Source organism: Telmatherina bonti, assembly GCF_933228915.1.
Source record: "Telmatherina bonti genome assembly, chromosome: 1".
Taxonomy (NCBI): domain Eukaryota; kingdom Metazoa; phylum Chordata; class Actinopteri; order Atheriniformes; family Telmatherinidae; genus Telmatherina; species Telmatherina bonti.
Window position 1 is genome coordinate 38,966,867 of NC_136619.1, and position 124,757 is coordinate 39,091,623.

The 124,757-nt window shown below is 39.2% G+C and overlaps 4 protein-coding genes across 4 annotated transcripts; 1 reads left to right on the plus strand and 3 right to left on the minus strand.

The window, feature by feature from the left end:
* Window positions 1–25,966: 25,966 nt before the first annotated feature.
* LOC306774608 (immunoglobulin superfamily containing leucine-rich repeat protein 2-like) lies at window positions 25,967–28,120 on the plus strand (the record flags this gene model as incomplete). Its single annotated transcript, XM_079264724.1, has 1 exon — window positions 25,967–28,120. The coding sequence occupies one exon, from the start codon at window positions 25,967–25,969 to the stop codon at window positions 28,118–28,120; it is 2,154 nt and encodes a 717-aa protein (XP_079120850.1).
* Window positions 28,121–34,987: 6,867 nt separating this feature from the next.
* LOC306755776 (receptor for retinol uptake stra6-like) lies at window positions 34,988–58,804 on the minus strand (the record flags this gene model as incomplete). The annotated part of the gene is made up of 17 exons (XM_079240291.1): window positions 34,988–35,238; window positions 37,833–37,970; window positions 43,574–43,737; window positions 46,243–46,344; window positions 46,439–46,556; window positions 46,936–47,069; window positions 48,844–48,919; window positions 49,042–49,204; window positions 49,287–49,348; window positions 49,432–49,511; window positions 52,656–52,723; window positions 53,049–53,156; window positions 53,442–53,608; window positions 53,756–53,895; window positions 54,001–54,086; window positions 58,426–58,492; window positions 58,707–58,804. 17 exons carry the CDS (start codon window positions 58,802–58,804, stop codon window positions 34,988–34,990), a joined length of 2,022 nt encoding a protein of 673 aa, XP_079096417.1.
* A 5,419-nt stretch (window positions 58,805–64,223) lies between these two features.
* Window positions 64,224–68,975, minus strand: LOC306757370 (photoreceptor-specific nuclear receptor-like; the record flags this gene model as incomplete). Its single annotated transcript, XM_079242400.1, has 8 exons — window positions 64,224–64,356; window positions 64,993–65,098; window positions 65,473–65,713; window positions 66,515–66,693; window positions 66,951–67,244; window positions 67,345–67,448; window positions 68,336–68,486; window positions 68,882–68,975. The coding sequence occupies 8 exons, from the start codon at window positions 68,973–68,975 to the stop codon at window positions 64,224–64,226; spliced, it is 1,302 nt and encodes a 433-aa protein (XP_079098526.1).
* A 38,841-nt stretch (window positions 68,976–107,816) lies between these two features.
* Window positions 107,817–122,742, minus strand: slc67a1 (solute carrier family 67 member 1; the record flags this gene model as incomplete). Its single annotated transcript, XM_079264735.1, has 10 exons — window positions 107,817–108,004; window positions 108,168–108,288; window positions 111,589–111,690; window positions 111,780–111,880; window positions 112,107–112,217; window positions 117,509–117,621; window positions 117,867–117,999; window positions 118,839–118,984; window positions 119,062–119,159; window positions 122,581–122,742. 10 exons carry the CDS (start codon window positions 122,740–122,742, stop codon window positions 107,817–107,819), a joined length of 1,275 nt encoding a protein of 424 aa, XP_079120861.1.
* Between the last annotated feature and the right edge of the window lie 2,015 nt (window positions 122,743–124,757).

Consider the following 124,757-nt stretch of genomic DNA (forward strand, 5'->3'; position numbering starts at 1 on the left):
TTTCACATTTACACTCTGAGAAATGTAAGACTTTTTTGTTCTTTCGCTGCTTAACACCAACACAGTGCTCGCCACATAGCTCAGTCTTAGTAATCTCATTTAAAAGCAACAACCTGTCGTTCAAGATAAGCAGCCTGTCTGGAAAGTTACATCCCATCATCAGGATGCCAATTGGAACACCCAAACGATCAACACAAATGTACTAGTAGTTATGTATTCAATACAAAAAATGAGCTGTAGCAGCCAAGCCAGCAACAGTACACCAGCTAGTTTACCTTATTGCCACTCATGAACATGGTAGATGTTCAAGTCACATGATCACTGAAGAAAGCTCAGAACGGTCGATACCGAAACTGTTATCAATAAGTATAAAATGTGGGACCATTTTTTCTGCTCAGGAAGCTTCCACATCCCAGTCCTGCGGTGGAACACCAATAAAGTTCATTTTAGAGAAAAGCTACAAAACCTCGGTGATCCTGTTGCATTTTGTACAACTCACTTCAACTCTGCAGAACATCAAACAAACATCTGCAGCAGACACAAAAAAACCAAACACACTCAAATACTGCAATTAAAAATGTAACTGTAAAAGAGAATTGGATGACTGCAACACATATTAATGGACTGTCCCGATTATGCCCTGAAAAGTCTCCGACTGATCCAAAATGCTGCAGCGAGGGGTTCTGATGAGGACTAGCAGGAGAGATCATATTTCACCAGTTTTAGCCTCTCTACACTGCAGATGGCTGCCCTCCCTGAGTCGGGTTCTGCCGGAGGTTTTCTTCCTCTTAAAGGGGAGTTTTTTCCTTCCCACTGTCGCCTCGTGCAGCTCAGAATGGGGGATTGGATCGAAGTCAAGATTCAATGCAATCAGTAGGTTTCTCTTATGCCGGGCGGACACTGTGCGGTTTTAGAAATCTGACTGTCGGGGAAATGCTCCCACTGCACGACCGGGTTTGTCATTCGTACTCTATTTGACCCTACGACGTTTACTCATACTGTACGACTGCTGTCAGCCACGATTATTGACAACCATGACTAGTTGTCGGCGTGTGACGGCACGACGTGCTCGAGTGTGAACAACAAAAAGCAAAGGTTCCTAGTTCCTATGACAACCACAGCGTGCCTGATAACAAGATTTTGAGCAGGCAGCAAGTTGTTGCAGTTGTGTGCGCTGTCTTGTGCGCTGAAACGAGAGGACGAGTCTGACTGAGGTTGATCCAGCTGCAGACAAAGCCTCCAGAAGCAGAGGAGAAGGTGGGACATAAGCTTCCTGCTCCAACACACCTGATTCAAATGAAATGGACTCAATAACTTGAGAAGTTTTGCACAATGATCCAAAAATTTGATTCAGGTGATGAAGCAGGGAAACATCTCTAAAGGTAGCACAGCGACCATCAGGGCCCAGAGTCTGGGAGTCCAAAAGGGTGATTATTCAACATCTTATTCAAAACTTTACATTGTTACAGATGCTTAAAGAGCAAATTTCCAACTGTAAACTCAAGCACCGTATATGAATCAGCAAGAATGACAATAAGACCCAACAAAGGAAAATCCTCCAAGCAGACCTGCATGTTTTTGTGTGTGAGCTCCAGTCTTCTCTGCAGAGGTTTCCAGTCAAAAGCCTATCTTTAGCCTGCTGCGTGATTGTGGCAGAACTCTGCAGGCCTTGTTTGGTCCCCTAGTGCAGAACTAATGTGCTTCAGATCAATAGTAGCTCAGAGGCTGGGCTGAGATAAAGACTGCACAACAGCAACAGGAGCATAGTCACTGCGCTCTCCCAGCAATAGAGACAAATGAAGGGTGGGCGCTGCTGCACACTTCTCCTGTTTCAATCCGAGTTTGAAATAAATGGAGTGTAACTCCAGCAATGTATGTGTGTTTGGTATTTGCTCTGGTAGACGTTATTGTTGCATATTCCTCTCTGAAATGTCTTTTCTTCTTTCAAATTCTGCAACACAGTTTATGCATTGTCTTCCTCAAGTTTGGTCAAAACTAAATGGCCTTATCTGAGCCCGCCTCGCGACTTGTGTACAGCACGTCAGAGATGATTGTTTTCGGAGGACATCACAGGCAGATAGCCAGATACTGCCATATGTCAGTTCTCAGAGCAGCAGCATATGCGTTCGCTCTGTGTTATCAGGCAAGAGATTGATTTCTGTGTCCATCTTGTTTGCCCTTCCCTTTGTGTTTCAAAGCTCAATTTAGAGAGGCCTATGATGTATTGACGCACACACCGTGAATTACCCTGCTAAAAGATGCAAGCGTACAAAACATCTTGCAGAAACGGATAGGCTCTGTCCTTCCATTTGTGACGGTGGCTTGTTGCCGTTCAGGGCACGTCCTCATTGTGAGGCGGCGTGTGATGTCTCACAGAGATGAGTCTAATGTTTGGCAGCCAAACGTCTGACTGCAGCGGCAGTAACTAGATCGAGCTGCACCAAAATAGGATGTCAATGGTGACTAATATGAAAAAACTATTTGCCTTGTGGCAAAGCTTTTTTCTCCCCATCTATTCACCTTGCAAACACATTCATCACCGAGCAACACAAGAAGCGAGCTACCGCCATCACTCTCAGCAGCAGAAACCTGACATCCCGCTCCACACATACACACTCCTTTTATCCACTCTCCCTCCATGAAGCTGGGCCTTTACTTCATTACCTCGACAGGCCATTTGTACGTCTCAATGCTGCACATCTAATTAAGAAACTTGCTTAATTAAAAAAGAGGCAATAAGCCTTTAATGGCGACTAAAATAATGACTGTCAGCGAGGGACCCAGTAATGACCAAATGAAAAACGTATACATTGTAGGGAACGGTGTGCACACAGTACTCCAAACGTTCAATTGCCGTCTGAAATTCTCAGCGAGCTGCAATTGTTTGGTCAGGAGGACAAACGGGACAACCAGTGACTGTAATGGATGAAGCTTTATAAGCCACCTTGGCTGTATTAGTTCTGTTCTCTCAGCCATCGGCAGCCGAGCGCTGTATCAGCCACTAAAGGCCTTGAGGAGAGGAGGCACGTCTCCAGCATACAGAGGAGCATCTAGATAAATGCCAGCGGGCCGCAGTCGGTTATCTCCCCATAATGTTTTGTGACCATTATTATGCTAATCCATCCACTATGATGTACAATGTAGAGAGTTCAGCGGCATCAGATGGTTTTAATATTGTCAAATGTTAAGCTTTTGATAGTAATTGTCAGACATTTGACTTGTTTCCCCTGCATGTAACAAAAAACAAAACCAGAAAGGGAGTCACATTTAATTGCTTTGTTTTGAATTTTGCATCGCTTTGTACAGATGTGCAAGATAAGGATGAGGAAACACGAAGATGTCCGCACTAAAACGTCACTGGGCATGTTCTGGCTGATGAAGGTCTATTTATTAAATGTATTTTAAAGGTTAAATATTCTGCAGAAGCTTGTTTTTATGCTTAAAGCTGTTTTTCCATCTCTCTGCTTGCACTGCCAACTGTACCCTTACCTTCTCCTCTCACTCTTCCATCATGTTCTTCTATCTTTCTTTGTTGAAACAGACACTTCAAAATGCACAGTATGTGTTAGGGTATGATGCATAAAGCTGCTACTTCGCGCAGCATTCTGGAATGAAAAGTTGTGAAGGTCGACTTTTAGGTCTCAAGATGCTGCTCGACAGCGACGCCTACAGAAATGCTGTGGTAAAAAGAGACTAGATGAAATGGGAAGCTGGTAACTTTCCAGTGGATTTACATTCCAACCCTCAACCATGATCATCTGCAGTGGACTGGAAATGAAGCAATGAGATCACAAATACAAGCAGCTGGGAACAAGCTCACTTTGAAGGCTGGAGAGGGACTTGATCAGGAAGAACTTTCTGGTAGAGGTGGTGCTCATTTGCATCACAAACAGCCATCAGAGGCGTTTTAGCTTCTGATGGTATTTAGGAAAGAGGACGCCATGGGGCAAACCTAGGACTTGCAGGAGAGAATATACATCCTGAGTCTCATGGGAATTTAAGGAAGTCCAGAATTACATGATTGGAAGCATCACCACAGAGGTTTTAGTTGTTTGTTTATCTTGGGTATGGTTGCCAACTAATTTTCAAGCAACCATTTTGACGCCTGTATGTCTTACAGCAGCTGCTCTAAAGGCATCTGTATTCTTCTTGTTACCCATTTCTGCCCCCAGGCAGAGAAAAAAAAAAAAACAGTGGCAGTCCTTCTCTGCAGATTTTTTCCAAGACCGAGTAAAAAATGGATGGATCAAGCACCTGATCTGGGTCAAAATCACAAGCAAATCACGGCTAAATTAGGTCATTATGTCTGGTCAAACTTTCATGCACATCCATCCATGATATTTTCTTTCTTTTCTGTATGAGAGGCATCACTTTACCTAGCTGCATGCAGCATTTACACCTGGTGATGGATAAACCAGTTGGGGATTGATGTGTATGTGGATTTAGAAATGAAGGGGAAAGTTACTGACAAACTTGTAGGTTTTAGCCATAGACTGTATATAAAAGATGGGAGGAGCCTTCGTGAAGACACCCATAGATTTCTGAAGAGCTGAAATGAAACTCTTTGGGCGGTTACCACTGTTGCCATCTTGGCAGCATCTATTAAACTCTGACCTGTTTTGTACAAGCGGCAACCTCCGGCGGTTAAAAGTGAAGCCTATGCGGAAGTGCATAAAACTGCAGTTCCCCCTTCATCCACTAGGGTGCAAACAGAGCAAATCCCCATAGACTCCCATGTTAAAAAGACCAACTTCACAGCAGAAACAAACATGTTTACAGCCTGGATTAAAAATCCATTTTCGGTTTATAGATCAGGTTTACCTTCATGGCAACTGTTGGGGGAGTGGATTTTTTTCTAACTCGCCCGTTTAAAAGTAATTTAATCTCGAAGTTCGTCATATTTAGGGGTGTGTCCTTTTGATTGACAGGTGCCAATCTCCGGCTTCAAATAAGAAGAACAACCGTGGTTTTAAGACGGTTAGCAACGTGACTTAGCTTTAGCCCGCTTAGCTCCCTTTGCTGGTTAGCTCCTATTAGCTCAGTTAGCTCAGTTAGCTCTTAGCTACAGGCAGCTCAGAGTTCACTCGATGTCAATCATCCACCATGACGCTCACAGCTCTCCTCTCAGCTCCACCTCTTTGCCCATATTTGTATTTTCCGGGTGAGACGATGCACATGCCCCTGCCAAAATGGCGATGGTAGGAACCGCCCACCGAGCTTCAATTCAGCTCTTCAGAAACCTACAGGTGACGTCACGGAGGCTACATCCATCTCTTTATGTACAGTCTATGGTTTTACGTTTACTTTGTGGGATTGGGCTCTGATCGAGGGTGAGGTCACCTGAGATGCAGGTAGGTGTTGTATGCAAAGTAACTGCAGTTCAAAGACTATCTGATATTGTAACAATGTGGCTACAGTTACTGTAGACGGTAACAGTGTTTGTGAGAGCTAACCAAGCTAACCCTAAGACAACAGGAGCTAACCAGCTGACGGAGGTAGCAAGGCTAAAGCTAAGCCATATTGTTGACCAGCTAAAAACTGTGGCTGTGCTACATTCTGCCTTCTTGAAGTGGGATATCAGGTACCTGTCAATCAAAAGGACACACCCTGAATTATGCAGAATTTTGAGATTGAATTATTTCTAAATGTAGGAGTTAGAAAAGTAATTTCACACAGTTGTCATGAAGGTAAACCTGACCTAATAAACCTAAAATGGATTTTTGAACCAGGCTGTAAACATGTTTATCTCTACTGTGAAGTTGGTCTTTTTAACATGGGAGTCTATGGGGATTTGCGCTGTTTTGGAGCCCCTAGTGGATGAAGGGGGGAACTACAGTTCCACGTAGGCTTCACTTTTAACCACCGCAGGTTGCGGCTTGGTTTTACCTCATCAAAAAGTTCTTATCAATTCAAGCTATTCACACATTTCTAGGAATTTTGACGTTAAACAGGTAAGATAATATCTGAGATAAATAGGATTCATTTCAAAATAACAAGGCAAGGTGTATGACCTGGTCATCTGAAGAAACGTTGACTCTTTGCTTAGACTATTGTTAATTTTCCGCAGAAGCTTGAACCTGTGATTGTATAGAAAATGTGCAAGAAACCAAAACAATTATCTGTTGGTCACGAAGTCTACATACATTGTAGGGATCCTGCAGGACTGGACAATGAACTGAAATGAACCCTTTTCTGCACACGGTAGAGAAAACACAGCCATGAATCATGAATTCCATGTTTCAGTTTCAGGTTCATCATGAAGGTTTTTACTCAGCAGAACAATCAAATTAATGCTCTTGACAGGGAAAATTAGTGACTAGCCGAGTGGAAAAGGTGATTTTTATCTCTGTATAATGATAATCGTCTTAAACATTTGTGGAATCACAACAGTAACAGAAAGGTTCTGCTGTTTTCCCTTTCAGGGAGCCATGATCTGTGAGAGCGATCTGGTTTTATTTGTGCCATTAATCATTGACTGAATAAGTGTGACACAGAGAAAATGATTCATTTGCTGGTTAACCTGCAGCTAACAGTGACAATAATGACTTTATTCTAGGACTGAAAATAAAATATAAGAGCGTACAATATTTTTTACACCGATATTGTGTGTGATATAGATTTTGTTAATGCTGTTAATTTTACTAAACTGTAAAAAACAGTTTAAAAAAACTTTAATATTCTAGCAGCTGGAGTACTCCCACCTTCCTCCCAAACAAATGCTGTGAAAAAAACGGGAGAAAAAAAAAAGAGAAATATTTTTTAAAAATTAAATAAAAAAGTAAATTTTAGAATAAATAAAAATAAATTGTATATTTTTATAAAGAGTCTTTAGTTTTATGTGGACTTTTTAATGTTTTCTGAAAGATGTTAGAAAGTTTACTAATAATTCAGTTTAGTAACAGTCTGGACACTTAAACCTGGATCTCACAGATCCAGATCCACCTCTCCATCATTCAAAGCTATTTGAGTTTATTTCATGTCCAAATCTGGAAATTTCTTTATTTAATGTTATTCGTTATTCCTTGCTTTATTTTTTTTACTTTAAAATCATGCTTCTTATTTTGTTTTATTGTGTCTGTAAAGTACTTTAAATCACCCTGTTGTTGAGTTGTGCTGTATAAATAAACTTGTCTTGCCTCTTCACTCTCCATTAAATCCCTGTCTGTATATAAATTTAAAGTTAAATTTCAGAGTATTAACAGTATTCACTACAAATCCTGCTGTGCACCTACAAGGCCATCCAAAACCTCACGCCTCCTTACCTTTTTCACTTCCTCCACATCTCCATACCAGCCTGTTCCCTCACATCTTCCTCCTCCATCTACACCCCCCACTTCCTAACCAATGCACCATTGGACCTAATCTCAGTAGATTCTACTCCTTTATCGTGAGGATAAGGTGCTCCTCCTGAATCAAGATGTAATGGGGATCTAGTAACACTACGGAATCGGATTTGTTTCAGAATCTCCAAGCAAAAATTTTAAAGCTCAAGCAAAAAACAACAATTAAAACCAAAAGTTTTTAAAACTTCAGTGAAATAAATTACTTCAATGAAAACTATTATATATTATTTGGTTAAATTAAGTAGTTTTGTTTGTAGTTTCCTCTTCCTATTTCTCTCTTCTTGCTCTTTTGGTTGCTCTTCACAGTCTTTGGTTTTGATTCACGATTGTTTGGTTTCATTTCTGACACAAACCTTTCATGGGCGGGCTTCAGGGGCGCATTCCGATTGGCTGGTGAGTTTGGGTTTTAATTGTTGTTTTTTGCTTGAGTTTAAAAAGTTTTGCTTGGAGATTCTGAAACAAATCTGTTTCCATAGTTAACACCTCCATCTGTAATCTTTCAACAACAATTTCCAAACTAAATAAAAACCCGATGAAATGGTCACAAAGCTGTTAAACTGTCCTACATTGTGTCATCTTCATGAGAAGTCGGTGGGGTTGTGCTAGTTTTAACTCTTACCAGGGTTTGCTTCTGGCTTTCTCAATTTGAAGAGATGTTCCAGCATAAGCAATATGCTACTCCAACATCCATTATTAGCTTAAGTGCCTGTTTTCCCACCTGCAACTGAACCCATCCAGTCTCTCTTTACTTGTGGGGCAAGTGTGTGTGGCTTTGTGCATTTGGCACCGAGGACAAGGACCTGATGAAATGATTTGCTGGCTTGCAAATTATAGCTATGAGTGACTCAAACATAACTATTTTTTGTCATTCAAATTGTTGACATCAGAACAGGAAGTCCCTGATTTAAAAGGCGGTCCATGTAAGCGTAAGTAGAGCAGCTAAAGTCATCACAGGGTATGCATGTGTCTCTTTCTCTGCCTTGGAAGGCTCTGCTCCAAGCAACGTTGTGTTCAGTTTGTCATTTACATCAATAAAGTGGCAGCTGATGGATAGGTAAGCACATCTGTCCACATGTCTGCAGCTAAGCTAAAAGCAAACACCCTGTGAATGCCATCTTTTGGCCGTCTTCTTTAGTGTCTGGCACAAGAAGTTAGGCATTCATTTCAGCTAATGCACACACACACACACACACACACACACACACACACACGTTATATTTACATACACACCTTTTCTTGTTGATGCAAACTGGGATCCAGCGAATGAATGAGCTAAAGCCCAAATCCTCCACAACTGTCCATGACTGGGAGGTTGACTAGCCTCATCCAGCACTTGCTAACCGGAATCTCTGATAATTAAAAGAGAGATTAAATAGTGTTTGTGTATTTTATAGCAAATATTCTACATAATTCATGACCAGAAGCAGGCAACTCCGGTCAGTTTGGGCCGAAGTCCTGCAAGTATTAGGAGTTTCCCTGCTGCAACACATCTGACTCAAATCAATGGCTGATTAGTAGATTCGTGCAGAGTTCAATGTAAAGCTTTGCGCTAGTCTGCTAAATAAGTCTGATGTGTGTCAGGTGTGTTGCAGAAGGGAAACTGCAAACACTTGCAGGACTGCAGCCCACACGGACTGGAGTTGCCTACAGCCTCCAACAACTGGAGAAAACGAAATGCTTGTCCTCAAGAATTTAGAAGAAGCATTGATGTGTAGAAAAATTAGTCTTCATCTTTGTAACAAGTCGCCACAGCGGTTACAAGACTAGAAAAGCTATGTAGCCAATTATATTAAAAAAAAATTAATCATGACCAGATTTTTGTTACCTGATTTTTCCTTTAAGGAAAGCCATTTTAATTTGAGATGATGCCATAATTTTTTTTTTCTTTGCTGTGCTTAACATGCTGTATAAATACCTAGCAGCCTGACTTTGATATGCATGTAAATACCTTCATGAATGCTAATAGCATCTTTACAATACAAAGCAAGGCGCTCAAGAGGGTGAAGGAGCTTGAGAATCATGTATTTGCTACATAACAGATGGTTACGCGGGGCTGTAAATTTCCTCACACAAGGCCAGCAACTCTGCCATGATGTGACCCAGCCGCTGAGGAAAACGAGGGGGAGGTGAGATGGAGCAAGATGAAGTCAAGGATGAGCGTTCACATCGTGTGGTGTAGGCTGAGAACTGATTATTGGGCTCAAGTTCAACAGCTTTGTTTTTCCACTGCAGTGAAGTGATAATCAATGCCTGTCCATCACTATGGGAGGGTTGTCAAAGGATGAGATAATAGGAGAGTAAAGAGCCACAGTCAGGGATGTTGTTCAGTGTAAAATGGCAGCAAAGGTCATGACCTTCATGCCTGTGAAAGAAGTCCCGATTAAACTCAGCCCTTGATGATAGAAGCACATTCTCCATTAGTGTGATCACAAACAAAAGGGATTAGAAAAGCAAGGACGGTATCTGTGGAATAAAAACACACTTTCTCATCCTCTGTGTGTTTTACTCTTGTGAATCAACTTGTTTTCAAGTTAAAAAATTTAAAAAAATGAGATGAGACACATTTGTTCTCTCAGGACATTGCAAAAGTCTCCAGAGTCGATTTACAGACTGAATGTTGGAACAAATGTAAAAGAAAACATGTCAAATCCTCATTAATCAGCTTTTCACTGCTCACATTCAACAGATTTACATCTATTTGTCAAGGATGTAACAGGGCTGGGACTCAAATGCACGAAACCGATCCAGGGAGGAAGAAAACAAGGTTTATTTAACCAGAGATAGTAGCGATACAAAAATACTACGGCTTAAATGCGTTCAAACTCGTAAAATGAACTGACAACAAGACAGAAAGACAGGGGAGAATATATGCAGGTACTAATGAGGTGAAAACACCATCAGGTGTGAAGAATCAGGGAAGAAAGGGCAGAAACAGACAAGACTGGGCGGCGCAAGCAGACCTGAAACAGAAACAGGGGTATGTGATCAAAGAAAAAACATAGTAAGCACAAGATATTTACCATAAAACAAAATAAACACCGAACAGAAAACAGGGATCATGACCCATTAAGCAAATGAGAATATGTTTCTATGTAAAATCTTATACTGGAAAATAGAAGAAGAGCTTCACTGGATCCTCTTTAAAGCAAGAAATCCAATCTTTATCTGGCTTTAAGTCAATTAAATTAATCTTACAAGTCGAAAAGGTCTAAATGGTCCAACAGTGTTCAACTTCAGTGTCTTTCTGAGGAGAACTAGTCAGAGCTTTTAGCTTCAGCAGATCTCATCAAAGAAATGCCATAAATTAATCATAATGTGTGTGAAGGTAGCTCAACAGGCTGCTTTTAAAGGCATGCAACCACTGGATGGATGGATCATTAGAGAGGAATAGAGGTGAAAAATGTAAGAATATGAAAAAAAGAACAAGAATCTAAAACACAACTTTTTAGTTACAAGTTTCTGACGTCAAATCTCTGCGCTTCTTTGTTTTTATGGCACACAGACATTCAAGATGTTCATTCTATGAGCACTTGTTTTCCTTCAGCATCTTAAGGGTTAAAATGCACACTTCCCAACTTTCTATCCAGGCCAAAGGCACGAGTCAACACACACACACACACTGTTCTGAACGTGCACAGTGGTCGATTCAGAGAAGAAGCCGTAAAAGAAATGATTCCTACCGGTGTGTAGCAGAAGGCCGTCATTGGCCGTAAGTACGAAGAAAATACATCGTTTTCTTCTTCAGATGTCTTGTGAAGCTCAACACACACCAGTTTGTCCAGTTTCTGGACTAACAAAACACTTACAAAACAAAGAAATGTCTTAAAGACAAAACCATTATCACAACAAATTTAATACAATGTTGACTATCATGTTACCTTTTGCTCTCCCCCTCTCACACACACACACACACACACACACACACACACACACACATTACCATGTAGTTTGTCTGCTAAAAGCTGCTCAGTACTGTCGGCCTCCATGATAAACAGTTTCACACAGCACTACGTATTTGAGTGTTCGGACAACAGAGCATTAATGGGTTTGTGAGTGCTGTTTTTAATTTCCCATGTGGAGGCAGGGGGAGTCCGCCCCCCTGACCCTGGCGTGTGTCGGACAGCCCCCTTCCAGAGCTCAGCAGAGAAAAACGGCCTTATTAGCCCAGTTCATTAAAATCATTAATAGTCATGAAATGAGAGGCACCAGAGTCCAAAAGGCTTAATGCTCCATCCATATTAATTAGACGCCCAGAAATCTGAAGTGAGGGGAAACCAAGGCAGCTGCAGCTCCTGGTGCAAGCACACACACAGACACCAACACACACTTTCAAGCAACCTGCCTGCTGTGGCGTAACCTCTTCACACTCCTCTACAGCGACTGTCAGCTGACACCCTCCTGCTACTACTCCCGATTTAATTCTGTTCTAATTAAAACTGATCACATTAAGAAACTGATGTAGTTAATTAACTGGACTCTGGCGGAAGAGCTTTCCGTTACATCTGACGGCTGCGTTGTAAAACGTATCCTGCTGAGGAGAGGAGCGCTGCAATGTGATCCCACCACAAGCACCCCTATTTCCTCTCCCTTCACTCTCCTTCCCTCGTTACACGATGTTTTAGTTCTGTTTAAATTTACTAAAACTCTCATTTGTCCTTATTAGAGTCATCAAGAAAGATAACATCTTCAGTCGAGTCGGTCCATGCACTGCAGCTTCTTGTTCTCTTGCAACATGAGAGCCTTTAAAGGTGAAGCTAAGTAGGTTATGGCTTCTCAGTAACATCACCAGACAAGCATAGCTCTTCTTTTTTTAAAATAGGTTATGTAATCTGTAAGCATCATGCTCTTATATCTCAAACACTCTTTCAGTGTTTCAAACTTTGTGTGCATCTGAAATGCAAAACAACTGCAGGACACAAAGTGGGTAAATCAGCTGAGAACCTGAAAAATCTGAAGGTTTTTGCAAGAATGTTTGCAGAACCAGTGTGCAGGTAATGAAGCCTGAATTATGTGCAAGTTTAGAGGAAATAAACCGAGCCTATGCAGAACTCAGGCTAACAGGATGCATGTATAAGTGAGGTTAACATTTATAGGGGTACTGTGTACCTCATTCATTTCTACTTGGTTTTAGAACAAAATAAGTCTGATAAGAGGAAAAGAAAAATGGGCAAAATATGAAAAACATAAAAATAGGGATTCTTTTCACAATAAAAAAAACAAAACCCTTAACCCTTAAAACCCTGACCCAATTTTTAAAAAAGGCAAGAAAAGTCTATAAAGTCTTTATTTTGGCCATTTCTCCAAATGTAACAAAAAAAATTAACAGTTTTTTCAGGAGGATATTTACCATTTATTATTATTCATGTCAAACTTATTGAAGTTGGCTTCTTGTTGGTATCAGATTGTGTTTAACGGGACTTTGACTTTACCAGAAAGTGGTGCAAAATGTCTCTGTAACTGTATTGTATTGCATTAAATAAATAACGTTGGGCTTTAAATGGTTAAACTACTGAATTGATACCTCAAAGGGGTGCATAGCAATGGCTGCCCTAAATAAAAACAACTTTTCTGAGTTTATTCTGATTTTCTGCACAGGATTTGCTCTTTTGGTGCCTCAGACTTCCAAATGCTGTTTATTTGAGCCTCTCTTCTGCTCATGTCTACATAGTTTCATCCTATAGATATGAAAGGGTCATTTGCTCTTAAACTAAAGAACTGATTCATTCTTTCATTTTTGTGTTTCCATAACTGACCCCACCAAATCAAGCAGATTTATTTCAATAATTTCCTATATGTTGTTGAGCTACAAACAGTGTTTGTATATGCAAATGATTACTTGGTGCAGGATGTAAATGAATTAAGGGTAAAAGGTGACAGTTTTTGCACTTTTATGCAGCCTTGTGAAGACTGAGATTTATGAAAGAAAACAATTTGTTTGCACATAAACCTGCCAGTGGCACACACATTCCTGTGTATGTGCTGGCAAACAGTTTAAATCATGACGCTACACCAGGATTCATGCATCTGGCCTTGGACATTGTTAGGATGTCTGAGTAGCAGGTCTGGAATTTGTTTTCCAAGGTAGAAATCCTAAATTACCTGCAATCATTAAGCAGTGAAGTGAGGTGATCATCTTTGATCTGTGGCATTGAAATGAGCCAGTTATGTCATTTTTACTCCAAAGTAAAGATATTACATCACACTTTCCAAACCGATGAGCATAATATACATAAATTCTCCTTTTCACACAAATAAATGGCTTTCTATAATAGTTTCCTCCTCATTTTTTATGCATGCTTTTATTCTTGATGCATTTGGCTTGAAAACACTGCTGTCCCCCTCCTCCTCGATGCCTTTTCTCACTCTCATCCTTCTCTCCTTTCCTTCCTGTCCTTCCTCCTCTTTGTTCCCCTCTCCCTGTAATCGCTGCCTCCCTGTCTCCCTCGCCAGCCTCCGACCACACGGCACTCTTGCTAGCAGTTAGAAGTTATGGTTTGTGGCTGGTGAGCTGACAGCGCTACAGCAGAGGGCGAGATAAGGCTGTGACCTCTCTGGCCGAGGAGGATGAGGTGAATACATTTACTCCCTGTGTGACGGGAGGTCGTAGCGGTGGAGATGAGGAAGAGGAGGGAGATGAGGGGGTGGGTTGTGCTGTCCCTCGGTACCTGGCCCCACTACCAAATCTGCTGTATCTGTAACAAGGTTCAGACAGCCGGGAAGGGGAGAGGGAGGAGGAATGTGGGGAGGCTGGGAAAAGGAGGAGGAATGGAGGGTGGGTGCATGAGGTTGAGGGGGTGTGTGTGGGTAAATATAAATGAGTGTGTATCGTCTCTTCTTTTTCCCCAAGGCCTGATATTGGATGATGTCCCAAAATCAAGGCCTCCTGCCATGAGGCCACGATTCATCACCCTGAATAGATCTGTGTGTGTGTCAGTGTGTGTGCTTGTGTGGAAGTGTGTAAAAGAGAGGAAGAGCACAGCACAGCATACATACGATGTCTTCTGACTCCACATCACTGCAGAGAATGTGAAGATAATGTAAAAACCACTTTGATTTCCAGTTAGTTGTGCTTATGTGTCATATTTTAACCATCTGCAAGTTATGATATTAACAAATTAATACAAAATAACTACTAATAACTACTGAATATGAGTTTATCCAAGAAAAAAAACAAAACCTACATGGTTTAATGTAACTGAAAGCATTATGAGAGATTCACTTTATAAAATGGGCCATAAAAGGATACTGAATTTCTGCAAAGAATAAGATTTCAACACAAAAACATCTTGCAAATCAGAAGATTTTAGTCTGTTTCACATGAATGCATTCATCTGCAGAGTTCCAATCAGCTCCTGCATTCAGATCCAGAAAAGTGTTTGTATACACGCTAACATAATCTTGTTTCTTGGCAGTTCATGAAATCAAACTCAAAAATGCACCAAAGTGGTTGCACATCTGCTCAACTGCGAGCGCTCCACTTGAGCTCCAAAGTGCCATTTTTTTATGACTTTCTGTAAATCCAATAACGTTTAAGCTTAAGCAATTAAACTTCTCTTCAAAGTGAACACAACAGTAGTTGGTCTACATGACGTTTCAGAGGTGTGGATGACAGAGAAGACTCTTCTGTAAATATCTGTATGTGTTGCTTCTTTTGCTACTCATTCTACATGGTTAAAAGTATTTCAGCTCAACATGTTCATGCTCAGACTGGAACGGTGGAGGTCTGATGATTTGTGATGCACAGGCTTCATTCAATTTGAATAGTGCCACCTCACAACAACGTCATCTCAGGGTTATATTACAGACACATCAATTCAAGCCAATTCATAATAAAATGTTTATTAAAGGTGGAGTATGTAAGATTTGCAATATTTTCAAAATAAATTAACTAAAAAAATAACTACAATCATAATTAGATAGTTTTTTAAACATGTAGGTTCCAGTCTGTCCATATTTGATGCTTTATTAAATTACAAGTTTAATTAATGACAAAGTCCCTTCTTAAATGTTTGCCTACCAGTAAAAAAAAAAAAAGTGTTTTTTGTCATTTGTCATTAATTAAACGTGTAATTTAATAACACATCAAATATGGACAGACTGGAACCTACATGTTTAAAAAAAAAAAACTATCTAATTATGATTGTAGTTATTTTATTAGTTAATTTATTTTGAAAATATTGAAAATCTTACATACTCCACCTTTAAGGAAAACCAACAGATTGTGTTGAATCTTTACTTCGATCATGCACGCATGCACGTGGCGACAGTGGAAAGGAAAAATAATCCCTTTTGAGGTGGCAAAGCTGAACTTTGTAACTGATGCACACTGCACCACTCAGTCCAAAAACCATAGTTTGCAAAGTAGAGGAATAAAAACAGATAGAATCTGCTTCCTTGGGAGTTCATTTCAATTTCTTTTGGTGAAATCTATTTTTTTAAATCTTTTCTGTTTACAGAATTATCCGCTAAATTGGAAAATCAAATGCATGTTGACCTCAGTCAAAAATCCTGTTAAATCAAACTATTAAACGCACCAAAGTGGCTGCATATCGGCTCCGCTCAACCACGACCATGGCGCGCCACTTGAGCTCCAAAGTGACATTTTGTTTATAACTTTGTGCAAATGGAACAAAGTTTAAGTGGATATTTGAAACTACTTAACACTCAATAAAGCTGCTTTTATTCATACATTTTAGTTTATTTTGCTGTTTTTTTTTTTTTACTGCAGCAGCATCTCATGAAAATCCCTTAAAGGCAGCGCTGTGCAGCAAATTTAACTATAGCTGCATGCCTGCAAACATCTTCCTTTCCCAGTCCACTGCATCAAAGCATACTTTGGTTAATAACACAATTACCCTGCTGTGCATGTCTTCTGGGACAGTGCTGCTGCTAAGAAGCCAGATCAAGCTCTAGGACTCATTCAGTTGTGCATGTTACGCAATCCCAGCATGTGATGCATTTTGGTGGGATTTTAGCAGGATTTGCACCTAGCAACGTTTTAACTTGCCCAGCATAAAACCCATGTTCTGCAGGAACAGGCCTGTCCATGTCATACTTTTACTTTCTTTGTTGTTGTTTAGAAGGAAGCAGGTTCAGGACCAACATCCTGTTCATCTTCCTGTAAGTTGCCACTTTTCTTGCACGAGGTAGTTGTTGGTTACACTTAATCATTTATTTAACCCTTTTTTAGGGCGCTCAATGAAATACCTTGAAATTAGAAATTTTAAACTAAAATTGTCCTTCCGGTATGTCCCAAGACTTTCATTCATTTGTGACATTGACAAAAGAAATAAAAATAGTTTCATGCTGAATATGAAAGAAAACAACGTGATCAAAAAAAGTAATTTGCTCCATAAAGGGTTAAACAAAAACCGACTAATGAGACAATTGATATGGATGGATACGACCCTGGTCAGATGTTCATGTAATCTATCTGTAGAGCTTATATTTTTTGCATTATGCATCATGATGCAGTTAAATACAAACTATTAGTGTTTAAGAGAAGCTTTAATAAAATATTAAAAGAAAGAAAATACAGACTAATATATAATTGAAGGAACTACTTATTTATTGTTGACTGAAAATCAGCAGCTGCCTGCAAAATATGAACATTTGGCTAAAACAAGAAGGGAAGTGTTTTTGTTTTTGTGTTGAGCTTAATCAGATCACAATAAAGAGGCTAAATCATGTCGATTTTTTTCAGTATGTTTTTGTGGGAGTGGGTTTCTTTTGATCACGAGAGTGTCCACCAAGGGCATCATTTATCCACCAGCCCAGGGGCAAAAACAACCTGCTGCCAGTATTGATGGTTCCTCCTGCAGTACCTGTGTGGATTGGGTTCATAGGTCAGCAGTCACAGGCAATCAGGAGTAAATGGAGCCTGTGTAACACTAGACAAACGACTAAGAGCTTTAGAACAAAGCCAGAGCCGTCATTTTATGTGTGTGTGTGTGTGTTACTGCAACACACCCTTATTTCACTCAACCTCAGCCACTGTAACAGGATTAATTCTTGTTTATTTCTAAGCGTCTGACCTTGCTGACAATCTCTTTTATCTGGACTTTTATTCAAGACTGCAGACATCATCAAAGGAGCCACATCTTCTTTTATTTCCAATTGAATGAAATGACTGCCGGATGAGGCAGCCGCAACACATTTCCAGTCCTTTTGTCTGAGTTGTAAGGTTTAACACACTCTGCTCTTTCAGTCAGCTCATCCGCAGGCTAATCCAACACTGTTTTATTGTCTTATTGACTCGCTGAGACTCACAACGGTGAGTTGGCAACGGAACGAAGTCGAGCTGCTCGTCTGCATCTCGAGTTGAGGAGGAGCTCGCTCGAGGAGGACACATATCAAAGAAGCTTTAAATGCACTGATCTGCCTTGCCTTAACTACACTCTTACATCATCATAAAACACCATCCAATTTGCCAGCACAGCCAGAGAGGAACCATAAAACATTTGCATAATGCAGTGTCTTCACTATGTTAATTCTCCCACAATTCAAGCATGCAAACTAACTCTTTTTTATGTTTAGACTTATTCCAGCTCCTCATTCTGCATCTAGTGTGTGCATGAGTGCATTGCACCATACCAGCATGTCGAGGGCTGTGAAAGATTATGGAGGTAAATTAGGCTCTCCAAAGCCCTCCAAGCTCTCCACACAGCGGCGTGATAGTCAGCGATACCGCAGGGCATCGCAGGACGAGCAATAGAAACGCATTACTGTGGAAATCACATTGCTGTCCTCCACTGAGGGGTGTAAGTTACATGGGAAATGGATGGAACACGCGGGGAGATGAGGGCGATGGAGGTGGGGGTGAGGTTCAGCCTCTTCTCCAATTTGCACTGACACATGTGATTTCTTTTTAATTTTCCGGGCAGTGTGAAATATGGAAGATGACTTGATTAAATTCTGCCTCGGCTGGTTTCAGATGCAAAGCAGGACGCACCGACTCACCTCTGCTGCGTTTGTGAGTTCAAGTGTGTTAAATGGAAATATTCTCCTTCAGACCGTCTGACGCTGTTTTACACACCGATTCATGACTTTCAGAGAAGAGCAGGAGTCACTATGTGGCGTCATTTTTAACAACTTTTGCTTCAGGAAACTGTTGCTTGTCTGTCTGTACGTCACTCTGTCCCAAAGTGAAGCAACTGAGCAGTGTTTGGATTTAAGTGTTGCTCTTTTTTTTATGAGAAACAGTTTGTTTTACAGCATCATCAGACCTCAGTCTGAATTATTTGAAAACTTTTGATGATCTTTTCAGTTGTATATTGAAAAGATGATCTTGTGTTATGTGATATTTCACTCTGGTTGGGATTAAATGTACATGTATGTGTGAATAATTATTAAATTATTCTGCTTGCTTGATGCATTAAAAGCTGAGGAAACTGGTGCACTGGTTTAAAAAGCAGCACTAAGGGTCAGTGGAACTGGTTTCTCTGGAAACAACATAGGAGTTAAAATGATTGGAGACGGATGGTGGAACTCTACCATCAAGCAGAAGCGAGAGGCTTATTCAGGAGTTCGAAACTCTGAATTATGTTCAGATGAAAAACAGTATTACTTTAATTTCAGCTTCATGGAAAAGTCAAACAAGGAATGAGGAAGAGGGGAGTAAAATGTAATGGAAAAGCGGCTGCACACTGCACATTTTTAACCATACCTGCATTATGATATACAAACTCTACTACAGCCGCTACGCACATTACAAAAAGAGCAATAAGGATAATTCATAAGGTTGGATATCTGTAGCACATAAACTCACTTTTCTATGACTCAAACATGTTTAAATATACAGATCTGGTCAATTTTAAAATAGCTCAAATCATTCATAATGCAAGAAATAATCTATTGCCTAAAAATATTTAAAGTTTTAACCCTTTCATGTAACGGTTTGGACTTCATGTTGTCTCTTTAGTTCCTGGTTTCCTGTTTTATTTTGTAGTTCTGTTCCCTTGTCTGTTGTCTATTTTTGCTTCCTGTTAATTAGCTCACCTGGTTTAGATTTTCTGATTCAGTTCACCTGTTTCTTGTTGTTCCCTCTGTGTATTTATACCCGTTGGTTTATGTTTTCAGTGCTGATTCATTGTGTTAGTTTATCTTTAGTCTCCTGTGTGTTCTTCATGTGTTTGAGGTTAGCCTTCCAGTGTTCTGTTCAGCTTAATAAAACACCTTGCTTCTGCATCCCTGCCTCCTTCTCTGCATTTGTGTCCACACTTCCACCACTCTGTGGTTATTCTGATTATTTTTGTACAAAACAAATGAAAAAAGCAGAAGTCTTTATTTTAATGTGACTATTTAAGGGTTAAAGGGGGTTATGACCCGAGGAGAAAGTTAAATTTCAGGAAACATGAGGTACAAATATCATTAATGAGCATGTGCAGCGGTTTGTGAAAAAAGCATTGTTGAGGAATTAAAAACCAGATTAAAAATCATTTATACATGGCTTCAGCATAGTTTAAATCATGTTGGCAGGATGACTGTTCAGAAGGTAAATAAGATGTTATTTCCAGTCAGCGTAAAGGACTTTAAATATGATACCGGAAATGAACATTATGCTGTATACAGTATATGTTATACTGTATCCATTATACCTGTTCAATATACTGAAGGTATAATGTAAATATGTAGTCAGTGTAGAAAATTGTGTTTTAGACTAAATGAGCAGATAGTAATGGGTTAGTAAAGGAGGTGGGAGTAGATAAGCATCCGCTTTATTCTACACTTCCAACATTTAATAGTTTGTTTTTTATTCCATTGTCAGGACATGATTTCTGCATGTTATGGCTTGTCTGTATTTTAATGTCTTTTGTTTCAGACCATGTAAAATAAAGCTCAAAGAAGGAGGACACGATGACAAACCAGGACATCACACACAAGGATCTGCTGATGGAAAATAAATAAAACAAGATGTACTTATACCGGGGAGGGTAAGGTGTGGAAGTTAGTATCTGGAGACCTGCTGGGACACGAACCAGGAGTCAGCTGAACAACAGGGATCAACTCTGGAAAAGAAGAAAATAAATAAGAAAACTCCACCAGAAAATAAGATCATGGAAAACCCACAGACTGCGACAGACATTGTGGATCTTTCACCAGTTAAATCTCCTCCACAAGAAGACTAAACTTCAGTTCAGGCTCTTATCCAAATGCATACATATTGCTTTGCATCTGCTGAATGTGTGAACAAGCTGCAGTTTCACCCACAAATCAACTTCACACTGTAAAAAGTTCCAGTACTGTGTGTATCGCTTCTCCACAACAGTCTGTGTGTATTTCATCTCATAATAACCCAGCTTCAGAGACATTCCTCAAAATAAAAATATCTCTTTGGTTTTCTTTAAAGACTTGTAAATGAGAAGTTTGACGTGGGCATGTCGGTGTGGTTTGGCTCCACTGCCTCTCCATAAACAACGTTCCTGGTTCAGGTTTTTACTGGGTCCAGGTTCATGCTGCGTCTCTCTGTGTGCAGATTGCATGTTCTCCCCACATATGCATGGGTTCTCTGAGGGTTCTCCGAGGGTTCTTCCCAAAGCCCACGGACAGGACAGGTTAGCTGGTCACTCTAGGACCAATGTCCTGCAGGCATCCCCGCTGCAACACACCTGATTCTAATCACTGTGTATTTAGCCGACATGAACAGAGCTTGTCTGAGTCTGAGACAGGAGTTTTCCAGCAGGGTCACTTGGAAAACCTGCAGGACACTGGTCCTTGAGGATCAGGTTTGGTGATCCCTGCTCTGAACTGTCCTTTTAGCAGCGAGAGTGTGATTCTGTTTGTCTCTGGTCAAAGCGCCTGCAACCAGCGTTCAAGATCTATGAATGTGTTTGCATAGACTGACCCCTGGTGGGGAAACAAGTTGTAGTCAACTCATGTGTTTTTATCAGGGCAGACAGCTACTGCCATGTTATGAATTACAAAAAAACCTCTAGAAAATAAAGTAAATAATATTCCTGAGCATCATCAGTCACTGCTATCAGGAAATTTAGGATTCTGTTTGCATGCTCTTGGAAAAACTGTTTATCAGTAAAATGAATATTCACAAACAATCAACTGTAATTTTCCTGCAGCTGCAGCAAAACAAGCCGAACCGCTGATATGTCAGAGATTTATATTTTATTAAATGGCTTTATGATAATCTGCAGTCCATGCATGAAATAATTGAGCTCTAATGATCATCTTAAAGTGACAACTAATCAGTCAGATGATAAATGACAGATAATGAGGCTGGATAAATCAAAGAAATGATGATCATGCTGCTCCAACTGTCTTTAAAGGGAAAATATTCTGCTTTAGGATGTGTGGCAGTCTACAGACCGCCACAAAAAATACAGACTTCCCACTGAACATCAGTAAATCCTGGATGGAAGTTTGATTCGGACAATCCAAAGAGTAAATGAAAGGAGACGATGTTCTCGAGAAGGAACAGTCAGTCTTTGCAGAAATCTGCTGCTGTCGTAAAGTTACCCCACAACCTGAGCTGTGTCTCTGGACAAAAGGGAGACTGTGAATATGAATAAACGTGAGGTTTGTGAAGTGATGACTACATCTGCCCAACATGAACTTTATTTAAAACAAGCAGCAATGACAATGACAAGAGATGAGTTTGTTCTGGCATGAAGATGAAAACTGAAACAGCTCAGATAAACGTGGAATCGCCCTGCGATGGACTGGTGAGCTGCCCGGGGTGTACCCTGCCTTTCACCCAAAGACAGCTGGGATAGGCTCCAGCTTCCACACGACCCTTCATCGGACTAAGCAGTTAGGATGATGAATGAATGAATAAACATGGAATCTGAACATCTTTGTTAAAAAGAAAAGATGCAGCTTCTCATGTTAAAGAGTTCTAGCTCCATCTGCTGGAAAATCCGGCTTTTCACAGCTCTGGGACATTTTGAGGAGCTGGAATTCCATCCATCCATTTTCTTAAGCGCTTAGTCCCAGAGGCAGGTACATCCTGGACAGGTGAGATGTGTATTTTACCCCTCTTATTTCTTACAATACAATTTCCTCAGAAGTTCTTTTCTCTTCTCTTCTATTCTTTTCTATTCTTAGTGTCATCGATGAAAACCAGATCTTCAGCATTTTTCTTGGCCCATTAGTTCATCAGAAGAATCGTACTGGCGACAGAGAATAAAAGCTCTTGTCTTCCTTGAAAAGGAGCATCAGAGTATTTGAGAACATAAATATTGTTTCTACGAGGAAAGGAGGTAAGGTGGGGGAGTGGGGGGGGGGGGGGGGTCAAAGGGACAAAAAGGTGACTAGTTTAACTTCTGTCATGGTTTGGACTTTTTGTGTGTCTTTTTTTCTTGTTTTCTGTTTTATTATATTTTTATTTTTATTTTCCCTGGATTCAATCAGCTTATCAGTTACACCTGTGTTTCGTTCTTTTTCCTGTATTTGCACCCTTTGTGGGCCGCACGGTGGAATAGTGGTCAGCACTGTGGCCTCACAGAAAGAAGGTTGCTGGTTCAATCCTCGGCTGGGGTGAAGTTTGGTCTGTGTGGAGTTTGCAGGTTCTTGCCGTGTATGCGTGGGTTCTTACTGGGTAATTCAGTTTTCTCCAGAAGCTGGAGGAAATCAGCTCCCACCGTCCAAAGACATGCATGTTAGGTAAACTGGTTGCTCTAAATTGCCCAGAGGAGTGAGTGGTTGTTTGTCTCTCTGTGGCTCTGCAATGGACTGGCCACCTGTCCAGGGTGTATCCTTTGCCCACAGACTCCTGGGATAGGCTCCAGCTTCCCTACAACCCTTCATCAAATTAAGTGGTTAGGAGAATGAATGAATGAATGACCTTTGGTTTCTGTTCTCACCTGGCGGTTCATTGTGTTTGCTTGTCTGTATCTCCTTCCTGTCTTCTATTCCGTTTAGTTTATGGATTAAACCTCATTCGTGCATCTCGTCTGCCTCCTGCATTTGGGTCCCTACACCTCCACAAACTGTGACAAAAACAAACCTGAGAGTTTTTTTTAAAGCAAAGTGAGGCAGATGTAAGTTTTTATCTAAAAAAAAAAGAAAAGAAAAGAAGAAAGAATCTCATTAAATGATGCAACTTAGTGTTAACATCCAAACAAAACACTCGAGACTTGCAGGGATATGGAGACAGACCTGCAAGTGAAAACCAGTTCAACCATTCACAGAGCACATCCTCCTTAACCTACTACAGAAGAGTCTCCATAGCAACGTGATCTGCGCACAGAGATTCCTTCTGTTTCTCTGAAACTTTTGACTTTATTACAGATTGATGTCACAGCAGCCACAGGGATGTACATAAGTCATGTCACAGTACCATCTACATGACTCAGAAACATAATAGTCAGAAAATTTCCCAGTGCTACTTTGTAGAAGAGGAATATTGTTTTCTTAAAAGCATCTTTATTACTATTTCTGTGCATGAACTGCTTTTCTACTTTTTCGTTTCATATAAAATAAATCATAAAGCTGAAAAGGTTTTTTATTTTTAAAAATAAATACAAATAATATTCATGTATTTTGGCATCAGTTCTCTGACAACAACTTTTCTTTTTCTCTTTTTGTTTATTAAGGAGAAAACAGAGAAAATGGCGACGTCGCCAGCAAGAGGGGCTTTTAAACATCAGTCGTCACTTCCTCCAAACATCCAAGGTCGTTTCTCCTTTAAATAGTTTAGGGAAGGTTGATGTGGTCCAGTCCAGACCTGAGACGCAGGAGGAGAGAAAGCCCAGTCTGACTCACCGCAGCGGAGCTGCACGCGCAGGAACGAGAGTCTCGGGGAGCATTCACGCGTGTTCATCACGTCAGCAGGCAGACCTCTGCCAAAAAGTCAGCTTCCAACTTGGCAGCAGCATGTAGGCTGAACAGCGTTGCCTACAAACTGAAGCTTTCGCTTTTCTCTCCGGAAACAGACCAATAGAAACGCAGGTAAGCCGTTTGGGTCCGCGCGCTGCGGATCTGCTGATGCAGCTGGGGAGGGACCCACTTTCCTCCCCAGCATCAATCTTTCCAGGGATGAACTTCAGGTGTTTGTGTCAGATTACTGTGGCGGTGGTGATGTGTGTGTCGTGCTGGTGCTGAAGGTGGCAGACAGCTGGAAGCAGACGTGTCTTTCAGCACCAAGGACAGAGCAAACTGCGCACTTTGAAGCGCGAGCTCGCAGCCTGCAACTTTACACATCCTTCTGGAATAAAACACACTTGTATGACTTTCTGATCAGACATGCATCTTTGTGGCTTTTAGATTTACCACCAATGTTTATATTTGCAAAGAGCAGAGCTGAAGGCCTCGCGCTCTGAAGGAAAAAACCAACCAAAGCTAAGAAGAAAAAAACAAAAACATTTCAGTGTGGATGGATGGTTCAATGCACTGGGAGATTTTATATCATATGTTCTCAGAAAAAAAAAGCTAATTTACCATGAAACAAGGTGTTGACACAATGTTTATGGATGGCAAGTATTTATTTGTTCAAAATAACTTCATTTCTCAGATAGTCACGTGCTTAAAGGTTTTATTCATGTGGGTGCATAAAATCTTTTATGATGAAATAGTTTTTATTCCACAAACATAGCCCCAGTTAGAAAGAAGGTCTGAAGTTTAGTTACATTTCTAATTTCTCATTATTATTAGCCATAAAAAAGGTGTCATTAGTTCTATATGCATGTTGGATTTTATTTAGCCCACATGGAACTGACTAAAAAGGTGAAAGCAGCTCAAAGAGGATTTATTCATATAAAGTTTGGATCGATTTGGATCTCTTTAAACCGAGGTTTTAAATCTCCATCATGTTTCCCCACATATTAAGCCATTTCTGTACTTTTTGTTTATTTCTGGGAATTTAATTAAAATAAGGGCAACATTAACCAAAAAGGGAGATGTGTTGCTCCTTGCCTGGTCAACCAAAAACAGACCATGGAGGAAGACCTCTGTCTGCTCTGAATGTATTGACAGATTAATGGAAATAATCAGCTATAACATCCATCTGGCTGTTTGAGAAGATGATATTAGATTCTGTATATCATCTTCTGCAACTGAGAATATATAATGACTCTGTTAGCTGGCTCCATTTATGGCAGGAAAAATACTTCTTTATTTTACTTCCATATCAGGCAAAAACACAGATAATGACACAGATAAAAGATTTTTACAGATAAAAATACAGATAAATACAGGTTGTTTTTTCTTATTATTCTTTCTCTTTCTGATATTTTTGCATAATGATGCATATTCAGTCAGAAAACATTTAGTTTATTTACATGAACTTTGTCTTACAGAAAACCTGGAACATAAAAGAATTATCTAAATGTAAATAGTCAGCTGGTGTGTTCCTGGATTTATGGGTTAAATTTCCCAGTAAATACAGTAACTTGAACAGTAACGTTCCCAGTTTTATGACCATTAATATTCAGAGGGTTTATATAGATGGGTCTGGTTTTGTTATATCACCTTTCATTCGTACAAACCATGTATTGATCGTGTTTCTTTGGGTGTTGACAGTATTTTATAAAACACAGCAGTCAAAAAGGGAAAACAAGAGTTTTATTTTCTTTTACCTGCTGGCCTAGTCTAACCTTTCCAGCATTAAGTGTGCCGGATAAATCGAGTTAAAACCTGCTGACTGACCTGTGACTGTTTTACAGGTGCAGAAAATGGCATTTGCAGACATCTTCCTGCTCTCTTTATGGACCTGCTCCATCTTCTCTGCTGCACTTTGCTGCCCTGAACTCTGCACCTGCTCAGACAAACACAGTCGACATTTTGCCGAATGCTCCTACAAGAACCTCGTGGAAGTCCCGGATAATTTCCCCCCCAATGTCACAACTGTGAGTCTCACTGTAAACATGATCAGTTTTATACCTCTGGGGATTTTTGATAATATCACGCAGGTGACGTCTTTGTGGATGGCCCACAATGAGATTGTGTTGATCGAACAGGGGAGCCTCGTGCCTTTGATCCACCTGCGTAACTTTGACATCAGCCACAACAGAATAGTTGATTTCCCTTGGGAGGATCTCCAGAACCTGACATCCCTGCAGCTGCTGAAGATGAACAACAACGAGCTGACCAACCTGCCGAGAGACGCCTTCTCCAATCTCAAAGACCTGAGATCCATCCGACTCAACAATAACAAATTTTCAGCCTTGGCTGAGGGGACTTTTGATGGTCTGTTATCGCTGTCACATCTGCAGATTCATAACAATCCTTTTGCGTGTACCTGCTCCTTGGACTGGTTCAGAGACTGGATTTCAAAAGCCAGCATCTCAGTTTCCGATCACAACTTGATTACCTGTGAAAGTCCCAAAGAGCTGAAAGGAAAAGTGATTTCCAGCCTGAACGAGTCGAAGTGCACGAGCCCAAACGTCACGATACGAACTGAGCCAAACATTCACACCTCAAGTTTCTACGAGGACAGCAAACTGGTGCTGACTTGTGAATTTAAAGGAAACCCAAAGCCGCTGGTCATGTGGAGCATTCACAGCAAGACGGGTCAAGAGAAGGAGCTGGCGTTGTCATTTACAGATGACAACTCAGCAGAGTCCAGCGAGGACTCCTCAACGTCTTATAACTCAGTTAAAGTCTTTAACAACGGGACTCTTCTGATTTCAAGCCTGAAGAAGGAAGACGGCGGCACGTACAGCTGCTCTGCTACAAATGAGTTTGGTAGAGCTGATGATTCCGTGCCGGTGGACGTGCTGTCAAAGCCAAAGCCAACACCCCTGAGACTAATGACCACTGCGTTCACCTACACTAAAACAAACCCGTCTACAACCCAAACAGCAGCCAAAGCATCTGTTTTTAACTCTGTGCATCTCACTGATTTAAAGAGAAAAGACATTCTGACCCTAATGCCCACCTATCCTCCACCTGCAGTCGTTAATCCCAAATCTTATGAGGATACAAGAGATCTGCCGCGCTCCAGCAAATGTGGCCTGACGGCTAACACAAAAAACATCTCCAGCAACGTCCTGAACAGAAGCCTGGATGACATAAAGCAATACACATTCGACTTTGGGGTCATTGCTTTGGGGGTGTCAGAAACAGAGGTGACGGTGCGACTCAATCCTTTACTCATACCCCGAGCTCGGAGCGCCAGCCGAGCTGCTGCTGACTCATCTGAGAGCGACCAGACTGGCAGCAACGAGCGCTTCGACCTTCCAGACGTCTTTGAAAAAGTCCATTCAAGCGGCTTGTATCTGTGTGTCACGTCTGACAGCAGACACACCGCCGTGCAGTGGTCCAGGATCAAAGAAGGCACCAACACATATCTGTTCAGCGGTCTGCGACCCGGCACCAACTACTCCCTGTGTCTGACCTACAGAGGGGAGGACTGCGAAGTCCAGGTCCTGTTCGCCACCAGGAGGAGGGTGCCAAACCTGCTCATCATCATCTCAGTCAGCATCTGCCTCCTCACCGTGTCCACCGTGCCCCTGCTGGGCGCTACATGCTTCCACCTGGTCTACAAATACCGCAGCAAGACCTACAAGCTGATCCTGAAGGCCAAAGACCAGTACCACATTGAAAGGAATCTAGCCGCCAACCTGAGCCTGCACGCGGCTCACACGGAGTCTCAGAGGAAGATTAATGGCAGCCAGCTGGACGAGGAGGACGGGGAGATGGAGAGCACCGACGATGTGGAAAAGGAGGCAGATACAGAGGAAAGCGTGGTGACTGAGTCCTTTTCTTTGTCTCAGTGCAGGGCGAATTTAGACGACTGCGAGATGGGTTCGGAGTACAGCGACAGATTGCCTTTGGGAGCTGAAGCTGTTAATATCATAAGCAACTACAAATATCCAAATCAGTAACCTGCAGCTTTTTTTTTTTTGTGTTAAGTTTCTAAAAAGTTTTGATCTCCATAAGGTTTAGTTCAGGGGTGTCCAGCTCCGGTTCTCGAGGGCCACAATCCTGCAGGCTTTCCATGTATCCCTGCTCCGTTTAGTATAATCCAGGTGTGGTGGAACACAAAACCTTCAGGATAGGTGCCCAGAAGACCAGCTTTGGACACCCCTGATTTAGTTTCTCCCCACTGATTTCTCACGATGATGCACATTTAAACCACATTAGCTGCAGTCAGTGATGGCATAGAGAGCCAGACACCCGGATCTGTTGATGATGACTGGATATTTTCCAGGCAAACATTGTTCAGGGAGCTGAACTACGTCTGAGTGACGTGATTTCCAGAGATAAGCTCAGTACTTGATGTCAAACAAAGACATAGCTAGTAAGTCAAAAAAAGAAAACGACATCCCAACAAGCAGTTAATGCTTCTACAGCTTCTGCTTTCATAAAAAGCTCTTGGCCTTTTGACCACAACAATTTGGTGTCAGAAGTGGGATTCGAACCTGTGTGGGGTTTCCCCACACAATTGTTGTGGGAAAAAGTTAGATCAGACTGACCCTTGAGTTATAATTCCCCTAATGGCGTCATGATATCTTACTCCTTAGCTGTAAAACTCTTCAGTGGAAGAGAGTGTTCTTAATTAATCAAATAATCAGATGGCTGAATGCAGACATGTCAGGCCCACTACACATTGTTATGTCTGTAAAGGGGAATAAGCAGACACTGTGTAACTAAGCTTAAGTTCATCATGACCTATTCAGAAGCCGACAAAGCCATAATCAGAAATGAATATACGCTAGGACTATTAATTATATGAAAATCTAAGTCAGAACAGAACATTTCCACGACAGCCTCTTTGAGAAACATGTCCATTTGATGCTAAATCCATGTTAGTCTGAATATGCAGCCAAACAGCTTGAACACCGTTGGATTAGGATTATAACACCAACAAACAGACTTCGTTTACCAAATGAACTGATCCGCAACCTGCCACATTTAGTCATCTCTGAACCTTTTAAGCTTTTTTTTTTCTGTAACTTTATGAAACATAAAACAAAAACAGTGAATGTTGGAGGAAAAAGTCTGGCAGCTCTTAACATTTATCATGGAAGTAATGTGGCGTGGCATGGACAGCAACTAAATCTGCACACTCTTTCTCTATTATGAATTAATAAAACAAGAGCATTATATTGTATCTGTGGTCCACATACAGTGATAGACAATCAATAGATGCATATATTTCAAACAGCAGTAGTCTATTGGGAAATAACAATGATCATAAAAGTGTTGAATACTGTAGCAGTGTCAAGGCTTCTGGAATCTCATCGGTATGATTTCTTGTTGGACTTGTGACACTAGACAACAAACAGCATCATAATGTGATTACTTACAAACTCTATGTACTCACAAGGTCACATTATCTGCAAGTATGCATTTGTTCCTCACTGTTTACTCAAGTTTAGGCATCACTTAAGTACAAATATCCAGATTTGTAGCTGCAGATAACATAAAGACCATGAAGACTATTAGCTTAGTGGCAGCCAATGGGGATCCAAATAACGCATAACAATATATAGTAAGAGTAAAATAACACATTTTTCTCTTTGAAAGTAATAAAAAGATCATTTCTACCATTTTAAAACATTAAAAACTGATTGTTAGGTTTGCTGCATCCGGGGGGTCCTGATAAGATAACAGAGAGCAGGATGGAAATATCTGATGCTGGAACCTGCAGCATCTTGGTTTTGTCATGCTCTGTGCACCAAATTTTAGAAATAAATAGAATAATAAAACTTTTCTTTTACAAGTCTTGTTAAAAATGGGAAGGTCTCAGCTTATTGGCAGATTGTTTTGTACAAAAGCATCATAACACATGAGCATTATGAAGATGCTGTCAAACCCCTGTCATGTGTTTTAAACATCCAGCCATAATTACACATAACTTCTACCTTTGTGAGAAAGAAGTACAACCGTAATGAATCGTGATGGAAGCATGATGGAACTAATGATTCGTTATGTGAAAACCTAAAAGAGACATTTTGACGTCCCTTTTATTGTGTAATACCACGAGTCAGTTTGTAATCACTGATATTATAAAAACAGGAGAATAAAAGCTGTTTGTTTACTATATAAATTATAGCATGATGCTCTGTAGACAGAACATCAACAGGTAACATTTAACCTCCCAAATGATCAGGGTAAACATTAAGGTCTCCATGTTACGCAGTACATTAAGGTCATTATTTTTACATTATATCAGAAGCAGCTTCTCAAACAGCAAGATGTAATAAATTCATCACATAAAGTTTGTTATAGTCTTCGTGTTGCAACTTTATTCATGTCATCAACACAGATGACATAAAGTATTGTTTAGGAAATAATTAGATGAAAAAAATTAGCCATCAAACTGATGATGTTCAGGATGAATAAAAGCAACCACTTTCTGACATCATGTATGGTGTGTGAACACATCTGAAGTATGTTAAATGGTTGGAAAAGTATCGACTCCAAGCTCAAGCAAGATGAAGAAACCGCTTGTAAATGTGTGCTGTTTAAGAAGCTTAAATCTCACATAGAGAGCTTAAATATTTAACATGTTGTTTCAAAGAAAAGATAAAGAAATCGTTTGTGTCCTGAAGATGTGAGCTGTTTCTGCTTCTGTGAACTTTTCCTGTGAATATTTCTGTGCTCTGTTCAAAACAAATGAGAGTAGTAAAAACATGTCCAGTTACCTCAGCTCCGTCCACTAAGTCCCCTCCACATGTCTCGTGTTCGTCGTACGGTGTTTTCCACAGTGGGCTGCTGCGTTGGAGGACTTGCATGCTGCCTGTTGTCGTCGCAGTTTGTCGTGTCTTAAATATTCCAGACTCGTATCATTTTGTGCCAGTATTTCCTAACATTTGTCTGTTTCTTACCGCTGTGATAATCAAAGCAGAATAACTTTACCAAAGTGTTTCGACAAGTCTCTTAATCCCACACGCCTCAATAAAGCTGAAACAGATGAAAAACTCCCTTTTCAACTCTTTTTTTTTTTTTTTTTTTTATCTCTGATATTTCAAATATTTTCTTCATTTCTATGGTTTTGTAATCATTTAAGCCACCCCATGATAACTTATATGACTTACATCAAGGGCTGATTTATTGAGTTTAATTTCTCTTTTCCCAGGTTATTTACAAATAAACAAATGAACATGTTTGTAGTTTACAATGTGAATATATAAAAGCACCTTAAATGGACATTGTGTAACATTTTCTGTTGCTTTCTAGCCTGATATGTGTTATCACAGGAGCCGTTTTCACTATCACTGATCAAGGACAGTAAAAAGGCAGCGTGACTAAAAAAGAGAATCAAAATGGTGCTAACCTTCACCAGACAGAAGGAGATGAAGGAGAAAGATTTTAAAAGAAGTTGCAGCTTTCTCCTCTACAACTAACACCTAAATTAACCTGAAGCTAACTGTGTTCATTGGGTTTTGCTGCTCATTAGCATAGGCAGGATGACAGTAGATCCTGTTAAAACACACCAACTGCTTTCCTACAGAAATGAATGTTTACATGGTTTCACCAGCATTCAGTGGCAGTAAATGCCTGCTTCTTTTTACTGTAAATGCAGCCTTTAAAGCCTTTTGACTGGCTTTTAGTCCAGCTTTTCTGGTAGCCAGGATTTAAAGTTCTGCACCATAACGAAGAGTCCATAAAGTTCCAGATGACAAGGACTGTGGACTGTGTCTGAACCTCCACACTGTTCCCTAACCTCTCATTTACTACACAGGGCTACACCATACAGCACACTACATAGTGCACTCATTCTGTTGGGGATTCGGACACGAAGCTGGCTGTTTTCTCCTTGCTGCAGATCACGTGACGACTGACTGTTGCCACAGTGACCACCACACTTCCTTCCAAATCCAGTCCAAACTTGTGTGAACATTTATTTCATTATTTCATCATTGTATTTTATCCTTCCTTTGTTTCGTATTTATTCAACAAATAAGGATATAAATGAATGATCTATAATTTTTTATTAACCTGGTTAAATGTTCATTTCACTTTGAGCTCCTGCCGCAATGCATTGTGGTCTCTTTCAACCCGTTTAGTGACCTCACTGCTTTTCAAGATGCATTGTGGGTAATTTTCAGTGCATTACTTTTCTTTTTCTCTCTGGACAATTGGACACCCCTAGAAAAAGGCATGAGCACTATACAGGGCACTATGCAGGGAATGGGGTGACATCCGGACACAGTCGCGGTCTCATCAGTGTTCTCTAGGCTTTTTGATCCACGGCGGCCACCGTTGTTGTGGTAGCTGTTCGAGGTGGTAGAATGTATTCATCTGAATGCAATAAACCATTTCAAGGTTAGATGGGAGAAATTCTTACACAATGTCATTTTAAGGTGATAAAATCAGCGAAACCTGAAAGTAAAATTTAATCATCTACAAACCAAAATTAGTTAATTTAGTCAAAAAAAACAAAGAAAAACAAAAAAACACACACAACATTTATAATCAGTGAATGTATGAGGTGTGGAATATGGAAAAGTCAAATATCACAATTTAGAAAAACTTTTTATTTAAGTCATTGAAACAGCAGAGAGGAAATCACTGTAACCTGTGGATGTGGTAATAATTTTATGATTATGAAATTATATTATTACAGAACTGAAATGTGGATCATTTTTTTAATAGCCTTCATGGAGATGTAACACTGAATTTATTTGCTCACAGCCACCTAGGCTTTCAGTGGAAGAAAAGTGTACTTTACATGCTTATATTACACACAAGTTTTGCCATCCACCTTGAAATAAAACATGCTTCCATGATTCAACACAATGAGAACACGTGAATCAGCGTGCGTTGACATGGGTGGCTTTAACCCAGGGCGAAAATAAGCCACGGTGCCTCATCGACCTCTTACCTCAGCTCATATGCTGACATTGATCAGCACTGTCAGCCTGTGCACTGCCTGGTCAATATGAAAAACAGCAGGCTTTGCAGAGTAAACTGCTGCACAGAGTGGTGAAATGAAGCTAACATGTCATACAGCAGCTGACCGCTGCTATTCATACAGGAAGGTTTACATTGGAAGGTTTTACATATTGTTGCATAGCTTACAACGCTTTAAAATATGGTATATATGACTTAAAACATGAAGCATAAAGCAACACTACATAGGAAAGTTGTGATGATCACAACGTACATTCCTGTAGCTGAGGTTGCCCTGCAGCATCCCAAGGCAAAGATACAACTTTTCTTCTATGTAAAAGCTACATTTTGCTTTATAACACAACATCACACTGCAGCAGCTGGATATCTAGACACTAATCCTGCTGAATCAGCAAACAAATGCAAGAGGACGTAATTGGCAGAAGTGCAGAGAAGAAAGAAAGTGACAAAGCACGAGTCAACATCAGTGTGACTTTTACCGGCTGGACAGAGCTCAGTCAGGAGGCACCAAAGTGTGAAAACCTGCTCAGTGGTGCAGCCAAGTGCTGCTAATCAGTCTCACCTGGTTAACAATTCATCAGCAGGTGTGAGTGCAGGTGTGGAAGATGTAGATTTCTGTCATCAGCTGAGGAAAGACATCATCTGGGATCTGAGAGAAGCTGCTTAATAATATGGGAGAAGTAAGACGGCCAGTCTGTCATTCCACAATGATCAAATTACTTTCATTACAAATAAACACATCTTCTCAGGGGTGTGTATCCCAACAAGTTCGCTCCAAAGGAGAGCGTGCAATGCAAAGAGAAACAAGATAAAGTTGGTGACGCTACATTCAGAAGACTGACCAGATGTGGCTTGTTAGGAAAGGTTGCATAAGAAGCCCTGTTCTCTCTAGGAACATGCAGTAGAGTTAAGATTTGCAATGTTAGATCTGAATAAAGCATGATTTTTGGAATGATGTTATTTAAACAAGGCAGTGTGGATATTTTGGTGAAGTGAGGCCACCTGTCTGACAGGGTTGTTCAACAGGTTAATAAGATAAACACAGCAGCAAATAAGCAGAACGGCTGAAAAAGAACAAAATAAAGGTGTTGCTATGATAAAATCAAAGTCCAGACCACAACCTGATTTATATGTTTTGATCGAACCTCAAGAGACTTTTGCATGAGCTAATGTCTGGAAATTCAATAAACTGAAGCTAAAATAAAATGAGGTCAATAAATATTCTCTCAGTATGATGTGAGAGGCTGATAACATCACACAGAAACCAACTAAATTCAGTTTAGTTGTCAAAGATAAGCTTTGAAATCACAGGGTGGTCTTAGTTTATTACATACTGCTTCTGCATTTTGGTTTGGGGTTTTAAAAGAATAACAACATGGAGTAAATGTCATATTAATATCTGGTAAAGCTCTGATGATTCTGTAAACGTAGACAAAGAGCAGATTTCTGTGTCACCTGACAGATTTCTTAGAGCTTCAAAGATCTTGCTAAATGTGAGAGCTTGTTTTTGGAACTGCGATTGATTCAGGATTACAAGACAAACCCAAACTAATTGTAATGGAGGACACATGTATTAACAGATAACATCATCTGTATTGATGCACATTTAGTCACTTTTGGATAAAAGAGTCTGCTAAATGACTGTAGGATAGAATAGAAGTGCACTAGTGGTGCAGTTAAAAAGCACTGCATTGGATTGGTGTCAGTAGATTCTGTGAGACTTCATTTATATGAAGTCAAGAAAATTATGTTTATCACCAAATTTAGGCTTAAAAGCGCATGTTTTAATGTTTATTGTTAGAATTAGGATCATGGCTTTGGAAGCAGCCATAATATTAGCATGCTGGACCTGCTCAGTGCAATACATTTCAGTTTGCTGCTCAGGGATCTCATTCAGTTTTATCTTGGCTTGCTGGAGCCTCAGAGGACTCGGCTGACTCTGCTGCAGCCTTTCCAGCTTCCTTGGTGCTGCCTTTCTTGGTGCTACGGTTGGGGGTGCCGTTCAGGATGCTGCCTGAGCTCGTCAGCGTCTGAAAGTGCTTCCTGGATCCAAGCAAGGACGGGTTGTTGACCAGCGTGTAGAGCAGCTGCCACCGAGCGCGAATCCTCTGACTACTGGTTGGCTTGTTGTCCTGAATCCCTGAAAGCAAAGAGGAGGCAAAACAAAACTTTTGTATTTACTCAGATGCAACATTTTCAGACGCTTCATGTTCTAATATGTGGGATGACTGACCTTGCTTTCCAATCTTAAAGTGCCACTACGTAACTTTCTGACCATAAAATGTGCATTTCTGACTCATTTTGATTCCCAGCAGCATCCTGAAGGTGAGAAATTTCTTTTCACAACTTTTCCAGCTTTTCCAGCCCGGGTTAACACATGGCAGCTGTGTTTTGCTTTGTGGCACTGTGTCATATTCCAGCAACTGGATGTCACACTGGCCATTTTGAACACACAGCGTGGCTGATTTGTCAAAGAAATGTAAGAGCAAAGTAGTAGAGAGGAGGAAGAAAAAGGGACAGAGCAAAAGATAAGACAAGTATCGACATCGGACTTCTTTTCTTCAGTCTTTTATTGGGTTTAAAGTAGACTACAGGTAGGACACAAGATGAATACCGAAATAACTCAATTCAATATCGCACTTTCGCACAACGCCAGCTGCAACAAAGTGTTGAACATTAGAACAATAGAAGTTAAAGGAATAAAAGATAATAAAAGCAATCAAAAGTAAAATAAATTAAACCATTAAAAAAAAGAAATAAAGCAGTACATAAGAGAGAATAAAAAGCAGTCTCAAACTGGATAAAATGCCGGACGTAAAATGGGTCTTTAGGTGTGTTTTAAGAGTTGGCAGCGATGTGCATTCTTTAATTTGTAGCAGCAAATGCAAAGACTCTGTCCCCTCTGAGCTTCTGCCTAGATCTCAGTACCTCTAGAAGGAGCTGATCAGCTGATCTGAGGCACCGGCTGGCAAGTATGGGGTGAGCAGCTGAGAGAGGTACAGAGGGGCCAGACCATGTAGGGACTTAAAAACAAATAAAAAGAACTTTAAAATGAACTCTAAAATGTATGAAGAGCCAGTGAAGTGATGCTAAAATAGGTGTAATGTGTGCAAGAGATGAGCAGCGACATTTTGAACCAGTTGGAGATGAGAGAGAGACGACTGGCCGTCCCCAAGACAAAGTGCGTCACAGAATTAGCTGTTTTTAGGGGTTTCCTCACCCAGAAACTCTGTTAAAGTGTAATAGTGGTTCATTAAATAATTTTAGAAGTCATATGCAAACAATCTGTGAAGGATTTAGTGCCATTTAATGGAAAAGTTGTAAATTCCAACCAAGGGAAAATAAACTTCTAAATCCAGCCGGGACATCGGCCACAGAGGAGCCAGAATGCAGATCTCTACAAAAGGAAACTCTACATGCAATCCCTTAAAAATCCGGCATATGGTTCGGCCCTTCCAGGCTGCCGAAACAATAAGCATTTCTAGTATTTCTTATTAAAAATATTAGACTGAAAAGTTAAATCTAAGAAATGCGGCTCAGATGCACAGCTGTGCTACATGTGTGTAATATGTACACACTCAAAAATAGAGGTACCAGCTTGTACCTAAAAAGGTACAAATGCTTGTCGCTGGGGGTGTACTCTTTTGAGAGACATTTCTGTACCCTTCAGTTCTGGTCTATTTTTGTACCATATCAAGTTCAACCTCACCTTATCAAGTTATGTTTTTTATGTTTTCCACAGGATTAGGCCTGGTCCATGCAACTTAGCAATATTATCTTATCTTTAATCTAGAAATAATCTTCAAAAACTCAAAATACTGACCAGCCATACACTTAGTTTGCAGCATCTGACCTTCATTGTCTGGTGTAGTAAATGACTGTTAAGTAGTACTACTGTCATCACTCAACTCTGCTCTAGTTTGTAACATTACAGCCATTAACATTACATTTTTCAATGCTGCAGGTATCCTTATGGTGGAAATGGTACAAACTTGTACTTTATGTCACTTTGAACCCTTTTTCGTACACTCTCAAAAAAAAAAGGTACAAGATAAGGACATTTCTGTACCTATAGGTACATTTTAAAGAAATGTTCTCTCAAAAGTACAATACTGGTCTTTAAGAGACCAGAAGCACCTTCAGAGTACGAAAAAGGGTTCAAAGTGACATAAAGTACAAATTTGTACCATTTCCACCATAAAGGTACCTGCAGCATTGAATAATGTAATGTTAATGGCTGTAATGTTACAAACTAGAGCAGAGTTGAGTGATGACAGTTAGTACTACTTAACAGTCATTTACTACACCAGACAATGAAGGTCAGATGCTGTAAACTAAGTGTATGTCTGGTCAGTATTTTGAGTTTTTGAAGATTATTTCTAGATTAAAGATAAGATCATATTGCTAAATTGCATGGACCAGGTCTAATCCTGTGAAAACATAAAAAAACATAACTTGATAAGGTGAGGTTGAACTTGATAAGGTACAAAAATAGACCAGAACTGAAGGGTACAGAAATGTCTCTCAAAAGAGTACACCCCCAGCGACAAGCATTTGTACCTTTTTAGGTACAAGCTGGTACCTCTATTTTTGCGTGTGTACTCTGAAGGTGTGCTTCTGGTCTCTTAAAGACCAGTATTGTACTTTTGAGAGAACACTTCTTTGAAATGTACCTATAGGTACAGAAATGTCCTTATCTTGTACCTCTATTTTTGAGAGTGTAGGTGTTAGTACCTTCTTCTGCTTTTTTCATTTTCTGTCCCGCTCTGCCACCTTCGATCATCAAGTCCAGCAGCAGCCCACAGAAAGCCTTCAGCACCGGGTGCGACTGGCTGACCTCCACTTTCAGGAAGTTGGTGTAGTAACTGTAAGCTGGATGGAGCACATGAGACCAGTCAGGTACCTTCACTCACATTTTATTATTCCATATCTATGATTAGTGCTGAAATTTTGACGTTTGTTATAATCAACACATCCATCACACCCATAGACTATACATAAGGAGATGGATGGAGTCTCCGTGACGTCACCCATAGGTTTCTGAAGAGCTGAATTGAAGCTCGGTCGGTGGATGGAGAGCCAAGATGGCGGCTGATGTCTAGACGCTAAGCGCAACTTTCCTCAAACTTTTGTCAAACTACAGCATCTACGAAGGCTCTTACAAAAAGTTGTAATGTCAAATAACTCATTTTCAAAAAGTAAAAGTGAACCTATTCCTGCTATTTCACCAAGAAAACCTTGTGCAAAGAAAGGAAAAATGGAGAGAGATACGGCCAACAGCATCGTGGCGGTGTTGAAGCTAGCTATTGAGGAGCAAGGCTGCACAATCGGTAAATCGATCGAGGAACTCAAAACATCAATCAACTTTTTGGCAGCTGATGTTCAAGACATTAAAAGTACGCTGAAAGCCACTGGTGAGAGAGTTAGCAAGGCAGAAGAGAAGATAGTGAACCTGGAAAACAAAGTTCAGGAACTATCAAGATACAAACGTAGATGGAACCTGCGTCTGAGAGGGCTTCCAGAGACCGAGGGAGAAGATGTGAGAGCACGACTGATTGAAATATGTGAAACTGTGGCTCCTCAACACAAAGATAAGTTCCAGGATGTGATCGATTCAGTTTACAGGCTTGGTAGGAAAACTCTCCACCAAACGATTCCCCAAGATATCCTTCTGCAGTTTTCAATGAGGCATTTTGGAGGCACCGTATGGAAGCTGTCCAAAAATTCAGAGTACCTGAAGCAGAGGAAGATCCGATTTAAAGAAGACCTTTCTCCTGAGGATCGAGAGCTGCGCAAACGTCTGTGGCCACAGATCATGAAGGCACGAGAGGAGAAGAAGTTAGCTTTTTTCGTTGGAGGAAGAGCCTTTATTGACAACAAAGAGATTCATTGAAAGGCACGACTCATATTATCGCTTTGGAGTCTGGCTTGTTTTGGTTGATTGCTGCAGATTGATCTGGTCTGACCGAAAGACCATCAGCTGCATGTTGGTGAGAATATATGTTCGTGTGAGTTGAATTGAATTCGACGTTTCAATAATCTGGAGTTGCACAGTTTATTATGATGCTAATAATATGCTTTACTCTTGAGGAAAGTTTCATTAGTAATAACTGCTAGTTTCTCTTCATGTCTTTTGTCTTACTTTTCTGAGTTGAAATTTCAGTTCTAAAATGTCTTTCTATTAATGCTCGGGGCTTAAGAGACATTACAAAGCAGAAAGCTTTATTTTTATATGCAAAAAACTTTGATGCAGACTTCTGTTTTGTCCAAGAAAGTCACTCAGTGGAAACTGACTGTAATTTCTGGAAATCAGAGTGGGGGGAAGACCTTTGGATGTCGCATGGAAACCAGCATTCGGGAGGAACAATGACTCTTAAATGCAAATCTGGAGGAAAGATTGCTTCTGTTCTTACTGATAAAAATGGACACTTTATATTGTTGACTGTTTATTTATCAAATCAATTTTACTTAGTGGGAAATGTCTACGGGTATAACAATGACAGAGAAAATAAGGAGTTGTTAATGATCATAAGTTCACATATTAATTCTTCTGTTAAACGTTTTGGGAAGGTAAAAATTATTTTGGGTGGAGACTTTAATGCTACAGTTAATGACAAGATTGATTGATTCCCTAGTAGAAAGAGAAAAAATAGGACTCTAGTTAACTTCATGACTGAAAATGGCTTGATAGATGCATGGCGATCAAATAACCCTAATTGTACAGAATATATCTGGAGTAACAACTCTGGCACCTCCCAGTCAAGAATAGACCTTTGGCTGGTATCAGATTCCATGTTAAACCTACCATATAAGACTGAAATTAACCCAAGCCCTCTAACTGATCAGAAAACCACAATCCTTACATTAAATTTTTCTTCATGTGATGTGAGGAAAAAACTAACCCCTGGCTACTGGAAATTAAACAATCAGCTTTTAATTAATGAGACATTAAGACTGAAAATAAAGGATTTAATCTTAGAATATTGGAATTTGGCAGAACAAGAAGAATCTTATGGTAAATATTGGGAGCTCCTAAAATTTGAGTTGCAAAAACTCTTAAGAAAAACTGGTGCGAATCTTAAAAGAGATGGGATGAAAGGGGGAAATGATTTGATGACAGAATTAATCTCTCTGTCTTCAATTCCACCTGAAAATTTGTCAGAGGAGCAGAGAAACCAGTTGAACTCCTTGCAATTGAAGCTGGACCAACTGTATATAACTAAAGCCAAAGGGGTTTTTGTGTGATCAAGGGCCAAGTGGATTGAAAAGGGTGAACAGAATTCCAGTTACTTTTTCAAATTAGAAAAACAGAGACAAAAAAGGAATAGTATAGACAAATTGTGTTTAGATGGAAATATTATTGATAATCCAAAAGAAATTGCTACGATATGTGAAAATTATTTTAAATCTCTATATGAATCAACACTGTCACTAGAAGATGTTCACCATTTCTTTGGTGCTGTGAGTAATGTCAGCATTATTAGTGAAGGAGATAAATCAATGTGCGACAAACCGATAACTCTTAATGAAGTGAAACGAGCAATAAACAAACTCAAACCAAATAAATCTCCTGGCACAGATGGCTTATCCTCTGAATTTTATAAACACTTCTCAGAGGAACTAGCTCCTTTCCTCTTAAAAGCAGTTCTTGAAAGCTTTGAAACTGGAAAATTGCCTCCCTCTCTTTGCCAAAGTTTAATCACTTTAATTCCAAAACCACATAAAGATAGCTTGTTATTGGATGATTGGCGTCCTGTGTCCATTTTAAACAGTGATTACAAAATCCTTGCTATTTGTTTAGCTCTGTTAGTTTGTTTAGTGTCTGATTTGTTTAGCTGAAAAACTAAAGTTAGTTCTAGATAATATCATAGATAAGTCTCAGAATGGATTCATGCCTAACAGGTACATAATTGACAATATTAGATTGGTATTTGACATTCTTGATTACTCCGATTTAATCCAGGATGACAGTTTTATTCCGTTCTTAGATTTCCACAAAGCATTTGACTCTATAGAACATGAGTTTATGTTTGCAGCACTTGCATTTTTTGGCTTTGGGGAACAGTTTATTAAATCTATAAAAAAAAACTCTTTATACAAGTGCAAACAGTTCAATTAAACTTCCACATGGAACTACCAAAAGGTTTAATTTGAATAGAGGGATACGTCAGGGTGTCCAGTTTCTCCGCATCTTTTCTTACTCCCAATGCAAATACTGGCCACTCATATTAAAAACAGTGAGCTAAAAGGTATTTCTGTTGCAGGGAGGGTTGTCACTCTAAGCCAGCTAGCAGATGACACCACCCTTTTTTTACAGGATAAAACCCAAGTAAATTCTTACTGCTTTTTCTAAAGCTTCTGGCCTGAAACTAAACATGTAGAAGTGTGAGTTGTTCTCCATTAAACCATGCAATGAAATAGAAATTTCAGGAATTCCCATAAAATCTAAAGTTAAATACCTGGGAATATCTATTTTCAAAGATGAAAACTTGAGGACGAGTGAAAACTTTAATCCCCTAATAACAACTATTAAACAAAAATTTGATCTGTGGATCCAGAGGGATCTTCGTATAACTGGCCGTGTCCTGCTGTCTAAAGCTGAAGGGTTGTCCAGACTCGTGTCTGCCAGCTCTGCATTAAATGTCCCAAAAGATGTGTGCTCGACTGCTGACAAAACTCTTTTTAATTTCATCTGGAAAAGAAAAGTCCATCAAATCCGCAAGAATGTAATGATTAATGATTTAAACTCTGGTGGTTTTAATGCTTTAGATTTTTACACACTACATTCTTCCTTTAAAATAAAATGGATCAAAAGGTAATTGTTAAATTCAAAGTCATTATCGACTTTTATCTCCCATCACATTTTTGAGCCCTTTGGTGGACTTAACTTTCTATTAAGGTGCAATTACAACAGATAAAATACCCATTAAATTATCCAACTTTCACAGGCAAATGCTTCTTTCCTGGTCTCTAGTATACAAACATAACTTTTCTCCACACTTTCATTACATGTGGAATAAACAGGATATTTGTTTTAAACATAAGTCTCTGTATTTAAAAACATGGGTGGAACATGGTATTCTGCTTGTTAATCAGTTGCTTAATAGGGATGGTCATTTACTTACATATTGTGAGTTTCTTGAAAGATTCCATTTTCCTGTTACTCCTAGAGAATTTACCGTTGTTAATGATGCCGATCCCTCAGGAAGCAAACATCTGGTCTCATCTGCACCTAGAACTGCTCCACCTGATGCTCTCCCACAACTTTTTATTGGGAACTCAGAGCCCTTTCTTAGTACAAAAACTAATAACAAATGCATTAGAGAATTAATTCAAAGAGATGTGAGTTGTAAACCAGCCTCTGTTTTGATCTGGAATAATGAATGTCCTGATATGAACTGGAAAAAGGTCTGGTCCCTTCCCAGACAATTTTTTATTACCAACAAAGTGTGAGAAGTGTCACTGAAAATTCTACACAGGTGCTATCCAGTTAATGTTTTTCTGGCAAACATCCATAAAAATGTTGAAAATCTCTGCTCCTTCTGTCAACAAACAGGTGAAACTATATGTCATCTTTTCTGGGAGTGCTCCTATTGTCAAGTCTTCTGGAATGATGTTAATCTGTACCTCAGTAGGAAGCTGGAGTATCAAATTAGAATGAAGCCTGATAATGTTTTATTTGGGTGTTTTAGTTTTCACCTTCCACACAAAATAAGATTTGTAATTAACCTCTTCACTCTACTTGATAAATTTCACATACATTGTTGTAAATTTGCTAAGCAAAAACCAAATATGTCAGTTTTCCTATGTTATGTCCATATGTACATTAAGTCATTGAAATTTTGCACTAATTCTAAAGCTGTGAAAACCAGAATGATCTATGATGCTGCCCCTGAGCTTGAGTTGTGAGTTATGGAATTCTCCTGTATATCTGTTGTATTGTATTGTAAATACATTTCAATAAAAAAAAATTAAAAAAAATTAAAAAAAAAAAAATTGAAGCTCGGTGGGCGGTTCCTATCGTCACCATGTTGGCAGCGTCATGTTGGCAGCGTCATGTTGGCGTCGTCTCGCCCAGAAAATACAAATATGGGCAAAGAGGTTGAGCTCTAAATATGCCGAACTTCGAGATTAAATTACTTTAAAACGGACGAGTTAGAAAAAAATCCACTCCCCCAACAGTTGCCATGAAGGTAAACCTGATCTATAAACTGAAAATGGATTTTTAATCCAGGCTGTAAACATGTTTATTCCTGCTGTGAAGTTGGTCTTTTTAACATGGGAGTCTATGGGGATTTGCTCTGTTTGCTCCCTAGTGGATGAAGGGGGAACTGCAGTTTTATGCACTTCCGCATAGGCTTAACTTTTAACCGCCGGAGGTTGCCGCTTGATCACACCAATAGCTAAAAGTCAACTAAATGCAACTAAAGTTGAGTAACTTATGACTCCGTTGTTGTCTAGAAAGTGAAGTTTACCTGGATCGTAGGTCTCTGCAGTGCGGTGGAGCAGACTGATGTCGATACGACCAAGATGGATGATGTTGTACAGAGCTGTGATCACCATTCTCCATATAGCAACGATCAGTCCCACCACAATATTGACCACAAACAGCAGGTACGTCAGGAGGAACAAACTTTCTCTGAAATTTACCATGAAGTAGATCAGAAAACAGGATAACACACTTGTAAGTAACTATTATATTTATTCAAATCTGTTTATTGCGCAACCGTGTGAGCATCACATGTACGCTCTGATCTGGTATGAACTGATGGAAAAAGGTCAGTTATCTGCAGATAACTGGGACAGCATTGAAGATGCACCATTACTTATGTCTTTCATGAATTTTGCATGAAGACCAGTGGCAAGGGTAGGTAGTGCCTACCCAAAGCAGAAAGAAATAAATGGAATCAATCCATTTTAATTATTAGTACATATATTTCTCCCTTTTTATCATTTTTATTTTTTAATAAGATGATATTTTTTTACAGCCTGTTGTCCCTATCGATTTGAAACTGATGCCAATATTGCCGTCTCTAACTTATTTCTCCTTTTTTCAGCAGGTCCTCCTGAATAAGTGCAGTTGTACATGTTGTTCTGTCTTTCCTGTCCTCTCCACCCCAACCAGTCGAGGCAGATGGCTGCCCTCCTTGAGTCGGGTTCTGCCGGAGGTTTTCTTCCTGTTAAAAGCGAGTTTTTTCCTTCCCACTGTCGCCTCGTGCAGCTCAGGATGGGGGATTGGATCCAAGTCATGACTCGATGCAATCAGTTGGTTTCTATTATAGGACATGTATGAATAGGCTTGAAATTATGTGTATGTTGGTTTGTGTACGTAAAATCCCCTGTGACAACGTTGTTGTGAAGTGGTGCTATACAAATAAAGTTGAATTGAATTGAAGGCATTTAGTGCTTTTCAGAGCTCAATAAAAGTTACTCCACAGCACCTCCTCCTGGCCAGGCAGACAAGCTGCACAACTCACCCTGCACTGTACGGTTGAGGCCGTAGACACAGTCCTGCTCTGTCTTTTCCTCTCATATCATCACAATGATGTTTGTTCGAGCATCCAGTCCGTTTCCCCTTATAAAATCCTTTACATAAAAAGGCAGATTGCTACACTACCTTTTTACATGACTATACGCCAATGGTCTATATACATTCTAAAGGATTAGTTAGTTGATGTTTCGCTCTCAAAAAGGAGGGAAGTATGACCCAGCAAGAGAAGCTTAACAATTTTCACGTCTTTCTTCTGAGGGAAAACATCAACATACGTTACTGGTTGTGATGGCATAAAGAGTAAAATAGTCTGGCAACTGCTGTTTTATTATTTAGCTAGCTTTGCAAGATTTTAACGGTGTCTTACAATCTTGATTGTGTTAGATTAAGCAGACACTTACCTGCCTACATGTTTAAATGATCATTTGTGTGTCTGTCAAACCCGAGAGCTAACTGCATGTGCCTGATCAATACATCTGCATGTGATTGTAACTAGTGTATGAATATGTCGTTTCAATGCTTTTTCACAAAACATGATAAAACAAGAAGCAAAGACTCATCTTTGGGTTTTAACCAACTTAACTATAAAAGACTGATTGAGCATGCCATCCAACCCCTGGTACAGGATTATGTCTTGTTTTGACTCTTCCAGCAGGTCTCGTTGCATGTTCAATGAAACCCTGCAGATGGTCCAGAACCTGGCAGCAGATCCGGCACTAGATCAGCCAAACATGTCGCTGAATAACTCACTGACCTCCACTGGTTCACAAAACATTTTCAAGTCATTAATGCAGCCTGTGGAGATGCTGCAGGTATCAGTGTTAATACTCGGTGGCTCCTATATTAGCAAGCTAACGCTCCTTTTCAGCCACTGTGCACCTCTTATGAGTTACTAACATCCCCACAAAAAAGTGTTTTAGTGTCATTTGTGGTTCCAGATATCATCAGAAAAGGGATGTCCCTCTCTTTTTGCATTATTCTCCTGAAGACTCATCCTCCTCAGTGTCACTTTTTCTCCTAATGCCCCTAACTTTCTCTTACTGGGCACTTCTGGGTGAGTTGTATGTGTAGTTGTTTAGATTGATTCAAACTAAACAAAAATTATATTAGAATAAAGAAATAAATGAATCCAAGCTGCTGAAGAAAATGCATCACTATAGTCTTAAAGGCACATTATGTGTCACCTGGTTGTCGGGAGGCAATTTTTAGATTTAAATAAAAGCTCTTACATGTTTTACAAAAGAGAAAAAAACAGTTTCTTAGAGGCTAGGGTCAAACAAAACCTAAACACTTTTTTATTTGTTGGTTTTTATTGCTTTTATCTAACTTTTCATGTTTCACCTCCTTATTTCTCCCATTGGCTTTGCATTCAATTGCACTGAGCGTATTAATAGCAAAGTTTCTTTGCTTGTTCTTTTACTTCCAGATGAGCTCTTCAAAACAAACAAATCATTCATGCTCATCATTTGAGTCTCCCACCTTTTCCATATCAGTTTATTTCTTGGTCTAATAATAATCTGAATTAAATATGTGGGGAAAAAAAGTGCTCAAATCCCTTACAAAAGTCAGTCTTATCTGTTTTTCCTCATTTATCAGCCTCCAAAAGTCCAGTTATGATAATTTCAACAAATAAGTAAGAACAAGCCAACGTACCTGTTATTCAGATCTCTCGTACCAGCTTCCTTTTTGATGAAGAATAACTTGGCAGCCACGTGTTGAATGACTGTAACCAGTATGAGGGTGAGCCAGGCCGGCCTGAGACATTGCAAGGATGGTGAAACAAAAATAAATTTCTTTTCTGATCAGAAATGAGAGAATTTAATGGTTACATTAAAGGATGCAGACTCACCATGACTTTCCTGCAACTTCAAACACAATGAGGTTCCGGCCGTAAAACACCGGGATGATAATCAGAAACACCAGGAAGAGGAAACAGATGAAAAACACCACTGTCTGGATCGCCATTCCTGCCAGGACAGCGTGGACACAAAACGCAGTTTTAAAAAGGAATCATGATTTTTATTCACGTCATGATGTTACAATCTGAGATCTGATCTTTCCTTCCTGATATTACTTAGACTCTAAAGACCAACAGTTTCTTCCATTTCTTCAAACTTTTCAGCCTTTTTAACCTGCAGACCGCCCAGCATGTAAATCCTTACAGAAAACGTTGCTCAGAAATACGACTGAGACCTTTTCCAGTCCCTTTATCACAGCTTTTACACAAGAACACAGCTCTGCATCACAGAACAATGAGATATCAGGCTTCCAGATGCTTTGCTGTCTCCAGCAGTAATATGTTTTAGGCTGGTTTTTCCCGAGCAAAACCGTTGAATTAATCTTTACCGAGGCAGACGATCGCAGCCTGGTATCCTGTTAGACCCATCCAGCAGACCACGCCGGATTTAGATGGACGGATGGTCTTCTGGCTGTTATAAACGCTATACACGTCCCCCTTATAGAGTCCTTTCAGGTTGGATCTGGAAGGAATGAAACCAGAAGTGTGTCCGTTTCAGACAAGATGTCCTGCACGATTTACATCATTTTAATAAAACAGAAATGTTTAGTTTCCTGAAGGACTTTTTAAAGCTTTTCTTTAGAAATCAGTTGGGTTTAGTTGTCAAGATGAGGGCGGGTCTACGGGAAGACCACCCTGTTTCATGTTTTGTTGTTTTTGTGTTGACGCTGCATCAGCAGTGTGCTGGGATCACCGTCACACTGTTGCCCTTTAGATTTTAGATTTCCAGGTTTTAATTTGTGGCTCCAACTACACTGACTGAAAAGCAGCCGAAAACCCATTATGCTGTACAGATGGGTGTAGACCAGGGATCCTCAGTCCTGGTCCTGGAGGACCTGTTTCCTGCAGGTTTTAGACGATTCCCTGATGAAACACCTGAATCAAATCAATGATTAACTATCAGACGTACTCTAACCCTTCTTTTGTCTTCTGATGAGGATGGCAGCAGCAGTAGTAGCAAAAAGTAAATGTTTTGTATTTCCATGCTCCCCAAACTTGTGTGTTTTGGGACGGATTTACCAGAAATACCACTAAAAATCATACAGTGGAAACACCCATAAATTGTGCTTTGCTGAAATGTTAGAAAAATCTTTTTTATTTTGTAAAAAATAAACTGTAAAGCAGGGGTACTCGGTTCGTTATCCTGAAGGTTTTTCTTCCTCCAACACAGCTGACTCAAATACAAAGTCATGATGCAGAACCTGATAGGCTGTTGGATCCATTTAATTTGATTCAGGTGTGTTGAAGCAGGAATACATAAAAAAAAACCTGCTGGATTGAGGAACTGAAGACCCCTGCTGTAAAGGAAACACAGTTGGTCCAAAAATGATATTTTCTGTTTGTCGAACCGTTTAGTCATCTGTATTTTATATTTATCAAAAAAAATAGAAACAAAAGATGTCCTTGCGAGTCAATAAGCACCCAAAGATTATCTTGAAAAAAGATCTTTGCCACGTTGTCTGTTTTTGTATAGACAACATATCATCTGTTGAATTAGGCTCCTTTCTTTTTTTTTAAATCATTCATAGATTCATGTAAACCTCTGTTTTTTAACCAATGTGCCGTGGAACACTAGTGTGCTGTGAGATATTATCAGGTGTGCCGTGAGAAATGACCCAATTTCCCCTAATTGGTCTGAAAAGCAGCTCTGTGTTCATCCAAACAAACCCCACTGAAATATAATAAAATTCCTTCTTCTTGTGTTTCTCTGATTTCTATTCAAGAGACTTTGACAAGATGGACTTTATATTATTAATGTGGACTTTAAAATAAAAAAAACAAAAAACAAGTGTGCCTTGCCTCAATAAAGGTTGAAAAACACTGATGTAAACAGACCAAACAAACAGAAAATCCCTGTAAAAGCTTCAGTACAATTACTGAACTAAAACCAAGTTGTAAAGCCGCCAGTATCAAAAGAAAAAGCATAAAAAACCTTCAGAAATCCTGTAGAACTGCTGCACACGACCCCTTTAAAGGACCAAGAGTGTTGGGCTGTTTGGAAACTAATTAAAAAGAAAAAAGGGTTGATAAAAACTTTTGCATGATTTACTAGAATTTAATATTTTAATGGCAGAACTGGAAAAAAAAAAAGAAAATGAAACAATAAGGCTGAATTGTTCAAACAATACAGTCAGTTATCGAGGAAGGAAAGGCTGTAGTTGGTTATAATTCACATTAAGCTGTAAATAACTAATCATTACAGTTTTCTGTAAGAATCCAGCGGTGTCTGTACATACCTGTGAAGAACCATGGACCTCATGAGCATTATAACACTGACGAGACAGGACAGGGTCATCGCACAGAGGTAGCACACTAACATGATGACAGAGAAAGACTGAATGCTTTTTTATTCTTGTGATTTCACACAGATTTTGTTCAAATGTCAAAAGAAAATAACTAAACTAAACAAACATAAATAAAAGAACCTCACGCACCTTCCAGCAACCAAGTGTAGAAAGTCACGATTTGCACGACCTCCATCCTGTCGTCTGATAGGATGATCCCAAAGCCCAGCAACAGGAAGGCGATGTTTTCATCAATACCAGCGCGCACAATGTGGAGCGTAGGGACCACCAGGACGACTAATAACAGCGCAGTCTGGAGGGCGAAACGGCGAACCAACATGAGCACATCCCATAAAAGCAAACTACTTCAACGCTTCGACCGGGTTAAAGCTTACGTGATAAATGGCCACGCAGGTAACAAAAGATGACACAGCCAGTTTCAGCGGGAAACGAAACACTGAAAGACCAAATAAATCATCCATTTAGGATCAAGCTTTATGGCTTGGTTTCAGATATTCCCACCAGTATGAGGGCACTGACCTTTCTCTGGAATATAAATATAACCTTTCGCCACCTCCAGGATTCGTTTTACCAGCGATGGTTTGTCTGAATCCGAAGAGCTGAAGGACAATAAAAAAAAAAAGCAAACGCGGAACCGTCTGGATGGTTTTCTTTAAATAAAAATATGACAAATATTCAAAAAATTACATTACATTTTAAAATTACATTTTAAATTAATGTCTTTTTTTTTTTTTTTTTAATCTAAATTCGATTTTTAATTTATTTATCAAATCAAATCAAACTTTATTTCTTGAGCACTTTTCATGCCTCAGGCAACACAAAGTGCTTTACAGGATAAAATGAAGTCATAAGGATTAAAACAAACAGTGGATAAAAAGGCATTTAAAAATAATTGACACAAGCTCTTTCCACACACTCACACACACACACAAAGACAAAGAGCAAAGAACCCCCCCACACCCACCCACACACACCCACCCACATTCCCTGAAAAACATCATTCCCTGAATACTGTCTCTTTAACTGAATTCTGGTTAATAAAACAACTAAAAACATTCAGGAAGTGATAAAAATTCTGACTTGGTGCTGATGTGAGGAGACAATACCTCGGGATCCATCCACACCAGGAGCCAGCCCCCCGCATGCTCATAGGGGCCGCTGCCACAGCAACCGCACAACTCCCAGGCAGCAACGGGGCCACCCTGCAGCCGTGAAGCTGCAGTGCTGGACCCCGCGCCACCCAAACAGCAGCGGTCGCCATGACAACAGCCCCCAGACCAAACAGGCAGGGCCCCCAGCGTGCAGGATTCCCATAAGGAAAACACTGGAGTTAAAACCAGAAGATGAATAACCTTAAGAAGCAGTAAGAAATAAGAGCAACAATAAAAGAAAATATACATATATATATATATAGAAGGACTTTACAATAATGTATTAAAAATAAGAAATCTAATAAAACAATTTAAAAATAAATTAATTAATAAATGAAGTAAATTAAGAGAAGTAAATAAAATAAAATAAAATTCAGTTAAATGCTAAGCTAAAAAGGTGTGTCTTGAGCCTCTTCTTAAAAACATCAACAGTCTCCGCGGCCCTGAGGTCCTCTGGCAGGCTGTTCCACAGTCGAGGACCATAACAGTGGAAAGAGGTCTCACCGTATGTCTTAGTTCGGACTTTAGGAAACACTAAAAGGCCAGTACCAGAAGACCTCAGGGTCCGCGAAGGCTCATAATTCAAAAGAAGGTCGGATAAATAAGAAGGCCCAAGACCATTAAGGCATTTATAAACAAGTAAAAGAATCTTAAAATCAATCCTGAAGCGCACAGGAAGCCAATGCAGCGATTTTAAAACTGGTGTAACGTGTTCCCGCCCTCTGGTCCTCGTCAGAACTCGTGCCGCTGAATTCTGTAGTAATTCTAGGCTGGAAAGAGACTTTTTAGGAAGACCAGAGAGCAGGGCGTTACAGTAATCTAATCTACTGGAAATAAAAGCATCAGCACCTCTGTGCTGGCAAGAGAGAGAAATGGGCGGACTCTGGCAATATTTTTTAGATGATAAAAACCTGTTTTTGTTACATTTTTTATGTGTGGAATAAAATCCAGCTCAGAGTCAAGAAGAACACCCAAATTTCTCACACACTGGGAGGGATTAAAATGTTGCAATTTTAACAAAAGGATCTCTCTCTTGCCTTCAGGACCGATAATTAAAACTTCAGTTTTGTCCTGGTTGAGCTGTAAAAGGTTTGCTGCCATCCATGACTTTATATCTGAAATACAATTTAAAAGAACATTTAGTGGCTCTGAGTCATCAGGGGACACGGCGATGTAAAGCTGTGTATCATCGGCATAGCTGTGAAAATCAACGCCGTGTCTCCTGATGACGTCCCCAAGTGGTAACATATACAGGTTAAAAAGTAACGGGCCTAAAATTGATCCTTGCGGAACCCCACATTTTATTTCATAGGTTCGTGAGGAGCATGTATCCATACTTACAAAAAATTGCCGATCCGAGAGGTAGGAATGAAACCACTTAAGAGCAGTTCCTGAGAGGCCCACCAGACTTCTGAGTCTGTTTAATAAAATCTGATGATCTACTGTATCGAATGCAGCACTCAGATCCAGTAGAACAAGAACAGAAAGTTTCTGTGAGTCCAAGTTAGATCTAAGGTCACTAACAATCTTTAAGAGGGCCGTTTCCGTACTGTGGTTAGTCCTAAAACCAGATTGATATTTTTCTGAAATGTTGTGTTTATTCAAAAACTTGTGTAATTGAGTAAACACTTCCTGTTTAACACACCAAACTGAGGATTTTCAGCTCACAGATTTACCTGCTCCAACATACCTGGTATACAAACCAGGTCCTGCAGTGATGTGTCAAACTCCAGACCTCCAGGACCAGTATCCGTCAGGCTTTTGTTGTTTCCATGCTGCAACACACCTGACCAAAACCGAGGAATCGGTTTACAGGAAGCTGTGGGATCCAGTTGTTGTGAATCAGGTGGGTTGGTGCAGGGAAACAACAAAAACCTGCCGGATACCGGCCCTTCAGCACTGGAGTTTGACCCCCGGATGCAGAACATCTGTTTTAGGTTTGGTAACGTTGTCAAGGCCCACTGTCCTGCAGACTTCACACACAACTGATAGTCAGTCAACAGACCTGTGAAGACCTTGTCAGACATCTATTTAATGTGATTGAGGTGTGTTGCAGCAGGGAAACATGTAAAACCAGCAGTAAAGTGGGGTCTTGTGGATCTCTGCATTAGTCCATCCCTTCTTTGTCCTGGATGGTTTCATCTCCAGTCACATGGGATTTTCTGCTGCTAATTGTGTCGCCTGCTCTTTATTTGTTGTTAACTCCCCCTTGGTTTCTCTCCCCCTTTCCAGATCCTTGTTGTCTCTTTTCTTTCCTGGTTTCCCTTCATGCTTCTTGCCTTTATTACTGTTATGCTCTTCTTTATACTGCTGCTGCAGTGACTTCTTGTTCTTCTAAAATAAATGATTTCCCTCTCCCAGCCTCCTCTTGCATCATTGCCCTGCATTCGGATCCATCATCTCCACACTTCATGGTTTACTTTTATTTTTCCTGAAAATCTAAATATCTGATGGTGGAAGATAAAAATTCAGCCAAGCACGATCCGCTCTGCATCTAGTTTACTACACACCCCCTCCTCCATCATCCAACTTGGCTTTATTATGTCTTCACTGAGTTTTCTGAAAATAAATCACTGTTTTATCTCCACACACCTGACAGACGAGGACTTTTTCTTCAAAAGTAACTTCACATAGTTGGTGTAGTAGCTGCTGTCCAGGTCCTGTGAGCAGGAACATAAGAAGGGGGTTTATATCTGGGACACCTAAATAGGACCTAAAAATAAAAACTCTATTTCTTTTTGGTTATTTTAGAAAAATATAGAATAACCATCATCTGAAAAAAAATCGTTCACATAGAAATATTTGAACGAGGGAAAAAAAAAGACCCCTTGTGATAATCTGCTCTCTAAGTTAAACCCGCAAGCTGCTTATTGTAATCACTTTTCACAAAGTTCAAATTACCAGAACACGTCAAAAATAGGTTGTAAAACCACGTCTACATTAAACAGTTTGTGTTTTCACTAAATCTGAATGCTAGTTCCTCACGTCGTCTGTCTTTGGGCCTTTGACAAACAGCACAGGGAACTGGACGCAGAGGAAAGCCAGGCAGGCTAGCTGAGGCAGACTTGCTAGCAGAGCATAGTACTTATAGATCTGTGAAGATAAAACAGGTGGAAAAAAAGGCATGATTTAACCTAAATCAGTTTTATCTACCACTTAAAGGTTTATTTATTAACAACATTCTGCTACAGAGATGTTTTCTGCACCTTTCAGGCACTAAGCTTTATTTTTAAAGTCAAGAAATCTGATCAGTGTTGACTGTTAAATATAAGTTTAATGAATTACCTCTTTAATGTCTTTTTATGTCATAATTTATTTTAAAACTGCATGGTTAAAACTTTCATAAAAATCAACTTTTTTTTTTTAAATTTGCATCACCTCTGGGGTCTTTGGACAGTTAAACTTCTGCCACACAAGGATGCCGAAGTGACTGAATGAAAGAAGCGCCCCAAAGACGTAACCTGCTTTATGCTGCAGAGTGCAACACATCACCAAAGGATAATACAGGACTGGGTAGTAGAAAATGGCAATAATCTTCATGTACTCTGGAAAACATGACAAAAGAGGTCAGATAAATGTTTCAAGTCATTTTAAAAGGTTTTTATGTAATGTGTTAAAATATGTGTTCAATTAAAGCTGAAAGTTATTTGTTGTTTATCACCCTTTTGTCGAGGAAAGATAAAGAAATCCACCTTTAATGTTTGCTGGAGTGTCTTTGGCGAAAGGCAGAGGGTCCGGAGAGATCATCAGCATGGCCAACTTGCTGAACATGAGTCCGAAAACGGCCATTATCAGGCTCTTCTTCTGAGTCTGGTCCAGGAAGTTCGCCGGGCTGAAGGAGCATGCAAAACATTTAGATGCTGTTTCAGAAAAACAGCATATTTTTATTTAATTTAATGAGGACAATGCACATTAATGAACACTTTTCCAGATTCACCTGAAGATGCTGGAGGATCCTCTTGTAAATCCCTGGCACAGTTTGTTTTTCCTGGTGAGAGCGGCCAGGATCAACATGATGACCAGCTGCAGGAAAAGATGAAAGTCACCAGGATTTTCGCCACATGTTAAACCTCACAGTTCATGCAGGATGACAGAAGCTGTTTGCACCAGACATACTGGAAAAAAGTGGATTTTTTTCCCCCATTTTCTTCCATAAATGCTGATTTAAAATGCAGACAGCTTTATATTTGTGTCGACAGACTGTTATGTTTTATTTAAACTTCAGAGATAATAAAAAAAAGTTTCCTGAGTTTCTGCGTGAAGACCAATGGACAGTATCTACATTTCAGGCCTGAAGCGAGGCCAAATGGTTAAACAAGACGCTCCTCCAATAATAAAATCACACAAAATCTGGTATAACATTGGGACACGTCAACAGATACTGTTTAAATACAAGACTTTAATCTTTTATTTTTAGGCTCAGAAATGCAAGTTTCAGTAGACAACTTTATCAAAACAGCCGTATACAGGCGGCTGAAATGAGTTTCCTCCACAGGGTGGCCGAGCTCTCCCTTAGAGATAGGGTGAGGAGCTCGGTCATCCGGGAGGAGATCAGAGTAGAGCCTCTGCTCCTCCACATCGAGAGGAACCAGTTGAGGTGGCTCGGGCATCTGGACAGGAAGCCTCCTGGACGCCTCCCTGAAGGGATTATATCTCTCGGCTGGCCTGGGAACACCTCGGGATCCCCCCGCAGAGTTGGCAAATGTGGCTGAGGGGAGGGAAGTCTCGGCTTCCCTGCTTAGGCTTCTGCCCCTGCGACCCGACCCCAGATAAGCAGCAGAAGATAGATGGATGGAACTTTATCAAAAGTTTCAGAAAAACCTTGAATTTCCTTGACAATGTTTCCAAAGAAAGGTTTTGTGTATATTTTACCAGGTCACATCAGATTTATTTGATTTTTTTAAAGCATATTTTATTAGGTTTAATCATTTTTTTATTTAGTTTGAAAATGTTTTTTTATTTATATTTATGCATTATGTTTGTAAGATTACATTTATTTATTTATTTATTGTGGCTGAAGGAAAAGAAATTGCCAACAAGCAGGGGCTTTGGGATTTTAAAGTGATCCATAGATCGGATTGTTTTTAACTCTTTATCAACAATTCAAGATTGGAATTTAAAGATTCCACATATATTTTTGGCAGGCAAATGAATTTAACCCAACAGAGTGAGATGTTTGATACCTACGCTTTCTGAGACATTTTACATTACTTTATTGTAAAAACATTGCTCAAAATCCGGCTGAGCACAATCAGATACTTGTCGTCTGCCCCGGATAGAGAGACCAGATATTAGAACATTACACTCAGTTATGTTAGAGAGGCTCAGATACCTGGAGCAATATCCATGCATTAACGGAGTCATTATTTTCCATCTTGAAGTCAGAAAGGAAAAGATCTCAGAACCGTTTCAGCAAACATTCGCTAAAAAGTAGGCAAGCGAGAGAGGTGACAGGATTTTCTCATTTCTGGGCCCCAGACACTGTTAGAACATTTTTAAAAGCTCATTTTTGCATAATATGGAGCCAGTAATTCCAGTATATTACATATTTTATTTTGCTGTAATTTTGTGGGGAAAAAAAAAAAAGACCAAATTGCAGAAAAAGTCTGGCTGGTGACGTTGTGATCCACATGTTTATAACACTAAGCCTTCTTGTCAGGACCTATTCTGATTTGACCTTGTTTCAACTGATCATTTCATGTTAATCAAAGTATTTGCAAATGCAAGTGGGTTAATTAAAAGTTGCAACTTTATGAAAGAAGATTTGAGTCAAAGTAAGCAATAAGTCTGGAGCATGTATCCTAATGAGCCTCAGTTTGAAGATAAAATGTTTTCAGTGTCTTAAAGAGCAGCAGTGACCCTGCTGCTACACTTTACTTTGCTTCTACTGAACAAAGAAACGAGGTCGTATCCATCCCACACACAGCAAGAGGAGTTTTCTGAACAAGTCAGGGTGGTCTTCTCATATAATTGGATGAAAATAAAAAGTCAGTAGACATCATTAAGCTAAGTGAAACAAAGCGTTCATGGCAAAGGGTTCATTCAGAGAGAAAAGAGCCTGAAAAGGTTTGATGGATGCTGCAAAGATAAATCAACTTTATTCCATGTGTGTCCTGGGAGGGTTCAAAGCTGCATGTGCTGTTCTATTTTGCATCTATTTATCTATTAATGAGTGCAAACCAGTGGTATATGCAGGTATACGCAGTATGCACACTTATCTTTCAGTCAGCATTGAGTATTCCTACTTCTAAACCCCCTTTTACAATTACAAACCTCCCTATGTGTGTATCTATGTCTACCAGCAGCTCAGCTAAGTTACCGATGCTACACTGGTGCAGTTAGCCATCAGCTCTATTAACTTTAGCCTGAACATAGACATAATAAAGATATAAATGTCTATGAGCCTGACGCCTTGATGTCATTGTGTTGAGAGCGCAATTAATCTCCAGTGTGGGTCGGATGGGTTTGCAGCAGAGCTGGAGGCTGGAACAGATCTTATTTGGGTGTTTCGATACAACATTGGAACAATTTTGGATGAAGGTGTTAAAAGCAGCAACTCTGTCTTTTATTATTGCTGAGGTCCTGAGACCAAAGAGCAGAGATTATGTGACGATAAGTACATATTCAGATTGATTTTTGGAGTAAAACAGTGTTTTTCTGGGCTATTTTTTTATCCGTTTAACTTAAAAAAGGGCCAAAACCTGGATTATACCCACTTCTTGAGGGACCACTGGTGCAAATAATACATCACCAAAAAATGTATTAAACATTTAGAGTCAATACTGATCAATGGATACAAGCTATTTTTGCTCTGTGGTCTAAGTTTGCACTACAGAATGAATTTTCTTGGCAAATACACAAATAAATTAAATGAAATGAATAAACTAAAAGAGGCTTCTACTTTTTTCTACTTTTTTTACTTTTACTTTTTTTTTTTTTTTTTTTTTTTTTTTACACTTCTACTCTCAAGGTATGTTACATGGATCAAAAGCAATGTGAATCCCAAAGACCTCCACCTCAAATATCTGTTCAGCTCACTGCAGGGTGCCCAACTCCGTGATGATCCAATGGTCCCAATACTACGAGACAACTGGAACGCACCATAAGGAAAACCCACTGGTGAGGTCTGGTTTGTCATCCAGGTAGTTGGTGAGATGTAAAACAATAATGTAAACCGCCACAAACATCGGCGCTCTTGCAGAACTAGTTACTCACAATGTGTTGGTCTTTCTAATTTTGACTTTTAGTAGAGGCTTTTAAATGTTTTTAGTACAAAATTGTTGTGCAGTTTTCATAATTTTTGCTCTGTTTTTTTTTTCTTTTTTAGAAAAATGCATGTTTTTTTTTTTCTCATACAAACAGAGCCGGATTAAAAGTGCACAGGGCACTGGGCCCTGAGTGTTCCAGGGGCCCCCTTTCTAACCTCAACATTGTGAAAATTGTCAATGATACACTGTGAAATGACATTTCTAACATCGCTCAGCCAATGGTATCAATAGCAACACAGTAGTCACTGTGGTGTAACTATCTGGTTTTTATGTTTTAAAAGAACAATATTAAAGACTTATGAAAAGTTAGAGACATAATGTGAATTACTTTGAGTAATTATCATGGTGTTACATTTTGAATATCTGTAAATGCTTTCAAAACTATTAAAAGAAAGGAATGTAATGGGTATCCAATGCAAATTTTGGAACAACTGGATGTTGTATGTGAATATTGTTAAATGGATGATTATGGAATTCAGGGGCAGATTTCATAAGATTGCTCTTCTTTCTGCTCCTTTTCATTCAAGCCATATTTAATTGGCAGTCTTAGTTTGTATTTATTTTTATGTTGTTTTCAATTAAATAAATAAAAAAGAAATGAAATGTACATTTCGTTTTATGTCCAAACTGCTGTTGTTTGCCCTAGGTGGGTCCCACATGGGCCCCAATTGGGCATGTGCCCCTGAGCCTGTGTCCATAATGCCCATTGGATAATCCGGCCTTGGGCACAAAGCCCTGTGTAAAGTTGAAATAAAGATAACTTGTTTTTTGCAAAAATAAATTTAAAAAAAAAACAGCCAACACATAGCAATAAACCCATTTCCACCATGGTTGTAGCCTTGCCAGGGAAATTAATCCAGATAAGGAAGGAAGGAATGAATCAATAAACACAATTTGACTCATTTTCTGGTCAGTAATTTTTGACACTTGTGAAGTTTTTTTGATTCAGCCAACCTGTAAACAATATTATGATGTAAATAATATCTATTTTTTGGTATCGCTGTCTTGACTGACGCTATCAGGTTTCTTGCTTTGCTTCTACATCTAACAGGAACGTGCTTCATCCTTTAAATGTACGAGCCGAGGATACTTACAGATACGGATAATATGCTTATGTGGAAAAGTTTGTCATCTGCTGTCGGGTCACATGGTAAAATAACTCTGCAGCAAAGAGGAAATTACATGCATGTGAACTCACAATAACAAGTTTGCATGAAAGGAAAAATGTGTTTCAGGAATATTAATAATCTTTTTAAGTTAGATTGGATTTGTTTTATGTGGATGCATCGAATCGAGTTAAATACAGAGAAAATAACAAACCAAAAATCAAACAGTCTAATTAAAACATTTAACACTGTCAGCTTTTTATACTCACTCTTTGGGTGGTTTAGTTGGTTCTGCTTCGCCGTACCAGTCTGAATAGTCATAGTAGGTATATTCAAAAGGCTCAAACTCAACTTTGCTCTGGTTCATCTCAGCTGTTTTAACAAATCAAACAAGTGAAAGAGGAAAAACTCAGTTGCTGAAGTCTCCTTCTGAGCCTCCTCCAGTCTGGAAACCTCAGTCAGCGATCTGCTGGTGCTGCAATGTGTCTGGACAGCTTGGCCCAAACACCCGGACACATTCCAGCCTGACCATGAGCCCAAAGCAGCAGATTAACAGCCACACAAAGGGGCGGGCGAGGGCAAGAAAGGTTCAGATTTACAGGAAACGAGAGGAGAAGTGGCAGGATTACTGTGTTCATGAAGAGATTCGGGTTTTTCTTTTGCAGTCATGAAACATATCAACATGTTGAAAACATACTGAGTAAAATATATATAAAATAACAATTATTGTATTCTTTACTGCATCGTTTCCTTTATTTCTACAAATATCCTGCTTGAAAAAACCAGCGTTTGTGTACTATGTGTTATTGATTTGTCTGCTTGTTATACTGAATGATTCAAAAAGGTTTCCACCTTCTACTTCTTAGGTCTCTGACCTGATGAGCCAAATTCTTTAATATGTTATGGGATGGAAATTAATACCATAAGTAACTGTTATGTTCTAAAACAGGCCGTTTGCCTGCTTAAGGTAACCTGTTGTTGATCCCCGTGTTACTGTGCCTTTAAGGGCAGCTGGTGTGGTCTACAGCAAGGTCGTAAACTTGGGTTGTGAAGGTTAGAGTAATAAAGGTGACGAATGAAGCAACGCGTTGTGATCATTGACTCCCACACAAACGAAATAGTAACCATTTAAAATCTGAGTATATATGCAAAAATCAGCTCATACCTGCTTCAGACTTTACCAAAGAAGCCTTTCAAAATAAAGCAAATGCATCTCAAAGTAAGGAAAGTGACGATCCCCACTGTAAAGCATGGAGGTGGTAGTATCTTTAACGGTGTGTTCACACCAAATGCGTTCTGAGCGTTTTTGACGCTCAAGATGCTGAACGCTCGCTGCTGGTCACTAAAGTGTCACTCATGACACTTATGTCACGTTTGCCACTTGTTGGGAGCGAGCGGCTAACGTGGCGGAAAAGAGAGGAGGGAAAGGCAGAGCTTTCCTACAGCATGGCTTTATTTAATAAATAAAGCGAGAAAACGTTGTCGTAGGGCATCTCAATCCCGCGTCTGGGTTCACCAGATAAATCGTAGGCATTCTGAGTTTGGTGAATTTCACCATTTACTCCAGGAGCTCTGGGCCGATCGCTTTGATTGGTTGACGCCCCGCATCAAGTGGCAGAAGTTCGGATTTTCCATCTTTGATGTTTGCACATGTGTCACACCGCCGCATCAAACGCTGAAAACGAGAAAGCTTGATGTCTCCTTGACGTGCCTCCACATAGACTTTACATGTAAACCAGTCGCTCATACGCGCCTGGTGTGAACACACCTTTAGGCAGTTCCGTTCTGGTTCTACGTGAGGCTTGATTTACCTTTTCACTGTTGCTCCATCTTATGCATGCTCAGGATGGGGAGTTATTAGAAATGTGATCAATGTTGATGATCTAAAGGCTTGGATTATGCACGAATTGCATATGTAAGTCTCTTGAGATGAGTTTGTCAGGACTTGGTGGTGGATAAATAAAGCAAAATTGAATGGAACTGAATTTGAGAACGTGGGCAGGAAGGAAAAATTGTAATGTAGATAAGTAAATAAAAAAAAAAAATAATGAAGAAATATGATCATAAACTTAGTTGTCATTTAAATAACTGTCAATAAGTGAATAAATAAATCAGAGAGGGCCGTGATGAAAGCCTTCTTCACAGAGAGACCTGAAGATGTTGGAGGTGGTTCACCGAAAGACCAGTATTACACATCTCTGACTGTCCCAGTCAGGACCTAAATTTAGATTCATCTGTAGAAACTTCAGATAATGGAAGTTCAGACGTTGCTGTTCTGTCTGAGTGGTCGGTGCACTCCAAGGGCAGTGAAATTATTCTGGAAATCTTGTTTTAAGATCTGATATTCTCATTTGATAAATCCTTTAAATTGCCTCTCGCACATCAGCTAAATCCACATTTACATAATTTCATCTGTTTGTATCTTTGATTTTTTTAAATCATGCATAAGTTGGGCATCGTTTTGTTTCCAACTGCTCATAAACTCTGCAATGGTTTTATTACATCGTGCTCTTTGGAGAGGGTTTACTGAAGCACTGTGTTGTGTGACGTTAAGCAACGTCTTTTACTGCTGCAAACCTGTTTGCCTCTTGCTGCCCGTTGCTTAAGAGACTAATCTTATAATAAGATGAAAAACTCTTATTCAAACAAAAGAAACCTGTGTGTGACACAAGCTTAGGAAATGTCAGACTGGGACTGTGGACACGTGAGGTGGGGCTGCTGGGCAGGATCGCTTTTCATGTGAGACAGAAACAAGGAGATTTTTGTTTCTCCTTGTTTCTAACAAGAAAAAACATTCTGAAGCCGTTCATGTTACTTCACTTCAAGATCACAGAGATCTCCAAAACAATATCTGCTGGAAAATTAGATGAAATTTGAAGTTTCTAAATGTGGATGGGTGAGCTCACTGTCATGGCAGAAGCTGCAGAGGGCCTGCTGATCTGATCCCAGCCATGGCAGAAACCAACAAAACTCATTCGCTGCTATTTAATTCACCTCTGATGAACTCGCTGCTATTCTTGTCTCAGTTAAAATCTTCTGATTTTTAATTACTTCATCGCCTAAGGAAGCTTTCCCCCTTCCTCTTTGTATATATTTATCTGTAATGCTGAGTTATGAAGCGTTAAAAAGTCCTTGATGTGTAGATAAGATGCAGCCGTGGTCCAGTCCTCCTCCTCTGCTGTCGATCTGATGATTTCAGAGTGTTTGCATCAAAAGCTAAAGTAATACTGAGTGACGTCTCTTATCAAGCTGACATTTAGTGGAGGTACGACAGCGTTCACTTCAGTCCCCCTCCCTGGATTTTATATCTCACTCCAAGCAGAAAAGCACTTCGTTTTAACAATTCTGTAATGAGGTTCCTGTACTGTGTCAGTGTAGAAATATCCTCCTGGATACTTTCTCCTCAGAGGAAGACACTGAGATTTCCTTCTTGGCAAATCAAAGCTTATGTTTGGTTTATTTACTCAAAACGATGAAGAGTTGCAGGAGTGTTTCTGTCTTCCTCTAAATCACAGGAACTGTAATAATTTAAAAGAAACTTCAGATCATTTTGTTTGTTCTTGTTTGGATCACGTCTTTTGGACCGTTTTGCAGTATGTATGCTGACCAGCAGCACCAACAAGGTACAGCTTCTTCTTTGGGTTCAGCTGTGCACAAACTATAGCAGAAGTGAGACAAAAATCTAATTTAAACAGATATTTTCATTTACAAATGAGTCATGGAAGAAACCTAAAACTCTCATTTCTGCAGTAAATTATCATGTAAAAAAAACCAAATAATTCTTTTACCATCTCCAACAAGTAGAAAAATAATAAACATTTTTTTATTGTTGCATGAATGTGAAGGCGTGACAGTTTCCTTGAATGATAAAGATACTGTTGACCCTTCTAACACACAGCTTCCCAGTTGGCATCAAAGTTTCAAACAACATAATATAAAATCAGTGTCCAGATATTTCTATCTCTTCTCTTCCTTGATGGTCTAACCTCTGAGGAGCGAGTCATGCTCCTAAAATCAATGATTTTGTTTTTTAAAAAGAAAACTTGAAGCTGACACTCTTAAAATAATGTACAAAATCCTCCCTTTTTGGGCCACAGCTGGACTTATCTTCCTGCAGTAAACTTAGAATCTGTTGTTATGTCCACTACACCACGCATCTGTAAAAGAAAGGATCTCAAACTCTAGTCCCTGAGTATCTCTCCTGCAGGTTTTAGATGTTTCCCTGCAGGAAAACATCTAAATCTGGTACAGACAGTTAATCTGCACAGAGAATCATCTGTGGAATTAATGTCTCCATTAAATTTTTCTTCAATTTTTTTTGCATTTACTCTGGGTGAAAGAAGCTGATTTTCAACATGAGGGTGTCTTATCCACGGTGACTCTGGGGTCCTGCAGTGCAGCCCTACGGGCGTGCTGTGGACCCCGGCTTCCAGTTTCCAGTGGCGTGGCCCCCGTGTGGTCATGAGTGGGCTTAGTCCTTAGAACATAGGATGGAGGGTGTGTGTGGTGGTGGTTGTGGCGGTGTGTGTGCATGAATAAATTTGAGATGAAGAGGGAGAGATTATGATCACATGTTTTAAAAGTTGCATGTGTGAAGACTGTTTTAATGCGACGCAATTTGTTTCTTTTTGTATGGAAAATGTTTTGTAAATAAAGTTTGATTTGATTTGTCACGGCTGTGAACCCAAATCCAGCAAAAACCTCTTTTTTCCTGAGATCCTGATGTTACGTTTAGAATTTTTTATCTTCGGTAGTCCATACAAAGTTACAACAAATACTTTTTACTACTCAAATGTAAGTACTTGTGGTACCAGTGTATTTCTACTCAGTACAAACATTCTGTCATTAGCTTATATAGTATAATTAGTTGTCGTGTTGTTCTTTTAAAGTTAGGGTGCTAAATCTTTTCCTTGAAAGTTCACTTTTCTATTTCAGTCTTCGTTTTCATTTTCTTGTTTCTGACTGAAATGCCTCTGACCTTTGGTTGTACTAGATGTATACTTCTACTTTGGATCGAGCTCATTATCCAAAGATAAGACTCTGTTGTTTCTGAGCGATATCTCTAACAAGCTCTTCACTCAATACGTCTGCACTGAGTAGTAATTGGAATATATCAGCAGGAGTATCCATCATACTGTACTTATGATGCCCTAATTGTAAAGCATCCAGCGAACAATGAAAAGCCATGTAGTATTTTCCAGTTAAAACTTCATTTTAAAACGTTTAAGTTGTGTGTGAATTGAGGGACAGAAAACACAGTTTGACGGCTTGTTTGCAGAATTGAACTGAACGTTTGGGTCTGTTTTGTTGTTTTATATGCAGAAATGTAACTTAGTGAGATGAAATATATATATATCTTCACAGAAACAGAAGATGTTGGAGCAGTTTTTACTTGATGAAGGCATGAATCATGAATACACAAGTCACATTAATGACACAAAGTCATACACTCCATCTATCAACAAATAAAGATCTGGATGTAATTTTCACCAAAAAGATGATCAAAACAGAAATAATAAAATGCTACAGCATATGTTTAGTCACAGATCATCATCTAAACATAACACAAACTGACAGCACACATAATGACAGGAACAAACTGCATTTTCATTGTCCAGACTGACCTGATGAGGAAGCAACAAACACACGATAAAGTGGCTTTACAAAAATCACAACATGCAGAATCCGGGATATGTATACAGTAGTACAAAGCAAACATCTGTCGAATTGCATCCCATTCAAACAGAGAAAACACTGATCACTGCCCAGGTTTCTCTGTCATTCATTTAGTTTTTAAACATGTCACACAACAATTTCTCCATGGGAGTGTTTCCGATGGTCCTGTGGAAGAACAGCAGCTCGATCCGTTCTGAGTTCACAAAACGCAGAGATGGAAGAAGAAGCAGCAGCTTTCCAAACCTATGAGAAGGAAAAACAGGATATAAGAGAATCCATGAGATACTGTGAAAAATTTGTGTAATCTTTCATTGTATTTTAGATTAGCAAGTTGCAAATAAGATAAAGCAGCTCCTGTTTAAAATATACTTTTTTGTAGAGCCTTTTTAAGCAACATTATTTACAGTATTTTATTTAAAAAATGAAGAAGAAGAAAACGATAACAATGAGCCTGAGGGACTTGGTCATATCAAAGCCATTTTAACTGTTTATTGGATTAACTCAAGATTAATCTATTTAATTAAACTTGTTTGGATTTAACTGAAGGGTAATTTTATGATTGAAACATAACATAAACAAATATTATAAATTAAGAATGAGTCATGGGGATAAACAGGGAAAGCTTTGCGGGTGTTTGGCGCCATCTGGTGGTGAAAAACCGAACAGCATAAAACGAGTCCAGCAATCATATTTTGTCATTAGTAAAATTAGTTCTGGGAGATGTTTGATATTTATATTGTCATTTTGGTTATTTATTATTCTTTTTCCGGAAAAAAAAATAGTTTCACAGTTTGTGTTGATTAATGGTATTTTTGCTGTTTATCTTTCCTATTTATTTTCAACACATTTGTTTTGGTTGTTTTTGACACAGGACATTACCTGGCTGGTTGGCTGGGGTAATGTGAGCGGATATGTTGTCCCAGCATCACCTGAGACTGATCCTGCAGGTTCTCTACTTGTTCTGGATCTTTCAAACCCCGAGTTTCTGCGTGAGAGAGGAGACCACTCTGTAAGTTTTACAAATACTGATGCAGACATCTCTGTAATCCCACCATCATCCTACTGACTTAAGTGTGAATCAAAGCTGCTATCATTTGTTAGCTATTTTTATTTTTAATTTTGTTTGTGACCAAATATTTTAAAATTTAAGTATGATACATAAGTGTCCAATACGTCCAATATTATCCCATCATCATGTTATGATGCTCTTAATACACAATAATATAGAATAATGTAATACATAATAATAGTGTACATAATAATAAATACATACATAGTAACAACGTAACACATAAACAAATTTAAAGTTATTTCTTTTTTAGCAAAGAGTGACCAGATAAGTATTTGTCTTTTCCTCACCTGGTTTGAAAAGCACAATGGCCTTCAGGCAGGCGAACTCTGTGGGATCAACAGCGAGGGCCTTGAAACGGCTGAAGACCTCCTGCAGGAGGCGCAGGTCCAGGCTGGTGTAGCTGGTTTTGCCTTGCATGCCGGGACAGAGGTCCGGCAGGGACAGCAGCGGACAGCTGTCCAACGGCAGAGACCACTGGATGGCGCAGAGTAGGAAAAGCTCACTCCATGCTTCCTCCAGCAGGATTACCTGGTGAAAGGAGACAATCCAGGGTCCTGTTTTTAACATCACTACTGCAGCCTTAAAACCAAACTGTGCAGGAATTTGCTACGGGTGTATGGAAGTTCATTACTGCCAGAAAAATTAATCACTTTGCTGTTTGATGTTGGAGTAATTAAATGTCTAAAGGAAAAACATTATTAAATAAGACTAATAACAGGGATTAAAACTGTAATTTCCTTTTAGTTCTATATTTAGAAGTTATTATGTTAAAATATGGCTGTAAATGGTGTTTAGACAGAAACTGATTTATAGATGATTAAAACATAAAAATAAAAATTAATAAATATAAACATTTTTATTTCACAGAAATATTAGATCATTTAAATTTATAAATGAATTAACAAACAGAATTTCAAAATAAGAGTTGTTACACATGTCAATACAAAAAGCCTTTTCTGTCATTTATTATGAAGATGGAAACAAATAATGGAGAATAATTTATGTCATATTTCATAACAATGCCAGCATTATTTTCCTATTTATATTCAAATGTTTTTTGCACATATTAACCTGATGTTAAAACTTGTTATACCACATCTAAAATATATTGGAAAAGATGAAATTTTTTTCTTTATGGTTATCATATACCTGTTATTAAGCTTAGCTGAATTAAAATTAATTGGTAGAAAAAACAAATTAAATTAAATTAAATTAAATTAAATTAAATTAAATTAAATTAAATTAAAATAAATTAAATTAAATTAAATTAAATTAAATTAAATTAAATTAAATTAAATTAAATTAAATTAAATTAAATTGCTGTCTCACCTGGTCTCTGAAGGGTAGATTGGAAAACACCGGCAGGTTTTTGGCCCATTTCACCGACATGAAGAGCAGCCTCGCCGACGTCTCGTACACGTTCTCCGAGCTGGTCGGGTACAGAGCCATGTGGTATTCTGAGGACGCTCTCTCTGGCTCGTTACTGGTCACATCGATGTTTTCATCAACTGATACAGAGGAGATGGCATCAGGATAAAAAGGTATAATTAGAACCCACTTTGCTTTATATTCAGCTGCCAGAAATGGAGTTCCGGAAGCTTCACTGTGTTTATGTTTTGGGTTTTCGTTGTATGATTTTAAAACTGAATTACTAAATAATAATCTTTCTAATTTCTTCAGTTATCAGTCTCTTTGCAAATCCAATTAGTCCATTATCAGAAACCAAAACTAAACATTATCAGGGCATCACATGTAGCTTCCTCACCATCCTCAGGCTCCAGTTTGGCACAGGTCTCAGCTGTCATCAGGCTGGCCATGAAACGGTGGTTATTCTGGGGACTGAGACAGCGCTGGGGGGCGACAGAGGAGGTAATGGACACGGAGGAGCTAATGTGGGGCCATGTGATGACAGACCCACTGGAGGAGGAGGAAGAGGAAGAGGAGGAGGAGGAGGAGGTGGGCTCCCTTGTGGTGGCCAAGTGCTCCTTCTCAGGATCCACGTCAATGGAGTCCAGACGGACCTGAGCTGTGCTGCGAGGCTGCCGCTCATTCTGCACGGCTACAGCAGAGAAAAAGATGAGGAAGGTTGGACTTTAACCTCCCAGAGAGACGAGTGTGCGTCTCTGAGGTACGATTATATAAATGAGACAAAGACTCACCATCTTTATTCATGCCTGCCTGCAGGCACTTCTTCAGACGGCATGCCTGGCACTGGTTGCGATGAGCTTTGTCCACTGGACACATTCCAGTTCCAGCCTGGCACCTGTTGACCCAAAGTCAAGCATTTAAAGGAAGAATACACTCAAAACAAACAGAGAAACTGTATTGATTTTTTTTACACATGAAGTTATATCTAATACGCTAATAAACAGAAGTACATTTAGTACATTTAGTAGTTTGATGCAGCATGAATGAACAAAGCCAACTAAACTAATGAGAAAACTGACAAATTATCCACAAATAATGAAATAACGAACCTTTTGATTTACTGAATTATGAACGTTTAGATATTAATAAATCAGTCAACCAAAGATTTCTACTGCAGCTTTTCCCGCTTTATGCTTTTTCAAGGATTTTTCCACCATTAGAAATGATTTTTATTAGGGAGTGAAACAGTTGTACATTTTGATTCAGACATTACTGGAAATCCCAAAGACTTATAACTAATATTTAATTATTTTTTTCTTTTATTAATATTGTTTTGGTAAAGAGCCGGTTTGTTGGTCAACTTGATTGTTATTATCTTTTTTTTATTTTTTATGAATAGACAAAACAAAAAGTATTGCCAGATTTTTTTTTAGCAGACTGTAATTCAGATTACTTTTTTAAGAATTTATAGAAAAATTAAACAAAATGAATTTGTGAATTTTGGTTCAAGTGCTTTTAATATTGTTTTTAAATGAGCTTGACGTTTATTTTAATTGACAAACTTTAAAAAAGTTTGTTGGACTGAATGACTCACCTTTTATTTTGGCACATTTTCTTGTAATGCCTCATAATATTATGCCTAAAATGCTGCATCTTTGTCATTTTTACATAAAATTAATACATTAATTTCCTCTTATTCCCCCACATTGCTCCTTAGTACAACATCTATGTTCAGTCAGGTGGAAGCATTTAGTAACCATGGACATGTGCGCCTTCTCTTGCCTGTAAATGAGTCTCCTCCTCACACTGCGTTTGAAGAAGCCGCTGCATCCGTTGCAGGCGTAGATGCCATAATGTTTTCCACTGCTGGTGTCGCCGCACACTTTGCAAACCAGAGCCGGACTCAGAGCCTTTCCCAGGCCTGGACTTTTGGCTGTGAGTCGAGCACAGATCAGTTTGGTTACTGTCATTAACTCGGCCTGGTCTTGTTTCATACACATGCCTGCCATCTGTGCTGTTCTGCATGTAGCTCCACAGTCAGTTAACATATAAAATATTCCATTATCCAAAACATCCGAACAAAGCCGTCATGACAACCAGAACTAAGCTGATATGGCATTTTCTCTGTTTTAAACTGTAAATATTTTCATTTAGAAACATTTGTTTTTTGTCATGATTCATTATTAAATGTGTTTTTCTACCTGAATTTGCTTCATCTAAGTTCCTGTCTTCTATTTTTTCAGCCTCCCTGTTGAGGGCCGAGGCTGCATCCCATCTTTTAGAGCTCTCAAACAGCTGTTGGTGCAGGTGAACATGCAGGGCTCTTACCTCCTCTGCTGTCCTCAGTCCCACCACTGCTGGAAGATTCTGTTGGAGACGAGGATGGCATCATGGGGATCTTCGACAGGTGATCCTCCATCATTTTTCTATACAAAATTCTCTTCGAAGGATTGACGAATGGAGAGTCTGTGCTGTGTACTTGTCCCTTTTAGCTGAATTAGAAATATTTAAGTAAAAATGTCCAGAATCGATACCTAAATAAAGTTTTCTTTGGTTTTAGCGCTCCGGGTGGACAGATGGCAGCCTCTACTGGGTTGCAGCCGGCGGTGTAGGGATGCAGATGGGCTGGGGTCCTGCCATGAGCTCGAGCTGACACTTGTTGCACGTCAACAGGTTGCGTGTCCTCTCTGTGGCCGTCGGGGTCTGTCACTGTCTGCGGGTTCTCCTCGGCAGCAGGTCCTCAAAAGGGAGCCCAGGGGGTGGAGGGGGAGGATTAGCCCCAAGCGCTGTGTAAGCAGCATGCTTATTTGTCATCCTCTTAATCTTTACTGTTCATCTACTGGATCAATCAGTCACATTGCCAGAACATAGGTGCAGCTCAGACACAGATCTTCACCGATCCTGCAAACAGAAACAGAATAAACGGAAAACCCTGATGACTCTTCAAACTTGTGCTTCACAGCTGAAGAGCTGTAACTTTAGACCGGTTCCCATCCTGCTCCGTCCTCTCGTGTCTCCACTGTCCACATCAGTCAACACTCCTCTTCTGTATCTGCATTTAAAGGGATGATTACAAGAAGTGCTCATCATTATATTTACCAGCCTCTTTAATTTGTATTTCCCCTCCTTTCTTTCCTTTTTAGCCTCTGAATTCCAGCCCATTTCCCCCTGCTGTATATTTGATCTGTGTGATTGCCTCCCGTTCATAATGACTTCCAGTGTTTGCTGAGGAGCTGCCTATTAACTCCCTTTTTGGACAAGCTGAAGATCATCCGCTTCCCCCTGGATGCCAGAGAGAGAGGTCACAGAAGGAATAATAGAGTTTTGAATGGCTGATGTTTGGACTGACACTAATTTAGCTCATTCAGAAGGATCTGCCGTTTACTATGAGGAAACTGGAATGATGATATATGTGGCATTTACATAAGCAGATGTTATGAGATATAAAAAAAACAAGAAAAAGCATCAAGGAGTGTACAAAAGATATGAGAAAAAAACATGCAGCTGTAAAAATGAAAACTCAGGCCAGGTTTGTCATGATTAATACAATAAAAACCCTAAAACACACATACATTGTGGAGGAATCCTACAAAAAGCTGCAATGTTCTAACTGTAAAACACAAAGCAGATGTTAAACAACACTTGTGCTGTTAATGAGACCAAGTTCTGGCCCATTTTCATCCCTCCTGTCTTCATACAGTTGAGCGGTTTAGGAGGACACGAGCTGCCGTGTTTCTGACATCTGCAGTCGTTTATCTGTTTACAGTTTCTTCTGAGCTTTTAATGTGTCAACAACGGCACAAAAGGCTGAACTTAGATCAGAACCATGAATGTGTTAAGGAGTCACTAACTTTATTAATATGCCAAAACTAAGAAGAGAGTAATTATTCTTAATCAAAGATACATTCAGCCAATCGCTGCTGGTCCACACTGAGAGTTCAGGATTAGTCTCTTCAGACTGTGTCCCGCTACTTCCTTTCAGGGGTGGGCAGCTCCTGCAGATGTTAGGGGTTTCCCTGCTGCAACACACCTGACTCAAATCAGTGGGCAATTAGCAGATAGTGCAGAGTTTGATGTCAAGCTTTGCACAAGTCTGCAAATCAAATCTGATGTGTGTCAGGTGTGTTGCAGCAGGGAAACTCCTAACATTTGCAGGACAGCAGCCACTGAGGACTGGAGTTTCCCTCCCCTGCTGTAGCCTGTCTCCAGCTGCTTATTGGACTGGGTAGGTTTGTCATCAGTGTGTTTTTAAGGCTTTCTAACTGAAGCTGCAATCTGTGACGCTACTAACAATAATTATACTAAGCTAAAATATCAGGGGGGAGCATTTTTCTAGCACACCTGTGTTAATCTGTGGGAATGAAACATTGTCACTGTTTCTAGAAATACTCAAAGGTTTACTGGAACAATCTGGAAAGCCTAACATCCATTCATTTTGCAAATCCTGCTTATTCCAATACAGGGTCACTGGGTTAGGGTCAGGGTTAGGCTGGGCCCAAGACAGGTTACCAGTCCATCACAGTAAGACAAACCACTTACGCTCGCACGCATTCCTAGGAGGATTTCAGAGTGACCAGTTAATGTAACCAGCATGTGTTGGGATGGTGGGAGGAAGCTGGAGTACCCAGAGAGAACCCACACAAACACAGGGAGAACATAGAACACAGAAACCTCCACACATCTTTTGTTTAGTTAAATAAAAACAGTGACATTTTGTAATCAAATTGGTATTTTTGGAGGTTAAAAATAATTTAGACAACTACATATTTAGTATTTTTGGATTGGGACCGAAAGATTTTGGAAAGATTTGTAAAACAGTTTTTCGTGGGGGATTTTTTTTTTTTTTTTTTTAATTCTTTAATAGCCTGAAAGCTTTGGAAATTTGTTCTGTTGACATTTAAATAAAAGAGATATTTGAATCATTTCATATGGACTACCACAACCAAGATGCAGCCAAAAGTTGAAGGAAAAACTACCTGAAGGGACAAAAAAAAGTCCCTGAAAACCGACTACAGTTGAGGAATTGGGGACTGGAAATGACCTGCGTTGAGTCTTTATCTTGTCAAGTTCAGTCTAATTTCCAAACCTTCACATGTTGGTGGTTTGTCGGAACTTCTGATGCCGCGCTACAAAGCACTGGATGGCCCTTTTTTAGACTCCAATTTAATTAAACCAAACATCTTGTAAGGATAAAACTTGCACGGGAGCTGAGAGGAACCCCTGCATCTGGCTGTACTGTCCAGTGTTCCCAGTCGGACTTTGTCTTTCTCCATCTCACGTGTCATGGCTCTAAGATGGACAAGGTGCCTCTTCCTGAGGCCCCTCTCAGTTCTGCACTCCTGTCAATGAGTCTGATTGTAACTGAAAATGAGCACTTCATGTCAGAATGTGCACCTTGGGGGTTCTGTTGCAGATCATGGCACCAGTCTTACCGGTTTGGGACGACAAACATAAACTCCAGATCAAGGATCTCCAACCCCGGTCCTGCAGGTTTTCCAAGTGTTCCTGCTGGAGCACACTTTACTCAGAGTCAGACAACCTCTGCAAATGTCTGCTAAATATACATTGAGTTCAGTCAGGTGTGTTGCAGCTGGGACACCAGGAAAACCTGCAGGACACTGGTCCTGGATTGGGGATCCCTGCTCCAGATTAAGTAAAAGTAAATACTTTTCTAGAGTGGCCAGCATTGCGTCCCATTGTTGTAGGAGGACTTACAAGCTTGAAGATGAAACACTTTAGTGATGAAGCGCCAATCGGAGAGCTTGTTTAGCAACCTAACAATATTAGTTTAGTAATCTTGTCACGGCAGTGGGTTCAAAGCTAAAAACGAGCATTGTGAACATGCAGCTGTATTAAAACTTTGACTTTTTCTAAAAGTGCTCCAAAGCAGCAGTGAGAGTGAAAGAAACAGTAGTTAAGTCATTGTGCAGTCATCTTAACAACAAGCGAAGACTCTGCAATGTTCTGCTTTTCCTTTTCCTACTGTTTTCATCTCATCTTTTGATAAATAGCTGCAATACTTCAATCTATTTGTTTCTAATCTGTTTTGTAAACATCTGTCTTTCCTGTTTGGTTCTCATCTGTTAAACCCTGAAAATCATTTTTTGCTTGGAGAGCAAAATAATCTGTCGATGTCAGCGTGTTTCAGCCCCGACAACAACAAGGCCTGGCCATAACTGGAAAAAAACAGAGTGGAAAGCAGTTAAGTAGATTAGAGTTTGACCACATTTTGTCTGCCTGGGCACCGGCCGCTGTCACCAGAAGACTTGAGGGGGGAAGAGACTCAATTAGCTCAAAAGATTAAAAGAGCAGCAAAGACACCCTTCTTGTGGGCATCTTTAGCCATATGGTGGCTACTCTCTTCACCCTTGGTCAAGACATTGTTGACCTTTGTGAGATTTAACACTTAATTAGTCTTCTAAGGTCAGCGGTCTGGGGGCTTTCTGTGGGGATTCACCCAATTACACACCAATCCCGTTCGTGTATCAATTAATTCTTAAGTAGAAATCCATCTATCTGTTTCTAGTTTGCATTATGAGTTGACAAACTGTTGTATGGACAGCTAGGAGACATTTTAAAAAGCTGCAGCGTTAGTCAAGGTAGTATTTTATGCGTTTAATTTTGCTATCCATCCTCACATCAGTTATATTCTCCATGTTTTTTGCCTTTAGGATGGTTAAACAGATCCATCAGCTCGTGCATTTGGGACTAAATTTACCCACGGCATGATGTGATCCTGCACCAGTGGCTTGGTATGTTATCTGATTTGCTGTTTGCCTTGTTTTTTAAATTGCTTTTAGTTTTTGGGATTTTTATTTCTTATTCTTTGCACATAAACTGCCGTCCCTTGTTGCTTTGTCATGTGAATTCTCACCTCTGCCCTGAACGGTGCCATTTTAATAATCTTACTATTGTATTTTTCTGGCCCACTTAATTAGTCATCTTCTTAAATTGGCATTTATTTTCTGTTGAATTTGGAGAAACCACTTATATTATTAGTTGTGTTCAGCCTTTTAAATGGTTCTTGTTTGATTTTCTTCTTGCAAATTGCTGTTAGTTTGTACATTTTGCCAATAAACCATCCATCCATCCATCTTCTGCCGCTTATCTGGGGTCGGGTCGCGGGGGCAGCAGCCTCAGCAGGGAAGCCCAGACTTCCCTCTCCCCAGCCACATTTGCCAACTCTTCAGGGGGGATCCCGAGGCGTTCCCAGGCCAGCCGAGAGATATAATCCCTCCAGCGTGTCCTGGGTCTTCCCCTGGGTCTCCTCCCAGAGGGACGTGCCTGGAACACCTCACCAGGGAGGTCCAGGAGGCATCCTGACCAGATGCCCGAGCCACCTCAACTGGTTCCTCTCGATGCGAAGGAGCAGCGGCTCTACTCTGATCTCCTCCCGGATGACCGAGCCCCTCACCCTATCTCTAAGGGAGAGTAGGAACGTAGATCCACTGGTAAATGGAGAGCTTCGCCTTCTAGCTCGGCTCCTTCACCACAACAGACCAGCGCAGAGTCCGCATTACTGCAGACACCAGAGTGCCAATAAACCTAATTTGCTATGGCAGGGGGGGATTGAATCATTTTTACTGCAGCTATACCATTCAGTTTTATCTAGCTGTTTCTTCTTAGACTAGTCACACACAGTTGTTCTCTAAATCATTTTAGTGCACATTCAAACCCAGACAGTCCTGTAGGGACGTCTGGCACCTTCCTCTGCTTTGGTTTGTTTTTTAACACCGCACTCGAAAGAAGAGAAGCGAATCACCTGAACATCATTTTGCTGTTACAACAACTGATGGTTTGGGGCTATTTTTTTTCCAAAACCACCATTTAGCACGAACAAAACAATAAGAAAATTCAGCTCATCAGGACCAAAAAGGACTTGTTCACCACAAGTAAACAATAAAGCAATAACATTTCAAGGGTGTCAAACTCCAGTCCTCAAGCACCGGTATCTGGCTGGTTATTGTTGTTTCTCACACCAACACACCTGATTCAAATCAAATGGATAGAGCAGCTATTTGTCAACCTATGTATTACTTTAAGTCACGTGTGTTGGAGCATGAAGACAATAAAAACCTGAGGACTGGAGTCTGACGGTTGTGATTCATGCAGACTTTTGGTATCCAGTTTTCACTAGAAAACAGTAAGAGCAGGAGAGGCAGCAAAATATTCAGCGTGTTGCTGGACATCTCTTCCTTTCTTTTGTACACTGAATGGTTCGTTTGCAGAAAACTGCACCAGGATTTACCTGCAAGTGAGGTGAGACCCCCACTTTTCCAGCAGATCAGAGTTCACATTCATGCTGCATGTATGCTTTTCTATGCTGTTGTCTAAGGGGGAGACGTACTATGCACTCTGGAAAAAAGTATTTTTCCAGGTATGAAGCTGGACACAGTAGTTCTGTGGTGGAGTAGCAGATGAGGAAGGAAGTATGTAGCAATTTGGACAATACCGCATGAAACTCTGCTGTCTGTAACACCCTGAGAAGCTCCTGCAGTGAGAGAGGTTCAGGAGATCCCAACGGCCACAAGACTGCACAGCAATAACTGTTAATCCAAGAGACCTTGATGAAATACTTATCTTGCAGTTAGAGTGAAACCTGCGGTACCACAGTGCGGTGTACCAGAGGCTGTCACAGCTGGAGCCTCAACAGAGCTACAATGTCTGGAGAACGAGGGCTCCTCAGTGTCGTTGGTTCCACAACAATGAGGAGCTTCCACGGGATCTCAAAAAACAGCCCAAGATTTGTCAACTTCTCCTACAGCATCAATCCCGACACTGGAGGGCTGAAATTTTGACGTGTGAGGAAAGAAGAAGCAGGCAAGTACGACTGCCAAGCAAAGAACGAGGCAGGCCATGCACATAGCTCTCCACAAATAATGGAAGTCTATGATGTTGACATACTTGGAATTTTCCTCAAGTCGACTGCTGGATTGGCTTTATTCATCCTTTTCGCAATTTGCTTTTATTCTTTTAGACGCATGTGCCTTCACAATAAAGATCACAGTGAAAGTTACAACTGGCCAGCTCAAAACAATGGTATTAATTATGGTGATGCGGATGAGGGATATTTTTACACAAGTTTTCATTCATCATCAAAAAAAAATATATATTAGGCAACCATTACTCTACTGGACAATGTGGATCTGTCTATCTGAATAATGACATCTGACAAAGTCTTGGAGGCAAACATAGTTTTATTGTTGCTTTAAACAACCTGAACTCATAGAGCCATGTTACCTGTTGTGATAAAACACACTTTCTTGTTCTGTGTCACCAGCTCCTACATCATCTGTCTCTTCATGCATTATGCAACTTAATATATTCATAATGCCCTGGTGGTTCCTTTAATATCGTATGTGCAAAGAAGCTCATAAGTGCTGCATTATTACTTTATGATTTATTAAAATGAATATTTGCTTGTGGGGCTTTTGTAACCCTCGTTTATTATTGATTTAGGTATGATCACTGAAATTTACTTAATGGTGATGGATTTAAATATTTATTTCTGCTTTAACCCTCTGATGAATGAATTATTAAAAAGATCAATGCCACACATATTCAACATATATTTTACTTCTACAGACATGTACAGACACTTTTCTGTCTTCAAAATCATTTCCCTTTTTATTTATTTGATCTATGCTACAGAAATAGTTATAATAATATATTGCCATGTTTATATAATAGAAAATATTTTATAAAATGAACTTGTATAATTTTCTTGTCGTGTTTATCAGATGTAAACTTTTATACTTTTTACTTATTATTCAGTGAGTGGAAGTGTATAGTGGGACTCTCTTAAAGCTGGGGTAGGTAAGCTTGCTCAGAGACATTTTATTCTGGGTGAAGTTCCTCGTCCTTATAGTAGTCTATACATGTTGTAATCATGAACAATAAGAAATATAGTTAGACCCCTCACTTTACCGTAAATCTGTAAAAACTCTGACCAATCCAAACGTTCAGACCCAAAAGGAGTTGTTCATTTCTTATATTTTGTAAGCTTCTTCTCCCGGCTCCCCTCCTCCCCCTCCAGCAGCGCATACCTGATAGCCACACCCTGCATATAAACAGCGTGTTAGGATGAAAATACAAAGTAGTGAAGAAGAAACTCGGAAGGCAAACATGGTGGAGAAAATGCAGGAAGGATTTCCCCGACCCGGCTCGGTTTATTTACCTCCTCCCACTAAACAGCCGAGAAAGATTGTTGCTGGAAAAAGCTGCGAATAAAAAGGCCTTGGATCACGCAAGGAGCAGAACCAGAGGGGGTGGAGCCAAGACATGGGGAGGAGCCAAGACAGGGCGTCACTTTCACATCTTGCTCCCCAACATTACCAATCCCAGCTTTAATGTCCACTGAAGTGAGAAAATTGTAAATATACCACTCTCACTTATGAATCTACTTGAAAACAACCTTATAATTGCTGAACACTGTTGTGGACATGATGTATCAAAGGGTTAAAAACGTATTTTCTGCTGATTTTTATTCAGGAGAACTTGAATGGAACAAAGCTTTGTTGTGAATTAGAGTAGAAGGATCTGTACCCCGGTGTTCATATTCCTGCTATAGGCTACTGTTCCATTCTGTCTCCTCTTCTTTTCCAGGCTGTCAAACTGGGTGCTGTTGTCTCTGCGATGGTTCACTGATCTTCATGCACTAATTATGTGAGTCAATCTTAAGTTGCAGCATTTCTTTCAAATTAACTGCAACTTTTGTCTTTTGTTTACTCTGCTTCATTGTCTCCATCCCATTCATGGTTGCCCTGGAAACCGCATCCTAAGTCACAAACTTGATCACAAACTGATCACTCCAACACTTGCGGTCGTGTTTTATTTCCTTTTGGGACACCTCCACGGTAATACTTCTTGAATCTGACTGTTGAAATTTGTTTTATTCTCTTCATAAGTATTTATTAAGACAAATAAAGGTTAAGTTGAGACGCATCACCATTCAGTCTTTAAAACGGGCCGTTTAAAATAATTGGATTGTGTTTCTCAGTCCTCTTCGTCCGACAGATAACTTCGTTTTTTTTATTTTTGTTAGAGTATTTAATTAATTGGCTGCAACTGGAGTGTGAAGGGTTATGGTTAGGGTAGAAAACATCTACCTTATCTTTCACTCAGTCCCTGCTGATAGCATCATTTGAAGTGGCCCTGAATGAGGCGGATACCAAAATATAAATTAGATGCATTCAGAGAGAGCAGACCACCACCAATGCATTTTTACATATATATATATATATATATATGAAGAAATTTACCTGAAATCCATCAACAACTTTTTTACCTTTGTTGCTAATAGACACACAGACAAATCAATGCTCCCAAATTCTTGACCCTCACGCTGACAGGGATAATTAAATGTAATGGCTTTGCATCTTTGATAGTGAGAAGGCTGATTAGGTGGCCGGATGTGAGACCACTCTCTCACATGCACTGGATTAATAAGGTAATAAGGTTTTTGCATCTGGAGAAAATTAGATAGACCCTGAAAGATGCAAGAAGCAGATTCAAGAGGATGAGGCCGATCATTCTGCACGCTTCAGATATTTCCCTGCTGCAGCATACCTGTCTCAAAATAACGGATGATTGGCTGAATTCTGCTGAAATTGTCTGTTAAATTTGAATCTGTTTGATTTGTTGTTTGACATGTTGATCTGCTTTTTTATTGTAACAAAAAACACCATAAGCAGAGTTTTAAAAGTGCAATAAATTGCATGTGAAGAGTGGATTTAGTGACACCTACAGATAAAGTTGTAGATTGCAACCAATTAGATTTCCTCTTCATACTTATTATTTTCTTTGCTCCGAAACCCAAAATTTCCCCTAAATTAAAATTATATATTTTACTAGTATCTGTAATGTCATGCTAAATCATTGAGTAATATATAAATAAATGTTGCATTTCTCTTGTCTTTAAGAAGGCACTACCAAACCTCATATTTACAAAGAAACCCTCAATCTTAAAAGATTTTAAAACATTCATTTCCTTTGTACTGCATCAACATGCTGTCTGCTGCACAGGCGCAAAGGCGTTGAGCTGCAGATCAGATCAGTCGCTGAGCCGACCGGTGGTAGCCTGCTGGCCGGGCCAATCATGGCATTAAAAACGTTTACATAATAATAATACACTGCAGTACACAGTGACACCATCAAGTTTTAGGTAGAGACTTGCTTACATGAGCAGGCCATAGATTATGCCAAGACAAATAGATTAGCATGGGAGCAGTCTAATATTAGGATTCAAAGAATGATTAGAGGATCCGTGTTATGCAATGATATTAATGAGTCTGTGCGATATGAGACGCTGAATACGAGTCCAATGAGACGGCAGAAATTCAACAGTTCTGCTTCTGACATAACTGGAGCCTTCATATGTATCGTCATCATGATTTTCTGTGGCTGTATATTTAGTTGCACGTCTGTGGTTATAGATTTTTACAGCTTGCAATATATATATAGAAAGTTTGCAATATATAATATGTTTCAAATGTCTGCTGAATTTATCCATAAAAACCAAAAGGCAACCGATGCTTCCCAAGAAAGATGCAATTTTTTTTTTATAGTTTTGTATGGAATGGTTTTTTTTTTCATTTCTTTGATTAAATATCTTAAAAACAGCACATGGAAATGAACCATTTACTTCTCTAATAACTAAACTATGAATGGTTTGTTTGTGACTGTAAAAGATGCTCTTATTTAAACTGATGCAAAGCCAGCTGTTAAACGAGTCTGTTAAACGAGTCTGCTAAACAAGCAGACTCAAGTTAAAGTAATTCATTACACTACGATGACCACATTTACGAGAGTTTTAATTCATTTTTAACTCCAAATCAAAGTTAAATCAGCTTTAAAGAGATGAAAAATGATCATTTTAACCCTTAATTTCAAATGAAAATGACATTTCAGAATGAAAGTTCATTCTGAGGTAAGTGCCTTGTTTATTCCCATTTTAAATCTGACTTTATTAATTCCTCGATCATGTAAATGTTTATTCTGCTTTAAGTTAATTCTGGTCACTCTGTGCATGCTTGTTACCTTGTTCCATCCTGATGATGCACATATTCTTCGCAGTCTTCTGCATCTTCCTTCTCCTTTTCAGCTGCTGAAAAATGTGAAGTAATATACTCGTGTCAAGCTGCTACTTCAAAATTATTATCAAAATAAAAGCAGAAATGGTATTTATTATCTGGTCTTCCTGTTTATAGCCTCGTCTTGTCTCGTCTCGTCTTCGTGCTGCTTATCCAGGGTCGGGTCGCAGGGGCAGAAGCCTAAGCAGGGAAGCCCAGACTTCCCTCTCCCCAGCCACATTTGCCAACTCTGTGGGGGGGATCCCGAGGCGTTCCCGGGCCAGCCGAGAGATATAATCCCTCCAGCGTGTCCTGGGTCTTCCCCAGGGTCTCCTCCCAGAGGGATGTGCCTGGAACACCTCACCAGGGAGGCGTCCAGGAGGCATCCTGACCAGATGCCCGAGCCACCTCAACTGGTTCCTCTCGATGCAGAGGAGCAGCGGCTCTACTCTGATCTCCTCCCGGATGACCGAGCTCCTCACCCTATCTCTAAGGGAGAGGCCGGCTACCCTGCGGAGGAAACTCATTTCAGCCACCAGTATACGAGATCTGGTTCTTTCGGTCACGGCCCACAGCTCATGACCATAGGTGAGGGTAGGAACGTAGATCGACTGGTAAATCGAGAGCTTTGCCCTCTGGCTCAGCTCCTTCTTCACCACGACAGACCGGCACAGAGTCCGCATTACTGCAGACGCCGCACCGATCCGTCTGTCGATCTCACGCTCCATCCTTCCCTCACTCATGAACAAGACCCCGAGATATTTAAACTCCTCCACTTGAGGCAGGACCTGACCCCCGACCCGGAGAGGGCAATCCACCCTATTCCGGCTGAGGACCATGGTCTCAGATTTGGAGGTGCTGATTCTCATCCCAGCCGCTTCACACTCGGCAGCGAATCGCTCAAGTGAGAGCTGGAGATCACGACCAGATGAAGCCAACAGGACCACGTCATCTGCAAAAAGCAGGGACCCAATCCTGAGGCCACCAAGCCGGATCCCCTAAACAATTCGGATGCACCTAGAAATTCTGTCCATCTAAGTTATGAACAGAATCGGTGATAAAGAGCAGCCTTGGCGGAGTCCAATCCTCACTGGAAATGAATCCGACCTACTACCAGCAATGCGGACCAAGCTCTGACACCTGTCGTACAGGGACCGGACAGCTCGCACAAGGGGGTCCGGTACTCCATACTCCCGGAGTACCCCCCACAGGAGCCCCCGGGGGGACACGGTCAAACGCCTTCTCCAGGTCCACAAAGCACATGTAGACTGGTTGGGCAAACTCCCATGCCCCCTCCAGGACCCCAAAGAGGGTATAGAGCTGGTCCACTGTTCCGCGGCCAGGACGAAAACCGCACTGCTCCTCCTCAATCCGAGATTCGACTATCCGGCGGACCTTCCTCTCCAGGACCCCTGAATAGACCTTACCAGGGAGGAGTGTGATTCCCCTGTAATTGGAACACACCCTCCGGTCCTCCTTCTTAAAAAGGGGGACCACCACCCCTGTCTGCCAATCCAGCGGCACTGCCCCCGATGTCCACGCGATGCTGCAGAGGCGTGTCAGCCAGGACAGCCCCACAGCATCCAGAGCCTTAAGGAACTCCGGGCGGATCTCATCCACCCCCGGGGCCTTGCCGCCAAGGAGTTTTTTGACCACCTCAGCGACTTCAGCCCCAGAGATAGGAGAGTCCACCCCTGAGTCCCCCAGCTCTGTTTCCTCATCGGAAGACGTGTTAGTAGGATTGAGGAGGTCTTCGAAGTACTCCTTCCACCGACCCACAACGTCTCGAGTTGAGGTCAGCAGCTCCCATCTCCACTGTACACAGTGTCGATGGAGCACTGCTTCCCCCTCCTGAGCCGCCGGATGGTGGACCAGAATCGCCTTGAAGCTGTCCGGAAGTCTTTCTCCATGGCCTCGCCGAACTCCTCCCATGCCCGAGTTTTTGCCTTGGCGACAGCCAAGGCCGCATGCCGCTTAGCCTGTCGGTACCCGTCAGCTGCCTCCGGAGTCCCACAGGCCAAGAAGGCCCGATAGGACTCCTTCTTCAGCTTGACGGCATCCCTCACTGCTGGTGTCCACCAACGAGTCCTGGGATTACCGCCACGACAGGCACCAACGACCTTATGGCCACAGCTCCGGCTGGCTGCCTCAGCAATAGAGGTATGGAACACAGTCCATTTGGACTCAATGTCCCCTGCCTCACTCGGGACATGTTCGAAGCTCTGTTGAAGGTGGAAGTTGAAGCTTGCTCTGACGGGGGACTCAGCCAGACGTTCCCAGCAGACCCTCACAACACGTTTGGGCCTGCCAGCTCTGACCGGCTTCCTCCCCCACCATCTGAGCCAACTCACCACCAGGTGGTGATCAGTTGACAGCTCCGCCCCCCTCTTCACCCGAGTGTCCAAGGCATGTGGCCGCAGGTCCGACGATACGACTACAAAATCAATCATCGAACTGCGGCCCAGGGAATCCTGATGCCAGGTGTACATATGGACACTCTTATGTTGGAACATGGTGTTCGTTATGGACAATCCATGACGAGCACAGAAGTCCAATAACAAAACACCATTTTGGTTCAGAGAGGGGGGACCATGCCTCCCAATCACTCCTCTCCAGGTCTCACTGTCATTGCCCTATGTTTATAGCCAAAAAGAAAATATGCAGGAAGTGGAGGTTGTGTTTTTTCTGGTAGATGTCTGGTACATGTCCAACCGCCAGACCAAACCCCACATTTAAGTCGGGTTAACATGTTTTCCATGTTACCTCAATTCAGAATAACTTCCATGTAAATGCAAAGGAGAATACTTTAATTCTGAATTATTTAATTTTGAATAATTAATTCTGAATTAAAAACGTCATGTAACCGTAATGACTGGGATTTAACACATCTTTCAGCATTGGTGCTGCTTCTAATATTCATGTTAAACTTGGCAATTTTAAGCTACAGTACATCACTGAAGCTGCGTTTCCATTTAATTTTTCACAAAATAAAGTGATATTTCTAAGTTTTGACAAACAATGATCACGATTTGCAGGTGTTTCCACTGATCAGTGTTTAGTGAATAAGCCTCAGTTCTTGTAAAATCTCATCCGGTTGACGAGATTTTATGAGAATTGCAGCTTATGCGAGGTAGCCACGTACTGTTAGTTTGGGGTTTTCTACTTGCTACGGAAAATTTCTTACAGCTTTCCGAACTTTTTCTCTCTTGTTTTCTTTTCTAAAACTGAATCGTTCTAAAAGCGTTTGATTGGCTGAGTTCACTGCTGCAATTGTGTTTTTTCCTTGGCAGCCTGAGGAGCTCACATACGATTGGCACTGGAACCAGGAAGTAGTGACCAGCTACGGAGTGCACTGACATTAACTCCTGACTGGAAAATAGAAAAAGTGGGCAAAAACTTTATGGAGATGTTGGATAGTTTACATAGAATCTTCCTTCCATTTAGACTGAAAGACTTTTTTACAATAAATGTTTTTACCTTTACTTGCATCACATAGGTGCTTCATGTTTGATTAACATCGTCATGGCAACCAGTTTCAGCACATGATTCAGTTTTCTAAGATAAGAAATCCATCTTAAGTCCAGTAGTCATGAAACAGTGAGCTACAAGGCAAACAAAAATATGACTGGGTTGAACAAGGCCACGTTCCAAAGGAAGCTCATATCATGCTTTTAGTCATTACTCATATCCTCTGACCACAGGTGAGGGCTAAGATGTCAATAAACCTTCGCCTTTTGGCTCAGATTCTCTAGGTGTGTTTCCATTAAAACTAGCAAAAGCTAAATATTGCAATAAAAAAAAAAAAACACTCAAACACCTACATTTAAAAAAAAAAGTCTTAAATATCGCTAAACATCTTTACGCTCTAAGGTGGTTTTTCAGACGTTTTGATATAGAAACATATCACAAAAGTGTAATATAAACACTTTTATCATATTTTTGTGTCCCCGGACGTGACATGGAGGTGTCATGTATGGTAAAGATGGCTGGGTGTGGAACAAACAGCGAATTTCAAAGTTTTGGAAAAGAAAATGTGGAAGAAAAGATTTTAAAAATCCATAGAAAATTCTCCACAGCAAGTAGAAAACCCCAAAATAACGCTACATGTCTACTTTTGCAGAAACTGCAATTTTTATAAAATCTTGAGATTTTCCGATAGTTTTTAGGCTAATGCGCTGAACACTGTTCAATGGAAACACCCGCAAATTGTAATTCATTAATTTATTTTCCTAACAGCTTAGTCCGATTAAGGGTCGTGGGGAAGCTGGCGCCTATCCCAGCAGTCTTTGGGCAAAAGGCAGGGTACACCCTGGACAGCTAAGCCAATCCATCCCAGGGCCACACAGACAAACCACCATTCACTCACCCCTATGGGCAATTTAGAGTAACCAATTAACCTAACATGCATGTCTTTGGACGGTGGGAGGAAGCCACGCATACACGGGAAGAACATGCTAACTCCACACAGAAAGGCCACTGACCAAACCTCGCCCCACCCAAGGACCAGCAACGTTCAGCTGTGGAAAATTTGCTGCACGTTGGCATAGTGGTTAGCACTGTGGCCTCCCAGCAAGTAGAAAACCCCAAATAACACTACGTGCTTACTTTGCAGAAACCGCAATTTTTGTAAACTCTCGCAAGAGTAACGAGATTTTACGAGAGTTGAGGCTAATGCGCCAAACACTGTTCAATGGGAACACCTGCAATCACAATTGTTAGTCAAAATTTAGTATCGCTTTCATTTTGGAAAAAAATGCATTAAAACTTAGCTTCTGTCACTGCAACTGATGGGTGCAACATGTACGTAAATCTGTCTGCTCTGCAGGTGACATATCAGCTGTTCCATAAAGTTTCCCCTGAGATCTCTGCTGCTGCATCTCGCTTTGGCGCTTTGGGAAGAAGACAACGGTTTATCTCTGCTCTTTGGTGAGTCCACACACCACTTTTAACCCACCTATGAAAAAATGATCAGATAAGTAAAAAATTTTAAGATGAGGTCTTTATTTGTCCCTTTAGCAAAATGTAAATTAAAAATTACATTCATTTTTTGGAGAAATTTATATTGTATTACCATGTGTATATAAGATTATTTTATAGTGTAAACTTCTGCTTCCTGGTTTTCATTAAGGGACAGAAGACAAAATTCATATTGTTTTCCATATTTTGAGCAAAGTTTGTACCATAAAGTGACACAAATGTCTCAGAAACTGTATGTATCATGTATGACATGCACGGTTCTTGTGGGTTAAATTCATAAGTATTGAATAATATTGAGGTGAAGCTCTGTTGTACAAGTACTTACTTTCTCTCTCAAGCCATTTCTAACAAAACAGCCTTGAATAGTAATTTTATGTACTAAATTGTTTTATGCAGCACTGCAACTGCACGGATTAATGAAAAGTATGTCGGATAAGCTTAAAGCAGGATGTTGTTTTTCCTGGTGCAAACTACAGTACCCCTTCACACCTCAATGTTTTTTCAACAAAACAAAAAAATTAAAAAATTTTAAAAAAATACCAGAATGAAATACAGTAAAATTAAATAGATTGAGCAATTAAATTAAATAAATAAACCATAGATAAATAAGACAGATAATAAGTAAATAAATGAATAAAAGATTGTAGTTTGATAAAAAGAAAAGTAATTAAACTAAGAAAATTTTTGGCTCTTTAGGGGTTTTAACACTGTCTGCTGACCAAGCAGTTCTCATATGAAAATAAATAAATCATCTTAGTGTGTTGACACTGAGAGGGCTTCTTTGCCCTGACTGAACCCTTTGGCTTTCCCTGACCAGACACATCAGTGGAGGGAACTGCTTATTTATCAGGGACCGATTAAAGCACTAAAGCCTTGTACTTGTTGACCTTATAAGATTTGCATATAAGCCTCCTGGTTGGTTTGAATTATGTCTTTTATGTTTATGCTTCATTTCTCCAAAGATGGTCAAACACTGGCTGGGCTGCAGGTCAAAGAATAAAACTGTAAAGGCTTCACATAGCTTCGACACATACCTGAAACACTTAATATACAGTTGCAATGAAAGTCATATCTTCTCGTACCTTATTGACAACGGCAGTGATATCGATAAGCCTATTAACTTGTGCAATCACAGCGTCTGCATTATTTAGCCAGCTTTGGCTACAACAACCGTGCTTCTTCTGTCCTATGTTCTGAAGACTTTATATGTTTCCGCTTAAAGGTTACTTTTATTGCAAGAAGCGTGCAGCTCTAGATCAATGCTTATGATTGGTCACATTTCTGGATGAGCAAAGAAACTCTACTTTTAAAATTCTCATTGGTATGATTGTGGATCCACTTAGCAGGATAATGGAAGCACAGGTATTTAGGGTATGTTTGTTGGAGCTTATTTAAACATACTAATGCTTTCCTGTTAGCTTATGAGTAGACATACTATAAACAATTAAACAGGATATATATGTTTTTACACGTGTGGAAGTTTCTTTAACAAAATGATATATTTTTGCTGCATCATTTGGTTTATGTATGTAAAGTTTACAAATGAAGAACCTCACTCTTAAAAACCACCAGGACGTTTTCTGAAATGCAACAAGAAAAGTTTGTAAATCGCTTAAATTTTCAATTAACATTGACAATCATAAAGCAAATTATCTTCTGTATTGTATGTAGAAGGTATAAAGAAAGCTAGAATACAATTTTTGCACCATAATTAGAAGGCAAAAAAAAAAAAAGTCAGGAAAGTAGTTAGCAGTGACAAGTAAGGGTGTCAGGATTGGGTATAAAAGGAGACTCGGATAAAGGGTTGCTATTTCTAATCAAAGATGGGTCATCTGGGACTGTTTTCTTCAAAAACTCCATCTATAAATACTGACTGTTTAATAAACTATATCAGCAGTTTCTGAAATACTAAGACTAAACAGTGATGCCACGTTTAAAGTAATTTTAATCCTCTTTCTTTCTCATTTTGATGTTTAAGTTCAGCAAGTCTTGCCCAGGTCAAACATAGCAAGTTGCTGCCACGTGATTGGCTGATTGGCCATTCGTGTTAACAAAATATTTATCAGATGTTTTGATTTGTTTATTTGCGTAGATTTATTCTAGGACATAAACACACTCCAGTGTTTTCTAAACTGTTTTGTCTCTGTTGTTTGATCACCGCTCAGCTAAAACACGCCTGACATGTTTGGGAACACGCTCCTGTTATCAGCATTCACACATTACAACACACACCTCATTACATCACTGCCCTCTGTAACCTCACTCATATGAAAGAGGATAACACACACACACACACACACACACACACACACACACAGAGGAGTGTTACCATGGATCATGAAGGAAACTCAAGGAGGAGTGTAGAGTGGACTATAGGGTGGGTCGGAGGTTAAATCTGATCTGGCCAATGCTGACGATGGCAGTGTGGCTGCATCCACACATCAGCCTTGCATCAGTGTGTGCGTGTGTGTGTGTGTGTGTGTGTGTGTGTGTGTGTGTGTGTGTGTGTGTGTGTGTGTGTGTTATATAACAGCGTGATAAAGCTGCCTTTGGGATCTGACTGTGGCCATTGAGCCGCTTACCTGTGTGTCAGATGGAAAGCTCTGGGAGCAGATCATCTTCCACATCATCATCATCTCTTGAGTAGAGAACGCAGTCTGTCGACAGCCTGTCCCTTCTTTACGTTTTATTTCCGTTTTAAAACGATTTCATTGCTGATTTGAAATATTCAGAACAAATAAATAGCTAATTAGATAAAGTTAGTATAGATTAAAAGAGAGCTAAAATTAATAAAGTAACAAAGAGTTGAAAATAAATGATAATGAGTTGCTTGATGTCAGTCGTCCTCTCAGAGATCTGGTCCAATGTCACAAAATGCATTTTTACTTTTGTGTGGCAGCCATTAGTCAATCTGTAACATAAAAACTATAATGTACATCGCAAGTAAACTATAAATTAAACAAGATATGTAATATATAATATTTATTACCCTCTCTTAGATTATTTTGCTTTGGGGTTACATGTGAGCCGCACTGTAACTGTAACTGTAAAGCTATTAAACAATAACTCATCAGCAGCTACTTTAGCAAGGATAGTTAGATTCTTTGCAGCTCCATATTATGATAAAGTGTATAACTTACCCACCAGACAAGTATGCAGGACATTTTAGGCATGTTTTGCAATGCCTGTGTGGAGATTTGTGTGTATTATCTGCATAAATATTTTTTAAAGTAACATTTTGAGTAATAACCTAAGGAAATCCAGCAGATTGCATGTTTTATGAAGTATATTACTGTTCATCCCTGATGTTCGTATCTCCTTTTGGTATTAAATCAAAGTGGAGGCCTGTGAAAGTGTCATAAAATCTGTTGATTTGTGTTCTGAGACTTTAATCTTTTTGAAATTTACACGGATATGTGGGAAAAAAAAGTACAGTCCAACTCCATTTACCGAATTATTACAAAAGGAAGTGGTGCTTTGTAGTCGTGACTGACAGGGGGAGTAAAAATATATAAATCTGAATCAACAAATTGATCATGTGATCAATGAGTCAATGACGTCGATAAAAAATGGAAACATCATTAAAAAATAGATGGAATGTACTTTATCGAATATACTTTTATATTGAAAATGCATTTTGAGATCCCCTTGCGCAATTCCCGTTTAATACTTGTCTGTCTATAAGAACTTATTTATTTATATTAATTAATCAATGCAAAGCTCAGTGATTAAAATGTTACATGATATTCTAGTTGCTTTTTATGATATTTTTGTGACATTTGATTTGAACATCGATAACTTGTGATATTCTTTCAATTGAGGGATCTAGAATCCATTTTAATCAAAATAGGATTGTGACTGAATTTTAAATATCGGCAAAGATCAAAATACAATCCATTAAATTTATACAATATTGTATCATAGTAAAAACTGCTGATGTACGTCCGAAGTTGTGACTGTGGAACATGAAAGTCATTTTAGCCCAGTTTGTTTTGTTTTGTCTTATTTTTCAGACCACTTACTCAGCAACAGATTCTTTGCAGCCCAGTATGGTCTTTCTTTTCTTTTTGTAGCTTGTTTTACACATTTACAGCAGATTTTGTCTTCATCAGGGACTTTTATATTTTAAGTTTCTAACAAAGCAGATTTTTCTGAACATGATGGTTTGATACAAAGAACATGTTTCTTTGTTTTCATTTAAATGATTTAGAACTATGGGGCGGCATTAGGGTTATTCTGTCCTCAAGTTTCATTTTTGTTTATTTATTTCAGAAGAATTTTAGGAAGTCCTGAAAATTCTTAAAATATTGACAGCATGGTCCAGGAGAACCGTCCCAATCCAGTCACTGAAGGGTTCTTACAGATGCTGTGCTGTAAACTGTTAGCATAAATCTGGCTGTCTGTCCAGCTCTTTCTCTCTGTCCTGACCTAGATCTCTGACAGTAAACAGCTGCTTCCTAAAGCAACGTCGTGCTGCCATCAGCAGAACGGCCTGGAGAGATAAATGTCAGATTGGAGCTCAGCTGAGCCTCTTGATGCAGCTCAGGGCCCTGCGGTTTGTTTAGGAGATCCACAGACACTTAGCAGCCAACTGTTGCTGCTGCCGCCAGCATTGTCTGAGTTTTTCTGTTGGATTCTGTTGTTTTTGCTTTAATTATCACTGTCTGCATCCAAAGCATACAATAGAGACCAAAACAAAACAAAAAAAAAAGAAGAAGAATTTTAAAACTGTCTGAATAAAAAGGGGGCCTCATTTCTGCTTCAGTGAATCACAAATGAAGGGAATATCCCCCCCAAAAAAGTTGTGAGGGTAAAATGCATCAACTGGATACTGAGGAGTTTTTCAGTGTCCTCATTAAGCTAATTAGACAGGCACAAATACAATTTAAACTCATTTTCTTTTATCTATTTTCCTCTTCTTTGGAATGCTGAATGAGCTGTCCGCGTAAATCATTATTCCCTTCTTCCAGGTGCACTTACACTGTGCCATGAAGCAAAACTTCACTGTAACAAGATGCTCCAAGCCAGAGAAGAAATGTTGTGTTTCTCAGAAGAGTACCAACAGCTCCAGGTATGTGTATAATGAATGTCAGCGTGGCATGAAGTCAGACACTTCTGCAGTGTTTATTTAAGGTCACACACCATCCCAGGTTTATTGTTTGGTATTCTTGGTATCCTTTGACAGGTGCCCCTACAATGAGATAATCAATATTATACACTTCCCCTGTCAGTGATTTTAATGCTGTGGCTGATGGATGTAAACCCAGGGTACAGTTCAGTGGTGAATCAACCTAAGGAGCTTTGATTAATCCTTTTCAATGTCAGCTATTGTCAAAGAGTGGGATTACAAGCTCCAGGTATTCTGTTACTTGTCATATTTTCAGCAGGTAGTATAGCAGCATGTTAACATCAGTATCAGTCGGACTTCTTACTATTTTATTATATTCATTCATAGGAAAGTGTTCATTTTTATTTTCTAATTCAACAGGAAACAAACTACAAAGGTCTATATTATTAAAACTATTCACAGCTCTTCGTTTTACTTAATTACAAAATTTATTGTGTAACTAATAAATTTAATTGATTAATTACACAATTATCGTTGTTTTAAAAGAAAAAAGTAAAACTGACTGTGCAGAGCAAAAAGACAACAAGAGCTATTTGTCTTTGAAGTTCAGCTTTTATTTTAACCCCTCATCTCCTCTTTACCTCAAATATCCTTTTTTGCATTTTTGAAGTAAAACAAACTAATTAGACACACGTCTGACAGATGGCTATCAGTCAAAGAACTAATTTACCTCGACCACTACTGCTGCTGCTGTTGCTGCTGCTTAGGATTAGGTCCGATGACTTTAGCTAAGATTAGGGCCCCTTTGGAAACACAGAGGAGGCAAGAAGATTACAGCAAATGAGGTAACTGAAATGACCATTGTTACATTTCTTTAAGCTACAATGCTTTGTGTGAACAGAGGAACCATTGTTCTTTCTGAAATCCTTTTGAGAATTGGTCCTTAAAATGATTTCACACAGGTGGATGGGAAGTTTTATCTTTTTTTTACCTTTTGGCAAGCTGGTATATTGATTAATTTTTGGAATGAGCTCATATAGTTTTTATTTTGTGGTAAACAAAGTGTTGTTTTCATAACCAAACAGCTACAGTGCATCTGTTTGTGGTTGGCAGGACTGTACAGTAACAGTAGCTACAGTGTTTACAGTAGACTCTGTCATTAACAATGGAGCCCATTTAGCTTCAATAGGGCACTAATGCCCCCCCCCACCTGTTACACCCCCGCCTCAAACGGCCCCAGCATCGGGGCTCATCTACTGACTGCTGACACAGCCATTACTCACCCGTTTAAAGCAGCTCTTTGGCCGTGCAGCTCAGCGGGCCTGTGGAGATTTTGGGGAAGGGGGTGTTGCGTGTTAGACGGGGAGGAGTTCAAAGGGTCAGCCTGATGGGCCGCTGAGATTACCACAAACTCACCATCTGCCACCCAAATGCAGTGAGATTCAGTGTGGAAATCAGTGGCTTGAGTAAATATCATAGACACGTACGACACAGCAGACCTGGATATGAATCTTATTGGGTTTTTTATGTTACTCTCCAACATGTAAATACTTTAACTGCATGATCAATGACTTACCTTTATAAATATCTGTTCACTTCTTACAGCTCAGTGTACAGTTACCTAACAGAGTTGTGCTCATATTTATTCATCCCCTTTCATTAAAGAAGGAAACAGCTCCCTGTAAAATAAGCTGAAATTGACTAAAGTAATAATAAATAAAAGTTTTATGAAAATCATTACATTATTTTCTAATTCTGGTTCAATAGAATTTTTTTTTTAAAAAGCAAACAACTAAGATGATTTATTACATACTACATCCCTCATAAAGTAATATTTTTTTTTAAAAAAGTGCTTTAATTTGTCCAGGACCAATTTGTTTGTTTGTTTGTTTTTCTTTCTGCAGCTATATTAAATGAAAAAACAGTGTCTTATATTACTAGATTACATTTTTGCAAATTTTTAGTTATTGTTCCTTTTTTGATTTTCCAGTTATTTGAGTGACTGTTGTAAATTCAGCCTTTTCTTTAATGTCGGGGTGAATCCATATGAGCACAACTGTATAGTCTGCTGTTTGAGGTCAGCCTATCTTGGTACAATTTCTCCTTGTATTAACTCTAACTTTTTTTGGGGAAAGTTGCTTTCTTGCTTAAAAATGATGCTTTGAATATCATAAAAAAAAAAACATTGATTAGAGACTTTTAAAGGCAAAAGTGATCCCTAAACCCGTCATATAATTTTTAAGTACATTTATCAATCTTGTCTGAATCTCAGCCAACTAAAAACAAACTTGATCAATCCACACATTCTTCAAACTTCTGTGTTGAGCAATGATGTCTAATTTAATCACTTCTACTTTTCACGCTCTGAATTGCTCGTATTTTAATGTAGTGAGCTTACACGCTAAGGGCTGAAACAATGGTGCAATGGTTGGCACAGTTTCCCCAAAAAAGTTCTGGTTTAAATCTTCTTTGGATAAATATTTATGCTGATACACAGAACATGTAATCAGTCAATCTAACTTCATTTATAAAGCCATTTTCATCCAGTAAAATGCTATGTGAACTGTTTTAGATATTATAAAAGCATCACTATGCCTGCCCTTTCCACACACACACACACACAACATTCACAGACACACACACCAACGCCCATTTCCAACACCAATCTTTATCATCACATATACGCCGAGTTACATGTTCCTGAGCACAGAGGGGCCTGTCAAGGAAACACTATCACAGGAGCCGTCTGCACCAGGAGTCGACCATACCAAAGTGTCAAGGACATCAGTCAGAAGACGTGAAAGGCGCCCCTGCAGCCATGGCCAACATGATACCTGGTGCAAAGGGTTCCCTCTGAGGAACACCAAAAAATACCCTAAAATGATCAAATACATCAAAATAATGACTTTAAAATGAAAAAAAAAAGAAACAAACTTCTGATTCTACTGTAGTAATCTCACATCTTCTATGTGTAGAAAATCTGTTAGATTGTAATGGGAGATATATGTAGTTTATTTAAAGATCCCAACAGAGTTTCAACACCTCAGCTTGAATCGCACGAGTTGCGCTGTGCTAAACCAACCCACTGAATCATGAATGGAACATCTCAATATTTACGGAGCAAAAGAGCTGGGAAACAGTGAAGTTATCAAAACAACAACCAAAAATTCCCTAAGCATTTAGGAGACATTTTTAGTCAATTAGACACCAACAGATTTTCAGTTGTAACCCTTTAAGGTCCTGGTTTCTACCATTTGGTTGAACCTGCCTGAGAATCTCTACCAATGGGTTTGGGAATGTAAAATCCAAGCTAAATGTTTGTTGTAACACAACTGTTTCACATTTCTCCCATTTCACTGTCATTATTTTATCATAAACATAAATCTCAACCATTTGCTATAAAACATTAATCCGAAATAGTTTTTATTCCAAAACAAATAGAAAAATGCAGGAGAACCATTTCACTCTGCGTTTTTTTTAAAGGTGAACATTAAAGGGTTAAGAACATTTCCCAGCTTGCACTCAGTTACCATCAGCATGTCTATGTCTAACATTTTATTTGACTTTTCATTTAGTTTATTTTTATCTATTCTATAGGCATATACAAATAAACTAATATATTGTAATATTTATAGAATGGAATTGTTCTATAAAAAATTGACTAGTATCATTTTTTGTACTTTTTATCACCTATGTAAACTTGGTAACATGTACTTGTATATATGAAATTTTGTACTATATTTATTCTTCAGTGAGCGGCAGTGTGTTGGGTGACTTTACTAATGTCCACTGAAGTGGCAAAATTGCAAACATTTCATCCTTATTTATGAATATACTAGAAAACAACCAACAATAGGTGTCTATTGTAGTGGACATGATGCATCAAGGGGTTGCATATAAAAAGCTGTGAAACTAATCTGTAACTTCATGATGAAGTTTGACAATACAAAAAGCCATAAAGTGAAAGTTCTCACAGCTTACTTTTATCTCCACAGTTTTTTTTTTTTTATCAGTCCTGGTTGGTGAAATGTACATTTTAAGTTAAATACAAGTTGTATGTTAGTTATTTAACCATACATATTACAGTTTATGTGACTATATTTCTTTGCTTTATATCATTGTTGTTCCATTCTGCAACCTGTGCCATTATTTTCGTTTGTTTGATTCAGCATCTACAAAAAGAGCAACACTTATTTTATAGAACAACAAAAACAATATACCATTTTTCAGTCACATTAACTTTTTTCAGCCAATTCAAACACAAAGATATAAAGTTTTGACTGAAGATCTTAAACTGACTCCCCGAGATGCTGCAGATCTCACCTAGATAATCCTCCTCAATCTTAACTTGTTAGTAATTGACCGTATTATCAACTCTACTGGCCCATATAAAATCTTGATTGCATCATACATGGCCCCCTTTAATCTTACCAATATGACCAATAATAGTTAGATTTATCTCTGAAGAACACAGATGCTACTCCATATGAGTCATGCAAACAACATGCAGAGCTTACGGGTGCTAATTCAAACGGATGCCTCGCCTGGCACACTTTTTCCCGCCTTTGACTAATGCATCATATTGTTTTCTAATCTGCTTAGGCAGAATTACAATGATAGCCACATCCTCTCTTTTGAAAAAACATTACTTTCAAACATTTAAACCTCCAACTGTCTTTAATCTCTGAGAAAACAATTGATTTTCATGCAGCAGCATGCATCACAAAGAGGCCTGATATCTTCCCTGGTATTTTACAAGCTAATCAGCTAACATGTGGTAGCTCACATGTTTTTGTTGAGCGGCACGGTAAACAAACAGAGGGGAAAATGGTAAGATCTTGTCTGATGCGGCTGCCCTCCGAGGTCAGTGCAGTGGTCACTTATTGTTGTGTAGTCGAGTGTGATGCTGCAGAGAGGCGTCAGTGGAGGATTAGCGAGCTGTGGCACATGTCGGGGAGTGAGAGTGTGGATAGACCGGGCGTCATGGGAGCTCAGAGCTGCAAGCACACGACTGAGCACGCTCCACACTAAGGAGGGGGAAGCCCGTCTTATAAGATATGAGAAAACACACGGCATAAACTTTTCCACACGTGATATTCACCTGCTGGCAAGTGACAGGTGTAACTCGGCGACAGAGTAAAAGACACGTCAATAACCTTCTTACATTTTAATCACTACCCCAAGCATCCATTTTGGCTCTTAGCAACTCATTTAGAGGCCCGGAAAGACTGTTTGCATCTCAGACACTAAGTTAATTTCACATTTTACACACTAGTGTCTGATCCTCGGTGTCATGTGCATCATGACCAAGTGTGGATGTACTAATCAACTTCAGTTGTACTAGTCTGTTATCTGTTAAGATTAACTCCAGGCTCCATACCTTGTTATGTGTTCTGTATGCAGTCTGATGACTGGTCCAGATGTGAATTTAAGAATATTTTATTCTGTGTTTTATGTGAGGAGAACTGATACAGGCGGTCAGAGGGATTTTTTTTTTCCTACTGGCCTTAGATGGATATTTGTTTTAGATGCCAGACTCTTTAAAAAAAAATACAAAAAAAACCTTTTTATTATTCATCAAGCTGGCGGGTAGACCTCTTTCTTTTACCTCCCAAACATCTTTTCCACATTACCTGTTTCAAGTGATAAACATCACACACTCATCATATACCGACATTCCTCTCTCGGCCCAAGATGTGGGGTTTTTTTCTGTTTCTTTGGTCCCTGACAAGGAAGCCCTTTTTATGACTTGTCATATTTTTTTTAAAGGTCCCCATAACTTTTGCTTTATACATGCATATTCATAAAAGTAATTGGAAGCAAAGCAAAGAGATGAAAAGGGAAGGAAGTGTTCAGTGCATCATGGGACGTCCCTCTGCAGTCTAAGCTGATGGCAACATGACTAAACGGCCGTTACACCACCTCTAACCGTAACATTAATCAGAAAGAAAGGTTTTAAGCCTTATCTTAAAGGCAGAGAGTGTCTGCCTCCTCTACCCAAACAGGGAGCTAGTTCCACAGAGAAGGATTTGAGGTCCTGCTTCTCAGTCTACTCTTACAGACTTTGGGAAACACAAGTTAACCTGCACTAGGAGAAGGAACTGCTCTGTTGGGAAAATTAGATCTTTTATCTGCAAAGGAGCTTCATATGGGAGGAGAAGAACTTTAATCCTTTTCTGGGTGTAACGGATCCAAAGAGAAAATAAAAACTGAGAATTTCGTTGTTTACCTCGCTGCTGCATTCTGGATCAGCTGCAGATTTTTCTGAGAATATTTAGGAGCAATCACACTGAGTCCAATGCAAACACAGATTCTAAAGTTAGACTTGGACCAAGACACAAAGAAATCAAAGCACAAATTACACAGGTCTCACAGAAAAAAATCAATATAAAAATATAAATAATGTAGTAAAAATATCAGTGCAACAGATTTTAATCAGCTGAGATCAATTATTAATCTCTCTTTTACAGTCCATCACAATACCAGAAGCAAATAACTTGCATACACTTACAGGAGAAAATTAGAGACACCTATTAAACCAACTTGCATGTTTGGATGGTTCTAACCATCACACAACCCTACAGCCCCACTTTTCACCCCATTTCCATTAAAATAAAAGTTCCTGTGGCTTTTATCCCATTCAACCTTTGGATGTTTCCGGCTGTTCTCATTTGTTACATTTACATGGGAGTTTTATTCCTGTTTAATTCCAAATAAAAGTTAATTCCACTTTATACTGATGAAAAACGACCATGTAAACACTTCATTCCTAATGCTAATTTCTATTCAGAAATAAACTTAATTCTGATGTAAGTGTCTGGTTTATTCATATTTTAATTCCAAACTATTTAATTCCTCCGTCATGTGAACCTTCATTCCGCTCTAAGTTAATTCCAGTCGTTGTGAGCATGCTCGTTACCTTGTCCTGTCCCGATGACGACCGTTGTTTTTCCTCCCGTGTTTGGTGGTCTCTCTTTCTTCTCCTTCTCAGTTGCTGCAGAAAGTGAAGTAGTATCCCCGTGTTGAGCTGCTACTTCACATTTATAACACAAATAGCGGTGAAACTTGTACTTATTATGTAGTTTTTACAAGTTACGACTGAAAAGACGAGAAGCAGGGAGCCAACTTGGTTTATTTAAAAACACATCATGTAACCGTGCATTATTTAACCGTTTGTTGGAATTGAACCCTGATCTCTGTTGCCAGTTCAGCTCCATATTCATGCAGCCTGAAAACTTATCAAACACTCCACCCTGTCTAATGATTATGAGCTTTAATTCGACCTCTATTAATAGCTGTTAATCTCCAAACCCTTTGAACCCTACATTATGCTTAGTTGATGCTTTATGTACCATATCCTAATCTATTGGGTTCTCTCCAGATCACTGAGTGCAATCAGAGAGACGTGATGTCAGCAAATAAAGGTTTAAACCTGCAAGTCTTAGATAAAAAGTAGCACCTCTTGGTTTTGTTCGTCTTCATCAGCCAACATCCTCGGCAGGGTTGCAACCTGTAAGGCCACTGTGCTGCCATGTAATCAGGACGGGAACTCGAGCTGTCCCTCACCAGGTCTCTGTGGCCCCACTCATTATCTTATCTTCCATTGTAACCCACTGTAATTCCCCCTCTCATGATTGATGATGTCGCTGTCTGATTACACCAAGACAAAACGCCCCTAAGATCACCTTTCGGTCCTGTGGCCAACTCCACGAGCTCCACGAGGTCTGCTGGAGAGGATGATGTAGGGGGGCTGCTGAGCTGTGTAGGCATGTTGAGTTGCTGTCATATGTTTGAATTTCTGAGCAAGAATCAACGCAGTGTTGTAAACAAATCATGTAAATCAGTCATGTTCCACTGTGTTTCTACTGCAAACAGAAGTCAACACACCCCCATGGGGAAAAGTGATTAAGTTTTAGTGATACTTGGTCATGTTTCATGGATCTGTTGGTAATTTCCTAGATGCACTGAACAAGACACTGAGCAAAGTGTTTCTGATAAGGGGCATCATGTGGTGCAACCCATACAGACACAAGAAAGCCTCAGTATAAAACATTTAGGCTGAAGGTTCCTCTGCTGCAGATCAGGTCCCTGGCTGGCTGTGGACAAATCAGATAGGTAACCTGTGCTCTTTTTAAGAGAGACAGGGAGTCTCATCTCACTGTGTGGCAGGTGGAGACAGATGCCTCATTATCCATGCCACAGGGGACAAAAACAGATCTGGGACCTGATGCCCCCACTGGCGTTTAGTTTCCAATGCGGTGACATGAGGCAGCCTTGGACCATCGCCGGGCGGTGCTCATCTCTGACCTCAGTGAGCGCAGGTCGCTCGCAGAGTCACATTAAACTTTCAGAGGACCCAAAGGTCCCCGTCAGGAGTGTTAACAGCAGCATTGTCCCAGCTCCCTCTGACTCAAAGGGCCTGGTGTAACAAGGCACCCCCTCCACTGGTCAGGAACGCCCCCCCCCTATGGGTCTAGAGATACAGTAACACCTTTCAAATCCATCTACAGCTACTCTGAGTACCTGTGACTCGGATGCAGAGGCAGAGATGGAGGCGTCAAGACAGCCCTACATTTGTGTTTTAAAAGACGGCCGGGACTCTCGGCGAGGAAAAACCTGCTGCAGGTGTGGGATCAGACTCAGATGATGGGATTCCCACTGATCACATTAAAGGTGCAGTCCATCTCAACAGGCTGTCACAACCTGCCAACTAAGACTCACTGATTAAAGTCTTGCTTTGTCTGCAACATTTGAAGCATTCGAGTTTCCTCCATCTTCGTCGATAAGGAAGGATTTTTATTCATATATATGCAAACTGAAACACAATTCAGCCAATGTTGCTTTTTAGTTACTTAAAATCTTATTTGAAATATTTGTTGAAATACAGCAGGGACTCCTATTTTCTTTGAAGACCCCCATCATGCAGCTATAAAAAAGCTTTGGACCCTTTCTCAGCCTCATCCCCGAACCATGCTTTGCTTTATGCTTTCATTAAATACCTTCTTCCCAAAAATTATGCATTTTAGCTGAATCCTCTCTTGTTCATTGATAAAAACATATCAAATTTAAATATATATTTATCTGCACTGTGGTGTTTTCCCAGACATGTTTCATTGCAGGCAAAACCAAGATCACCATGATAGACACAAACTACTCCACTGAAGCTGCACCAGCTCATTGACCTCACTAAACTACACAATACATGATGAAAATGCATGCACTGATGTCACTCAGGATATTTGTTGTAAAATGTTGTGCTGCAGCAGATTTAGAAGACCTCCATTTATTAACTTTGAGACCTGCTCTCAAAAAGGATCTTTTGGGGGCCAAAATACTGGTTCCATGTGATTAAAACCATCTGGTTTATTAAAAATAAGTGGATGTATCATGGCCTTCATTTTAACAACCATGCAGGCTCTGTTCAGTCGAAGCCTCATCCAACTGTGCTTTTTGGGATTGGGAATAACTAGTCAGGAACACTAATCTGGTGTTAGGCTGGTATGTCTTTTCTTTTTTAATTTCACAGTGTAAATAAATCAAGATGGCCTTTTAATGCAGTTCTACTAAGCCATCAGATTTTCTGTGACTATTTGAAGGTAGAGGTGGAGTGCAGGACTCAAACACACAAACTCCAGAGGAAGAAAGGAGGAGGTAACTTTAAGAATGAAACATGAAGATATATAACTACATATAACCACAGGGCAGCAACTTAGCATCACAATAGGTAAAGAAGGTATTACAAGCTGAGAGACTGAAAAATGTCTGCAAGTTTACTACAGTGAGCATCTTTTTACATCATACAAACCAGACTTCTGCAGCTTTTGTTTTAACTTAACCTGTATTTAACAAAGAAAGTAACTACCAGTTTTCATTTACAATGACAGCATTTGTTGTGAAATGGTCATTTCTGGCACAGTCAAAAATATTATTACAGGCAATCTTTGGCTGTCTGACCATGACGTGTTTGAATCCATCTCACAACATGGCCAAAGATTAGTGCTGTGGAGTCTGTGCAGGCAGAAATGAATACATCGAATCATTTAATTTAATCTTACTTTATGTATTTTTAGCTTTTTTTTTTTTTTTTTTTTAAATTATTATTTTATATAGTCTTTCAAATTATAATTTCCTATGGCCTGAAGTAGCAATCAATTTGAAAGTCATGGCATTTAGTGATTCTCATTGCTAAATAAAAATGACTAAACAGCACCTCCTAATGGCCAGGCAGAGAACTGCATTACGCAACATTTGCGATCTAATACAGTCAAGGCCACTTTTTCTCTCATATCATTGCAACTACATGCGTTCACACCTGCACAGTTAGTCCCCCCATATAAAAATAATTTATATACAAAGACAGGTCACAATGCTGCTTTTTTTTCATTACTGTACTATGCCAATGGTCTACGTACGTTCACAGATAATTATGATTTATATAATATGATATGACTGATGCTTCAGTCTCGAGCTAGCTGATGGCACGATGATGCCACTAGAGAGGCTTAAACAATTTTCATGTCCTTCTCTTGAGGAAAACTTCAATTTACTTGAGCAACTGGTTGTTATGACAGATAGTTACTGGGAAAGTCTTGGAGCTTCTACTGAATAGTTTTGCTAGCTTTGCAAGTTTTTTAATGAATTTGCAATCTTGATGTTGTTAGAATAAGCAGGGGCTTACCTGCCTATCTATATAAATTATCATTACTGTGTCTTTCACAGTTTGTGACAGCCTGCCTGCCTAACCCTAGAGCTCACCGCATGTGTCTGCCTAAGATCATAATTGTATTCAGTCATGGGACTTTTGCAAGCTTGCATACATCCATTGAAGGTAGTGGTTTGTTTGTTTGTTTGTTTATTTATTTATTTGGATCAAAGTGGTGGTCAAAGCTACAAAATAAGCTAATATTGCACAAGGAAGACGCAAGATTTGGTCTGAATATTTTCATTTTAGATACAATTTAGCACCAGACACCTTACAAAAGCTGAGATGTGTGGTGTCAGAAACTATTAGAAATTATCCAATATTTAAGCTTTAGATTAAAGAATTCAGTTTCTTAGTACCTCAGACTGGAGCTTCACAAGTAAGCAGATGAAATCAAAGACAAGGTTGTAACTTCTTGGTGTACAGATGAGTAAAAGCAATTGGGCTTAAGACTCTAAATGACAAACCCTGCATTGTTTCTGTTCATGTAACAATGCATTTCAGTGTTTTAATAGTAACATAAATGTGTTTAATGTAAACAATCACCCACCATCTCACTCTGTTATAACCTATAATCCTCATAGGGGCTTAGACATCCTTGTGAATAAAGCAAAAAGAACGTTAAAACAAGCTGAGCCCATGTGAATGAGAAGTAAAACAAGGTAACGATCATTTTCATGGTCCCAAAATGGCGGAAGCCAACAGAGAAGGATCACTAACCAGCTAAAGTCATGCAAACCTATAACAAAGTGATTATTGCAAACTCTTGCCTCTGTTCTTTTTGCGTCCCCAATGAAATCAACTTTCACAAGTCAGTTTTCTTGTCATATTTTCAGAAAATATTTGGCTCTGGACCATTTTTATGCCTTCCCATAAAACCTAAACTATAAAAACAACTAAAAACAACACAAACATAAGGTATTTTCCAAATACCTTGACCAACAACGAGGGTGTTCGATATTAGCTTCTTTTTTTTACCAATATTTGATATATCGATTTTGTCCAATTCTTAATTATCGATACTGATGTCTGATATGGATATTTGTGGAGCGTGTTGTGTCACACAAACAAAAAATATCTGTAAAACTATACATTACATCATTATTTTGTCATTTTGAGTTAGAGTAGATGTAGCTGAAGAGTTTTTGATTTTTGTGTATGTTGTGTAAAAGTTATGTCAATAAAAAAATAAAAACTGATACTAATAATTTCCGATATTGTATTTTAATGTCAATGTCAGCCTTTAATATCAGTATGCCGATAATATCAGGCATCTCTTCCACCTCATATGTCTACAATCTGAGATTATGGGGACACACTTTCCGTCCATGGACTGCATGTATGAACAGTGCTGCAGAACAAGAGTGAATGGTATTATCAGAGAACCCTCAATCCAGCCCACTCCCTGCTCAGACACAAACGATGCAGGTAAAACCTGAGACACAGTAGAGCAAACAGCATCATAATCCACAGAGCTCACTTCTTTCACAGCTTCTTCTGAACATAACCCGGGAACTTGTAAATAATCAAACACTATGTCCACTATAACTACACGTCTAATAATCGGCTGCAGTCAGTAATGGCTAAACATAATCAGGAAGCTCTGTAAATAGTCAACACTAAGTCAACCTTTACGACATGTGCAATAATAAGCTCATTGTTGCTTGCAGCCTTTGTGTCTTTCCCAGCATATTGTCATCTATCTAGCTAGCTATGTATCTAGCTAGCTAACTAGCTAGCTATTTATTGTGCAATTTGTCTTCCTTTTGTACAGTTATTTATACATTTGATATATTTTATACTTAGATCCTAGTTTTAGCTTACTCACTTTTTTACTTTCTTTCCTGTAACTGTCAATCGCGAGAGCTCAGCACAAGATTTTCAAGGTGCTAGGACTGTGCACCTAAGAGCGAAATAAAAACCTTGAGCCTTTACCACAACTTCATGCTACATACAGCAAAGTGCATTTAACACTGCATGAAAACAAGATTTTGGCACACATCTTTGTGATTATCTTTTATCTGGAATGGCTCTACGTATTGGGATCTGACACAGAACAAAGGAAAACTGGGAGTGGGAGGTAGCGACATAGTGCAGGTATGGTAACTGGCTAACAGATTTCAGGAGTTGAGGCAGAAGAAAGCCTAAAGGCCCATTTCTGCTCCCTTACGTAGTAAATAAGGATGTCCGTTTTGAACGTTTTCATACATTGTCGCTTTCATACTTCCATACATCTTTTATTTTGCAATAGTTGTTAAATCAGTTCATCCACTAGTGGGCAGTGTTGAGTTTGGAGTTCATTTCCCAGTTTTGACACTGGTTGGTAGCTGTAATTTACTGCGATACAACTGTCCAAAAACAACAGAAGTAAAAAGAATCAAACCACAATGTTTTTTGCTGTTTGCTGTCTTTTTCATATTCTTTTAATTTGGTGGTTTCTGTGTCATTGTCTTCTTGTTCCTTTTCTTTTCTATGGTTTGTGTCTGCAGCTGGTTTTATGTGGGTTATACAACTCAACACTGCCCCCCCCCCGTGATTTTCTGTCAAGTGACAGATAGCGAGGCCTCTTGAAGACCAACCAAATTACGTGCATAACCATCGCTGGAGACGGACCAAACTGTCTGTCCATCTGCATATCTGTCTTCTGCATGTAGCAGAAATGGGCGTTAACAGAGACAACATGGGGAAGTGATCTCAGAAAAGAAATGAGAACCCTGGACATGAAACAGAATATAAAACCCAAGATTCACCTAAGAAAACTTAAAGAAAACAAAGACATTAAAGTGACAAATTAACACTTAAAACATAATAAACACCCAGAAAAAGTCCCAGTCCAGTGTTTGTATTGCCAGTTTCCTCAGATTTTGGCCCAACAAGCAGTGACATCTGTTGAAGTTGACAGTGTCGTAATAACTCTGACCCCCTACTGTTAAAATACAATCGTATTTATTTGGGTTTGGTGGATTTAATATTTCAAAAACACAGTATTAATTAATAAAAACACCTGCTCCAGATTTGAGGTTTTGGCTGCAAGCTGTTCACAAAAACTGTGCATTTTAATGTTTTTTTAGATTTATTTTATTTGTTTATACACATAATTGAAATGAATGCAACACAAAACCTGCTATTTAAGTAAAAATACCCCATTTTAAAAAGTGCAAAGTTAATAACTAATTAATCATGATTTAACAATTATATGAAGGATAAAAGTGGATGATGGAAAAACAACCATTTTTAAGTTTACAATTCAAAAGTTTATTTAGTTATTTTTGGCTTTTATTTGATGGGTTTATGTTTATACTGAGGTTCATAAAGGTTTTAAAAAAAAAAAACACTTATTGGACACCAGGCAGGCCTACCCCCCCATCGTATTTCTTTTTCTTTGATTACAAATCTGGGGGTCAGGTTTCCATAGTGACTCAAGTTAAACTGTAGGATTGTGCAATAAGTTTACTGAACCCCTTTTAGATGACGCGATGACTCACCACCAACCAGCAACTGGCATGGGAAGGCTGCAATAGGACCAGGTCAAGGTCCTCTGTGGTATTTACCAACTCTAATTTAAATAATAAACAAGTAAATAAATGAAACAATATTAATGTTAAGCTCTATAACAGATCAAATCGGGCAGTGTGCACAGTCCATTGTGTCTCTTATAAACTCACAATTTTCAGCAACTTAATATTTGTATTCTCAAATACCCTCTTTAACCCTTGAAGACCGGATCCATAAAATATGGTAAGAAATCTTGTTTATATATATATATATATATATATATATATATATATATATATATATATATATATATATATGTGTGTGTGTGTGTGTGTGTGTGTGTGTGTGTGTGTGTGTGTGTGTGTGTGTATGTATGTATAAATATAAATATGAGGTGTTTATTTGGTCCTTTAACAATGAAAAAATTAACAAGGCACCATTTATTACCATGTGACAAGCCAGAAGCATCAGATTGTGTACAACACCAGTGAAATGTTATTTAAACCTTTCATTAGCACTGAGCACAAGGAAGAAATTAGATTGTCATGTTTTGTTTGTTTTTTCTGAAATTACTTTATATATTCATTTATTTTTTAATATAGTCCAATCTCTGCATTGTAACTTAGTGGTTCATGATCATTTCTTTTTTTTCCAACTTTGTTTTTTATTGGTTTTTATGCAAACACACAAACAACAAAAATCACAAGAAAAAAAAATCCTCATTCAAGAAATTAAATAACGAAATAGAAACTTGCAAAAACACAATTGACAACAATAGAGCAACTGTCTGGGTATTTTTGTTATCTTTCACATTACACCGATATTTCCATTTAGTAGTTTACTACGTCTTGTGTGTCACTTACAAATGAGATCCATTTTTCCCACTGCTTGTCGTATTTAGATCCTTTCAATCGAAGATTATGTGTCATTTTTTCCATTATCGATATTCCTTCCACAATCTTGATCCAGTCTTCCTGGACAGGAGGATCAGGCTTCAGCCATCTTTTTGTTATTGCCTTCTTGCTTGCCGCCAAGACCACCTTCGTAATAAACATGTCTTCCTTCTTAACAAAATGTACTATGTTACCAAGGTACAACACAAAACAAGTATTTGGAATGCTGTAACCCAAAATTTTTGTCAGAGCTGTTCCTAACTCTTCCCAATATCTAGTGATTTTAGTGCAACTCCAAAAGATATGTGTGTGACTAGCCTCAATTTCTCCGCACAACCTCCAACACTCTTGTGGAGTATGTGTCTGTCTGCTTTTGATTTTAGGAGTAATAAAAAATCGTGTCAAATTCTTCCAGCAGAATTCCCTCCATATCAATGAATTTGTAGTACTGTGCTGAATTTCACACATTTGGAACCATTCGTCCTCTGTTATTTCAACTTCCAATTCTGTTTCCCATTTTTTTTAAGATACATTGTCGTTTCCTGCCTGCTTTCCCTCAAGGAGTTATAAAGGGCTGAGATGGCTTTTAATTTTTTTTGCAAATATGAATCTATCATTACCCTTATAATAATATGCATAGTGTCTATAAGTTTTGGTTTAACTTCTTTCATATAGTAATCTCTGACTTGTAAGTATCTAAAAAAGTCTTTCTTATCTAAATTGTACTTTGTTTTAAGTTCTTGAAAGCTCATGAACTTGCCCTCTTTCAACAGAGTAAAGACTGCCGTAATTCCCTTTATTTCCCATTGTTGAAATGCTTCATCAAGTTGTCCTGGTTTGAATTTAGTATCAAATCTATACCATTTCAGTAAAAGAACCTGCTCTTTTAATTTATATTTTTCTATAACAGAGTGCCATGTTTCAAGTGTGAATTTTACAATTGGATTCATTTTACTTTTAAGAGATGTCATGAGCAGTTTATCAGATAAAAAAATTTGAATTTTATAGCCTGAAACTTCTTTTTCAATATCTTTCCATCTAGATTCATAGTCCGGTCTACACCAGCAAACAAGTGGTCTCAGTTGAGCTGCTAAAAAATACTCTTTTAAGTTGGGTAGGGCCATTCCCCCTTTGTTTTTTGGGAGTTGTAAAATGCTATATTTTGTTCGTGGCTTTTTTCCATTCCATATAAATCTCGAAATCATTCTGTCCCATGTTTTGAATTTACTTTGAGGGACAGAAAGCGGAAGGGACTGAAACAAATATAACAATCTGGGGAGAACATTCATTTTAATTATTTGTATTCGGGAACTAAAATCTAGTGGCAATGTTGACCATTTATTAAAGTCTTTTTTAATGTCCTCTTCTGCTTTATTATAATTTAAGTCATACATGGTTGGAATTGAGTCAGTTAAGTTTATACCTAAATATTTAATAGATTTGGAATTCCACTTTATTTTATATTTGTCTCTAATTTCCTGAGAGGGCAAGTAGTTGAACGACAAGATTTGTGTCTTACTTATATTTATTTTGTAGCCAGAGTAATGCTCATATGCATGAAATAAACTCATTAGATTTGGAAGACAGGACTCTGGATCTTGGAGAAAGATAATAACATCATCCGCAAAGAGTCCTATACGATGTTGTTCCCCTGCTACCGTAACTCCCTGTAGGATCGGACTTTCCCTTACCGCTTGTGCAAGTGGCTCAACATACAATGCAAAGAGCAAAGGGGAGAGCACACAACCCTGCCTATTCCCTCTTTCGAGGGAGATTCTATTAGTTAAACTGCCATTAACTTTGATTCTGGCTGTAGGCTCATGATATAGCGTCCTTATACATTGAATTGAATCATCCTTGAATCCAAAGCGTGCCAACACTTCATATAAATACACCCAGCTCATGATCATTTCTTCATTAAATTTGAACAGAAAACATAAATATTCTAACTTTCTGGTTGTGTATGGCGTTTCTCTGTGTCCCAGCAGTTATATTTTTTATCGACAGCACATTGGCAACCATGTATTTTAATTATGTGCAATATAAATAAAGCGCTTTGGATGTCTTATAGCACTGAATAAATGCAGAAGTTGCAAAAAAAAAGAGGCAGTCAAGCGTTTAAAGTTTTGGCTTTCTCACAATATTTACTCTTATATCTACATTTACATTACATTTAGCCATTTAAAGGATTTTTTTTGTTTGTTTGTTTTATCCAGGGCGATTTGTAAATGAGGAACATCGTTCAAGCTTTAGTGCCGTAAGGAACCCTGGTTCATACGTTAAGTGCTAATCATCTTAAATACAATCAGAGTACAAGTAGAATCTCTCCAGCTGCACAGACGAGTGCAGAAGTGCAAGTAATTGCAGGTGAAGCATTGTAGAGTGTCAGATGCCTGAAGAGAAGAAGCGAGCCCTGAAGATAGGAGTCTTCAAAAGATTCTTGAAGGCAGAAAGGGATGTTTCTGCTCCAACAGAGTCCTGATGTTCACTCAACCATCAGAGAACTACAATTATTAGAGCTAAAACTCCAAAAAGCTGTACAGGGTACTACAGTTGTTGAGTAAAAGTAGAAAAGTAAAACTTACGTCTCATACAAACTGCATTTAGATCATTTATGCAGAAAAACATGATAAAATTCTATATTTTTCATTATAAAACAATGACATGGACAAGAAAATAAACCTTTTCTACAAATGTAAAACTGTTTCTGTAGGAATGGTGTGATTGGCCGAGTTTGATTATATACAATAATATCTAATAAAATCTTGATATCAGCTTTAAACTTGTTAATCTGGTGTGAATATTAATGCAGAACTCTGGACAGCAGCAGCATCACTGAGTAAAGAACAGAAGATCTGCTGCCACCTAGTGGCTTTCTCCTAAACATCCACAACTTCAACAACAACAACAACAAATCTGAATACAAACAAACTGAAATGATACGGCTTAATCTCATGATATGAATCACTGTAACAACAGACATATGTGAACATATGAGGTTGCAAAGAAATCAGTTTCCATCCCATCAAATCTTTTGTTCTGGTTTGGGAGTCTTTTTTTATTCCCCCTCCTTTACTTTCTTCCTGAGCTGTCTATAAATCAGGTAAACAAACACAGTGGCGTTCACTACACACTGCGTAAAACCGATGGAGGAGATGCCATATTTCACATATAGGAAGCCGCCAATCGTCGGTCCAATCGTGCGAACTAAGGATTGGACGGAAGCACACAGTCCCAGCATTGTTCCTGAGGAGGAGCAGAGTGGTTGTAGTGAGTATTTTCTATTTTATTTCCATTAGAAAATAAAACAGAATCCCATACCAAATCCCACCTTTCACTTATAGCAGAGTAAATATATACATTGTGATTTCTTTCTTTGCTGTCACAGGCAGACGCAGGGGGAACTCACCGGTGTCAGAGGACGGGACGCTCTTCGTCAACATGCTGTCTGTGATGATATTAAACACACTCATGGAAAAGATCATTGGAGTGACGGTGATGCAGAACTGGAACACATTCTGCATGTAAGCCTGCACACACACGCACACAAAAAGATTGGAAAAAGAATGAAGGATTATTATATTCACAGTTTTTAATCAGGTATGCAGGAGGTAAAGATGAGATTATAGGTGGGATTATCGACTAGTAGGCAACTTTCTTCCAGATAAAACCTTTAAAAAGGGTTCATTATGGTCCCTCAAACTCTTAGGTGACAGATGAGAATCTTTACTGCAGCCGGAGATCGTCAAAAAAAATAAAGACAAAAACATGACCACAAAAAAAAAAAAAACAACAAGAAAACACTCCGTAATAAAAACTTGGAAATAAAATATATTTCAAGCTAAACTGAGCTGAAAAGCCGACGCAAAGAGGTGAGTCTTCAAACAGAAAGTGTCTGAGCAGCTCTGATGTGGACGGGGAGACGTTTCCACATTGTTATACAAGCAACCAGAAAAGCTCCATCACCTCTGGATTTAAAACTAGATCCCTGCAGGAGTAGCTGCTAAAAAACCTGAGCTCTGACTGGAACATGTTGTGTAGCAAGTTTGTCAAACCATTAGACCTCAAGGCCCACTATCCTGGTAGGAAAATCAAATTGAAAAATTAAATATAGATAATCAGAGAAAAAAAAAACAGATGTTTATTCAGACATCAAGCTCTCCGTGTCTAACTGATTTTGATAGAGCAAAACTGCCTGACTCTTAAATTAAAAGAAGCTGATACGCCACATTTTTACCCATTTTCATGGAATTTAGCTCTTTAGTTTTGGTTCTGTTTGCTGACAAACTATAAAAATACTGAATATCAGGATTTTTTGCTTCACAATTTTAAAATGAATTTGTTTCTTATTCAATTTTTTTAAAATAAATTTTAAAAAAAAATCCATTATAAAATTTTTGTCATTTTTTTATTGTTTTTATTGATCTTTTTACTTGTCTTCTTGGGCATTATAGCAGTAGAATGGTGATCTGGCAACAGTGTTGTTTTTCCTAATTGAAATTAGGAACAATGACGAGCAAAAAAAAAAAAAAAGTTTTTGCATTTTTTTGTTTTTAATTTAGAAAAATCAGCAATATCAAAGAATTGAATCACAATTTATTTCGAATCTGCACCCAAGAAATTGGAATAGATTTGGGACAAAAGCATATCGTCACAGCCCTAATTCAAACCCTGCAGGACAGTTGGCCTTGAGGACCAGAGTTGGGGATCCCTGCAACACAGCTTTAATAACAACTAATAAAATCTGTCATTGTATTCTACTCTACAGTCATTTAGCATCTGCTTTTATCCAAAGTTTCTGCTAAATGACTGTAGAATAGAACTGAGCTTTAATAACAACTAATAAAATCTATCATGGATCCTCAGATTAATACAAAGCCAGAAAAGAGCCACAGCAGAGAGGAGATGTGATCGATTCGTGTCCTCCTGGTCAACATACAAGCAGCTGCATTCTGAGCGAGCTGCAGATGAACCGACGGCTGATCTAAGCCATGATGATAAAGGGAGTTAATATTAGTCCAGCTGGAACATTATGAGTAGATGGATGACCTCCAAATCTTTTCTAGGAAGGCAAAACTTGACTTTTCCACTGGTGACCTGTCCAGGGTGTCCCCTGCCTCTCCCCCAGTGGTTGCTGGGATAGGCTCCAGCTTCCCTGTGACCCTTAATTGGACTCAATTGTCAAGAAAATGGATGGATGTCAATAATGACTCAAAGGTTTCCAGAATGTCCCTTAGGCAGTTTAGTAAAAGAGTCACCTTTTACTTTTAAAGGAACATAAGAAATGACAGTAAATAAAGAACAGAAGGGGACCAGAAATGGACCCTTGTGGGACTCCACAGCTGAAAGGAACAGCTGCTGAGGAGTACTGGTCTAGGCTAACAGAAAAAGTCCTGAAACTGGACTGAAACCAGTTCAAGACAGTAGGTGTGTTTCCATTACACCTTGAACTGTGGAAAAACTAAATATCGCAATAAAAACCGCTAAAGGAAACGCCTACATTTAAAAAAAATGTCACAAATATTGCTATAAAGGTTTTACGCTCTTCTAAAGCGTTTTTTTTTTTTTTTTAGATGTTTAGAAATAAAAAACACATCGCAAAAGTGTAATGGAAATATATTTTCTGCATTTATGCGTGCATGGATGTGACATGATCAGTTCATTTCCAGTAAAGATGGCGCAGTGCAGAACAAATATCAGCAAATTTTAAAGTTCTAGAAAAGAAAATGAGGGAGAAAAGCTTTCAAAATCCGTAGCAAATTCAGCAACTAGAAAACCCCAAAATAACGCAGCGTGGCTACCTTGCATAAGCCACAATTCTCGTAAAATCTTGTCAGTCTCACAAGATTTTACGAGAACTGAGGCTAATGCGCTAAACACTGTTCAATGGAAACACCTTCAAATCGCAATTGTTTGTGGAAACTTACAAATATTGCTTTCATTTTGCCAAAAAATGTAATGGAAACGCAGCTCTAATGCCAACACATTGCTTCACACAATCCCGACGGATCTGATCACCTGAATCAAAACCTGCAGTGTGGTCTAAAAGGATCAGAACAGCTGACTATGCAGTCAACCGTTAACCCCTTAATGACCATTTGGAGACTCCAAATGGCCACTTCGGGGAGCGAGTGAACATACTTACAATAAAGCACTCATAGAATAATAATTTTGGCTACTATTGTCACCAAATTTTAACTGGTCATAGGAAAGGCTTCATGCTACAGCTACATTTGATTTTCCAGTCCATATCTCCATCTCTCCATGTGCAGCATGTTGACAAAATAGAAGATAAATTCAGATGAGGGAAAAAAAAACCTGAAATTTCCTTGTGTTCCAACTTCAATAACTTTATGCTGGTTACAGTTACAAAACATTTGAAAGCTCAGGGTAAAACTTTAGTGTTATCTTTATAAAGAGACCATGCTTTTGAATATACCCCAAAGGGTTCAAGAACAGCATCTAATTTAATTTGAGTATGTCTTTTTTAGGCATTTTTGGCATTTTGGACTGTTAAAGGGTTAAAAAAAAAAAAAAATAAAAAGGAATGTAAAATTGTAAAAGTGTAAAACAAAAAAAGAAAATCAAATTCAGTATTGTGGCACAAACTTCCCAAAACCTCTTCAAAATGAGTGTATTTTCTCCAACACTTTAGAAAGACATGGAAGTTTAGAATAAGTATTAGTGGCATTTTTAAATTTTAATCCAATGTTGAAAAACAAGGTTGATTAAAACGTCAAAGCAAGTTCTGGGATCTTTAACAAGGAGAAAACGGTAAAACAAAAGGAAAAAATGTCAGAAAGATCTCAGAAATTTATTTCGTTTCTTACTTGAGCCAATCCCACACAAGCTGCAACTCCGATGGACAACAGCAGCAGCGATTTCTCCGAAAATCTTGCCGTGAGTCGCCCGATCACTCCTCCCTGGACAACCTGAACGTACATGATGACTTTTACTGACCTCATCCGGTATCATCACGCATCATCTCAGTCACTGAACATCAACCGGATTTCAATCTTACCATCTGAACAATGCCGAAGTAAGTCATCAGGTAGCCATTCTGCTCCGGCAGCAACTTAAAGAAGTCCAATGCAATGATGGAGAACATCACCTGAAAAATGCCTTCATAAAGCAGAGCATTTCTGCGTAGGGTTTACACTTTTTTATGTTTGACATAAATCAGTGTCCCTTTCCTCACCTTTTACACACTTTAGACAGTAATCCAAAGCAAATCAGCCTGATTTACATGTACAAGTCACCACCAAAAATACACCATCTGTGTTATCTGAGGCAGAGCATGAAACCTTTCCCCAGTTTTATAGTGTTTCATAAAACAAACATCTCTCACCTGATGGCAAACCTGCCACGACTTTGATGAGAAAAATTCTCATCACTTTTGGAAACTTCATCAGTCTTGTGATCTCTCCCAGACTGAAAACTTTATTGCTTTGGTTTTCGGCTACAGAAAAAAAACAGAATAAAACAGATGTTTATTCAGACATCAAGCTCTCCGTGTCTAACTGATTTTGATTGATCAAAACAGCCTGACTCTTAAATTAAAAGAAGCTGATACGCCACATTTTTACAGATTTTCATGGAATTTAGCTCTTTAGTTTTGGTTCTGTTTACCGACAAACTATCAAGTTGCTAAATCTTTGTCGGAACTGCTTGTGCATCGTTTTAGTATTTAAGTTCAGATAGTTTAAAGAGCGTAGAAACCTCTCAAGCAGCAGTGAGTTTGGCTTTTTCGTGGTAAAAAGAAGGTATGAGGAGCAGTTTCAGGCCAGTTTGTTCTGGTTTCAGGACAGGGCTTCATATTGTAGATGATAAGAAATGACACAAATGTAATCCTGGAAAACAGTGCCTGCAGAACACTTCACTTGTTAGATACTGTGTCACATGTTTTCAAGTATTTAAGCTCTTATAACAAAAGTGGAACAGTACAGAATGTGCTGAGCTCCTTTTTTACTTTGTTTGTGATGAACTTCCTTCCAATGACAGTAGCGCATCATATCAGATACATGTCAGAGGCTGATTTTACCGTTTTATGTGGATTGGAATGAGAGAGCCTCTGAAAAATTGGTCATTTGCACACAAATGTATTAAAAACATTAAAATAACCATATTTTAGAGGTAAATAACCAACAACACCTGCCAGATAGCATCATATCTAACTGGGACACAGACCAACAACTGCAGCTTGAGACATTTGTAAAGACTGAAAACCTTGACGTTTTGAAACATTTAGACATTTTCTCCTCGCATCACACATTTCTGATTTAATGATGATTTAGGTCCATAAATACTAGAAAAAAGGCTGGTTTTTTTTCCCTCAAAAAATGTATTTTTAAGGGATAATGTGCAAAAAACACTAACAAAAGATGCCTTATACCAGACTTAGCCTTAGCTAGTTTCCCTCTGCAGTTCCTGCAACAGCCTATTTGTTGAACTTAGATTAACTTAATTCAGTCACTTGCTATCAGGTCAAGGGAAATATGTCAAACTATTCTCATTTTTGTTGTCAGCGTTGTATTGTTCCATGCATTGGTGTAGTGGTATCCCAGAAAACACAGTTTAGAAACGGTGACATGTAGGACTACTCGACATAAATCCATCAGTATATCTGCTCATCGTCACATCATTTCTGCTCTTCGGGTTCAGGGAGGATGGGTTATGGAATAACTAAACCAGTGCTGGCACACAGACTGGAGAGAGAGACAGGCTCATAGACATATATATGTGTATTATGTCTATGTTCAGGCTGAAGTTAACGCAGCTGATGGCGAACTGCACCAGTGTAGCATACTGGTCACCTTATCTGTGCTGCTGGGCGACGTAGCTACATGTGTAGGGATGTTTGTAATTGTTAAAGCAGCATCACAGGGGGTTTAGAGGTGGGTTTACTCAATGCTGGCTGTAAAAGAAGTGGTATACTCTGTATACCTGTGTATGCCCTGGACTACAACACTGGTTCTATGGATGTAAAAGAGCTTCAGAATGGCTGAACGGTTTTCGGATAAACAGACATGTCTGTGAATGCAACAGGAAATATATGGTGGAAATACAAGATTTCCATGTTTGGATTAACAGATGTGTCCACAAAATAAATATGTCATCATGGGCATTTCTCACAGGAAATTTTTTTTAATGTTGACTGTTTTGATCAATATTGCAACGAGTTGCTTGTGCCGATTTGCAGATCAGCTCTGATCTGACTTTTCACTTAATTTCATATTCCTCTTTTCCCCTTTATGATAGCGGTCATGTTCTCCGCGTCCATAAAACCTTTTTCATGTTGCATCACAGCAGCAAGCGGAAACATTTTTCATGTTCATTTATTAAAGATAATCTAAGTTTTATCATTAGCGAGACGATTTGTTGCTGGTTCTCTTTCACAGTCTCTCAAACATGGATTAATATTGATTCCAAATCCTGTTGTTAAACATCTTTCAGTCTCAGTTCTTTAACTTCTACCAGCTAAGACACCATTTACGCCAGGGGTGTCCAGCCCTGGTCCCTGAGGGCCACAATCCTGCAGGTTTTCCATGCATCCCTGCTCCAACACACCTGACTCAAAAGAATCAGCCATTGTGCAGAAATTCCTTATCTGTTGGAACCATTTCATGTAAAACAGGTGTGTTGGAGCAGGGATACATGGAAAAACCTGCAGGACATCTCTCCTCGAGGACTAACTTCTACACCCCTGATGTAAACCCCAACTTATTCAAGTCTAACATTGAAGAAATTAATTTCTGTCACAAATAATAGTCTAGTTTTAATAAAACAACAACGATCATTTTAAATGATTAAAATGTATTTGAATAGTTTTAGCTTCATACTGGACGTCACCTTGCTTCTGTTAATAAGAAATAGAGTAAAGCCACTTATAAGGATGTCTTATTTAATACAGCTTAAAGTTCTCTTTACTGAATTTTGCTCCCGATGATCATATAATTGCCAAACAGCTGCGACTGGTTGGGTTTGATTTCACACAACGGCTGGACTTTCCTGACGCTCTTGGCCACCCACTTCTTCATCTTTTCTCCCAGTTTCTCTTTCCTGCTGTCTTCCCATTCTTTCTGCATCTTTTCAGCCTTGTGCCTGTACACGTTCCTCTCTGCCGTGACAGCTTTCAGCTTTTCCGTTCGGTGCCGGAGCGTCGCTCTGCACAGCTGGAGCTGCACGGACACCTGCGTCAGGCTTTGCCTCAGCTCCTCACACAGCTTCTGAGTCCTCTGCAGCTCTTGGTTCTGGCTGTACAGCTCTTTCTGTAAGGACTCCACTTTCTGGGCGGGCACCTCTCCGGCAGGCTTCCTGGTTACCTTCGGTTTCAGCTTTGGAATAACTATTTTCTCCACTACCTGGGTGTCAAAGAAGCACGAACCTGTGCATTCCAGGAGTTTCTCCTTCTGCATGCGGAGCTCTCTCTCACATCTTTCGAACTGACGCTTCAAAGCCCTCGCTTCATTTTCGAACAGGCGCCTCTCTTTCTCGAGTTTCTGGTTCTCCATTTTCAGGTGATGGATTTGCTTCACCTGCTCCTTGTACTGATTGTCCTTCTTGTTCAGGCTCGACTGCTGGGAGATGATCCTGCCAGACAACTCGGAGGATTCGCTCTGGCAGCGCAGCCACTTTTCACTCAAGCCATCTCTTTCTTTGACCACCTGCTCCAGCTGCTTCTTCAGCTTTTGCTGCTCAGCTCTTTGATTGACAGCTTGCTGCTTGGCTGTCTTTAGCGCCGTCTTCATCGACTCAGCGTCTTGCTTCAGGAGCTCATTCTGGTTGCACTCCCTCTGCAGGTCTTTGTTCTGGGCACTTATCTTCTTGCCCAACACCTGCAGTTCATTTCTGCTGTGCACCAGCTGGATCCCGAGGAGCTCCCTGTTTTTTTGCACATTGTGGACCTTATGCTGCTCCTCCTTTAACTGTTTTCCATCAGCCATGAGAAGCTCAACCTTCCTCCTTAGAGCTTGGTTTTCCCTCTCTAGGACATCGTTTTTCTCCTGCATGCAGGTGTATCTGCGCTCCATGTCGGGAAGGATGGAGGATAAGACGTGCTGATGATAAGCCGACATGGGGTGCATCTTTCCCAGAGGCTTTTCATTAGTTTTAGAAGGCAAAGTCTTTATAGGATCCATCTTTATTGCTGGTTGCAGCATAAAAAAATGGTGAAGTTAGATTTAAAACCTCTTGTCACCGTGGTAACCGGGATCCTTGTCATTTCATAACATTCCAAGAGAAGCAATGAAACAAAGTGTGTGTGTGTGTGTGTGTGTGTGTGTGTGTGTGTGTGTGTGTGTGTGTGTGTGTGTGGGTGGGGTGAGGGGGGTGGGGGGGGGTAAATAAACTAGTTTATTTAATTACTTGCTGCCAAGTTATTGTAACTTTTTACCAGTATTTAGAGTTAGGGATCATTTTGCTATGAGAGTTTCCATCTCTCCGTTGGCGGTGCATGCCCGCACCACAACCTGCTGGTCACATGACCCTGAACAAACACTAACATCCAGCGTGTGCAACTTGTTCCCAGTTTAAGCTTTCTGGATACCTTCAGTGTCGAGGTTGGATAGAGATCTGAGTGGATATGAGGACTGAACGAATGTCCTTATGTCTGCCGTTACTACGTGCTAACATTAAAAACATTAAACTTACAGCAGATGGCGTAACCAAATATTTCATGCTATTTTTGGCATCTATACAAAATCAACCATACGTTTTAAACTATAATATCACAATTGATGTTTTCCTAAACAGTCATAAAATGATCTGAACAAACTTGAATAATTTGAAGGACTCCCATGAGCACTGATACGCTGAACAACTCTCCTCTTTCTGGGCTTTTTCTGTCTTTTTGTTTGTTGGGGGAATAATCTCTTGCTGTCTCCTGAGCAACTATGTTTAAGACAGCCAACCACAACACTACTTTTCAGCTTTTTTAGATGCAAAATTCATTTTCTAGAAGTTTTGTTCTAGTCATACATGTCCCACCAGCCTGTCTGAGGCCCAAACATGAGAAAATTCTGTCAATTTTCTCATTTGTTTCCTTCACATTTAAGAAAATGTCTCCTCAAATGAGCAAGTCTCACATTTTTCCCTTTGTGACCTCATGAAAGGAAATAACCACTCCCCTCTAGTAGTGGATGCTGCTTTTTACCCGTCTCCCGGCTAGCTGAACCTGCCGTCTAAATCACCGAGCAGGCGGCAGCGAAAGCCGCGTCCTCTCCCTGAGAAGGGTGTGGACGGGCACCGCTCATTAACATCTAAAGATACAGAAACAGCACATTTTCAATAAAGCTCACTCATGCAACTTTTGGAGACTAAAATTAAGGACCACGGCTGGAAAAACATTTTTGTTGGAACTCTGACAATCATACAAAATGATTGAAAAACGTACAAGATTGCAACTCTATGAAAATCAAAGAAAAGTCTCTGAGGATCGACACTGAATGTCTGCTTTAGGAACCTTTTGTTTTCACTGGAAGGATGTTGCAAAGTTCAGCGATATTCCTAAATCCATAAAAAACTTCCAGGATCCAGGCGGTGGTCCAGATCCCTCCCAAAATCCAATCATTTGATCCTTATTTCCTTCTGGAAACGTCCTGAAAATGTGATTAACATCTGTCCATATCTTTCTGAGTTATGTTTCCATCAGACAGACAGAACTTCAGAGAGACGGGTTTTAGATGGGACCCTCATTTACAGATTCACAAACAGCTGAAAACATCTAGAACTGTGAGTGGAAGCATTTCTTACATTTCGTGCTGCTCCTGGAGGCTCCAGCTTTTGTAGATTTTGGGATGAAAGTTAAAACCAACAACAAACTGAAGGCGCTTCCTGCAGCGCCAACACAAGCCGTGAACGTCTCCCTTGAAAATACGACACACAAACAGCAGCGTTAGGTGAACATACATCCATCATTAATGTTTATTTCCAGCTGCATAACATCAGTAATTGTTGCTGCACTAGTTAAGTCTTGATTATTTGTATAAATGTTCTTTTTTCCTCTGAACTGCTGATTGGAGCAGAGAGGCTGTGTTTCATATTGTCATCATTAGAAATCGAGTTGGGTTTTAATTCTTAGCATACAAACGGCACAGAAAACCACACTCACCTATAGCGTGTGTTCAGCTGACCGCCTAACGTGGAGCCGGCTATCATACCGATGCCAAAACACAAACCCAGCTTGGATAAAGAATCAGCTCTTTTCTCAGGTTCTGACAGGTCCGTAACCACCATCTGACAAGCTGCAGACAAGAAGAGAGGCGTTAATGCAGGTCAAACAACACAGGAGGCTTAATAACAATAATATTACACTGATTATTTGATTTATTTGGATTAATGGCATCCATGTTTAATTTACTTCTCTTATCTATAATACATAGAACCACTTTGTAGGCATTTCTAAATAAAATTACACACATTTACACATTTACAAAACATAAAAAATAAAATAAATCAATTATAATAATGATTAAATTAATGACAAGAACTTGATAAAGACTAATAAAAAATAAATAATATAGAAACAAACATCTAAATAAGAGGGAATAAAAGCAAATAAATGTATAGAATAGAATAACTAAACATACAGAAATAAAATAAATGCCAGAAGTGTTTTTATGCAAGTTTGCAACGCCAGGCGTCGAGGAGTTAAACTGTAACTAATGCTGAATTCAGTTAGAGCACTAAATATCCAACTTTTAGTGTTTTACTACACTAAAACTAAAAAAATAAGAATATTGTAGCTTTTCTTAATGAATAAATAAAGATGACTAAAAAATATTTGACCTATAGCTAATACCAATGTCCAGATGTAGTTCTGTTCTAAATATGAACATAACGGGAACAAACAGGGAAAGTTTGAAAACAGTTATATAAATAACATTTCAAGAAGAATCAGACACGTTCTTTAATATTCCCAAACAAAACAAGCAACTTTAAATGTTTTTCCTAAGAATTCATACTTTGTTGGAGTTGTAGACGTGAAGGGAAAAGGTTGAAAATAAAATATGGAAATAAATAACCCCAGAAAAATGTCCTGTTAGCAGTGACTGAGGAGGATTTGTACGCGAGTGATGCTCACCGGGCATGACGTGCATAAAAATTGTGGGGAGTTTGTGGATGAACAGTAAGATGGGATGATCCGCAATGGCGAGCAGCACGAAGAACACGACCGTTGCAGCGCACGCTAGAGACAAGGCTGCTCGTGCCCCGAAGAGATCTGCAAACCTGCCAACAAGACGAAACAAAAGCCCTGCAGCCACGCATCTCTGCCCGACAGAAACAGAATGCTGAGTCATGCTTACCTTCCAAACATGGGACCCCCAACCAGCTGGATCACACCTACTGTGGTTTGCAAATAACCAAACCACAAGGTGTCAAAGCCCAGTTTCTTCGCCAAATACTGCAAAAAACAAACAAACATGAAAATACACACATGATACACAAAACGTATCATATAAACCAGAAACATTTTAGTTTTTCTCTTATCTCTGATTTTTGTCTGGATTGTACAACAACAGAAGAAAGCGTCTAAGCAACAGATTATGCTTGTAGTAAACAAAAACAAATGTTTGGACCTATTGTCTCACTGGTAGCGCTGCACCTCTGAACCTTTTAGCAACCAGCCTCATGGAGCCGCCATCTTGGATAGTTTCACTGAAGGTTTGCCGTCCTCAGCGCCAGTGTGTGTTAAATAAACGCCATGTCCACACAGATGAGTTAAGGTGTATTTACTCAAGTCTTTACAACTTCTTGGTAGTTGCATGAAGCAGAAAAATAGGTTTTACACTGGTGGTTTAAACAAGGGAAGGCTTGCAAATAACCCAAAATGTAAAACCTGTGTTTACTTTGTTTAGAATCATGTCCTTCTGACATGCAGTCGTGGAGAAAACACACCATTCGGTTTGAGGTTTTAATGCATTATGACATGATAAAATGATATATGGCCTTAGAGGAAGAAATTTTAGGCAGATATAACTTGAGGTGAACAACGTGTGACATACTACACCATCCACATTCATTTACACAAAAACTAAACCAAAATGTAGAAGTTGTGTCAGGAAAAACCAAAGTCCAGACCTGCTTCTATGGAAAAAAAATGGGCAGGTTCTGCTAGTTAAATGTGTGTAATTAACCAGTCATCATCAGTGTGATCACCTTGAAGAAGCATAAGATTTAACAGTTTGTTTTTCTGCATGATTTCTGTGTTTAAGTCAACGGCAAGGAGGGAAAACATCAGCAATGATCATTGAGCGAGATGTTTTTCTGCTAAACTTGGAGAAGCTACAAAAGACCCAACAACTTCATCTCTAAAGACCTCAGTTAGCATATTAAATGTTAAAGTTCAGGCAGGGCAAGTGGCAAACAACTAAGCAAACATGCAAACACAACACCACTGGAACAAACTCCTCAGGACAGTTGAGACCAAAGTGGAGATGTTTTGGTCAAGATGCTCAATGGTACGTTTGGAGAAAACAATCACAGCATATTGGCCCAAACACCTCGCACCAACTGTCAAGCACGGTGGTGGAAGGATGATGATTTGAGCTTGTTTTGAAGGGCCAGGACAGCATGTGCCAGGAGTCAAATAAGAGCTCTGAAGATTGTCTGCAACTGTGTCATAAAACAGAGCAATGACCCCAAACTTTATGAGCGACAGATAACGTCCTATAATTTTAACTTCAAGTCATTTCTTCATTTTTCATGCATAGTTTCTGTATTTTAAAAGAACATGTGTGCAGAATTCATATGACTAGTTTCACTTCCCTTTCACAATTATGTCTGACACTTCAACAACCTTCACAACAATAAAAATCAAATAAAAAGAGCTTTTAATGAGAAGTTAAAACCATTGTTTTGTGTCATATGAACAGAAACCACAGGTGTAATATAAAAATAATCTGGTTTACAGTTCTATAGTAGCCTTTGAAATGTATGCATGTGGCACTCACTCGGCCGGAAAAGAAAGCAAATGCTTCAGGGTCATAGTGTGCCATCTGCAGGATATCTATAATAGTGTAAAAGTCATATAATGTGAGTTGAAAGACAATTCTGTAACGTAAATGAACTCCTACTATTCTAAGTCTGACGTTGACGAATGTGACTTTAGGTCATATTTAAAGAAGGCGTTGGTCAGAAATCTGCCAGTGAGTGTCTCTTATTTGTTTAATGAATTACTTCAGATTCATTTCACTTGTTAGGTCAGAGGTTACAGCTGCTTAAAGATACTACCACTAATTCAGGTCAAGGTATGGTTTACCTTTTATGTCAGATTATATAGATCTGACATTGCTTTTATGTATATATATATATATATATATATATATATATATATATATATATATATATATATATATATATATATAAAACGAGACTGAAGTTAGCTTCCGATTCGCAGCTTCCGATTCGCAATATGTGTAAAGGGCAATTCCACTGAATTTTTCGGAAACAACACCACATTAGACCAGGTCCTGACACAAAACTATAACACTTAGACTCTTCACATCTGGGCTAAAATATTCCACATACTATGCAGATTCATCAAAACATAGTGTCTTATTTGTGAAACCTTTATTCTATTTGTGAAAATGCAAATAAGGCTCATTTAATGACATTTTTGGCATCTGGACCACATTACACCAGGTCCTGACAAAAAACTACAACACTTAGACTCTTCACACCTGGGCTAAAATATTCTAAATAATGTGCAGATTCAATAAAACATAGTCTCTGATTTGTGAAACCTTTATTCTATTTGTGAAAATGCAAATAAGGCTCATTTCATGACATTTTTGCCATCTGGACCACATTACACCAGGTCCTGACAAAAAACTACAACACTTACACTCTTCAAACCTGGGCTAAAATATTCTAAATAATATGCAGATTCAATAAAACATAGTGTCTGATTTGTGAAACCTTTATTCTATTTGTGAAAATGCAAATAAGGCTCACCAACTGCAGCTCTAAAGATAAATAAAAGAGATGTTTTAATATGTTAGGTTCCAGATATACTGGGGCAAACAAGTAAGAATGACATTTGACTCATATAATTTTCTCATAACTTTAAAACACATTTAACTACAAGAAAGAATGGTGTCTTCAATGTACTGCAAGAGAGTGATAACATCAGTTGCCTCACACAGCTACTGTGTGTTACACAGTGGAATTAAAAAGACTACTTATTGTAAAAAAAAATTGACATGCTGGCTAATGGGGAAATATTACAAGCATGCTTCAAGATTCACATAATGCAAACATTTACATTTAATTTTGTTGTTTAAAAATGAGAACGGAAAAGTATGACTGTCTTGTATTACAAAACTGTAATTGGATACAAGATGATAATCTGCTAAACAAAATATCAAATGGGTTAAAGTTAGTACAATATAAAAAAAATTCCATAATTTCGCTTGTCACAAAATGAATGAAAAAAGAAATGTTTAACAAATCAGAGACTATGTTTTATTGATTCTGCATATTATTTAGAATATTCCAGTCCAGATTTGAAGCGTGTAAGTGTTGTAGTTTTTTGTCAGGACCTGGTGTAATGTGTTCCAGATGCCAAAAATGTCATGAAATGAGCCTTATTTGCATTTTCACAAATAGAATAAAGGTTTCACAAATCAGACACTATGTTTTATTGAATCTGCGTAGTATGTGGAATATTTTAGCCCAGGTTTGAAGAGTCTAAGTGTTGTAGTTTTTTGTCAGGACCTTGCGTTATTCCTGTCCAGCGGCGTCTCGCTGTCATCCTGCACATTTCACGACAAGCACGGAATTTTCAGCTTCGTGCTCTGACATAACGATAAAAAGGTGCTTACCGGTGTTACAGAAAATTGTAAAAACATCCAGGTGATATCCAAAGCGCCGATTATGTACACAATGAAAATAATTTTCATCTTCCTCTGCTGGTCTGAAGCATTTCCCGGAGAGGAAACTGAAGATTTGGAAGTTTCTTCGGTCATTTCACCTCTTCGACTCATTTTAAAAAAAAAAAAAAAAAACAATTTTAAAACTGCGCCTCGAAAGCAACGTTAAGGTTATTTCCCCGCAAAGCATGTAGAGCATAAGTGTGTGAAAGTCAAGCTGTGACTGCGGTGAGGAATGTCTTTGGCAGTAAAAACCGTCCTTTTACCTGGTGAACTTTCACATAAACTACTGTTTTCTAATCTTCCAGGGGTTGCACTTTGAAACAGGGAGGCGACAAGGAGGTGTTTACTTGTCGGACAAACTGTGCTAGTTTTCACAAAAAAGTACAATCCAAAAAAGTTTCCGGTTTTTACTTTGTTAACCGGAATAGTTGGAAGTTTAGCTGATTTTATCATCCACCGGAAATACAGAGGGGCGAGCGAACGTGAACGCCTCTCAGCTGGAATGTCTATGGACCGTTGGTCATATGCGACGTTCAAGTGCTCCAAGAAAAATCGTACTTTCAAAATAAATGTATTTTCTGTGTTTAATTTTCTTTTGAAAGTCCCTTATCCTTTAAATAATTAAGTATGATTAATAATTAAGTAGTAATGATTACTGTCTCTATCAATTTTTTCTATGAAAAAAAAAACACTTTTACAACTTTACATTATATTGCCATTGCCAACATAACATTACAATTTCCTGAAGAAGATTCATCAATATATTTATTTATTCATTCATTATCCTAATCGCTTAGTCCAATTAAGGGTCGCGGGGAAGCTGGAGCCTACCCCAGCGGTCTTTGAGTGAAAGGCTCAATGTATGTCTACATACGAAATTACTTTTACCTTTACCTTTTATTGTATGTTTTTAACAACAACAACAAAAAAAAAGGAAAGTATGTATATATGTTACTTTCTCTGCATGCCCTTACCTTATTTGTAGAACAGTCATAAAATAACTCTAGTTCTACTTTTATATTATTATTCAGTGTTTTATTATTTTTATTATTCAGCACCTTATCTCCGAAACAAGTTCCTAGTCTGTGAATTGTTCAAAGACAATGGCAATAAAAGTCTGTCTGATTCTCTGATTTAATTTAATTTAATTTAATTTAATTTAATTTAATTTTTATTAAGAATAGTAGAACTAGATATGTTTTTAAAGAAATATTGGTTTAGGACACTCGCTAGTATTAAAATCAAATAATTGACATGTAGTTTTAAACGTATAATTCTGAAAATTGGTGATTCTTCATGACAGGAGGCATTTATTTTAACAAGTTGCAATTAGCTTGTTTATTTATTTTATTTTATTTTATTTTATTTTATTTTATTTACATTTGAGTAAGATGCACTTTATATTGCTTGCATGTCATTCATCCTTAATCTAATGTTTACAGATGTCTCATACCAGGTCCAGGGGAGGCATCAGTCTCTTTTCTGCAACACTATAAGATGGTACATCAGCTTCCAGAGAAGCTCACCCAACTTCTAAACTGAGTCTAACTCAGCCTCCAGTGATTGACATTGCTTATTTGATCAGTTTATAATTGAACTGAGTTATGTTGGAAGTTTGATTTGCATAAGTTGAACAGAGAAAAGGGTTTTACTGCCCCCTTGTGGCAGAATCTGGGACGACACGTGAAAAGATGTGCTCAGTAATAATCTTAAATGAGAAGTTGATAATTATAGTACTGACAATTATTTGTTTTTAAGTTGTTTTATTCTTTCATGTATCTTTTTTATTGTTTTGTTGAATTGTTGGAATTGTTAAGCCCCAACTATGAGCTTTATCCAAAAACAATGTATCAGGCCTCATCTTTAAGATAGAGAGAGAATCTGCTTCCTGAACGGGAACTGGAAGCTGGTTCTGTCAGGGAGGTGCCTAATAACTGAGATCTCTGTCTCCTAATCTGTCTCCTAATCTACTCTCAGGAACGAAAGAAACCATAAGTAAACCTGCAGTATGAGGGTGAAGTGCTCTGCTGCGAAAACGTGGACCTCTGAATCCTTTAAGATACAATAAAGCTTGGTAACAGAGAGCTTTGTATGTGAGGAGTAGAATTTTAAATTCTTTCCTGGAT